At 44.0% G+C, this 143,681-nt stretch overlaps 5 protein-coding genes and 1 long non-coding RNA gene across 9 annotated transcripts; 1 reads left to right on the forward strand and 5 right to left on the reverse strand.

The window, feature by feature from the left end:
* Positions 1-2,238: 2,238 nt before the first annotated feature.
* CDK7 (cyclin dependent kinase 7) lies at positions 2,239-24,120 on the reverse strand. Its single transcript, XM_006263708.4, has 12 exons — positions 23,986-24,120; positions 23,816-23,875; positions 23,158-23,191; positions 20,964-21,031; positions 20,558-20,626; positions 19,607-19,717; positions 18,480-18,598; positions 15,545-15,644; positions 10,974-11,060; positions 8,157-8,306; positions 6,429-6,576; positions 2,239-2,492 (listed from the first exon to the last, which is right to left on the reverse strand). The coding sequence occupies exons 1-12, from the start codon at positions 24,043-24,045 to the stop codon at positions 2,467-2,469; spliced, it is 1,032 nt and encodes a 343-aa protein (XP_006263770.1). The 5' UTR covers positions 24,046-24,120; the 3' UTR covers positions 2,239-2,466.
* Positions 24,121-26,142: 2,022 nt separating this feature from the next.
* On the reverse strand, positions 26,143-37,307 carry MRPS36 (mitochondrial ribosomal protein S36). 2 transcript variants are annotated; one of them, XM_014594864.3, is made up of 4 exons: positions 37,113-37,307; positions 35,430-35,493; positions 30,288-30,502; positions 26,143-26,293 (listed from the first exon to the last, which is right to left on the reverse strand). In XM_014594864.3, the coding sequence occupies exons 1-4, from the start codon at positions 37,149-37,151 to the stop codon at positions 26,276-26,278; spliced, it is 336 nt and encodes a 111-aa protein (XP_014450350.2). In that variant the 5' UTR covers positions 37,152-37,307; the 3' UTR covers positions 26,143-26,275. The 2 variants fall into 2 exon arrangements, with proteins under 2 accessions (XP_014450350.2, XP_014450363.2); XM_014594877.3 differs by having other exon boundaries at positions 30,288-30,490; positions 37,113-37,300.
* Positions 37,308-39,504: 2,197 nt separating this feature from the next.
* Positions 39,505-53,920, reverse strand: CENPH (centromere protein H). The gene is made up of 9 exons (XM_014594885.3): positions 53,707-53,920; positions 52,792-52,847; positions 51,865-51,913; positions 47,955-48,029; positions 47,463-47,519; positions 46,756-46,819; positions 42,883-42,934; positions 41,233-41,396; positions 39,505-40,998 (listed from the first exon to the last, which is right to left on the reverse strand). Exons 1-9 carry the CDS (start codon positions 53,817-53,819, stop codon positions 40,906-40,908), a joined length of 723 nt encoding a protein of 240 aa, XP_014450371.2. The 5' UTR covers positions 53,820-53,920; the 3' UTR covers positions 39,505-40,905.
* A 4,690-nt stretch (positions 53,921-58,610) lies between these two features.
* Positions 58,611-64,783, reverse strand: CCNB1 (cyclin B1). 3 transcript variants are annotated; one of them, XM_019482017.2, is made up of 9 exons: positions 64,675-64,783; positions 64,404-64,580; positions 64,138-64,248; positions 62,446-62,619; positions 60,900-61,058; positions 60,188-60,424; positions 59,622-59,762; positions 59,183-59,305; positions 58,611-58,827 (listed from the first exon to the last, which is right to left on the reverse strand). In XM_019482017.2, the coding sequence occupies exons 1-9, from the start codon at positions 64,693-64,695 to the stop codon at positions 58,720-58,722; spliced, it is 1,251 nt and encodes a 416-aa protein (XP_019337562.1). In that variant the 5' UTR covers positions 64,696-64,783; the 3' UTR covers positions 58,611-58,719. The 3 variants fall into 3 exon arrangements, with proteins under 3 accessions (XP_019337562.1, XP_014449913.1, XP_019337555.1); XM_014594427.3 differs by having other exon boundaries at positions 59,183-59,293; positions 64,114-64,248; XM_019482010.2 differs by having other exon boundaries at positions 64,114-64,248.
* Positions 64,784-72,834: 8,051 nt separating this feature from the next.
* Positions 72,835-108,348, reverse strand: SLC30A5 (solute carrier family 30 member 5). The gene is made up of 16 exons (XM_014594901.3): positions 108,136-108,348; positions 107,828-107,950; positions 106,282-106,348; positions 104,365-104,450; positions 102,991-103,078; positions 100,020-100,107; positions 98,191-98,267; positions 96,220-96,390; positions 94,521-94,809; positions 92,053-92,261; positions 86,610-86,767; positions 83,073-83,202; positions 80,124-80,352; positions 78,163-78,389; positions 77,420-77,548; positions 72,835-76,077 (listed from the first exon to the last, which is right to left on the reverse strand). The coding sequence occupies exons 1-16, from the start codon at positions 108,207-108,209 to the stop codon at positions 75,907-75,909; spliced, it is 2,316 nt and encodes a 771-aa protein (XP_014450387.2). The 5' UTR covers positions 108,210-108,348; the 3' UTR covers positions 72,835-75,906.
* Positions 108,349-108,447: 99 nt separating this feature from the next.
* On the forward strand, positions 108,448-113,524 carry LOC109281845 (uncharacterized). Its single transcript, XR_002088632.2, has 3 exons — positions 108,448-110,083; positions 110,503-110,643; positions 110,834-113,524. It is a non-coding gene; the product is annotated as an uncharacterized LOC109281845 (long non-coding RNA).
* Positions 113,525-143,681: the final 30,157 nt, after the last annotated feature.

Consider the following 143,681-nt stretch of genomic DNA (forward strand, 5'->3'; position numbering starts at 1 on the left):
AGCTTACTTATGCTGGAGCATTCAGATATTTATCCAGCCAAATACTTATAAGCCCTTACCCCTCTGAAAAGCAGCAATTCTAAGTTAGGTGTTCCTGCCAGCCACTCCAACACCCCACAAAGTCTAATCTACAGCTGGTCCCACCCTCTCTTTCTGACCACTTAAGATCTGCCTTCAGTAAAGGCTTTTCTACCTTTTTCTTCTTTAAAGTGGAGAGAAAAAGTGAGTTATAAAATCTTACAATGTAGAGGCTACACAATAATACTAGCTGTAGTATTAGCCAAGATAAATCCTAGGCTTCCTTCTATGGTTTGCCTCCATGTAAGCAACACTAGAATTAGTTAACAACTTAACTTAGTGGAGACATACACAAAAGAGATGGTAAGTGATAGGAACCCTATTCTTCTGATCCACAGAACTGGGGAACTCTTCCCATGGCAGAACCAAAATCAGGCTCATCCATCTCATGGCCAATAGAACAAGTAATGGAGGAAAGATTCCTGCTCAAAACGTGTATACTACTGAGCCCAGCTGCCATCAAAATGGGATAGAAGATTCCTTCCAGTGTGCTTATTCCAGGAATTCTACTCTTTGGCTTATGTGGGCCCAAGATCCCTTGCAGTAGGTCAGTTGCTCCTTTGGCCTGACCTTCCTTAGAATGAAGGTAGCTGTACTGCCCTAAGAGACCTGGGGAATACAATCCTTTTATAGGACAATGCTACAACTACATACACCCTGACCCTTCAAATTCACTGGTGTCCAAGTGGAGCTATATAGTAATTTTGTGTAGCCAAATGCATTTTGTAAATCTCAATTTATAGAGCTTCCTATTATTCTCTCTCTCCCCTCCAAGAATAAGAGCTTCAAGAACAGTTACCTGTTCCACCACAGAAGTTTCTCTCTTGGGAAACTGACTTCCTGGCAATGATACTATGCAGTAATATCATGCAGTTAGTAGCATGGCTTTTCCTCCCAGGCTCCCTTCAGGATGCAGAGCAAAAAAATCACTCTAGAAATCAAATTTGCACAATACTAAACACAGAGTGCTTCTCAAACAATATTTACTACACCCAACTAGATATTATCTTCAGTTTGCAGACGAACACTCAATTCTAGGAGCTGAATGTTTCAATTTGGAAATGGAATATAGAGGTCCTTATGTCCAGCAGGGAGACAATGACCCAAAGGAACTTAAATCCAGAAAATCCAGAAGTGCAATTCAATTTGTACAACTAAACCTCCCTTATACAGCCTGAGCTCAGATGAATGAACTGCAATGTGGTGCATGTCCCTTTGTTCAATCAAAATATTAACCCTGTAATAATTTAGCTGTTGATAACGTATGATTTGAAGTTCAGAATTTAGGCTAAAAGCAGTTCATCTGAATAGCTTCCCAATCTCCACCTAATCTTATTAAATATGAATTGTTGTCTACACAAAATCCATTCGGTCTGAGGCAGAAGGCAAGACAGAGTAGCACTTGTGGCTTAGGAAATCCAAGTCTGATTTTGAATTACTGGTAGTCAGTACACAGCAACGTGAGCAATAAAAAAAATGACACTTTTTTAGAGGGATTTGGGTCAACTAAATACTGTACCCAATTACATTACCAGTTTCTTTATTCTAGTTAAAAGTATGTGTCACATGAAGCACCATATAGCAGGACGGAATATTACTCCCTATCACACATTCCTTTAGTCCTTTTTGTAATTCCAAAGATCTCTAAAGTAAGACTGCCTTGTTTCATCACCTAATGGTTTTGCTCTAAATATTTGATGCCTTCTTTCAGACAGGTTTAATCCTTTGGGAGGGGAAATCAGAATAGATTGTTTCAAACTCCAGCAATGTTCCACACTATTCACAATTTAACTTGGACATGACTTGAAGATGTTCCAAGTATACATCGGCTGACTGAGCACTAACAAATGAAAGTGCACGTATCTTGGCATATTTAACTGGAACAAAATGAGTGAATGTATTTTGGCTCTCCCTTATGGCCATAGTTTTTCCAGTGTCTGTACTATGTACTGGCAGACATTCATCTCTATACTTATTTCCCAGGTGAGGCATGTGTGCACTTACCATTTTTCCTTTGGAATAAAACATTTGCATTTCAGTCAGCAGACCTTTAGTGCTAAATTTTAGTCTTCACATCTATAGCCACAAAGATTTCCCAAAGTTACCACTTAACACTGGGCAAAGTAATTATATAGCAATTCAACAGAGGGAATCATGCTCTTTTTGTTAAAAATAAAAGACACTTTTTATTCAAAAAGGTCTAGACTTAATAAAACATCACACTTTTAACACTGACATATTAAGTATTGTATTTTACACATATAAATATATTACAAATTCATTTTTCAACAAAAAACGTCCATTATCCTCACAGCATTTTCCCACTGTTTTGGTCTCAGGCTATTTCACCGTCAGTTTTCAGCATCATTCAATCACCATCCATGGCAATCAAAAAATCAACTTTTTTGGTAATCCTGAAAAGTGTAAATTAATTATAATTTATATTGATACATGAAACTAAAAGGGCTCCAATCCTCCACTCAAGGAGTCATACAGTCCTAAGTATTACAAGTCTGTCCATTCTTGGACCTGGCTCATGCAACTGCTGGCTACAACAGTACATAAAGAACAGTCACCTACCAACTCTTCCCATATGCTCAATTGAAACATGCAATATAAAAAACAAAGTTTCTGTTAATTTCTTTGGACTCCTAAACAAATGTTCATATCATAGAGCCTTACATGAGAGAATATTCCTTTTATACCACACATTTCTCCTACTATTTGACACACAAAGCTACAGGTTTAAAGTACAGCTGAATCTAGAAAGATGGGCAGGCTTCTGTATAACTAGAAAGTTCCCCAGATGGAGAGGGTAGCTGCTTTTATTTCACTCCTACAACTCCTTAAGGTCCAACTATATGACAAGTGTGACCTGCTAAAACATGGCCATTTTCTGAGGCAATCATTATAAGCATAATGGACAGGATTCAGTTACTCTGGCCATGTCCTGTAAATGAACACAGGCTGTTTTTAAAACATGGTTTACTCCTTTCAACCCTATGAATTTCTCCATGGAGATAGACGTATGACATGAACTAGAAGGCTGTATATACATTTCCCCCTATCTTTGCAATGAAAAAGTTGTAGTCTATTTATCTGCAATATAAAAATTTATTTTTTGTTAAAAACTTATGCTGTCTGTTTTGCCAGCTCAGGGCTCCATTTGGAATGTAAGCTGCAGATGTGTGTACTAGGAGAGGGAGGGAGGCTCTTGATTAAATGGTTTCTGCCAGCAGAGAAGACAGACACTGACAGTATCCTAACACCAGTGATGCCACACAAGTGACTGATCAAGAATAAGCATTAGCAAAATCAGTCAAAGAAATGGCATATGGTTAACCCTTCTTGTAGAGATCACCTGCACAGAGAGGTAACCTTTGGAAAAGTCCATTACTAGGTAACATTGGTTCTTCAAAAGCACTGCCCCTGTCTATCTAAAATTTGTGTGATGCAACCCCTGGAGCTACTGAACTTTATTAACTCCTGGTAAGTAGTGCCAACTGGGGTTGCACAAGCACTTCTCTGTCCACAGCATTAAGTTTACGTTCTTGTATAGCCCTGAAGCCTTAACCACTACAATCTCTTCTGCTAAGTTTCAGGCTCATGAAAATAGAGGTGTTCAGAGAAGTAGTGTGATGCAGGAGGAGCACAGCCCAAAGAACTTCAATTACTGTAGAAAACATTTGTCATCTTTGAAAGGGCTTTTGCGTTTTCCCACATGACAATTCAGGAAGCATTTCAAGACTTGACAAAGGTGAACTCAGGACCTACTTAAGCAAGAATTGGAGAACTGCACTCCCAAAACAGCGAGATCCAGTTAATTTGAAAGGGTAGTGGGGAAGAGGAGTGACTTTCAGGTGCCAGCTCTGCAGATTTTTACAACAGCAGTAACACTGCAGGATGCGATACTTACTTCTGTCAGCTTAGACAAGGCATAGCAGAATTTAAAACAGGCAATCCAATACACCAGGAGGAGAGGCATTCCAAGAAAGTGACATTCCCTTTTACATTGATCCCCAAAGACCTCAAGTCTTCCCGATTTTCTAAATGTCTTAGTCCTAGCCAAAGAAACTCAATCTCTCTTGGCATGTAGTATTCTAGTTAAATTTCTCATGGGGAAGATGGAGGCTTTGAGAAAACCAATGAACTGAAACGTCAATCAGTTTAGATGAACTCAGATGCCATTTCTGATATACAGTTTAGCTACACAAAGGAAAAACTTGGGAGTCTTTGGGTTTGATAATTGACAAAACTGGAAGGCATCTTAGGTGAACACCCTTTGAATGGTCTTTCTTCTGCATTTGTGGATAGTTGGAGTAAGCCCTATGGCACTGTCACCTTCCTATATTGGAGATGGTGCCAAAAAGACATGTTTGCATCAGTCTTTTTTTTTCAGGACCATCTTCCACGGGAATGTCTGCATTGGTTTATTCCAACAGAACAACTTTCTTTGCTATTAAAAAAAACAACAACTTTGGTATAGGTGCCAATAGCTGCCTGGGTGGTGTCAGCTCTTTGGAAGCTGGGAAAACTCTTACTGCCAGTGAAAAAGTAACATGCTGGCAGGTTTCAAAGCCTGCCTCAGCACTGAAAATTGTAGTGTCAGGAGGCTTGCTTTTCAGAGCAGCTAGATTAATCAGAGGGCATAAGTGTAGTACCTAGCACACAGACTAGGATTTCCTTGATTTATCTGTTTATGAAGCTAATCCATTCAGCCCCTTATATCAGATTAGCCATCTGACTTTATAATCTAGGTGCCTAGCTTTTACTGCCCCTTCTGTAAGGGGCAGTTAAGCCTATGCTGTGGTGGTGCAGTATTGAAGTGTGAAGGGCCAATGGGCAGGGCAACAAACCCAAAGAATGGGCTTCCCTCATGTAGGGCCAAGAACAGGGATGTGCTTACATTTACCTTAATGCAGAGCTTTAGAAGCCTGACTAAATAAAGGCTTTGAACATTATAAGCCTGTTCCAAACAGGCACCCACTAAAACCTTAAAAATGTGGATAAGCCCTGTCCCTCTAAAAGCATTTTGGACACAGGGGCAAGATTCAGCAAGACTATGCTTGACCCAGAAAAGGAAGGAAATAATGTGGATGAGCCCATCATCTCTGCTTTAAACATTCAGGTACCATAAAGCTGCACTCATACAGCTCTATAGTCACTGGTGTCCAGAGGGTTCAGGAAGTACAGGAGCAATGAGAAGACATTTCATGAAGAGGGAAAAAAACCCTATAATGTAGAGGCCAAAGAACCACCTAAGAGAAAGCTGAGGAAAGTAACTCCTCTAAAAGAAAAATCAAAGGTGTGTAGATCAGCATTCTAGTGCCTCACAGAATCCTAAAACTGACTTCACTTGCCACTTCAAGTATAAGTCTCATTAATTAACAGCATTTGTATAGAAAGGGGAATGCTCAATTAAAACTCAAAACCCCTAGAGCCAGGTATTTGTTTCATAACAGCAATAGTGGCAAGCCTTTATTTTCCTCCAAGGTCTACTCATCTCATTCCCTTCTTAAGGCATGTTCAAAAGACAGTCACAGCAAAGTTCGTAATGCCCAATAACTACCTAATACCTATTGTATAGCTATGCCTAATGGTAAATCAATTCTAGGATGGAATGCATTAAGTATTATAGTATAGATTTAGATACTGATAAAATCAGTGCGAGGAGTCTGGGAACCTGTAAAACAAGATTGTCCTTTTAACGAATCACCTCTTGTAAAGAGCAATACTACAAACAAATCATCAACGGGTTTCAGCTGGTGCTACGGGCTCAGAGATTTGACCAACTGGGACAGTAATATTTTGGAGATGGATGCCTGTCAGGAAGCCTCAGGTAGGACACTCAAAAGGACTTTGACTCCCCTGAAGGCAGGTGGGCAGGTGAGGGAGAAGAGGGAACAGGCACTTTGTGGAGCATCCTGGGGTTGGGGGGTGACAGTTAAGATGGGGCTCCCTGTAAGGAGGAGTGGACTGGAAGTCCCTGGTGGGGAGAGCTAGCTGTGACTGAGGGGAGGCTGACCCTGAGGGATTTACACAAAAACATGAGGTGGTAGTCACTTTTTCTTTCCATGTAATAAATCCTCCCCCCACCATTATTTGACTGAAGGGCCTGTGATAAATTGTGACTTCTGGGGAAATTACTAACATGAGCATACTCAATTGGTGGAGTGAGGCATCAATAAATTTACACAACACAGGGTGCGTCTCTGGTAGCACCTGACACCCCAGGGTTTTGTCACAATGCCTATACACAAATCTGATTTCTTCAAAATACCACTAGAATAATAGTCAGCTTGCATCTTTGGTTTAGAAAACTGAAACTGTGATATTTAAGGAAGTATTACCTTGATCTATTCCATCTGTTCGCTTCCTTTTTAAATTTACAAGTGGATTCTGTTGCTCCTTTAAGGCTTCTGCAGGACAGTTAGGTCTTGGCAACTGACTTCCTGGAGTTGGTCCTGGTCGGTTACTAAAATACTTCTGTTTCAATGCCTAATAGGTCATCATACAATATAGATGGGGAGATAATTAGTGCATATAGAAATAATCTGAAGCTACAGATTTTCCTTTTTGTCCCAAACCATTTTTCATTGTGCTTTCACATTTTTTAAAGTACCGTTATACGCAAGAGTGGCTTGAGAATTCAAGATTGAATTCTCTGCAACTTCCATCAGTTTACAAACCAAAGAGATAATTATGTGCCAATATCGGTATTAATGATGCCTGAAGTCTTCAACAAAAATCCAGCTCCCTTGTAATAGATGCTGTACACAGTAAAAGATCCCAGTTTTTAATAGACAAGATGGATAAGAGGCAGAAGGAAAAGCTAGGGAATGGAGGGGTCAAGTGATCTGTCCAAGATCACACTTGAAATCTTTGGATTAACAAAATTAGGTTCTGTTCTACTTTTCGCTTCCACTAGGAAATAAAGCTATACTGTATTAGCTATTCAGCAACAACTGCCAATTCATGTGCATGTGGCCAGCAGCCTGCAGTGCAAGGTAGTTTATCCTACCCCACTTCATCATCTTGCACGTACTGAAGGGTAAGAGCACACATACATGCTTTTCTTTGATAATTGCCTACTGCTGCAAGTTCACATACTAGCTTGCCTCATAGGAACTTGCTTGAATGACCATAGCCGGGGAAAAGCTTGTTAGAGAGTAAATAGAAGACCTGTGCACGTACACACACAGTCAGTTTTACTCCCTGTTTTAAAAGCAGATTAGAGCTCAATAGGTTCCATAAACTTTAGTGAAGGAAAAACAAAAAAGAACTTGAGCTGCCAGAAAAATCACTGCTTTTGCTTACACCAATTACAATATTCAGAGTCTGCTATAAATCAAGTCACATTTGGAAGAGGCCAGTCATGTTTGAAGTGCAGGTTCTTTCTACTTGAAAATGTGTTGTGAATTTAATTATTCTCTTTCTACTGAACAATGCTAAAAAAATAAGGAGTTTAGCAAAAAAGCTATTTCCGCCTGAACTAGACTAGACACCAAATGCATAATAAAACTAAGTAGCTTGGAGTGTATATCAAGAAATGTATATTAACAAATGGTTACCAAGAAGCAGGTAATGCTATCAAAACTGTTTTTATCAGTTTAGCTAAGGATTCCAGAGCAAAACCCCCCAAAAGGATCAAAAGTTTCAGTAAAAACTAGCAAATAAACATTAATGTGATTTTAAAAATCAAAAACCTCTTTAGTAAAATAAGAAATGGAAAGTCCTGCATTGAGACACGAAACGTTCGAAGTTTACTAGGTAACTGGATGTGAAGGAAGAATGCGCTGAAAGTCTCACAATTTAAAAAACCATATGCCTTTCTTCCCATATCTCTAATCCAGATTGGTGAAGAAAATTTTCAAAATTCAAACCTTGTACTGCTATTTGTGCCTTTGAAAGTTTCTTCTGCAGTATTTGAAAATGTAGTTCTTACAGAATAGTGGAAATAGCAGCTGGTGCTTGCATGTACCTCAAACTCAGATTATCACTCAACATATACAAAACATTTAAATGATGTTAACAGTAACTATAGGTCTTATAATATACAAAAAAGCTAGTTTAAATACCTGAGTAGCTGTGACCCTAATACAAGGATTAAATGTGAATAAACCTTGTAGAAGATCTAGCAAGTCATCACCAGCTGCACTGAAGATATGCTGAAGCGGTGTTCCAGGGAAACTCTTAAATGTTACATAATCTGGAAGGCTTGTCATACCCTAAAAAAACAAAAACAAACTGATTTTCAGTCGAGGGCTTGGGCCCCCTATTGAAGAGACTCTCAGAGTAGACACAACCAACAAAAAAGACATCTTAAAAAGCATAGTGTTAGTTTGAAATCTGTCTGTGTAATAACTACTGAAATGAGTGCCAAGAACTAATTTGTTTTACAGTTATCTATTCCTTTGCTAAAGGATTTCTCCTCCTATTGCTCAATTAAAGAAACAAAGCAGGGGAAACTAAATGATTATAGACAGGAAAGCAGTGATGCTAATCAGCAAGGCAGTGGCACTATAGTACAGTGACATTAACCATCAATGACGCAAGTGTGAAGCCCTACCAGTTTAAGTCACTCTACTTCAGGTATACAGATCCCAGGAGTAACCAGATACAAACAAACAGTACAGCAGTGCAAAGTGGTTCATCTGCAAGGTGCCACTCAGCTCTACTTTTTGTCTGATTGCAGACCAACACAGCTAGCCATCCCCTGTACACAGGTGTAGGGGTGACATGTCTGTAGCTTTTATTGTTTACCTCAAGGGACAGCCATTTGCTCCATGCAAATAGGTTATGAGAGTACTCCATGCCACCTAGTGGCAAGGTGCCATTGTAGCTATTACTTTCCTGTTGCCAGTAGGCACTGTAACAGCACCTTTTCTAAAGGATGTAAATTAGACAGCATCTTCCTGTTGGCACTGGATTTATAACCCAGATACCTTGTTCTGGGTGGACCTAAACCTCAGACTGATCATGACCTTTCCATGTGATAATAGGTGAGTTTTACTGATACACAGTGATGACAGATCAGAATAATGCAAACAATTCTATGTCTACCAGTCCTAGAGCTGCAGAGTCAAGGTACATCTGGCCAGTATGTGAGCTTCACACTGAGGTTTTCTCTTGAATGTCAGATGTCAGCAGCCTAGAGGCTGGAGGCCAAGACACCACCACCTCCCAGTGGGGTGGATGAGATGGGCAAGTAGTATGCCCTCTGTCTATGGTGCCTTGGGTTCCCCTCTCAGGGACCCTGTTGCTCTGAAATACCTTATTTTGTATTCTTTTCCCCTCCTGATGACTCTTAATCTGTGGCCATCATTGACTGTCTTTCTGTGGTCGTCATACTGTCCATGTTCTGTCCTATCAATATATTCCTTCATTTCACAAGCCATCACATACACACATCCTAATTTGGGCTTTCCCCAGTGTCTTCCGAATTTGACCTGTTCCAAAGGCTCTCAGTTGGGCACTGTGACCTGGTGCCACCTTATCTCATGTTATGGAACAGTGTGGTACATCTCTACAATTTCCCAGCCTGTGCATCTATTCCCATCTGCCTTGAAGGCTGTGAAACTGTACAACAACCAGGCTTTTAGAAATCACTTAACTCTTGCTGCTACACTAAACCATTATTCTAATGCATATCTACTTTACCTATATGCCAATTCCCAAAAGCAAGCCTCTAAATACCATTTTCTAGCCATCACTTCCAGAGGACTGGGGTACTGGGTTGCCACCCACAGAGGGGCTAGGGTGCAAGCAGCGGCCCATAATAGTAAAAGACTGCCAACTGCAGGGTAGATTACAATGGGCCATAACCTACTTGATAACCACTAATCTGTCTATATATTACACTCCATTTTGAATGATCTTGCTCTTCCACTTACCTGGTGGTTCTTTCTATTGCATACCTCTCTTCTGTTAGCTCACTGATGAGGTCTCTTGCATCATATTTTTATTTACATACAGGGTTTTGCACCCAGGCTTTTGTTCTACCTGCTATACAGCCTGGGTTGCATCTGCTTTTTTTCCCCCCCTCAGAGACCTGAGGATGGATATTTGTACTTAAAAACTTGGCTAAGTCTATCCCAATTCTGCAGATGGTTCAGTAAAAGATATCACCAGCCTCCTCCTGTATCCATGCTCCCCTACTTCCACTGTCAAGCCCTTCTGCAAGGAGGCAAGCAGTGTAATAAATTAGCTTTTTTTTAAATGGGATGCTGTTCGATTCACAAATATTATGGAGATGTACCCCAAGTCTAATGAAGGGTACCTTGATTTGAAAGAGGTTGAGAACCACTGGTCTACAGGAACAAATTTTAGAAGATTTACAAATCTGTACATTCATCTTAATACATTACTTCTGTAGTGACTAGACACCTTAGAAACCAGAGTTCTTCCTCAACCAGGCTCTAATTTTTCACTATGCACCAAGAACACAAGATTACTATAAGAATTTTCAGACATTTCCTGTTGAACCATGGTGAAAGGGGATCGGAGCGTAAAACTATTCTGATTTTGAATGCATTTGTAACTGCCTAAACATTTTTTTAGTTATAGCACAGAAGTTGACCAAGCATCTAAAAAACCCCACTAAATTGTTGTTACTTCATGTTAGCACATAGCTATCTCCGCACGATGAAAGCATTATCACTGAAGAGGTTTTACTCGTGTTTCACTCTTACCTGCTACCGTTTTAGCATCTGGTAACATCAGATTCATAAAGCGCACACACTTTGGAAACCCCTCTCTCTTTTGAACTTTGGTTTCTAAATTCAACCAATGTTGGGATTTTTTGGAAACAGTTCCAAATATCCTGACATCTTTAAATTTAGTCCCAATAGGTACTGATGTATCAAACCATGTTGAATGTTAAGTGAGGGACATACAGGCCACTGCTCTTCTGATGGAGTGCCCAATGTTTCAAATATTCTCGTCAGCTGATCAAGATCAGAGTCTCCTGGCAAAAATGGGACCTATAATGAAAACAAAATGCAAAACATAACAGCAGTTCAAATCCAAAGATTTAATGAGCTTTTGAACTTAGGAACTGACTCCAATTTTCTCTTTAGAAAAGTACTGCTTTGGGATATTACACTTTAGATACCAATTGCTCAGGAGATGTGCACTAGTAGAATGCTTGGGGCTTCTCAGTAATGTCAAAATAGACTGTGAAGGCACTCTGATTCAGAGCAAGACAACATTAACCTTAGAACTAGGGTTTTCATTATGAAGCCAAGTAATCACGGCTCACATTCTGGCTTCCATTCTGTTTCTTGTAAATGAAACAGAATGGAAGAAGTGTACCTTTATGCTAAGGATCTTGTATACCTTGCTTAGGAGGGTCAAGTGTTGTAGCCGTGATGTTCCAGGAAATGTAATAAGTGAGGCCTGACAAAGGGCAAATTGTGTCCAAAAGCCTGTCTACTATTTTCCCCAACTACAGTTGGCCCAATACAAGATATCATCAAAAAACCGTGCTTCCCACTTAGTAATTGAAGTCTGAGGAATTTTTAAAATGGGCAGCCCTTTTGGGATGTACTACTTTCTGTGGGGGTGGTGCTTTAAGAGGGCCAGATGAGCAGTGTGAAGTCCACCTAATGAAGGTAAAGAGCATCTCTACTCATAGCCTTGCTGACCAAGGGAGGAAGACCTAGGTTAAATGGAGGATAAAGACAAATGCCTGCAAATTAGTTAAAAGCAAGATGACCTAGGTGAAGAATTAAGTAGTCACAGGCAGAAATTTAAGAAATGTTAACAAGAGAAAACAGAAATCAAGCTAGTCACCTAAGAAACCAAGTAGTGTATGGAATATGTCTAAAGAACTAGAGTACATACACTAAATTATGATCTAATTGGGATAAGACTTGATTCATGTGACTCAAATATTGACATGGAAAGGAACGAGCTTGTTCAAAGAGGATAGGTAGGGAGAAAGATAGCATCATTGCCTTATGTATTAAGATAACTTGTTCTTGGGTTCAAAGCAAACATAATTAGACCTTGTAAAAGTCTCTCTGTTCAGGTAAAAAGTGAAAAAGGGCAGGGGGGAGGGAAGCAAGGTGTCATGGTGAACATCATCTGCTTTAGACCACCAAACCAGGAAGAGGTGAATAGTCTTTTTAAAGCAGCTAACCAAAGTATCCAAATCACAAGATCTAGTGCTTTAACTTGATATTTTCTGGGAGGGTACAACACTGTACTAAGTTCTTAGATTGTGCCAAAAACTCCCCCAGACAGATGGTGGAGAAACCAGCTAAGGGAAGCTCTTCTTGATCTATTTCAGATAGGGAAGAATTGATTGAAAATTTTCCAAAAATAAAATAAAAATACAAATAAAAAGAGGGGAGGTAACTTAGCTGAAACTGACCATGAAATGAACTCAGGAACCTAAGGAAAGGGAGAGAGAAAAACAAAAGAACAGAAAACACCTTGGACTTCAGAAAAGCAGACAAAGAAAAAAAAAAAATGAAAAAAAGGAACCACTCCTCTCCAACAGGGACAGTCCTGACTTGAGCAGGAGGTTGGGCTAAGTAACCTCTTGACCCAACTCTCCAGCCCTATTTTCCACAATTCCAACTCTCAAAATTAATGGAGAGAGGGGAAAACTGGTATCAGAAGTCAGCTATATTTTGAATTCAGTACTTAAATACATTGCAATTAATTTTTTTGGATGATATTGTTTCCACTTCAGAAAAAGGGGCATACTGCATCATTGGTGTAGAAAATGCCTATCCAGCATCTTGCAGGGGTTTAGGTTGTAGCCGTGTTGGTCTGAGGATATAGGCAGACAAGGTTCCTTGGGTGAATTTGATATCTTTCATTAGCTGTACTTACGATACATCGATGACATCTTCATCATTTGGAGTGAGAACTGGGAATCTCTAATTGAGTTCCACCAGAAATTCAACAGTCACCATCCCTCCATCCGACTTTCTTTAGAATACTCCAGCACCAACATCCCCTTTTTAGATACAATGTTCAGTATCCAGAAGGGTAAAATACAGACCATAGTATACAAGAAACCCACAGACCAACACACATCTGCACAGAACCAGCAATCACCCGAAACACACCCAAAAAGCTGTGATATACAGCCAAGCCCTCAGATACCACCGCATCTGTACTGAAGAGAACACCCGGGATCGCCACCTCACCAATCTTAAAAAGGCTTTCACCCAGCAAGGACACTCCTCCAGAGAGGTAGATCGCACGTTTGAAAGAGCCACCTGGATACCACGTGAAGAACTGCTGCAGTATAGAAGAAAAACACCCAATTGCACACCACTGGTTATGACCTATCACCCATCCCTTGAACCTGTAGGGAAAATCCTCAAAAAATTGCAACCCATATTAGAAAAAGACCCTATTCTTAAAAAAATCTTCCCAGAGCCACCCATCCTAGCCTTCAGACAAGCACCGAACCTTGCCAACCTCATCACCAGAAGCAAACTTCCTCAACCCCAGAACACACCAAAAGGATCCAGACAGTGCCAGGACAAGAAATGCAAAACCTGCCCCCACATCTCCACCACCTCCACTATTACTACACCCCACAACAGAGCCATCAGCATCCCAGGATCTTACAGCTGCACCTCCAGGAATGTAGTATACCTCATCCAATGCACCAAATGCCCTGATGGAAGATATGTAAGAGAGACCAGACAACAACTGCGCACCAGAATGAACGCACACCGGAAATCCATCAAAGACAGAAACACCCAATTACCGGTGGGGGCACGTTTCTCACAGGAGGGCCACTCTCTCTCCAATCTCTCAGTCCTGATCCTCAAGGGAAACTTACACAACACATCCCAGAGACGAGCCTATGAGCTCCATTTCATCAACCTGCTGGATACTAGAGATCAGGGACTAAACATAGACATTGGATTTTTGATACATAACAATCTGCCTGGCAACTGACTCCCCTCCCCAGCCCAGCCCAGCCCCTGGCTTGTTTACTTTTCATTCCATCCAGGAAGAGCACGCAGCAACTGCTGCAGCTTCCTTAGCCTGACGAAGGGTTTTTGAACCCGAAAGCTTGCTTAATAACTATTCTCCAACCATTTGGGTTGGTCTAATAAAAGATATCAAATTCACCCAAGGAACCTTGTCTGCCTATATCCAGCATCTTGAGGTCTAACCATGTTAGAAATGAAAGAAGAAATATTTGCTTTATTTGCCATTTCCCTTTGAGGGCAGGAGTGGAAAGGACTAACTGTGTTAATACTGCTTCTAGTCCTTCAGATTTAAGTTGTGGATTGACTAGCAGAGGGTAGGGGAGGGGAGTCAGTTCAGAACAAATATCACCAACAGTTAGTGTCATGAAAGCCATCACAAATTCATCCATAAAACTTGTAAAGCTTCCATAAAAGTGAAAGATAGCATATAACTGATTAAATAGAATGACAAAAATAATTTTGGATAAAAAAACTGAGCAATAGAACACAGGAGCAATAAGTGCTCTGTAGTACGTAATCCCGTGTTATACAAATGCAACAGGATTGGATGATTTGGGACTCCCTCAGTTGAAAATTCTACCCCTTCCCTTCATATCACTTTCCTGATGCTTATCCCATTTCAAGAGAGTTTGGCTTTTTGCACAGAAATCGAGAATTGTATTCCTCTATACCTTTCTTCCAAAGAACAGCATTTTAAAGAAGCCCACTTAGCTGAGTCAGTGTCTAGCAGACAGGAGCAATGTGACCCACCAAAGGGCCATACACTGCATTTGAGAACAGGCACAATGGAAGTTGGGTAAGTGTTAACATTAAACCTTATTCTACAGCAAATGGAAAAGTTAGTATTTTAGTCTAAAATTCCTAGACATTATTTTCTAGTGGAAAGGGAACTGTGTAATAATTTTGTGGCTGGTTCCCACTGCAGCTAAAATTGAACATTTTACCAGTGCCAATCAGCTGATGGGCATTCTCAGTCTTGGGAGCATGCTGGAGCCTTGTATGGCTCCAGTAATCTCCTGTGGATAGGAGCTGCTGGTCAGCTGATAGGTGCTCCCAGCTGCAGGCTCCAGTGCATTCCTGCAGCTGGAAGACCCCATCAGCGGACTGGTGCTCCAAACATGGGAAAATAAGGCAGCCAGCTTACTACTCACCAGTGCAGGGAGAGCCCAAGATCATGATCCCAGGCTCTCCCAATACCAGCAATAGAGCACAATTGGGGTCTGATCCCCAATTTCACCTCCTGCCATGCACATGTGGCATGGCAGGAGACATGATCATTGGGATTGCAGATCAGAACCCATTGTGCCTTTGACTGACCACCTGGTCAGCGACCTAAATGACCTCCTGAGGTCTCTCCATCTCTACTTGCTAGTACTCTATCATGGGTTATAAGTGTCAGCGTTTAAAATTCAAAACAGGATGAAAGTAAATATAAACTATGCATGAAATCTGCAGTGTAGTAGAGACTCATATGCAAAATGTTTGTCTTCAGGGCTTACCCTTAGGAGCAATTCTGCCAAAATACAGCCAACAGCCCACATATCAACACCTACGCCATACATTCGAGCACCAAACAGCAGCTCCGGTGCTCGATACCATCTGAAAAGCATATCAGAAAGCTGTTAAGATAATTCATTTATTTGCACTGCAGTTATATACAACACTTTAAACTAGCAGGAGTGTTACAAAATTTTAAAAAAAGTTATTGCTTCCTCCCTTGGGCATTTATCCATTTAATGCCTGCAAAAAGAAAACTCTTTTTGTTTTTTAAGACTGCTGAACATCCTATACAATATTCCCCTACTTCAAAAAGGCATCTAACTCTGAATGAATCTTCAGTTTTAATCTGCACTTAGGCAAGCAACTTTACTGTAAATCCGAAGAGGCAAAAAATGTAACTATCAAAATAAAACACTTATTAACCAAAACTCAAGAAACACAACTCAGTCCATCATCCAGAAGCCTAAATGTGACAATGAAAGATCAAAAGTGCTGAACTGAGATTATTCTTGTGTAGAACAAATCCTAGCAGCAATGACTGATGCCAAGCAACAGGTATCACTCCCTAAAACCAGTTTACCTTGTACACAAAAATATGACATCTTAATAAAATTCCACTTGGAGTGATGAATGCCCTTGAGAACACTAATTTCTTTTCTTCCATTATGCAAAAGACGTGCGTTGTAAACCTCAGCTTGTTTCATCTGTTAGCCAACAACATTTTTAACAAGTCCCAGCTATTCATATTACAATCATAGAAAGAATCATAGAAAATTAGGGTTGGAAGGGATCTCAGGAGGTCATCTAGTCCAACCCCCTGCTCAAAGCAGGACCAGCCTCAACTAGATCATCCCAGCCAACGCTTTGTCTAGCCAGGTTTTGAAAACCCCTAAGGATGGAGCTTCCACCACCTTTCTGGATAACCTGTTCTAGTATTTTACTACCCTCCTAGTGAGAAAATTCTTCCTAATATCCAACTTAAATTTCCCTTGCTGAAACTTGAGACCGTTGCTCCTTGTTCTGTCATCTGCCACCACTGAGAATAGTCTAGCTCCATCCTCTTTTGAACCCCAATTCAGGTACTTGAAGACTGCTATGAAGGCTCTTCTCCTCTAGACTAAATAAGCCCAGTTCCCACAGTCTTTCCTCAGAAGTCACGTCCCCAAGCCCCCTCACTATTTTTGTCGCCCTCTGCTGGACTCTCTCCAATTTGTCCACATCCTTTTTGTAGCAGGGGGAAATAATCTTCTGGTACAAAAATAGATTGCTCAAGCTCAATTTCTACTTTGAGAAACATGTGACACTTAAATTAAAGTTACCAAACCTAAATGTTAATCAAGACTTTTAAGATTAAAAATGCTAGTCATGGCAAATAATGCCTGTAATATACATGATCTGAGCCAAAAGGCTGAGAAGCCTGTAATAACACCATGCTGTTTTAGAAATTAAGGGTTTTGCATACTGCAAGATGAGACTTACTAAGCATGTGTACATAATATCTGTATATCAGACACATGGAAGATATTGAATTTTAACTGTTTTTTAAAATGAAGTCTTCCTAATTTTAGGAGGAGGAAAACCTGAGACCCTGTGCTCCTGCCTTTGGTTCCAGGTAATTTGCATTATCAGAGCCCAGAGATACCTCACCACAAACTCCTGTCCAGAAGAGCATTCCATCCTTTTACTCTTCTATGAAATATGAAACCTCATAACTAGGGCTGTGCGAATATTCGGGTGCTGATTTGATTCAGAGGAGATTTGGCCCAATTCAGCAGCTGAATCTCCGAATTGAATCAGGAGACCAATAAAAAAAAGTCCGAATCAATTTGGAAAAGATTCGGAGAACTTCAGAGATTCGGACAGTCCCTGCTTGCCACCGCAGGGAGCTGGACCCAGACTCCACATCAGTAAGTAGGGAGTGGAAGGGAGGCAGAGGGGCTGGAGGAGGGGATCATGGGGGGACCCCTGCCAGGCCCCATCCCCTGCCTGCTCCCCTAGCCCCCCTAAGTACCCCCCAACCCCTGTCCACTCTCCCAGCCCCATCAATGGCTGCCCTACTTGGCCCAAGCTCCCAGTTCTTTAAAAAAAAGCCCCACATGCACAAGCCGCTGCAGTGGCCATTGGGACAGAGCCCCCCATGCAGCATGGGGCAGCAGGGATTGCCCCCCCCCCCAAACCTGGCAACAGCAGGTGAGTGTGGGGCTTTAAAAAAAGAGCCAGGAGGCTGGGAATGGGGCCTGTGCAATTCGGAAGCAGCTATATCTCCAAATCAGATTCGGCTGAATCCATTCAGGACAGTGATTCAAATCACCAAATCAAATCACTGTCCCATGAATCGGCCAAATCCAAAACGAATACTAGCCGCTTCGCACAGGCCTAATCATAACCAGAAGGAAATATGACTGCATCCTGTTGCCACAAAACAACTTTGAGGTACACAGACTATTCCAACCTTTCTCTGAGCCTAACCTGCATAAAATGAACTGTTCCAAACAGGAGATTACACCACACCTTCAACTCGCCTATGACATAAGAACTTTCATTTCTACCTAGAAGACCTTTTACAATCTTTCCTCCTATGCCTGAAGAAGGGAGTGTGCGCCTGAGAGTTTGCAAGTAAAGATTTTTTTTGCAAAAATCTAGTTGGTCTAATAAAAGATATCATCACCTCTACTACAAGTTCCGATTACATAACTCCTTGCATTTTAAGAGACAGAAATACATCTATAAAATATTCTGGAAAAAAATGTATTCTAGGCAACTTTCTGAAAAGGAATAAAAACAAACACAAAAAAAAACCTTACAGATCACTGAGGCCCAGCTTTAACAGCAATTATTACCACATGTATATAAAGTTAGCATCCAACTTTTGCGCACAGCTGATTTTGTAACATGTTTCAAAGAACTAAGCAGGCAGAAAGCTTTATTTTTTACCTTGTTACTACCTGATGTGTGTAGACTCTGTTGGGGCTTCCAAAAGATTTTGCCAAGCCAAAATCAGCCAGCTTGAGAACCCCATTTTCATCTAGTAACAAGTTGTTTGGTTTGAGATCCTATCGAGAAAGAAAAGACACTTAATCCTCCAACTTTATCAATGAAAACATGACAAATGAGCTCCTATGGCACTTATTCTAGCATAAGTATTTCCACCCTTCTTAGAAAGCCCACATGGAAATAACGTTACACCACACATCTGGAGGATGCCTACAGATAAAGTTTTGCTATGTGAGCCGTGATGTTCCAAAAACTTTTTTTGTTTGGTTAAAAAGCTCACTTGAGGGTGACCACATCTTTGCTGCCATGGTGCTGCACTGACATCCTGCACCGTAGCACATTAGTTACATAAAAATTGGTATTTAATACACCGATTAGGAAGCGATGCACTCTTTAGGATTTTTATATAAAATAAGTGAACATTTAAGGACATTAGCCCCACCATCCAGGAAACTAGCTCCATTCATTAGGCTATTTCATTACAATAAATTGATATTTTTAAGTTCAGAACAGTCAAAATAAAGTTATGGTCAACATATTTAAAGAAATATTACAAGGGTCACCAACATACAGTTTAGGAATCACCAAGCTATCCATTTCATCCAGGTCATGAAGCAGTGGCAATTGGTAAGGGAAGTGCCGATGGCAGGCAGGTCACAAATGCAGCAGTAGCCATTTTTTTTGGGGGGGGGGGGGGGGGGCGCAAGGGAATGGGGTGAAGTAGCAATCTATCACAAAACTGTCTCTAACCCCAGCTGCAATAAATTGCCCGGCTGTTTCTAAAAGTTTGCTGGCCCTTGAGCTATTTCATAATTCTAATGTATATCATAATAATGTACTTTAGAAATGGAAGTTTCCCCATAAGTAAATTTAACATCCTCTGTCCTACCTGTACAGTGATTTATTAGCATAGAGTTGTTGACATTTCTCCATACAAGCAACTACTAAAGGTTTTTATACAACACGTGGGTTTCGGATACAATGAAGTTTTGGACCTCATAAAGAGCAAAATCTTAGTATTTTCTAACAGGGCATAGTTTCTTTCAGATACTTCAGAGTATACTTACCCTGTGTAGAATCCAGTGTTGATGCAAGTATTCTAAGCCCTGAAGTGTCATCAGCATGTATGCTTTGATGTGAGATGGAGTCAGCACAATACTAGTATCCTTAATTATAACCTGTGAAATATGTTAGATTGTTACTAAAAGTTTCCTATGCAACACTACCTTATTATAGTTTTCTCAGATCAAAAGTAAATTTTGTACTTAAAGTGCTGAATGTTACATAATTAGAGACCTACCTAAATCATGGTGGAAGTTAAAGGTGCCGCTGTGCAGTAAATCTCGCTTTTTATTTTGTCCCCCCTCCCCAACAAGTGGCTGAGAAGCAAAAACCACAACATTAATTGTTTCTCAGCCACTTGGTGGGGGTGGCTGGATCTGGAACCAACTTCCAAGCGAAGTGGTGCTGGCTCCTACCCTGCGGGTCTTTAAGAGGAGGTTAGACGAACACCTCGCTGGGGATGTTTGACCCTAGTACTTTTTCCTGCCATGGCAGGGGGTCGGACTTGATGATCTGCTCAGGTTCCTTCTGACCCTACCAACTATGAAACCGCGTGCAAATACACTATGAAACAGATATTCAAGGTATAATTTATGTCAGATAAGGCAATTTGTATAAAACTCATCCACTGTAGCGTTAATATAACCTGCCTTGATAAAAAAAAAATTCAGGTTGAATTTAAGACAACCCTAGACACCAATATGATCCTTAATATTTCATATTATTGTGTGTTGGTCTGATAGTTCAGTACTGAATAAGTGTAAAACCCTGAAGAATTTGAAAGGAATCAGAACTTGTGGTAGAGGTGATTAGTTGCTTTAATAAAAGGTATCACCTCTACCATGAGTTCTGATTCCTTTTGCCTCTAGACCAATATGGCTGCAACCTGGATACTTAAATAATTTTAAAACATCTGATGTATTGAGTCAAAAATACAGCAGCTAAAGCAACCTTACCTCTAAATCTGTTTCCATGAAATCAAACACCAAACTAATATTGGATTTGTGTCCAAATGCATCAAGAAGCTGGAAAACAACATACACCACCAATAAACACTTGAGTACTTTTAATCTCTGTTTTAATTTTGTACTATTTCATCGCTGTGGGGATTTCCAGGTTGGGGTAGCAAGCTAAACATACTGGGAAGTAAACATGCTCTGGCAGTTTCAGCACAGTATAAGAAATCGGGTGTTAGCTTAGCTCCGCAACAAAGTTGCTAGGCAACCTGTAGAATAGCAAATATTAAAACGTTAAGAAGCCCCTCTGTGATCCCAGCAGTAATTCTTACTAGCAAACTACACCTAAAGGATTCAGAGACTATTATAGGACCAGTTCCATAACCAGTATTTATTTCATACTTACACCAATAATATTTGGATGGCTTAACTCCTGTAACAGTTTTATTTCCCTGAGGGCTGTTCTGTTGATTCCTATATTGAAAGAAAGGACAAAGATGGGAGCAAGTCAAACTTGAATTCAACTTCCAGTTAGGAATCTCTAATTCTGGTTGTTCAATATGCCAACAAATGCTTAAGATTAATTCCCCATTCCTCAAATTACCTGATAAAGCAAGAAAACAGATTCAGTTTACAAAATGGTAGTTCAGCATATCACTTCAATTCAAATTGGTTGTTGTGACAGATGTGCACTTAACAGCTAATTCTGTACAACTACAATTCGGTTCTGTTCCTGCAGGACTATTGTCTCCAGTAAAGCCAATATGAGCCAGGTGACCTATTTACAGGGACATTCATTCAGTAGAAACTGACCAGGCCAGTGCTCTGCATGGGCTCATTCAGGATGGCAGACACAAGGGATTCATATTCAAATTCAATGGGAAGGAATACATTAGCAATCATGGGAAGGATCAAGTCTCCTCACAGGAAATGCAGTCCTGGTTCAGGCCACTTCTGCATCATGGACCTCTCCAGGTGAGATGTGTGCCTCCAGAACACGTTTGGCCCTTATTCTGTTCCATCAGAGGCATGAGTACCAATACTGGTCTCAGATCTCACTACTGAATTCTTGAGAGATGTCTGGCATTCTCTCTCATCAGTCTTGGAGCTATGTTCAAGCTTGACTTCACATCCTGTTTATAAGTAGACATATGAGCTGGCTTTACTGGCTGAGATCAATGGCAGTCAGCATAGAAACCAAATGCTGGATCTGCCAGCATGAAGTCTGTGTTGGGAATAACAGAGATTTCATTGCTAGTGGGGTAACTGGTGTCAACATTGGTGGCTGTGATAAAACCTTGAAGGAGTACTACAAAACACTGCTTTATCTGGCCTCGCTGTATCCAATACTATTACTGAGTCTGAAGTGACCCATATAGACTGCTGAAGAAGATCACACTTAAGCTGAGTATTCCTGGGCTTCCAGATCCTTTCAGAGAACAGACAGCAGTTACCCAGAATGCAATCCATACATAGACACAAGAGACACCAGATTAGTCCATCCTTGAAAGCAATCAGCCTGGGGAAGGGCAGGCTGGGTTTACATTTCCCTCTGAATGTGCGGCGGTTGGCACAAAGTACCTTGGTCTGCTGTAAAAGGGGTATTGCAGGATAGTGCTCAGCATCCCCTTAAGAAACATCCTTCAAAGAAATCTTACCTTTCCAATTTCATTCAAGTCCATTCATGGGCTCTGAAGACATGTTGGATACCTACTGAATTCTACCTCGTGTTCAAGACAGCAAAAGGAAGCTAAAAAAAGACTGCCTCTGCCTCACCCTTTTAGATCCTTATGTCGGAAGATGAGAAATGCAAAATGTACATTTAACCTGGTTGGACATTGCTATTCCAAAGAATTAGAAGTTGTGTGCATCTGATATGCACACATACAGAGGAATCCAAATTGGCATGTACTCACAGCAACCTAATTCTACAGTTATATTCTTTTTACTGACTACTCTTGAAATTCATGAATGACACTACATTTGGGGTCATTGGTAGTGTTTAGTAGAAAGGGAGAAAATTTAAAAGGACTCCAAGTTGTTTTAGAGATTTAAAATGTCATTAACACCAATAGTATCATTTCAAAACATTTGACAGAATTAAGGGCAAAAAACTAGGATCATCATCTTGGGACAACACAAGACACTAAACTGTGCTGTAAATTAGTTTTGTTACTTCCAATTAACACTATACACCAAAACTGAAAGAAATTCAATACATTTTTCACAATTTACTTTATGCTAGTGCTGTTTTCATATTGGGTACAAAAACAAGGAAAAAGATGCATCAATCAGACCTTCGTTTCATGCCCATCATAACAATATCTGGACACTTCAGAGTATGTACGCGAAGATTTCAGCGTTTCTTCTCCCACTGCTTCCATAGGAAACATGCACGTTTTGGTGGCGATTTTATTGTAGGACCCCTCAGTCAATGAGGTGAGATTAAATTTGACAATAAAGCTGTTAACAACAACTTTTCCATTTTAAGATCTGTGAAGTTAACCCATTGCTCCGTGGCAACAAGCGTTTTTCATAGTCTTCAATGCAAAGAAAAAAAAGGGCAAGCGATGCTGTAGGACCATACTTGAAGTACTTACCATCTTTAGCTTCTGATCTATGTCCAAGCTTAATCTAAAGAGAGATAGTAAATGCTGTGTTATCTACAAGAAGAACCACACACCTCAACTGTTTGTCTGAGCAAAGATGTTTCTCAAGGAAAAAGTGAGTTTCAGTGCTGTAAAAACCTCAACCGGTAATGTTTTTACAACCGCATGTGCAGCTTTTGGTATGTCTGGAAGCAACAGACATTGCACAGAAACAAAACTGATGATTATATTATTCTTTGCAACCAGGTTTATGCTCCCCCATGTGACCCACACGCTGTTGCACCTGCAACAAACACAGTTCCCCCGTGCCCGATTAAGTACCAGGCCCATCACAAGGGCTGCACCCTGAGCTGCAAGTCACCCCAGACCGACACAATCCCCTCAGCTGACTGGAAAGACCCGCGGCAGCATGTTGCTGTCCTGGGACAGTGGCCCCACGAGCCCCGCCGACTTCTGACGGATCCTACAGGGCAAGCAGGCGGCTCCCCCGTGGAGCCTGCTGCAGCCTGCCCCAGCTCCAGCCCCGAGGGGACACGCGGCGCAGGCCGCGGCCGGGCTGGGAGGGGCCCGGGAAGCAGCTGCACCGCGCTGCGGGCTACAGCCCCGCGGCCAGCCCGGGAGGGGGACGGCAGGGTACAACAGGACCCACCTTCTTGATGGCCACGATCCGGCCGCTGCTCTTGTCCCGCGCCTTGTACACGGTAGCGAACTAGGGCAGAAACACACAGCACGGTCGGTCACTCGGATCCCGCGGGGACAGACGACCGCCCCCGCCCCCACCCCCGGCCCGGCCCGGCCCGGCCCGGCCCACGTGCCCACCTGCCCCTCCCCGAGAAAGTCGAGTTTCTCATAGCGCTTGGCGCGCGCCCGCGCATCCATCGCCTCGGAGCGGGGCCGCGCGCGGAGGGGGATTTAAACCGTCGCAGCCGGCGCGGCGCGTCACTTCCGCTCGCAAACGGAAGTCCCACCCCCCTCCGAGGCGGCGACGGAAGTAGCGTGGCCCCTGGCCTTCCAGCAGGTTGCCTTTAGCAACCGTTGCTAGGCTGCCCCTGGCGCGAGGGAGGCCTAGCCGTGCCCGCGAAGGGACCTCGGAAGATCCTGGAGCCCAGCCCCCTGGTCTGGGCAGGAACGGAGCTGAGATCAAAGCACCCAGCAAGGTGCCTGTCCAGTCTCCCCTTGAAGACTTCCAGGGCTGGGGCCGGGACTGCACCCCCCCAGGCCCCCCGGATGTCTGCGCCAAGTTCGGGTCGCCCTTGCGGTGAAGAAGTTCCTCTGCTCACTCTTCAGGGTGCTCCGACCCCTGCTCTGAATCGGCCAAAGAAAGAGAAGCCCCTGAGCAGAGCCCACACTTGGGAATGGAGCTGCTTCCTCAGGTGGCCTTGAGCAAATCACTCCACCACCGTCTCTCAATTTCCTCTCTTATGCACTGGGATTATGTGTCCTGTGGCAGGGCACCCAATTCACCAGCGTGTTTAAAAATTGTTGAGACACTGCAGGAAATGCTCCTCGAGAAAGGTAAAGATTTACTAAAGCTGCATTGAAGGCCAGGCTGGAAATAATGCCAATCAAGTAATGTGCTGCAGGATAATGTTGAAGTTATTCTCCTCATCAGTCTGAGAAAATAGGGATTTATGAAAAATACAGTTTCCCGTAACACTGGGTCTTCAAGCAACCTATGAGGTTGAAGGGGGCAGTATTGTTTTAAGTATTAAGGCTGACTCACTTGCAAAAATGTGTACTTCCAAAGAGGATCCCAATCCCTACACATGGAAATAGATGGCAGTAAGACATATTTTTAAAATGCACTGCTTTGTCTGCCATCTATATTCAAGGACTCAGTGTTCATTGTTTTTAACGTGGATCAGTCTGACAAAGCAGCGGGTGCTGTGTCAGATAATCTAGAACTAACAGGACTGGACCTATTGACTATCCCCCAATGCAATCTTCAGAGCACAGACGGGAAGGTGCATGTGGGGGTGGAACTTCTGATTGCCACACAGTTTTAGCAGCCTCGGAAGAAGAAACTGAACCTAGTTTTTAGTTGGGTTAACGTTGTTAAGTGAGACCTGCTTTCTGAACAAGCAAATATCAGTGTGGAAGAGGTGCCATCTCCTGTTCCTACCCTAGTTATTTTAAATTGGCCAGAGAGGCCTTAACAGCTATAGCAGTCATTATTATTTAATCTCCCTTTTAACTAGGTAATGGTAAGCTTATTGAGCAAACAAGGAGAAAACCAGACCACTTGTCATCTTCAGTGGATTTGTCAAATATATTTTGACAACTCTTATAGCTGTCGGGCAGCGACTGCTGTTGTTCCCCTCCATCACCGTGGTAAGTTAGGTTTGTGTGACAAGATTGTGTAGTTTTAGTACTAAGTTAGACAAGGATTTGTATAGGACGTTTGGATGCAGGCAGGGGGGTGGACCAGAGGTCTCTTCCTGCCCTACTTTTCTATGGTTCTTCTTGAAACCAACACCATTAGCATCATGATGTCCTTGACCTCTACATTTTAGGGAAGTAAGAATCCAGTCTCAACGATAATTTTCTCCAAAAAGAATGGGCAGAAAAAGTTTAGAATTGGTTCTAAACATCATTAATTAACAAATGTTACTCCAACAATAAGCTGACAATCTCCTAATTCTGTTTCCACCTCATGGAGCAGCTACCAAAACAGCTGAGCGCAAGACTGAAAGCTCATTTTCCATTGCCATTACTCAGAAGTAAGAACATTAAGATTTGAACATTATTCATAGAAAATGCAGCCCTGCTCAATTTCCTTAGCAGGAAAAATTCTGAAGCTGGATTGCTGTCCGTGGAACAGCTACTAAAAAAAAAGCAACTATTGCTGAGCAGAAAAGTAGAATGGCTCATCAGAAAAAGTGCATTGGAATTGTGTAGGTATATAAAGTGTAGTCACACAGTCTTTAACACAAACTGGCCCAAACACAAATTAGCAGATAGAGTCTGAAGCATCAATCTTGTCACCCTTCATAAGGGGTCTTTATTAAAGCTATTAACATATAACTGTTTATAACAAATTGCAGAAGGAAAAGCCTTTACTGTGAATATAATTCATTCTTCAATGGAGGTGAAGAGACATCGTCTATGCTTACTCTGGACCTCCACGCTGTAAAAGAAAAAGTGGACAATTACAAACTTTATAGTAAAGGAAAGAAGCAGACACATACACAGCTGAGTTGTATTACTGGGTGGGGAGATATTTTCTTTAATTCAGACTTATTATAGAAGAAATAAAAGGTAAGATCATAGCTAAAGACAGAAAATGTCTACATCTTGACTTTTATAAAAGCTATAGTTTTCATATTAAAAGGTTTCTCCATAATTTGATGAAGAGCAAAAATGAATCCACTGTAGTACTATCCTGGTGAATAAGAATTTGAAAAAAGACAGTTATTTTACTTGTCCAAATTCAGAAGTATAAAATAGTAAAGTCAAACTATTTAATACTCTGTTCTACTGATGTTGGCTCTATTACAACTTACTATGTCTCCCTGTTAGAAATTTAAGTAGAGACATATCAGGAAGCCTCCTACTTAAAATTAGTTCCATCACTCTTAGCTCTATGTAAGAAATGTAATAACTTCTTCATTGGTATTTTTACTTTGCAAATGCCTGTCTTAACAAGCCTAAAGAAATGCAATTCTTTTATGGTGCAGACTGCAGTAAGAACTGAAACATTTTTAATGCCTTTAAAAGGTCCAGCTATACAAATGCACATGCCTTCTTCAATATTCCAAATGTGACTATGAATTGGGTACTATTTTGAAGCACTTCACTGCTGTTTAGGAAATGTGACAGGGGACCTCTGGGTCCTCCAGCATCTCTCAGCGCTCCATTTTTTGCCTCCATGCACAAACATAAAGGAGTGGGAGGAAGAGCAGGTAACTACAGCTATGTAGATCATAGCCCTCACCCCTACTGCCACCACTGGAGCCACACTTGGAAGCAGGCAAGATCTCACATTCCCTTGGCCGCTGTTGCCTCCTCTCTCCCAGTACTGGGAGCGGCAGTACCCAGTGTTCGGGTTCAGTGTGCTTGAGGTGTTCCTGGAGCCCCATCTACTCCCAGCACTGAAACCATAAAACTGCCAGTGTCCACTCCTGTGACTTTTGCATAGCAACCAAGCTGGCCAGGAGGTTGCTACCTGGTTAAAACTGAGCAAGCAACTACAAATTTTATCTGTGCATAAACACTGACAGTATAGGGAGGATGTGCAGAAATAGTGTGATAAGAAAGGTAAGTATGGATGTGTTTAAGCACATAAAGGTTTAGGAACATATCCAATAGTGAGACATAGGTTATATAGTCTGTAAATAGCTAATAGCAGTGCTAATAGCAGAAGTTGAAATAATAAATATGTAAGTAACATAAGATATAAAGAAAAATTGGGAACGAAAGGTCTTTGGATTACTGGACTACACCCTTAAACATCTCATTGAGACCCTGGACTGTCTGAGCAACAGGATAGGAAGCAAGACTTGCCTGCATGGTAACTAGTACATGTCTTAATATTAAAGTGTGTGCTAGCTCCTGAATAAACTTATGTTATTGGAGTGGAAATACTTGTGTAAAGCATTCTATACACAAAACAAGGGTTCTCTGATCCAAGATTTTGGGGTAACAACACTCTAGACACTCCCACACTTACTGGAGCCAGATTGGGGGGAGGGTCTGGCATCCCAGTTCTGACAGGCAAGGGGTACTCAGAGAGAACAGCCTCCCTGATCAGAGCAGTAATTTGGAAGTGCTCTGACTGGGGAGTCCTACAGAGATCACATGCAGTGTCCAGGATACTTTTTGAAACGTTTTGAAGTCTGTAACACTTGGAAACCTTTCAATTGTTACTTCTGTCTCCCTCTAGCTTTTAGTATTTTTGTTGTCTGGTAAGCTTCTGATCTGTGAATCTGGTAACACTGCTCAAAACTAAACAAAACAGCATGTACATTGGTAGTTCCTAGCCAAGTTATTTTCTGCCTCAAAATGACATAGGAATAACTTGGTTTCATGAACTAAGGTAGTCTGGGACGTCGTGACTTGGCAAGTCATAATCTCTTTGTGTCCATGTACACTGAGCTACCAGTTAAAATGACTTTACTTACCCAAGCTGTGTGTTACGAGCAGGGATCCGGGTTTTCCATTTTCCACAGGAAGATAGAGAAAACCACGGATTCCCTGTTATTATTGGAGAAAATGTGGATTTCTCTTTTTAGCAGAGAAATCTGCGAATTCTCCGCTTTTGCAAAGAGCTCTTGCAGGCTGGCACAGCTCCAGCCTGCAGAAGCCAATTGCAAAAAGGGCAGGAAGCCCCTAGCCCTGGCAGCAAGAGACAGGGGTGGGGCGGGGGCTTGGGCTTGCACACGCTGCTGCCGCTTACCTGGAGGCCCATTATGGCAGTGATGGCCACTGCCTCCAAAACCTCCTGCTGCCACTGTGGAGCTCTGCCCGGAGCCATGCGGATGGCCGCTGGGCAGCAGTGTGGTGGTGGCTGGATGGCAAGCAGCCATCCCCACCACCACCCTGCGCCGCTGCCTCTGGCCGCATAGCTCCAAGCATGGCTCTGCAGCAGCAGCGGGAGGTTTTGTAGACAGCAGCAGTCACCGCTGGCACAGGCAGCCCCACAGGCAAGCGACAGCAGCCGCCCGTGCCAGCAGTGACTGCCTCTGCCTCCAAAACCTCTGGCTGTCGCCGTGGAGCCGTGCTTGGAGCTGTGCGGCCGGAGGCTGCGGCGTGGTGGTGGGGACGGCTGTGTGCTGCCTGGCCACCACCACACTGCTGCTGCTGCTGGGTGGTCGGCTGCACAGCTCTGGGCAGAGCTCCACGGCAGCAGCGGGAGGTTTTGGGGGCAGCGGCCGTTACCACCATAATAGACCTCCAGGTAAGTGGCAGTGCCACATGCAAGCCCAAGCCCGTGTCCCCAGCCTTCTCCGTGGCTGCAGCGTCAGCCATGGAGCTGTACTCCAGCCTCATGCCAGCCTCCATCTTCCCCCTCCCCTGGGCAGCCAGCCAGGGGCATGTGTGCAGCCTGCACATGGCAAGCACCACCAGACTGCGCCCCGCATCACTTGCCTGCAAAGCCCCCCCACAGAGGGGCACCCCTGCCCTCACCCCCTGGCCCTGCTCCCAGCTGTGATGTGCTGCCTGGGACCGGCAGCACCCCCCACTCCCTCAGCCCCCAAGCCATCTTCCCCAGCCCTGCCTCAAAGCCCCCAAGCTCCATTTACCTGTAGGATCTAGGGATGAAGAGCATGGCTCTGTGGTGGCAGTGCTTGCTCGTAAAGCACCCCCCACCCCTCCGATGCAGATGCCACCGCAGAGCCGTGCAGCTGGTTGCAGGGCATGCCACTGAATGCAAGCCGCCTCCCCGTTTCACCCCCCCCGGACAGGTGGCACATATGTGGCCTGCACACGGTGGTTGCCACTGCACTGCTGCTGCCGGCCCTGTGCCACATGCCCACAAAGCCATTTAGGTGGCCATGGGATGGTAGCACAGGGTGCAGTGGCAGAGTTGCGGTGGCAGCCTTCATGTGCAAACCTCCTGTCAGGCCAGCTGGCACATGTGTCGCCCAGAGTGGCACCCCTGTCCTCACCCCCCAGCCCTGCACCTGGGAGTGGGCACAAGGGCACACTCCCCCCCTTCTTGATCTACTCCCCCAGCACCCTCCCTTTCCCCCGCCCTGACTGCACACACACTTACCTGCTGGGGTGGGTGTCAGCGTCTGTGTCTGCATGTCTGGGGAACTGGTGCGAGGGGCATCAGGAAGGCTGTTGAGGCCGGGGGGGGGGGGGGGGGGGGGGGGGGGGGGGGGGAGCGTGGGGCACCAGCAGCGCTGGGAAGGGCTGTAGGAAGCCTTTAATTTTTATCATGGATTTTGGGTTTTTAACCAGAGAATTTGCAGTTTTTAATCAGAGAAAACCAGGATCCCTGGTTATGAGGACCCTAGAGCTTGCATCTATTGCATGCTGAACTTGCAAAGCTAACTGAAAAATTAACAAAAGTGAAAAAGCAAAGGAATTCATCATGTTATTCTCAAATCATGGCTACCCATCATCTTGAAAAATATTGCACAAACCAAATAAATAATAACAAATATCAAACTTACTTGGATGAATTCCATCTCTTCATCTGACATTGTTTTCCTCCTGTACTTCTGAGGTAATGTTCTTACTAATTCTGAAGTGTCTGGCATGCCTTGTACTCTACTAATAGGTGAAATATTTTCAAGAACTGGTTGTTTGCTTCCTACAGACAGCGGTACTGCTGAACCATGGAGTGGTGGCACTCTTGCTTGTAGAGATTCCTGTACTGAAATAAAGACTTTAAAACTGTTTATATACATAGAAAAAGTGGACACCTTAAATAGACCTAAGTATATAATTATTTAACATTGCAGCCAGTAAAAGCGTTTATTGGTTATGTCAGTTTAGCTCTGATCTTCACTATAAAGATACTTACCCAAATTGAGATTTTTTTTTTGGCACAGTGACGTATTTTTAATGGGAAGGATTAATACAGCAATGAGAACATCAAAGCAACTAAAAGAAAGCACAATTTAAATGGTGTTGCAACAGAAGCTAGGCTAACACAGTTTCACTGGGTTGCAGTGCTTTTACATCAAGAGCATTTAGCAACTCCAATATAATGATTCCACACATGTGACCATTTTTGCATGCAAGTATCAATGACTCCCTGAGGTAATTTACAATCTATGTTAGAGGAAATAGGACTGGGTGAAGAAAGGGATAAGGAGCTTGTAGAAGGATATGCTGTGAAATATCATAAGATACAACTAATAGTTATCCATTTTCTAATATTTGGGTCTTTAATTAATTTCTCACACAGTTTGTAGCTAATATAGAGAGTGAAGGCCACAGTGACGAGGAGCTCAGCAACTTAATGCTGACTAAAGTAAATGAGCTCTGAGGGACAGAAATCTTTGAACTGTAGAAGATAAGAAAAGTGTTCCAGAGACAGAAGACAGATGGAAGGGGTGTGGAATAATTGTAGGAGGGGACAGAAGCAGCTTCAAGGCTAGATCGTAGAATCATGGGGCTGAAAGGGACCTCAAGAGCTACCTGGTTCAACTTCCTGTATGAATGCATGATGTACTATTTTTTTTTTTTTAACTATCCTTGTCCAATGCTTATTCCAGTCTTCTCTTGGAAAACCTACAATAAAAGGAGATGCTACAACTTCCCTGGGCAACCTATTCCATTGACTTACTATTCCAACAGCAAGGGAGTTTTTCCTGATGTCTAAACTAAACCTGTTTTGCTGCATTTTAAAACCCTTGCGCCACATTATGTTATCTGCAGCAAGGGAAAGCAGTTGTTCTCCTACTTCTTAATTATTTGGCATCCTTTTTTAACATAAAGAAGCCAAAACTGCACACAATACTCTAGTTGAGGCTTAACTAATGCCCAAAGCAGTACTATCACTTTCTCTGCCTTGCACCTAATACTTGGGTCAATACAAATCAAAATTACTTTTTGTGAGTTTTCTTGCTGTGTCATAATGCCAAGTTTTACTGAGTCTGTTATTCACCAGAACTCACAGGTATTTCTCAGGAAAGCTACTACCCAGCTGGTTATCTCCCATTCTGTATTTGTGCATTTGGTTATTCTTCCCTAGGTAAATAACCTTGCATTTGTCTGCATTGAACTTCATTCCGTTGCACCTATCCAGGCTCTCCAATCACTCAAGATCCTTTTGAAATCTACTCCTATCTTTCACTGTGTTTGTAGTCCTTCCCAGTTACAACATCTACAAACTTGATCAACTTTCTATTCTGGCCTCCATATCATTAAAAATATACACATGTAAATTGCACTAGACCCAGGACTGACCCTTGTGGAAACCTACCTGACACATCCTACAATTCCTAATGAATAAGCAGGACTTGTTTCATGAATGACAACAGTAGGAGACTAAATGTCAAAAGAACTATGAAGCAATAAGTGTGGAAGATTTTCAATGTGATGCAAATCATCACTGGAAGGCAATGGTTTGGTGGTTATACAGTTAAAACAGCAAGTGAGGAATAATTCTAGTGGCAATTTGTTTGTTTATAACATATCTAATCCTCTGGATAAACTGTTAATTGACCAAACAGAATGAAATGCCCAAGAGACAAAGACACTGCAACAGCCCAGCTGAGAAATGATCAGCAATCAAAGCATTAATATCAAGGATAGGAAAACTGTCTGAAATAATTACAGAATAATCAGCAAAAAGATTTAGCAACCTGAGTAAGTCAAAGCATACAACACTGATGTCGCCCACCCAAGGCAGTTACATGGAGCTGAAATAAGGAGGGAGTCAAACAACTGAAGGGGTGAGACTGCAGCCTGAGAGTGAAATCATGACTGAAGGGGCCTGTACATTAGCTGTCAGTGGAGAAACTGTACCAGAATGAGTGACAGACTAACTTATAAGAAGCAGACAGAGGAAGCTGTTGTTTAGCAGTCTTCTGAAAAGTCAGGGTTTAAACATCAAATTGGTGCAACGTATTACTGAGCAGAGAAGCATTTGTGCTTTTCTTTTAGAACTGAAGGTCTTATACATTTCAGATTTAGGAAACTTGTCCATACTTTTTTTTTTTCCCAATTCAGCAGCACCCACACTGAGAACCACTAAAGCAGGCAGGAACACCTGCTCTTGCTGCACACTTCTCTAGTCCAGTGCTGCCCCCTGGCACGCACACATACTGGAAACAGAGGTATGCAGGACAGTTACACCTACCCTACATACCTCTATTTCCAGGCAATGTCATGGAGTGTTAGACAAGGTAGGGCTGTGACAGAACCAGCGGTTCCCACCTGCTTTATCAGGCAGGAACAATCTCTCATGCTACAGTCCCTCCCAATCTAGCTGCACTCAAGGCTTTCAGGTCAGTTCCATCTGGCTGCTGTCATACCAGCACCACACCACAGCACACCTTGGGGTCTCCTGGCACTCCAGTTAAGAACCACTGTCTGCAGGTTTCAAATTACACATTGACTTGGGGGGAGGGGCTGCAAAAAAAATTAAAGCAGTTCATTGGAAGGAACAATTTGATTGGAACACTGCCCCCTCACCTTATGATTTTCAAATCTTACAGGGGGGGGCTCTTGTCTCCAAGCTCCCCCATAATTCATACCCTTACTGTCTGAGAGAAAAACTCAACTCATCTTTTGGGTTCTCCTATGGTAGCTGCTCCTTGGTTTTAAAGATGAAGTAATGATTTCTTAATTTAGGGTTTGCTGATCTGCATAAGGTGATGTTTTATAAAATGGTCTTTACCATCTGAAGAGCAGGAATCTGTTAGAACCAGCAGCCTCTATCTCCTGCAGCAGAAACTAACCAACTAAGACCAAACTTCAATTATAGCCCACATAATACACCCTCCCTCTGACCAGCCCAACTACAATTCTCTCTTTTCTTTCAAATGCATGAGAAGACAGTGAAGTTTTGCAGTATGCTGTGGAAATCAGTAACTTGAGACCACTTTGGACCAGTGGGTGAAAGTGAATTCCAAAGTGAAGGGCCTTAAAGGAAATGCCCTGCCAACTACCCCCTTTCTTTTAAGCTGACGGGATCCAGTGCTGCTGCTAGCCTCAACACAGTCATATGACAAAGGAGAAAAACAGTTTCTTAAGCAGAGAAGTTCCAAGGTATAAGGGATGGGTTTTTGTCTGTAAACTTCCTTTGGAAGCTATCATTTAGCAGATGACAGAAAACACGGTGCACTAAAGCTATGATCTTTATCAGCGATTTGGACGATGGGGTGAAAAGCAACCTCTTCAAATTCGCTGAAGATACCAAAATCTGGGGTGAGGTGGGCACGCTAGTAGGGAGGGAAAGACTGCAGAAAGACCTGGATAGGTTGCAAGGGTGGGCTGACAAAAACAGGATGCGTTTCAATACGGACAAGTGCAGGGTGCTGCACTTGGGCAGTAGTAACCGGCAACACACTTATAAGATGGGAAACTCCCTTCTTGAGAGCACGGAGGCAGAAAGGGATCTTGGAGTCATCGCTGACTCCAAGGTGAACATGGGCCGACAATTCGAGGTCACGGTCAGCAGGGCTAACCGGACCCTATCGTGCATCCACAGGTGCATCTCGAGTAGGGCCAAGGAGGTGATCCTCCCCCTCTACGCGACACTGGTCAGGCCACAGCTGGAGTACTGTGTCCAGTTCTGGGCACCCCACTTCAACAGCGATGTGGACAACATTGAGAGGGTCCAGAGGAGGGCCACCCGCATGATCTGGGGACAGCAGGGCAGACCCTACAATGAGAGGCTACGGGACCTGAACCTGTTCAGCCTTCACAAGAGAAGGCTGAGGGGGGACCTTGTGACTGTCTATAAACTCACTAGGGGGGACCAGAAGGGTTTGGGGGAGACCTTGTTTCCCCCAGTGCCCCCTGGGATAACAAGAAATAACGGCCACAAGTTGTTGGAGAGTAGGTTCAGATTTGACATCTGTAGGAACTACTTCACAGTTAGGGCGGCTAGGATCTGGAACCAACTTCCAAGGGAGGCAGTGCTGGCTCCTACCCTGGGGGTCTTTAAGAAGTGGCTCGATGCCTATCTGGCTGGGGTCACTTGAGCCCAGTTTCCCTCCTGTCCAGGCAGGGGGTCGGACTTGAAGATCTACAAGGTCCCTTCCAACCCTACTTCTATGATTCTATGATCTGGTGAAAAATAGGTTACTATAGTCTGTATCAGGGGTCAGCAACCAAATCCATTATGCCCCCAGCTGCAAAACCTAGTCGATCCCTGGTCTACATCTTTTCAGGATGAATAGACTGAAAATGGACAGAGCAGAGTGCAGTAACCTGCTTCAGGTGACAAAGGAAAAGATCAAGGTGAAAAGTTTATACTTACAATCAAAAGAAAGTTGCAACTTGTGTATGATGTGGCAACAAGAGATCAATTAAAGCTTCTTTTAAATTAGTACTAGTGTTTATGCAAGTGGACCTCATGATACAAAAATGGAAGAGGAGGATAAAGATAAAAATCCTCATGACTCTGCCTGGATCATGGACAGAATACGCTAACCTTAGTTTTATGAATAATATCTGGTCAGTTTTCTTAAGAGTAAAATATTAGAATGTCAAGCAACTACAAGAATCAATGCTCAGAAATAACTGAACTACATTATTATTATTAGCTAAATAAAGGGAAAGTGTCACTGTCTTTATGTAAACATTAAAGCACGGATATAAGTATTACAATTTGCATTTACAAATGCGAGACTTACTTTTAAGTTTGGGGGTACTTTGTCTGTCTGGAAATTTAATTAAAGGTGTATGTGGCTTTACCACCTAGAACAAAACACAGAAGTAGCAGATAGCAGGGAAATGAACATAAATCCAAATAAATACATTATACATGCACAAGATTTTCACCCCAAGGCACAAACAATTATTGCTGCAGTTGCCTGGTATACTTTCACTGGCAAAATTAGCTATTTCTTCTTTTAAATAAGTTGTTTATTTTTTTCTCCAAACTTCTACTTCTAGACTCCAAAGCTGAGGTAACCACTTTACCAGTTCTCAAAAATCAATCACTGCTTCAATCAATGCTGCCACCCCCACCCCCCATCAAATTTCCAAGCACCGCAGGCCAGATGACACTGTTCTGCACGCAGGGAACCAGGGCTGGGGCAGGGCTCCAACAGGTGTGGAGAAGTGGTTGGGGCACAGACAGAAGCCACAGAAGTGGGCCCAATCTGGCTTAGGGCCAGGGCCAAGCCTGTGATATGGCACATAAGACCAGGGCCTGCTCCATCTCCTGCCAGACTGGGCCTGTGAAACTATCCCGCACCACTCAGCTGGCCTGCAGGGCCTTTCATTGTGCACCACTAGCCTAAGCTATGGAGGATTTGTCTGGCAAACAGAAAATTGAGAGCAAGTTTGATGTGTTATTCTGAAGGCAGGGTACAGATCCACCTCTACAGACTAACTAAATGCAACTGCCACCCCTAGGTTGCCAGAGGCTAAGCAGAGAAGGATGCTTTCTACTTCAAGCCCAGGAAAACCAGACCCAGAGAGCTGGGTTGAACTACAGTCCCAGACAGCTTTGAGGGCTAGCAGGAGGGGAACAGGAGAAAGAGAAGCTGTAAGGCAAGAGCCATTTTGCCTGGAGCCACCGGGAAGGAGCAGAGGAGAGACCTTGCTCCCGGATATTGTCCAGGAACCATTGAAAGAGGTGCTGGGAGATGGTGGAGGAGCCTAGTCCAAGTGCAGCTGGGGGAGGATCGACCTTCCCGCTGACAGAATCTGAGCGCTGCCGCAGAGCCAGCCGGGGCCAGTCCCTTGAACGGCATCAGCAAGGCTGTGGGGCAGCAAGCATCTGTGTGCCACACGGGACAGCTGGGGCTGGGCACAGGGCCAAGCGTCTCACCCTGAGGGGTCCTTGCCAGACTGCCGGAGTTGCCCTTTTAAACTGGACTCCTGCAAAGGGTCGTTTGGGAAGGTAGTTTCCTGGATGCCACAGGGCATAAAGAAATCAAACTCCTGTGCACCCTCCTGTTAGGCAGAGACGTCCTGGGGAAAGGGAGCCCCCACAGCCCGGCGAGGGCCGCACTTGGGGCCCAGACCGCTCGCTTTCCCCAGCCCAACTTGGCCTCAGTAGACGCTGCCAAGGCGGCGCAAGAACCGCCCGAGACGCTGCTCCGGTCCGCGCCCGGCGGCCGCCTAACCCCAAGGACTGAGCGGCCGTCCCGCCCGGCCGGCGGAGCCGAGGCCCGTCAGAGACGCGCGCGCGGCCCCCGCCTGCACTCGGAGCCGGGCGGGAGGTCCGGGCGGCGCCGCTGCGCCTCACCTGCCGCAAGGCTCGGCCCTCGGTCACGGTCACGGTCACGGTCGCCCCGGCCCGCCAGAAGCGCTGCTGGGCCAAGGGCGCTCCCCCCGCCCCTGTGCGTCCCGTCCCGTCCCGCTACCTGGACGACCCGGCTAGCGGCCGCCATCTTGCTGCCCATAGTGACCCCCACGCCGCGACCTCCGCGGGCCCGCTAGCAGCCCTGAGGCGGGGTGGGGCTACAGTCGGCTCCGCCCCCCGAAGGGCGGGGCCAGGCCATTAAGCCCAGGGGCCTGGCTGCGCTTGGGGAGTGTCGGGCGACTGGGCGGCACCAGAGCTGAGGCCGCCCCTAAAGGCGTGGGGCCGAGCCATGACGCAGCAGGGTGTGGCCTGCGAGGGAAGAAGGGTGGGGCTACAGGCTGAGCGCTCCCCAAAGGGGCGGGGCTAGAGCCGGAACGTGGGGGCGGACTTGGGAAAGGAGACTTAAAGCCACACTGCAAAATTCTATGCGCAACGTCCAGGGTATCCTTAGCTGCGAACTGCTTAGCTCGTCGTGGCACTGTGAAGCGCATCTTCGGCCTTACCTACAAGGAAACCCGTAGAAGAACAGGATCTGCGACGCCATCACGTACACCAAGCACACTGAGTGCAAGGCCATGATCACTGCGACACAGTCTATGTGCCAAAGCGCCAGGCCCATGCCTTGTAGTTTTGGTGGCTGAACTCTCAGTATCAAAACTTTCTCACACTGGCAGAGAGTGGCTGCTGAAAGGGAGCAAAGTGGGTATGACCAGAGTTTTCCCCCTGTTCTTCTCTCACTTGCAGCCTCCAGGATTTAAGGGCTAGGAAGTTCTGATTCAGAGGCTATATCCCTGAATCCCATGCCCAATAACTATTAATGCACCTTTCCTCCAGGAATTTGTCCAATCCCTTTTTAAATCAACATCTGGAGGCAATGAGTACCATACTTTAATAACATGCTGTGTGAAAAAGCTTCCTTGTTAGTTTTAAACTTAGAACCTACTAATTTAATGACCCCAGTTCCTGTATTGTGAGAAAGTAAATAAATCTGTATTTACTTTCTCTTTGGTATTTAGTATTTTGTAAATCCTTACTGCGTACCCCTAAGCATCTCTTTGCTGAACCAAGTAGGCCTAGCCTCTTTAGCTTCTCCTATGGAGGCCCCTCCACACCACTAATCATCTTTGTTGTCCTTTTCTGTACCTTCTTTAGTTCTATATCCTTTTTTGAAGTGTAGGGACCAGAACTGGGCACTGTATTCAAAGTATGGACACACCTCAGATTTATAAGAGAGCAAAATGGTAGTTTCTGTTTTCTTTTGTTTACAAAAGCATAAGAAAAGTAGCGGGTTATTTATTGGAGAAGTTAGTACACCAAGTGCTAAGCCCTTTTTATCCAAAAGCAGACTGGGTAAAGATGCAAGTGTTCGTAATGACCAAAATACTTTAAGACAGATGACACATTTGCTTCAGTGCTTCAGGGGGGAAATATACAAACAAGCACTGGGGTGCTGTACACAGAAACACTAAAAAAAAATCATAAGATAATTTCTCTATTCTAGGACAAGACTCTCCTCCTCCCCTCTGCTTTAACATGGGGGGGGGGGAGGGGAAGCCACTCATCTTAGAATCAAGTAGTAGGGGGGGCAGGGGAGCAGGTGCTGTGGCTCTGGCTTCAGCCCATACCTGGGGTCAGGGCCATAACAGCTGCTTACCTCCCCCCAACCTCTGCATCCCATCTCTTCCCCCAGACCCTTACACTTGTGCCATCCCAACAGACTCCGTCCACACTGCAGCCTGGGGCACAACCCCAGCTGGCTCCCTCACAGCAGTGCAGGGCCCACACAATTGCTACAGGGGCTGATCTGGGGCTATGCTCCATGCCCCCACTAGACCAAGGACACAGTCTGCCAGGGTGGAGTAAGGGGAAGGGGTGGGGGTAGGGATCAGAGACCATGGGGAGGGGCAGGAAGGGGAGCGGAGCAGGAAGTGAGGCCACAGGCTGTGGGGCAGGGGAGAAGGGGGAGGCATGAGCAGGGGGGCAAGCTGCTTGAACTCCCCAAACCATCTGCCCTCCCCAAAACCTACCCCCACCCCACAGAAACAGCTGGGGGGAAGGGATGACCCTTCAGTAATTAGATTCTATACATGGAAAATTATAACATTTATAAAGTTTCCATGTATAGAATCTAATTATTGCAGGGATTGTTGTAAATTCCGGGATGTCTTAGATTTGAGTAAATACAGTATATAGAAAATCAGTAACTGAAATCTGCAAAACTTATAAAATGACAGAATGAAGACAGGTAATATAACTCATTACAAGGTTCTTACTAGTAGAAAGATTTAGAACAAATAGTACACTGCATTTTTGTATTTTACTGTGATTCGACAAAAAGTCACTCAGAATCACATTTCCGTTTTAAAAGCAAAAATTTGCCCTCCCCACTAAAACAACTATGCCTCCAAATCTGTTATTATATTTAGTTAAACATATTACCCTTATCCAAAATGTTATTTACTAGATTATTTTTATTCAAGCATAGGATGAAGTACAAGTATAAAGACGTCCACATTGTGTAGGCAATTAAAACACTGAAAAAGTGTATAGCTAATTTAGATCCAGATTTGATAATACAATGGTGTCATAAGCTCTGGCCCATGGGGGCTCCTGGAAAGGCCAAGAATTCCAGCTGCAAGCCCCGTCCCTGAATTCTGATGTATAGAACTCTATTAGGGATGCATCTCAGCATCACAGGGGCAGTTGATGGTTGCATTAACCCCCTGGCTCCCTGACACTGCTCAACCCACCACTACTCAAGGTTGGTTTGGATTCAGCCCACAAAGCCCCCTGCAGTCCAGATCCAGCCCAAGGGACCAAGGGAGTCTGACATCCCCATTACAGAAGTTTCACTTAATTTTCTATACTACCTGCTTTTTCTTCAAGGTTGGCTATATTTTGGCAAAGAGAATGTTAACAGGTTGATCATCATTTAGAAGATAAAAATGAGTACGACTTTTAAAATGAGTTTAAAATATAGGTAGGATTTTTGGCAAAAACCAAAAAAAACAGGACTACATTGTAATCAGTCATGGCCTATGAAAAACACTGGCCACATAAAAGCTTTCTAGAGTTAGTATTTTACAGATCAACAGATTTGGGAGGTCCTCTAAGAAATGCCTGCATCAGAGTAGTGGAAGCAAGATGCTGCTTTACCACCCTCAGCACAACAGCTAGATTACTTTCCATCCTGGAGCAAAGGGGTAACAGAGGGAATTGCAAGTTTCCTTCCTGATATCTCTTATGGTCAAAAAGCTATGAACAGCACTTTACTCAGGTCAAACTAATGTAATAGTTTAGTCCAGATGTCAGCATCCCCTAAGCCCAGTGGTGCCTAACCTTTTTCCCAGGCAGGCTGGATGGGCTGCATTTGGCCTGCTGGCTGGAAGTTAAGTACTCCTGCTCTAGCCCATGGGTGAATCCAGCCCATGAGGAGCTCTGACCCAGCCCAGGGCAGCATGCTGCTGTTCTCTATAGCACCTCTCTACAACCCTTCTTGCTGTTCTCTCATGTCTGTGCTTACCTGGCTCCACTGCAATGAAGGTATCTGAAGCTAGGGTAAGTGCAGGCAGCTTGACCTAAGAGGGGTTGGGGAGAGGGATGGGAATATTTGCAGCCACAGTAGGCTGAGGGGATCAAATGTTTGCCACCCTTGGTTAGTCCATTAAGCAATTTTGTTCTATACCAAGGATTTAACCTCTGCTTTGACGAGCTGCATAATAATGCCCAGATCATTAGGCTGGAGAAGCAACACTTAGATTGTATTTCCAGTATTTCTATTAGTTCATTTGGCTTCTACTCAATTGTTTATTATATAGAAGCTAAACATTTCTGAAAGTTTATTGTTTAAAATTTCAGATAAGAGCCACATTTTTCTCAAGTTGTAGAACAATTGCCTTTAAAGCTGGATCTTCTGCCCAGTTGACTCTGCTTCCAATGATGATACTCTGCAATAAGACATAATTAGTTAGTTTTCTGATTGAATTTAGTTTAAAAAGGTATCTAGAATATTAAAATGCTAGTTTAGTTCTAACTTATTAAGAGGACGCCAAGTTGCTAAGGTTTTTGTTTGTTTGTTTTGGTTAACTTTAGAGTATTTAAAATGGTCTAGCTGACAAAGAATACCAAATCTTAATAGCTCAAACTACAGAAATTTATGTTGTTTCAAAGTTATGGGTTACCTGAAATATATTTTGAATTAATGTAGTCATTTCTGTTTCTTTTTGCAAGTTTCTGCGTATCCTCTTTAGCATTTCTCCCACTTCAATACTTTCTAGTTCCTCTTTTTGTTTTTTCTTCATGGTGTGAATCTGTAATAGTTTTTTTTCTCCAGCTTGTTTTAGTGCTATTTGATTCAGAGGGTGAAAAAAAACAAAACAAACCCCAAACTTAAATGACACACATTACTCAATATTCTTTCACTATTTTATGAAAGAGTCAAGGATTATTTTGTGATATCAAGAAATGGCACTTGATGCTGGAAAACAGCTCTCCCAATTCTACAGTTAGTCCAATAAAAAGACAGTACTAGAAAAAAGAAAATCCTTGTGTCATACATTTCAACCCTACTTTCTGAATAAATTAGTTTTGATTTGTTTGAAGAAATCCTGAGAGCACTTGGTTTTCACCTACACACATGCATACACTTTTACTGAGAATGAAATTAATTGCCCATTGAGAATACGGGCAAAACAAATAAATGCCAGCTTGATATATAGACTTTTGCACAATCTCAGCAAATCTACTTATAATGTAATCAAGACTGGACTGGTGGGACTGGGTAGGGGGCAGCCCCTGGGGTCTGGGACACAGCCAATCTTAATGGTCCCATGGATAGACAGGATTGGCCTGGGGGCAGCATGCTGGGCGTCCTGACAGCAGTGAACCATCAGAGAGCCAGCCACTCTCCCTCCCTTCCTCTTGGAGCAGGAAGGTAGAGCAGGGGACTGTGGGATACTGTAGATAGCTGGCCAAGAATTAAAATTGTCATGGAACTGCAAAGGAGGGATGACAGTTTTGTAGTGCATCTGCCATTTTTATCCTACAACACACTGCTTTAATATCTTGCCAGTCATAGCATGCTGCAGGAAACTCATATATAGACCACAACAAAAGTAACTTTACATATGCTAAAATAGAAGAAAAGGCATATAAACAATAGCAAGGAGACAGCATGCCAGATGTTGACTCTAGATGGGCTGTGAGGAAACCCACAAAGAACAAACAGATTATGTAGAAGGTGTTGCATACTGGAAATAAAAGATGAAAAACGTGTGGACATTTCCCTCTAGATCTGATATAATAAGAAATTTTGGGGGATAAAACAGGATAAGAGGAATAGGATTTTTTGCTATCTGAGCTTATCTGCTGGAGACAGCCAGCATGGGACAGCTAAATTCATCCTCACTAACCCAGCTCTAAGTATTCTGATCAAATGCATGCAACTGTAATTATTGTGGGGGTGTGGTCATTAAAAATTATTGTAACACTATATGATATATAGTTAGTACTTTGTTATACTATTTTAGAGCATTCCTTTAAACTAACTAACTTCTTTGCAAATGCCTAACAGTTTTTGGATTTAATTAAAAAAAAAAAACAAACAACAAAAATTACCAACAAGGTCAAATTTCAACAGTTATCTTACTTCATGCAGGCACTCAGCATAACAGCTCACTTTTACAGTGTATTACTCTGCTTTTAGACCTTTAACAAATAGATCCAGAGCTTGATAGTTGTGCAAGGCTTTGAAGTAGTAAATTCTGGGTAGGCCCTTTAAAACTCAAAACTGTATACCTGGAAGATAATGAATAGCAGATACACACACTTACAGAGTCGTTTCCTTTTAATATCATTCAGCTTTTCTTCCATTTCACGTGCTTGCTATGTGAAAGAAAAGTATTTTATAATGTTAACATTGACAATCATATGAGGTTCAGAGCACTGACAGATACTAATCCAATACACAAAATTAATTAAAAAAAAACATGAAGAAGGCAGGGTAGGGTGGCATCTCAGACGACCTTGTTCATAGAAGCACAAGCTTTCATAGGCTACAGCCTGCTCTCTCAGATGCTGTGCCTTCTGCCTGACCTCAGACTTAGCATGGCTAACTACTTCTTAAAACTTAGAATTAATATTAGAAAAAGAGATCTTTCCATCTACTCCATTTTACCTATGTACCTATTACATTTTTTACTACTGTTAAAGCCAAGACAGACCATAGTTTGTATGAGTTGCAAGTGTAGCACATCACTTGTAGTCTTGTTATTGCTGTTATTAGTTATATCTGTACAGCTGATTTGAGGGCCATCAAACTGTTTAGCTGTAACCAAGGGTATAACATGATTTACAGAAGCTTCTTTATGGCAATTATATGGAAACTATTCTAAAAAGTCAATTGGGTTTTTAAATTCTTCACAAGTTTCTACTGCATCATCTCTTAATTTTGAAGTCTAACTATACAAGAAAAAAAAAGCCAGTAAAGCACATATTAGATTATGTGAAGACTGGCTGATAGATTTTGGAATGTAATTACTGACAATTCTCCCTTGAGTGGTTTTCTAGTGAAACTGCAAGATTCTTGGCCCAATGCCAGTCAATATTTTACTACCTGAAAGAAAATAAGATCATTTCTAATGCAATTTGCAAGTGATAGATTACTCTGTATAATTCATGTGTCCTTTTTATTGTTTAGTACTCCACCAATCTGGCTCATTTTGGTATTTGGGAGCAGTCAAATATGTATCTGAACATAGCAAAAATTAAAAGTTACATATTTAGGAACAAAAACATTAGTATTTTTAACAGAACAAGGGACTTCATCCAGGAAAAGTTGAGCAGCAACTGGTTCACAATATTTATTCTTGCACAGAGAAAAGCTCTCTCTCATCTATTAGATAACATTATTCTAACGTCCTCTGGCTAAAATGGAGCTAAACAATTTCAAACTAAATTAGTTTCTTCTTTTTCTTTAACTAGAAAAGATAATTAGCCATTAACACATCTTACAAGAAGATGTGATGAGGAGTCTAACATTTGAAGTCTTAAAATTACAACCAAATGCCTTAACAGAAGAATAGGCTTTATTTCAGCCACAAATTACTGAGATTGATGCAGAATGTACTAGGTAAGATTTTATGGTGTCTGTTATGTAGTTTAGACTAGATGGATTGTAGGGTTCTGGGGTGTGAGGCAACAAAGTGGTAGTGGGTAGGGATGGGAGGGAATATGGAAAAAGATTTATTTTTTTCTTTTGAAGAGGTAGTGAAGGTAGTTTGGAGAAGAGGTGTCTGTAGGGGGAAAGGAGGGGGGATGGGAGGGAGAACGGGACATGACCACATTTTCCTGAAAAATCGAAGGCAGCAGTAGGCGAGGTGCGTTTCCTCTATAATTCTGGTGAGTGAGGAGAAAGTCTTAGTATACCATCTTATTTTAATATTTTATTCTGTTTTTATAAGTTAATTTATTTTTTACTGTATGCTGCACTGAGCCTTTTTTGGGAAGGGCAGCATAAATCTAATAAATAAAACAAAACAAAATTAAAAAAAAAATAAAACTATGGCTTTATAGCATTTTTCAAGTGAGAGGAAGAAAAGGGAGAGCAAAGGAAATTGATTGTAATTTTATACAGACTATACCAGTCCTTAAAAAACAAGGCTTTTCTCCATGAATCTGTCCAATCCCATTTTGAACTGAGTTAAAACTATGAGCCTCCACAACACCCAGCCATGAGTTCCACAAGTTAATTATACACTGCATAAAAGAACTCCCTTTTTTAGTTTTAGATCTGCTACCTAACAATTTCATTTAGGGGTGCATTGATAAAGATTTTTTGGGTCAACACGATGGCTGATTACTGACCAGACATATTGGCCGACACCAATCCGATTGCTGATATGCAGCCCAGCAGCTTAGAGACCAGCATCTGGCTGATAGGTCTGTTGGAGGAAAGGAGGGGGGTGGAGATTGAGGCTCCCACAGTGAGGGAGGGAGTGGGGCTGGGGCGCAGAATGGAGCTCCCACCCCTGCGCGTACCCTGGAGGAGTGTGGCTGGGGCAGAGGCAGGAGCTGCACAGCTGGGGCAGGGTGCAGGACAGTGTCAGCGGCTTGCCTGGATGGTGTGGGTGGCAGCATGGCTTCCGCCGCTGTCCGGAACATGCCCCCCAGATCTGCACACTTGGGGCTGGAGGCTGCACCTGAAGGCTTCTTGGCAGCCGAGCTCAGGTTGGGTGGGGCAGGGTGGGTGGTGGTGGTGCTGGAAGGGAGGACTAGAGCCACCCCAAAATTCACCAACACCCCCCCCCCCCCCAAACGTGTCACCACCCGCCCTTCCTGAGTGCAGCTGCCGGAAACAGCCCGCTGCAGCCTCCAGCCCCAAGCACACAGTGGCAGTCTGCCCTTGCCCCACACACAGATTGGAGGGTGAGGCACATGCCCCCCATGCCTGCCCCAGGGTTCACACAGTGGCGGAAGCCACACTGCCCACACCCTCTCTGGATAAACCACCGACTTGGTCTCGCAACCTACCCTGCCCTAGCTGTGCAGTGCCTGTCCCACTCCCTCACCACGGGGCCTCAATCTGCCCCTCCCCTTCCCTCCCCTATGCCCCTTCTGCCACAGACTGACCAGCCTGATGCTGCTCTCCAAGATGCCAGGCTGCACTACTGGCCATGTACATGCTGTGGCTGCGCACTTGTAGCCAATAATGTTGCTGATAAATGTTGCATGCATCAGACAATAAAAGCCTATTGCCAACAATGTCAATTTTTCTTACATCGGTCCATATCGTATTGGCACTGATACATTGGTGCACCTCTAATTTCATTTTATGTTCCCTATTTCTGATATTATGGGAGAAGATAAATAATAAATCCCTATTTACTTTCCTGACATCATTTATTAGCCTAGCCTATTTAGTCTCTCCTCGCATAGCCTTCATTTCCCTGATCATCCTTGGTGCCCTTTTGTATATTTTTCCTGGTTCTTCTACATCTTCTTTAAGGTGAAGGGACCATAACTCAAATCAATATGCGGCATGTCCAGAAAGAATAGCCACCCCAGGGCAATAATACCCACACACAAACATACAACAGTTATCTCCATTATAGCAGCTTTGATCTCAAACTGAAGGTCTGAGCAGGTCTCAGCTGTCTCAAGTGATCAGGGTTTTCTTCCCTAGAAGAATCAGAGGGTGCACCTACACATTCATTAAATGTGCCATAATTATGATGCATTAAGTTTAATACCTGTAATAACAGGTAGTAACTTAATGTCCCATAATTGGTGCTATTGAGCATTAGCGCAAATGAACACTGTGCGATGCTTAATGCGCACTGGACTAACCTACTGCACATTAGCACGATTTTTGCCAGCCACACTAGTGTGCAGTAGAATTAGTCCTATGGGCATTAAATATCTCATGTAGACAAGCCCATATTGTCTTTTATAACCATGTTCAAAAAAAATATTATCATTTTCGCAACCCATTGGAAATCTTAACATTATTTAAATAATTATCCAAGAGGCAAGCACTTCTTAGTCTGATATCTTTTATTAGAACAACTATATAGTTGGAATAAAGTTAGATAAGCTTTCAAATGCAAGACATTCTTTCTTGCATCTCACATAATTTCTGGACCATCATGGCTACAACACCACTCTTAATACTACTTTAAAAAATTAGTAACACCAAAAATACTTGCCTTTTGAGATTCAATTGCTGCAGTACTAAGCATTAGTATGCGTTTTATCGTCTCCAAGATTAACCTAACGAGGGAATAAACAAATTAATTCCCAGGTCTTCAATGATTTACTTTCAAATCAACATAGTATTTATTTTAACATAATGATTTGGATTCTGCAAAGACCATTCAACTTAAAAAAACAAAAACAACAACAACAACAACAACAACAACAACAACAAAACACACCATGCTTTACCTTAACATTTGGAAAACTAAACAGTTATTCCCAAGGTTTATTATGCTGAATAAAAGTTTTAGAAGTCAATATTCTCTTTGTGCCTCACTTCAGATCATTAACTTATGTTCAATAGTGCATTACTGAGCAAAGAATGTGCAGAACTTGGCAGGCCATGCATGAATTTGCAATGCTATGGAAAAAGAAGTCTAGGTTAAGAAGTTACCTAGGATTCTTGCCCTTTGGCTAGTGATGATAGCATTGTGGTGTGCTTTTATTTCCAAAGTAGGAAGAATGGAAGCCCACACCTACCATTCACTGTGCCCTTACTCTTTTCTAGCTGGAAATCGTGCAATAATACAGCTATAACAGGATAGCAGAGTTTAATTAAATAAAGTGACCATGTTAGGCTTTTTGTAATCCTCTATTCTGGATCTGTGCGTCTTACCCCTCTCCCTTACCACGCACTCCCAATTTAAAGAAGTCTTACTTCGAGTCATCATCATTTTTTCTCAGTTTGGTTCGGAGGGCATTCATAAGCTGGACCCTATATCAGGTAAGGAGAAAAGAAAAAAAAAGAACCCACCTCATTAGTGAGAAAACTAACACAAAACAATGCCACCCCCAAACCTTGAATACAATCTAAAAAAAACACCAAAAAATAAGTTCTGGTCACCTCTTTCTCCTGCTACTTGGTACAAAAGTAGGATATTAGAGACCTAGAACATATTACGAGTTTAATGATAAACAGCGTGTTTCTCTGAAAGTATCAGGGTAAACACCGGCCCCAACAGCCCCAAGCTCTTTCAACTACTGAATCCTTACTCCAAAGCTTGAAGGTGGGTTATCCGAATAGCCAGTCAAACAATGCAGAAGAACTACAAGCTTGGAACAGCCAGTCATTAAACTAGGTGGTTCACCTTTTATGTAGGTTTGTTCTTATTTAAACAGAATTTCAAAATATAATTTAAAAATGTTTTACCTATGCAATGCCAATGTCTTGTTTTGGAAAGAAATCTTTGCTTGTTCCATTTCTCTTTCCAGTTCTTCCACAGTACTAAAACAAAAGCAGCAGCATGATAAATAAGAGTTTCATAATCCAACAAAAACTCCACTATAACCCTCTCTCCCTGCTCCCCCAGAAAACTATGTTGTTACAATTACCTGCCAGCCAAGCTCAGGTTGGGTGGGGCAGGGTGGGTGGTGCAACAACAGTCACAGTCCTCTTAAGCTGCTTCAAGGAGCTTAGCAAGAACAGGGAAGATTCAAAATGCTCAACCATCCTCCCCCCTACAACTGTTCTGGCCTGCTGTGGGTATACCATGCCAGAAAGAACCAACGCTCAACCTCTAGGGTTATGAAAAATGCAAGCCAGGTCACTTCCTTCAGCCACCCTCTGAATATATAACATGGTGCAAACAGCCCATGACCCCACTCTTCTTATATAAGAACTTTCTCCTGCTGTCAGTTTTCTTAGCCCTCTAGTTCAAAAGGTGCCCTGTAGTGCTGAAGGCAAGGCTGAAACCTTCCAATGTTGATGAATGGGTCTGGTACAGATATATATAATGTTTTTAAATAGCAAAGGTTAAAACTAGGACATAGGAAGTTGTATATTAAAACTATTAAAACAATGTAGCAGCGCTTGACTATTTGTATTTATTAGCTTGCATGAAAAAAAAACCAACACTCAGTTAGAAAGGGGTATATTTACTGTTGCCAATGCTTTGCTTGAAACAGAATCTGTATTTGAATTTCTGTTCCTGATATTTATTGATCTGAATTTGTAACAAGAAATGTGATATTAAAAGAAGTTCTGATCATTGCATCAAATTGCAAGATTCATAGATTCACAGATGTTAGGGTCGGAAGGGACCTCAATAGATCATCGAGTCCGACCCCCTGCATAGGCAGGAAAGAGTGCTGGGTCTAGATGACCCCAGCTAGATGCTTATCTAACCTCCTCTTGAAGACCCCCAGGGTAGGAGAGAGCACCACCTCTCTTGGGAGCCCGTTCCAGACCTTGGCCACTCGAACTGTGAAGAAGTTCTTCCTAATGTCTAGTCTAAATCTGCTCTCTGCTAGCTTATGGCCATTATTTCTTGTAACCCCCAGGGGCGCCTTGGTGAGTAAAACCTCACCAATTCCCTTCTGTGCCTCCATGATTAACTTACAGGCAGCCACAAGGTCGCCTCTCAACTTTCTCTTGCGGAGGCTGAAGAGGTCCAGGTGCCCTAGTCTCTCCTCATAGGGCTTGGCCTGCAAGCCCTTAACCATACGAGTGGCCCTTCTCTGGACCCTCTCCAGGTTATCCACATCCCTCTTGAAGTGTAGCGCCCAAAACTGGATGCAGTATTCCAACTGAGGTCTGACCAGCACCCGATAGAGGGGAAGTATCACCTCCTTGGTTCTGTTCGTCATGCATCTGCTGATGCACGATAAAGTGCCATTCGCTTTTCTGATGGCTTCGTCACACTGCTGACTCATGTTCATCTTGGAGTCCACTAGGACTCCAAGATCCCTTTCCGCTTCTGTGCCACCAAGCAGGTCATTCCCTAGGCAGTAGGTATGCCGGACATTTTTCCTCCCTAGGTGCAGCACTTTGCATTTCTCCTTGTTGAACTGCATTCTGTTTTCTGCCCATATGTCCAACCTGTCCAGGTCTGCCTGTAGCTGTTCCCTGCCCTCCGGCGTGTCCACTTCTCCCCACAGTTTTGTGTCATCCGCAAACTTGGACAGAGTACACTTCACTCCCTCGTCCAAGTCGCTGATGAAGACACTGAAGAGTATTGGTCCAAGGACTGAGCCCTGCGGGACCCCACTGCCCACACCCTTCCAGGTCAATACCAACCCATCCACTACGACTCTCTGGGTACGACCCTCTAGCCAATTCGTCACCCACCGGACTGTGTAGTCATCCAAGTCACAGCCTCTTAACTTGTTCACCAGTATGGTGTGGGATACCGTATCGAAGGCCTTCCTGAAGTCTAAGTATACGACATCAATCCCTACTCTTGCGTCCAGGTGTTTTGTAACCTGGTCATAAAAAGAGACTAGATTAGTCAGGCATGATCTACCTGCTATGAACCCATGCTGGTTTCCCCTCAGCATAATTTTTCCTGCCGGGCTCTCACAAATGTGAGCCTTGATAATTTTTTCAAAGACTTTGCCTAGGATGGAGGTGAGACTGACTGGCCTATAGCTGCCTGGGTCCTCCTTCCTCCCCTTCTTGAAAATGGGGACCACATTGGCCCTTTTCCAGTCCTCCGGGACCTGGCCCATGCGCCACGAGCGTTCAAATATTCCCGCCAGTGGCTGTGCAGTGATGTCGGCCAGTGCCTTCAGTACCCTCGGATGGAGCTCATCTGGGCCTGCCGACTTAAACGCATCCAGTTCCTCCAAGTGCCTCTGCACCATCTCAGGGTCTACGCTTGGTAGTCTGGTGCCCTGCTGCTGCCTCTCTACAATCCCAGTGAGATACTGGTCTTGCCCCTCGCTTAGGAACACTGAGGCAAAGAACTCATTGAGGAGTTCAGCCTTGTCCCCCCTGTCCGTCACCAATTGCTTATGCCCATTTAGTAGAGGTCCTATTCCTCCCTGGGCCTTCCTTTTACTCCCTATATATCTAAAAAACAATTTTTTGTTATCCTTAACTTGGGATGCTATCCTCAGCTCCATGGTAGCTTTGGCCTGTCTAACTGCCTCCCTACAAGCGCAAGCAGAGGAGGTATACTCCTCTTTAGTAATCTATGTGCATAGATAGTAATGCACATAAATTACTCTTTAGTAATCAAGAGTGCATTCCTTTTTAAAAACATTAATAAAAAAGGGATGAGCAACCTGAAATTCCAATGCGCATTTGGGCTGCATCCAGATGAGCGTGTCCATGTGGTATGGCGCTGCAGACTCATCTACAGTGCCACACAGGCATTTCCTGCACTACCACCTTGCAGCATGGGAATTTTTGACTTCTAGAGAACCAGGTTTTTTTTGACCTCTAGAGATCAAAAAAAACCTGCACAGAAAAAATACAGGGTAGCGCACGTGCGGACAGCACACACTGCCCCAAACTGGAATGTGGCCAGCTGGAGCCACCCTCCAGCTGCCAGCCAGGATCTGAGCTGCTGGTGTGATGCAGCTGCAGCTTCCCCAGCTCCCCAGGTCAGGCTGCTGGAGCCAGCAACTGTGCTGGCCCCAGCCTCCTCTACCCAACCTGAGGTAACCTGCTGTGCTCTAGAGGGGGTGTGGCATGGGCGTTTCCCAGGGACAGCTAGAAGTAGCACAATGTATTCCATTGATAGTTGTCCCGGGGGAACCAAACATTCGTGCTTGGCTGGATACGGCCTTGGAAACCAAATGCAGTTTTATGTTTGGATCGAGTTACCTATCAAATGACAAAACAAAGTCATAGTTTGCAAATAAGTTTAGTACTTTAAGTTACATGGCTAAATTCCAAGACACAGTCTAAAGGTTTAAGGAATAGAAGCAACATTGGATAAAACTATTTGTGGCATGGAATAAAGTTTCTACTTTTCATCCCATCCAGGAAGAGCACACACCAACTGCTGAAACTTCCTTAGCCTGACAAAGGGTTTTTGAACCCGAAAACTTGCTTAAAAACTTTTCTCCAACTATTTGGGTTGGTCTAATAAAAGATATCAAATTCACCCACGGAATCTTGTCTGCCTATGTCCTTAGACCAACACAGCTACAACCTAAACCCCTACCTTTCCTCAATGCTCTCTCCATGAGAGTCCAGTGAAATTAAAGCTCTAACATCAGTCTACAGTTTGCATTAAAGAGCACAGGAAGAGGAACAGAACCCATGAGTTTTCACCTCTTTCCTCACTCTATTTGACAAGTTTTAGAAACTTAAAAGTTATCAGAAGACATACGCCTCAATTAATCCTTCTTCCATGACTTGATCAGGAGTGCTTTCCTCACCTGCAAAGGAAGAATTCAGTGTTAAAGTGGCAGATCAAACAAACAAATAATCTCCACCAACCTATTTATATTAGAACAAATGAAATTTACTTAATTTCTATGCTACCTTCCCTCAAAAGTGACTTACAATAAAAAGCAAGCCAAAGCAACAGATAAAATAAATAATTAAACTAATTCTCCAGACAATGCCCCAAAACTTAACTCTGCTTACTAAAAGCCTCCCCAAATAAGGTCTTACACTGCTTCTGAAAGATGTCCAGCCTCAGGCTCTGGTGGGCCATAAGGGAAAGAGTTCCAAAGTGGAGAAGCAACTACCAAGAATGACTTCCAATGTGCTTTTGCCATGCTAACTTGGCACACATTTGGTATTTGTAGGAGCTCGCTCTCACCTGATTTTAGCAATTGAGGCAATGTAAAGGGGGCTGCGGTCTTTTTTTTGTAGAACTTACACTGTTCAGGGTTTCAAAGTCAAAAACAGCACTTTAATTGCTTCCAGTAGCTTTTTGAGAAGACAATATAGAGGCTCTGGAGCACTGGGATGACAGGCTCCTGGTGACCCATCACTGTAAGAAGGGCTGGTGTGTTCTTCACCAGCTGCAGCTTCCAGCTTTCAAGGGCAGCCAAATATGGACCACATTGCAGTAATTTAGCATCAAAAATCACAAAAGCATGAAGGAATATGGTGGCCAGATATAAATCAGGAACAAAGGGCTGCAAGTTTCCCCCCCAGATGAGGCTGGTGAAACCCACTCCTAGCCACAGCTGTAACCTGAAAATCCAAGTGCAGTATGGGATCCAGAAGCACCCTAAGGCTTCAAGCTGGGGTGACAAGGGGAGGCTGAGCCCAATGCAACACCCCCCCCACAACACATGCTCACCTGCGCTAACAACTGTGCTGCACTCCATGAACTGCTGCTTTATCTGCTCCCTCAGCCTGCAAGGAGAGACAGGAACAACATGAGCCCTTCTGAGCTCCTACACATCGCAGCAGCATCCCCCCACAGGTGCCAAGGCTGCAGCCAGCACAGCTATTGGGCTGATGAGCTCACTGCAGTGTTGCCAGGTGTATGATTATTGTATTTGTGCAATAATTTCAACCCTTGTACAACATACAATCAGTAAAAGTGTTCAAAATGTACAATAATTTTTGAGGCAGCTGATTGATGCACCATATGTGAAGCCCAAGTCATTTTCAGGTAGTCTTGACTTTTGGGTTTGCTTCAGCACTTTGTGCATTTATACATATACTTTTTTGTCCTGCAACACGGAAGAGATCCGCCGCTTCAAAGCAGACTATTGAGTCTGCTGCACACGCGAGCTGATGAGAACTGTGCTGCGCCAGGTGCACGCAGTTGTAAAAGTGGTGAAATGCGCGTCAGTGCGCAGAAAGTGGTGGCGGCATCGCACCTTTGAACTAAAGCACCTCCGCCACTGCTATTTCCTCAGCACTGATGCCACTTCTACAACCGCAAGTGTTGCACCACTGGACACTTGTATGTGTAAAAATGTCCACTCTTATAACTCAAAGAAACGTTCCAACTTGTCTGAGCCACTGTCACTTGCTCGCTGGCGACTACAGTGAGCAATGCAAAGTAAAAAAGACCCATTTGCATATATTTTCAGCGTACGATTGTTTTTCAACAAATACAATATTTTTTTGAGCTTCCAATACCATAATTGCATACTTCAGACCTGACAGCGCTGGCTCACGGGCTTCATCAGCACCCGGGAGCGAGAAGCCCGCGCAAGGCTGGGTCGAGCTCGTCCGGGGCCCCCGCGCCGCGGACACTCACCGGAGCAGCGTCACCACTTCCAGCTTCTCCTCCACCCCGGTCGTGGAGGCCTTCGCCGCCCTCGGGCCAGCAGCGGCGGGCGCGGTGCTAGGGCCCGCCCGCTGGGCCGCCATCCTGGCGCCTTCAAACCGCCCGCGACGAGCGACGAGCGACGAACGCCGCCCGCGACTGCTTCTGCCCGGGCGGCTCCAATCCGCAGCTCGGCGCTCAGCCCCACTGCAGGAGAGGAGGGGGAGGGGGAGGGGGAGTGTCAATCTGCCTGGCCAATCGGAGCCGACCCCTGCACTGGCCAGGATTCTGCGCGCGGAGACATCACGAGCCCCGCCTCGCCCCTGGTCACTGCCGCAGTGACGCCAGGGGGGCGGGGCTGCTCGTGGACTCGCTGCGGCGGTCACGTGCCGGTCGCCCAGCGGATGTGCCCGGGGGGAGGCAGCCCGCACCCACCCTGGCACCGCACCGCGCGGCACGGCACGGCACGGCACGGCACGGCCCAACCCTCAGCTGCCGGCGGGATTCATCAGCTGAAATCCTGCCTTCGTCCTGGGCGTCTCAACCCATGCTCTGCACCTGTGGCTAAGGGGTGTGCCAGAGCGCAGGTTGTTCGTGCCAGGCTGCTAACTGGCAGCCCTCCATGCCCACTGTACTAAGTATAATGGTTTGAATAAGGAACTAGCTTTTGGGCTGAGATTATGATTGGAAATCCTTTTTGGGCCACCCCACACCATGTCTCTGTGGCACCAGGGGACACTGGCCAGGGACTTGCCCAGCCCAAAGTGCAGTTTAGCTGTGCCAAGGTACCAAATGACAGCACCCCAGCCACTGTATTAAGTATAATGGCTCAAATAAGGAACTGATTTTGGACTGGGATTATGGCTGGAAATCCTTTTTGGGCCACCACACGGCCTACCTCCGTGGCAGTGGGGGACTCTCCTGGACACCTCTGAGCAGAGTCTTGCCTGGTCCAAAGCACAGTTTGTGCATGCCAGGTTGCCAGCTAACAACTCCCACTGTACTGAGTATACCAGCTTGAATACAGGCAGTCCTCAAACTTACAACGTTTTGAGTTACAACTTTTCACACTTGCAACGTTTATAAATTGACACCCTATTTCAACTTTATGACGTCAGTTTCGACTTTACAACGCTTGATCCAACGTGATGCCATGCCAGCGAACAAGTTTGCTGCGTCGCTCATCTCCAAACTTCCTTGGACACTTTCTTTAGGAAAGTGGACAAGACTCCAGAAAAACCTGCGGCCAAGACTCCCGAGAAGACTCCAGCCAAGAGCCCTTCAAAAAGTCCAGCAAAGTCACCTCAAAGAAGTGCTTCCAAATCAATATGATTGCTCTTTACAATATAAATACATTAGTGTAGCTATATTATTCATCTATAATTGATTAAGTACAACATTCTGCGTTTTTTTTGGTGAAAATAAGGTATTGGGATTTGGTTCAGGAACCAATCCCCCATTTATAACATTGTCTCCTATGAGAAAATTGGTTCCCAGTTACAACGTTTCAGCTTAAACAAGGTTTTCAGGAACCAATTGTGTGGTGAATCTGAGAACTGCCTGTAATTTCTTTTGGACTGACATTATGGATGGGAATCCTTTCTCTGTCTCCTGACACCATGCCTCTGTAGCACCGGGGGACTCTGCCAGACTCCTGTGACCAGAAGCTTGTCTGGCCCAGAGCAGCTTCTTCGTGCCAGGCTGTTAACTGGCAGCCCCCCATGCCCACTATACTAAGTAAACAGGCTTGAATTTCTTTTGGGCTATTACAGATGGAAATCCTTTCTGGGCCACCCCACACAGTGTCTCTGTGGCACTGGAGGACTCTCCTAGACTCCCGTAACCAAAGTCTTGCCCAGTCCAAAGTGTGGTTTCTTTGTGCCAGGCTGCTAACAGGTAGACCCCCATGCCTGCTGCACTAAGTATATGGGCTCAAACAAGGAATTTCTTTTGGGCTGGGATTAGAGATGGAAATCCTTCTTGTACCACCCCATGCTATGCCTCTGTGCCACTGGGGAAACACATCTGGACACCCCTGACCAGGGTCTTGCCTGGTCCAAAGCACCGAAGTTTTGTTAAAGCACCCCTGCCACCATTTTTGAAGCGTGGGATGCTGAATACATGTGACACTGCAGGCACTTTAATTAGAGTGGCTCTCAGAGCTGTTCTAATTAAAGCACCTACCTCCCTCCATCCTGGAGCATGTGTATAGGGATTTTTCAACAGTTTTTCACATTTACATCCAGCCACCACCCAGAAACTTGGTAAAGTAATTTAAAATTGGGTCACTCACTAGCAAATGTTTACTTAAAGCAAGTGTATTACAAGGGAAAAAGGTAACAGTGATACTCCCTAGGCAAAACAGTAACTATTAACCTTTAACTGTAGCTCAGAATGGATCACAATCACAGTCAGTTGCAAACCAACCTGGGAAGCTCCCCTCCTAGCCCGGTCACTGGGGAAGGAAGTCTCACCCAGGGCTGCCATCCAAGGATTCTACTACTAAACTGGTGCAGGTGGTACATTCTGGGTAGGGAGGACCACCCCAGAGGCTCTGTTTCTCCCCAGTGCCAGGGGCTCATAGATTTATTAAATCATAGAAAAGTGGGGCTGGAAGGGACCCCCAGAGGTCACCTAGTCCAACCCCCTGCCTGAGGCAGGATCACCCCTATCCAAGCCTTGTCATCTAACTATACATCCAAACCTGCCACAAGTAAAGCAGGGGAACTTTAGCAGCCACTGTCCTGTTTTTATGAAATGTTATTAATACGTGCTCCAGAGATTCCAGGGTAGAGGTCATGTCCCTGGAATCTCTGGAGGAAGGCAAACCCCCCCAGTTCATATGCCAACTGACCATGGGGTAAAAGTCCTTCCTGACCCCCAAATATGCCAATCAGTCTGACCCCAAGTGAAAGGCAAGACCCTCCAGTCAGGACTTTCTAGCTTTGCTCCTAGCAGGAGAATCAGCACACCCCAGTTCAAGTCCGCAGCCTTAGTTGTAGCAGCACTCAAGTGCCTCTGAAGAAGGCTTAAAAACACCCTAAACACATGTAGGCACAGCTATGCCTAAATCATTGTCCATCTTATTTGCACCCATGTACTTAGTACAGTGGACATGGGTGGGGGAAGTGTCATTTGGCAGCCTAGCACACACAAATCATGCTTCAGGCTGAGTAAGACTGCTCAGGTGTCCAGGAGAGTCCTTTAGTGCCACAGATGTATGCCATGGGGTAGCCCCAAAAGGATTTCCAGACATACTCCCAGCCATTATACTTAGCACAGTGGCTGGGGTGCTGTCAATTGGCAACCTGGCACAGCCAAACTACACTTTGGGCCAGGCAAGACCCTGGCTAGAAGTGTCCAGGAGAGTCCCCTGGTGGTACAGAGACATGGTCTGGGGAGGCCCAAAAAAGATTTCCAATCATAGTCTCAGGCCAAAAGCCAGTTCCTTATTCAAAGCATTATACTTAATACAATAGGCAAGGGCCGGGGGGAGGGGGGCTGCTAGTTAGCAGCCTAGCACAAAAACTGCACTCTGGACAGGGCAAGACTCTGGTCTGATGCATCTGGGAGAGTCCCCTGGCACCATGGAGGGATACTGTAGGGTTGCCCAAACAGGACTTCTAGCCCTAACCCCAGCCCAAAAGCCAGTTCCTTATTTGAGCCATTATACTTAGTACAGTGGGCATGGGAGCAATCAGGTGGCAGCCTAGCACAGCCAGACCGTGCTTTGGGCTGGGCAGGACGATGGTCAGGGTGCTTTAGGGCAGGCCCCTAACGGTAGCTCAAGCAATATTTTGCTCCATAATCCTATCCTAATCTGACCTTCATTTAGGGCTCTGCACCCAATGCCAGATATTATTTTACATATTAGTAGATACGCATAGCTATTTGGTGCCTGAGAGGAGTCATTTTTCCTCTGGCCATGTTGTTGAAGCATAAGCCTGACAGCATTCAGAAAGATGCATACAAGTAATGCAAACATATGCTGTTAGAGATAACAGGCCTCTTGGCCTGCTATTTTGTACCACATAAACCAGCAGGATCCTGTTCCATGATCAGGTTGTCAGGGACTAAACCAGTACTCCCACCTCAGTGAGGAGGTCACTGCCTGAAGACTTGCCAGTGATGCAAAGCAATTTAACTAAACCCCATAAGCATGGAGGATGGCTGTTACAGGATGCAAGGTTCACTAGTCATGGCAGCCTTGTTACTATTTCAGAGCAACATGGTTGCCAGATCTATTCCTGAAACATGGAAGGTGCTGAATTCTAGCCACTTAAGGAGCTATGGGTTGGGCTGCCAGACAAGCAAGCAGCTTCTGCTGCTATGCCCCCCTTCCCCCATGAAGGAGAGCTGTTCCAAGCCAGCTAGGCAACACCTACCTTCCCCCCACCCCCAGAACAGACTGACCAGCTGCATGCAGCTCTCCATGCTACCAGGCTGTGCTGTAACTGCACACATGCAGACCAATTTCCAATATAAAACAATTTTCCTTATACTGGTGCCAAACAGATATTGGACTGATACATCTGTGCACTTTTAGAATTTTGTTCAGGTACAGCATAATTAGACTGGGTAGTGTAATTTTGACTTCACTGTCCCCATAGCAACAGTCATACAGAATTTATACTTTGTACCCAAGACATTATCCAGCTTATGATAGTCAAGAAAGAGCAGCATTGCTATTGTAATAGCTTTGTGTTTGTTTTGGCAGCACAGAAAAGCAACTCTGATGTTTGAGTTTAGTTGTTGCGTTTCCCCTTATGCAGGGGTACAGTTAAACTAGACCCACCAAGAGATAGACAAGAAACAAAAAAACCCCAGAGTACAAATAAATAAGCGCACACAAGAGCTAGTAGCTACAGGACATATGACTAAAATTAAAAAAAAAAAAGGAGGTAAGAAGATGCTTTAATTTTAAAAGTTTGAATTCAAAATTAAGTTAAAAAAAAAGTTATATACATAGTGGCACATTGTGTCAACATTTTCATTCTTCTGGAGTTACACTTTTAACAGAGGCTTAGCCAAATCCTGTATGACTATAGAGTTTAGCTGTGAAAGAGTACTGATCTTTACATTCTTACTGCTGGCGTATTTGTTCTTGATGGTCTGGAGAGAAACCAAAAATCAGGTTAGAGTCTTGTAGAGCTGAAATAGTAGAGTCCTAATTCTAGTAATTCAAATCATTAGACTAGTAATACAAGCTAACCAGGGCTTTCCGTGTTATGATCCAATAGCCATAGCATGTTTAAGACTTAGGGCCTGAAAGTTTAGCCTATGCCAACTTGGTCAGTCCTCCCTAACCTCCATCAGGAAGAAGTGGTTTTATGTATATTGTCATTTACTGCAAAGTTATTGACCTTAAAGAAATAAAGTCAGTTATTGCATTAGACTTCACATATCCTGTTAAATTTTGCTCCCCCCCCCTGCCACATCCTTCCTGTGGAGAACTAATGCTACTTACCATGCGCTTTGTAAGGCCCTGGTTCACTTGAATTACATTCTTTGCCATGTGCTGCATGACAGGAAGGAGGTCACTCTCAGCATAGGCCATGTAGTGTTGTAAAGTTGGTGTCTGGAAAGAGAGCTAGGAGAATTACATCCCATCTGCAGCATCCCACCCCAGTAGTACCCAAAAGTAAAAGTGAAGAAAAACAAAGGAGAACATGAGGTGGGTCAGCATGCAGAAAACAAAGACCACTTATGGGGGGGGGGGGGGGGGGGGGGTGGAAAGGAAGGAGACAGGGAACAAAAAAAAAAAAAAAAAAAAAAAAAAAAAAAAAAAAAAAAAAAACCAAAAAAAAAAACCACCAACCAACCAAAACAACAACCACCACCACCACCAAAACAACCACCACCACCAAAACAACCACCACCACCAAAACCCCACACCATATACTTACCCACTCTCCACCATCAAGAATTTTTAAAGCAAGACAGAAGGCAGCAGCTGCAATCTGGGATGGAGGGTAGTGTACCATTTCATAATCCACTATGCACAGTTCCATCAGATATTTGGCTAGGGTATGCTGTTCTAGATCCACCTGCAATTCATCAGCATCTGGTGTTAGCCATTTCCAGTTTGACAGAACCAAGAGCCAACCCCTGTTCTGCTTCTATGCATTTCATGCCAGATGAGAACAGGAGGGAAGTGTAGGGGAGTCACATTCCCTCATGTGGGTCTTATCAAACCCTTCTTATACTGCAATCTTGTCTGTTTTCAGACATGTGTTTTTGCATATTTAAGCATTTCCCTTAGCCTCTATTAGAATTTCAGTGACATCTGCAAAATGACTCTAGCACCTCCCACCCCCCCAGGATGTGAGAATGTTAGCCACAGCTCAGAACCCTAGCCAGCTGCCCGTTTTGAGAAGCTGAGTGATGTTTTCTCCATGTTTATGGAGTTACTGCTATGCCCTACTTCCCCAAGAAGCCCCACAATTACTTCATGAGATACCAAAAGCATTACCTCACCAATCTTGGATGCCCTCCTTAGAAAGTGCAGTGGCAGAGGGCGACCCAGGCTGAAGTCTAGAGCTTTCAGAATCTTCATTTCCATTTGCCTGATCTGCAGCTTGGTATAAGCATTGTCTGTTACAAAGGCAAAATCCCCAATTTCAGGGGGATACATTTCTTCATATTTGCTGGCAACAAACATGGCTGTGACCCCAACCAGCTGCAGAGTCTTCTTGGATACGATGTTGTTCTGTCACAAGAGAATCCATTGCGTGTGTTTGAGGTTAGCAATGACCGTGACAAAAAACAAAACACAACCCCCCCCCCCCACACACACGTTTGCCATGGTAGTCAACTGTGTCCTGACAAACTTGCCTGCCACAGTCATTGACAGGAGCCCAACTTTTACGTTCAATTCACTTTTAAGTGAACCATGCTAGGAATTCTACAAGAACTTGGTATGGAAGTATTATCAAAAACATTGGATTTTCACATAATACCTGGCCCTGTTGCTACACAAGGACAGTTCACTAGGCTTCCCTCCCTCCAAGTGAAAGCTGGAAATGTAATGCTTAAAATTTGTTTACAACAGCAAATCAGTGAAGACCATCTTTTGAGACCAGCTTTCCCCACAGCATTGTTGATCAATTAGCAGTCAGGTTCTTAATGACAAGTGGCTGACAGACCAGCAGTTCTTTGCCATAGTTCCAAGACACCCCTCATACCTGCAAAAAACGGTCTATGATAGCAACTGTCAAGTACATGGTCTCTTGCAGCAGTCTGAATTTCATTTGCACCTGCACAAGCCAGTCAATGAGTATAGCACGCATATTTCCAGTGACTTCCTTGCCCAACAGGAATTTTGGTCTGATAGCTTGTTGTTCCTGCATAGGAAAGAGTTATAATTAATATTACTACAAAATAGAACTTTTGGTTAGAGGGAGGCAATGGTATCTGAGTCTTGAAGCCTGCATACTGCAATTGTTATGCACAATTATTTCAAGTTGTCCAGTACTTAATTTTAGTTACTGAATACTAGTGCTTGCATCTTATTAGGTTGAAAACCCTAGTTCTAGACTAGAGGCAGGCAGTTATTTTGGCTGGAGGGCCACTTAAGAAGTTTTGGATAATTGAGGGCTGCAAGGGTAGCCCCACCCCCTGGTTGCCATCTTGGGATGCAAAGCCTTGCCCCTAACATTGCCACTAGAAATCCCTCCCCTTGCCCCAGAAGTACACCTGGGGGGGGGGGGGGCAGGCAGGATCTATTAAAAAACAAACAAAACAACCTCTTGTTTTGTGTTTGCATAGTATTGGGGGGGGGGGGGGGGGGCGGCACGTGCACCAGCAGCAGTTCTGGCTGGCTCTGTACTTCTACATGCTGCTAGGAGTGCCAGGAACACCATGTGGAGGTATAGAGCTGGCCCAGCCCAATAGCACAGGGCTTGCCACAGCTTCTGGCACCATATACATGCTGTCCCACCCCCAATACATGTTGGGAAGGGCAGGAGGAAGCCAACCCTACCCATCCCATCTGCAGCTCTTAACTGCAGGGCGAGGACCCATATGACACAGCATGGAGCCAGCCCAGCCTGGTGGCACACTGGAGTCCCAGAAACTGTGTGAAGTCTGGTGCTATCAGGCTGGGCCAGCTCTGTGCCTCTACGTGGTGATCCTGGCACTCCAGCTGGGAGCAGCATGTGGAAGCACAGAGCCATCCAAAGTCCCATGAGCCCCATGTAGTGAGGCCATCACCATCAGTCCACCTCCCTTCCTATTCTCACCTGAATTTCCACCTAATCAGATGGAGGGCACACTGGGGAATAGCCACAGGGTCATCAGGGCAGAAGCCTCTGCTAGGCAGGAGCATGGCATAGAAGAGTGGGGCAAGTCAGGTTGGGGCTGGTCACAACACGACCAGAGTCTGAGCTGCTTGGTGCTGCACCCAGTGCCTCCTGCCACTAGCATCTTGTCAGGTAGTAACTGTTTAAGTTTCAAGAAGCCCTGTGGGCCAGAAGTGTCCCAGCAGGCTGGATCTAGCTTGTGGGCCATGTTTTGTCCACCCCCGTTCTAGTGAATGCATGCACTTGTCATTTAAAGGTTTGGCATATGTTCTGGTCCTGTTAGCAAGCTTGTAGGAACATCTATGACTAGACTCCTCTGTCAGCTAGTCCTTGTAGTTCTTTACAAGGGATCAGGGTAGAAGCAGAGTGCTGGGAGATGTGCTAGAAAAAACAAAACCAACCAAACCAACTAGTCAGCAGCCATACCAACCTCAAGAACTCTCAGGTATTTGTAGATATCCTTCACATATTCACTGCAGAGATTTGGGTCAGAACCATCATCTGCATCTACATCAAGCAACACATCAGAAAAGGCTTGACACAGTATTTCCTCCACTGGCATGCATCCAGATGTTTCCATTGGGGTTGGGGATAGAGGCTCCAACTACAGAGAAAGGAGTTAAATATATTTAATTAAGGCCATGTTTTTCAGCCATTTGGTGATCAGGCCTTTAAAAATAGAGTTTGACAGATAGTGTACAAACAGATGGAGTTAAGGGGACACCAATATTCAGAGCAGACCAGTTACTAGATATCCCAGTATTTTGCGATATGTAGAACAGCTGTTTGGTCCTTACTAACAGTGACAAGCTACTATTTCCAGAACAGCTGTAGACACAAGATGGTCATCAGTATTTCCTGCCACCTGGCCCTTTATTTTTCCTTGGGAGAAATATTTCTACACTGATTTAGGAGTTAGTTACACAGAACTAGGGCAGCATATCATTGTGCATCTGGGATCTTACAATAGGGCAAACAAGCAGCAATTAAACTAGAGTAAAACAAGCAGGCTATTCCCAAGCTAGTAGTACTAGCTCAGTGAAGCACTCTCTGGCAGAGTCCCCACCTCCCCCCCATAGTTTCCCTGGTAGGAGGTACATGACAGAAGCCAGGATCTGTGCTCCAAGTTTATGGGCAACTTTTAGTTAGTCACCGAACTGACAGCAGCATTTGGTGTATGCATTCCTACACTGAAACAGTTGCTGAAGGAAGAGGAGATCTACATTACAACACTTTCAACTCAGTAAAGCCTCAATTATCTGAGGTCAGACATTTCATCTGGGCTCCCCTATGGACTAGGGTCATGAAATGAGAGAGTGCTTGTTTGCAGTAGCTTAGGGCTTCAGCTTGCCCAATACTTTGGGAGGGGAACATTAATAGTTGTTTAGGTGGCCTGGCCCTAGGACAGCGATTCTCAATTAGGGTGCTACAGCACCCTGGGAACCTTGAGATCCTTTCTGGGGTACCATGCAAAGTCAGTACTATTAGGTGTACTGTGTGAATCCTCATTGCAAACGCCAGGACTTCAAATAGGAATCCATCATGAAACAAAAAACTTTGGATTTTAGGGGAAGGGGGGGTTCCAAGTTCTCTGCAACACAAGTATTGCTGTATTAGTTTTTCTATTTTCACTTTGTTTTTAACTTGGACTCTAGGCACCCCATGGAAGTGTCAGCTCTGAAAAGGTTGGACCCAATGGGGGGGGGGGGGGGGGAGGAAGAAGAGAGGGGCCTACAGAGGAAGAAGCAAGACAGAAAAAAAAGCCTTAGACTCAGCTCCTTGCCCTGGGAAAAAAAGCTCCCCCCCAATTTCCTTCTTTAAGGAAAGGAGACCTTAGCCTGCCCATGCCCTATTTCACCTGCAGGCAGGGTGCTACATTACTTCAGAACACAAGAGGAAAGACTAGAGACGGAGGTGCTCAGGTCCCACGCTAATGGCCACGAGTACTACTTTGGAAGAGGCCACCATTACACTGGCATTATGTGCCACTGAATTCACTTTGCTCCTTCCCTAGGGGAAGGGGAACAGAGGTGGAAGGTGGTGGGAGATGCAGACCGAGCAGGTCACAGCAGCCCCCCTTGTTTCCTTGATACCATACCTGCCCTGGTGCACAGACAGGTACCTTGGCAGGCTCTTGGGCCTGCTCCTCTTCCTTCAGAGGCTCAGCAGTGCCCTCCACAGCTTTTGCAGGTTTCCTGGCAGCAGGCTTGTCCTCAGCCGTGGGCTTAGCTTCCTACCCAGCAGGAGAGGGAAGTAGTTAGCCGAGGAGCCCCCTACACAGCCTGAAGCAAACCTGGCACCCCACCCCCATCTGCAGAGCAGACCCCCCCCACAAGGCTGGCTGGGCCAGGGATGCACGAGGTCCAGCATTCCCCCCTCCAAAATTACCTTCTTGAGGGCAGCTTTAGGCTGCGGCTCCTCGCACACGCGGTTGCCGATGTCCCCCAAGGCCCTGCGGGGCCGCAGGCCGGGCTTGGCCGCGGCGCCCCCCAGCTTGGCGCCAGCCACTGTAGTCGCCGCCCCACTGGCCTTGGGCTTGTTCTCGGCGCTGACTCTCATGTTGTTCTGCGGAGAGACGAGGCGCCCTGAGCAGCCGCAAGCCACGCGGGACGCCCCCGGGGAAGGGACCCCGACCCCAGCCCGCCGCCCCGCTACCGACCCTAGTGACCCGCAGCGCCATGTCCCCGCACGCCGCCGCCGCCAACACCAGCCCCTGCTGCGGCCGCAGGTTTAAAACTCGCACTGGGCTCCGCTCATTGGTTGCTCCCCTCCCTCCTCATTGGCAGCTCGACGTTCCACCCCCAATGCGTTGCCGCAGAAACCGAGCGCTGATTCTTCCAGAAGTTCGAAAATGGGGCGGGGCAAGGGAGTGGGGCGGGCTGTTGGTACCACGGGACGCGGGGGCGGGGAGGGAGGGGTGGCCTGGGCCTGGTGCTTGGCGGGGTGTGGCTGACTGTGCCCAGCAGGGCCGTGTTCCTGTAGTCTGGTGCGTCCCGTGGCCGTCTGAGCCGGTGTCCGCTCGTCTGCTTGGGCCTGATGGCCCTATAAAGCTGCCAGTGTTTGCTCCTGCCAGGGGTTGCATAGCTACCGAGATGGCTAGCAGGTCACCTGCTAGGTCGAGCTGAGCAAGACGATTTTGTCAAAACATCTGGATGATTGTGGGGGGAGGATGTGCAGAAAGACAGGATGCTAAGTAAGGCATGTAGGTACAGGTGTGTTTATGCAGATCAGGTTTTAGGGAAATATCAGTTTCTCACTATTGGATGACATAGTCTGTAAACAGCCAGTAGCAATAGTACAAATACTGAATAAGAAAGAGACAAAAGGTACAAAGAACAAAGGGTTCTTTGGGAGCAAAGGGTTGGATTGCTAGGCCTGAGCTTTTCAACTGGTGTGCCACATGAATTTGGGAATAATGAGAAGAAAATTCTGTAGCCTCCTAGTGCTAACGAACCAGCTGCATCAACAAGCCAGATCAACCAACTATTCACAGAAGACTGGTGCATGTGTTGACTGGGGGGGCGGGGAGGAGAGAGAACCGGCCAAGCAGAAGGAAATTCATCTGCACGTGTTGGCTGTAGGGGATGCGCAGTTCGAGAGCCTCTGAACAGCTGTGCCACGGAGTTTTGCCGTGGCAACGAGCTCATGAGTATGGGGACAGAATGCCTTAACAGGTGTGCCACAGAAAAAAAATGTTAATGTGTGTCTTGGGCTGGAAAAGGTTGGGAAACGCTATGGTAGCCAGTGCCTCTGAATAGTCCAACAAGACTCTGGACTATCTGAACATCATAGGAGTAGGATAACTAGTACATTTCATAGTATAAAATTGTGTGTTATCTGTTAAACCTACATTAAATGGAGTGGAAACTCCCATCTCTCGAGCATTCTTTCTCTCAACAACCCACTGGTTCCCTGATCCAAGGTTTTGGGGTAACACAGGTTGACTATTAGAAAATTACACTGCAGCTCAGTCTGTACTTCCCAAGAGAGCATGAAATACCAAAGTGGGAGCATGTAGTAGGTGGTTTTTAAAAGCATTGCTTCCACATTAACTGCTGCCTGGATCTTTTAGTTGATTAGCAGCTTCCACAGGCTCCAGTTCTTTCATAATATCACACAGATGATGATTGGTGAGAACATTTTGGTAACTCACCCTTCTAAGCTCTGACCAAGCTTGGAAATTGGCAGGCTCTAGCTTGTACAAGAGGAATGATGTGGGAAATCAGTTGTATTTTGTTTTTATTTCCAGCTGCATCCATGGGATATCAAACCATGTTGGGACCCAAGGACATTCATAAACATTTGTTTTTAATTTGTTAGGAACTTCTGAGCCAGTTTCAGTCTCTGTGAGTGAAGGGAGGACACCAAGATGACTGCTGTCTGAAAGCCAAAGTCTGTGACTTATTTGTGGAGATGCATAGGATAATTCCAGGTGGTCAGAGCAACAGCAAGAGCTCAGATACTGGTGGGAGGATCCAGGGATGGCTGAAAAATGAAGAAGGAGGGATCTGGGTTACATGGAAAGTGAACATGGGAGGAAAAGAGGTGAGAGCAGAATTTCATAGATTTCATAGACATTCGGGCTGGGAAGGACCCTGGAGGATCACTGAGTCCAGCCCCCTGTCCCAGGGGCAGGTAGTCAGTAGGGATCATAGGATCCCAGCAAGATAAGCATCCAAATGTGTCTTGAAGGCATTCAAAGTAGGTGCTTGAACCGCCTCTGGCAGTAGAGAAGTAAAGAAGTTCTTCCTTATGTCCAGCCTGCATTGGTCACAGCGAGTTTGTGACCATTCGATCTTGTCATCCCTTGGGGCACTCTGGCAAACAGACTTTCCCCCAGATCCTGATGAGCACCCCTGATAGATTTATAGGCGGCCACAGATCACCCCTGAACCTGCGCTTTTCCAGGCTGAAGAGCCCCATGGCTCAGCCTCTCATCATAAGGTCTGTTTTCGTGACCTCTGATCATGTGCATGGCTCTCCTCTGCACTCCCTCAAGCTTCTCCACATCCTTTTTAAGTTGTGAAGCCCAAAACTGGATGGAGTATTCCAGCTGTGGCCTTACCAAGGCCGAGTACAATGGGAGAATGATGTCCCGGGGTTTGCTTAAGAAACATCTATGGATGCAAGCCAGTGTTTTGCTTGCTTTACTAGCCGCAGCATCACATTGAAGGCTCATGTTTATCTTGTGGTCAATGATGACCCCCAAGTCCCTTTCATCTGTAGTGCTAACCAGCGTAGCACTGCTGAGCCTATAAGCATGCTGCAGGTTTTTCCTCCTAAGGTGGAGAACCTTGCATTTTTCAGTATTAAACACCATCAGGTTCTCATCTGTCCATTTCATGAGCCTGTCAAGATCTGCCTGGATCACCCTCCTGTCCTCAGGTGTGGATGCTTTATCCCAGTTTCTTTGCCATGGTCATAGCTGAGGGGTCAAGACATGGCTTTTGAGAGAAGCAGGATCATGAGCCACCTGGTGAGCCCAAACCACTTATCCACCCATGCCTATCTTGCACACAAGCCCCAGTTCAGTGTGCAAGAAAGGGGACAGATTCCATGCTGATGTGCAGTTCCATAACACGTGCCACTGCATCAGTGTCTTGCACTCTGCAGTGTTTGGTGTTGTTAAATGTTTGTGCCCCTATGCTTTTCATTGCACATCTTTTGACTGTGGAAGTTGATTGCAGCTGGATTGCCCAGATGTTTTGCCTTTGTTTGATCACAGATGGGGGTCTGGAGTGACAGTGCTATGCCAACCCTGAACTGTTTATCAGTACACCTGTAACAACCTGGGGGAGTACCAACTTTTACAGGGTGATAGCAGTACACTTTGGGCCTGTTGTTGCCCCTTTGGATGTTTTAGTACTCAAAGATGGAGCAAAGCTTACGCAGGTGTTGTTGTTCTCCTTTTATAAATGTTCTGAGTCTGCAGCTTTGTTTTATCATACTGTATCCCCATCATTCAGTGATCATAGTCTTGGTCTGAATTTTTTGCAGGGTAGGAGGATCAGCCATAAAAGATGGCTTTAGCTAAGTTCATGCAGTGCTGACTGTTTTTTTTCCTGTTCCTGGCCAGAAAAAGCCAGCTCCTAAATACTCACATCTGTACTATTGCTGTCTCTTGGTCACTGCTGCCACATATAAAGTATCTGTCAATTGCAGTTGCAGATTACCACGCTTCAGAGCACAAGGAGGCACCAGGGAAAAGAAGTTGGTCCTAGATCATTTCTGTTCACCATTCTCAGAGAAGAGACAAATTGTTTCACAATGCCCCATGGAAGTGAGTAGAGGGTGATGCAATGAGCTGTGGTGCTACAAACCATAGGTTATATCCCTGCAAAGCTTTGCATCTTTTTTGATTTTGTACAGTGCCATTGTGTGTGTAGGCTGTTACTGCATCTGTATGGGAATTGACTGCCGTTTCTAAGTGCAAGGTCATGCTGTTAAGTTAGGCTAATGTGATATATTAAATAAGGCGTTAACAGAAGACTTCTTATCAATCAGTTTTCAATGGAAAAATGGCTTTCAAGACAGTGAACCTTTTCACTAATGTCTGCTTTACATAGGAGAGTTCAACTTTCCATTAAAAATAACTTCATCCAAGGACAGTAAAGTTTTGATTTGGATCCACTGCTGCACTAGCTTATGGGAGTTTGTATTTCTTCTGTTGATTTGTGTTCACGTTCTCCATAGGTGGAGGGAGAAAATAATTTGTGAGGGAGGCTGATCGTGTATGTGTTGCCCCCTCCCTGGTGGGAAAGTCTGCAGAGGAAGGGGCCAGGGGGAGGGAGCGGAGCCCAGGATCGGGGCTGGGGCCCACTGCACCCCTTTGGCCACCCCTTCCCCTGTGCCTGGGGTTGTTGCCCAGTGCTGGCACTCCCCCGCACTAACCAATCTGCCACCTCCCCAGTCCCGCACTGCCTGGGGGGGCCAGAGCAGGGCCAGCCTTGGCTGACCCACTAGGCTGGAGGTGACGGAGCCCCCGGGACCCCTGTGCCCACTCCAAGTCATTGTTCTGCTGCTGCTGGGGCAGGTCCTGCACAGCCGCGACGGGGCACGGGGCACAGGACGTGGGATGAAGCCGTGACATCCTGGGGCACGGGAAGGAGGCAGCTTCCACCACTGCGTGCACCCAGGAGGCATGGGGGCCGTGTGTGGCCCTGGATCAGCATGGGGCAGGGCAGGCTGCCACTCTGGGCTGGGGCTGTATTGGGCTGTTCTGGGTGGGGGTGGGGAGGGGAGGGCTGGGCTGCGCTAAGGCCGGGCCAGGTTGTGGGGCAATTGGAGCCTAGCAGTTCATCCAGGGGCATGGGCAGGCAGCTCCTGCCACCGCGCACACCGCAGGGAAGCCCTGGGCGGGCATGTTCCCCTCCCTTGGCCCTCCCATGCCGCTGGGCTCTGATTGCCCCATGACCTGGCCCAGCTGGGGCCCCATCATGGTGAATGCAGCCCTGGCTAGGCCGGGTCATGGGACAATCAGAGCTTAGCAGCTCCTCCAGAGGTGCACTGCCGGGGAGCCAAGGTGGGGGCACATGGCCCCCTGATCTTTGGATGGGGCAAGGGTGGGCTGTAGCTGTAAGCTGGGCTCTGCTCCCTGCCTCTGCTCCTCACTGCAGCTGCTTTGAAAGCAGCACGGCATGGCGCCATGTGCCTTGCTGCCCAGCCCACACAGCACTGGGATGCACATGGCATTGCACTGCTTTCAAAGCAGCTGCAGCGAGCACAGAGGCAGGGAGCAGAGCCCAGCTTGCAGCTGCAGCCTGCCCTTGCCCTGTGCAAAGATCAGGGGGCCATGTAGCCCCTGCCTTGGCTTCCCAGTGCTGCCCCTCTGGAGGAGCTGCCAGGCTCTGATTGTCTCACAACCCAGCCTGGCCGGGACACCATTCACTGTGAATGGGGCCCAGCCGGGCTGGGTTGTGGGACAATCCCCGCAGTGCAGCAGGGACCGAGGCAGGGGCAGAGGTGAATGATTTGTCCCTGCCCCTACCTCACTCTCTCCTGCACTATGGGGTTCTCAATCTGCCCCAAGTCCAGGCAGTCATAAAAAAATCAGATTGAAAGAAACTTACCTGCCTGCTGAGCCAGCTGCGAGCCTGGCTGTGCAGGGTATCTGAGCGTGCACACCACTCCCTCCCTGCAGCAGCAGCCTGCAGTTGGGCTCCTGTCCAGCCATACCTGCTGCCCTGCGTTTGAGGGGCTGAGCTCTGTTAGCCCCCACTCTTCTGCTGCTTATGACATTTTCCTACTTGGTCAGATTGCATCTCTCCTGATGCACCACAGTCTGGGATTCCTATGATGCACTGCCTTTTCTCTCTAAAAGGGAATTTGGTGCTTATAGGACATGAGTAGGACTATGAGGCACCAGAAGAACAGATTATTTGAGACACTACAGCAGCATTTGCAGAAGATTGCATTGAAATTCTCAAATGAAAATGCATCATTATGAACTTTTTGGAAAAGCAGATCACATCTTCTGACCAGCTGAAATGTTAACCTGCTATAATCCAACTCAATGTTCACCTGCTGCTATTTCAAAGACTTCAAAAGGCAAAAACTAGGATTATTTACTCTGGAGAAGAAAAGATTGAGGGTTGTTTGTTAATAGCCTTCAAATACCTGAAGGGCGAGTAGGAGGACGGAGATGGGCTTTTCTCTGTAGGGAACAGGATGAGGAACAATGGCCTCAAGATGCAGTAGAGGAAATTTAAGTTGGATATTAGAAAGAACTTTCTGACTCTGAGGCTGGTCAATCATTGGAATAGGCTACCTAGAAATGTTGTAGAACATCCATATGAGGAAATTTTCTAGAGCAGGTTAGACAGACACTTAGCTGAGATGGTTTATTCAGGGATGATTCTGCCTCGAGCAAGCAGCTGGAATAGATGACCTCATGACATCTCTTTCAGCCCTACTTTCCTTATGCTCCTATAAAAAGAAAGCCTCCAGACAAGAGTACTAAGAAAGAAACAAGGATCCTAACTTTCACACACTATCCAAAAAGAGGATCAGGCATTATGAGGAAGGATTGCAGTTAAAACCATCTTCATGTTTAACAATGGAGCAGTTACTCAAAAGCAGGAAGATCCTAGAGGGTAATTTGATTATGCCTGATAGAGCTGCTGAGGTGGCACAGTGACTAATTGCATAGACCATCACAAAATATGTTTGTTTATTGTAAAGGCAGAACTTAAGCCTACACAAAAAGAGGGGTATAAGGGGTATGATTTTTTTCTGTATATGGACAAAGACAAGAAGAAATAACCAGTGAGATGCTTTACTGTGGAGCTAATTAGCTCTGCACTGAAGCATCACTGTCTACATGGGCAGTGCTATTAGGCCAGTTAACTAATTAACTCCGCTGTAGGACAGTACTGCCCAACATAAGTACTACCCTACAGCAGCATAGTTACAGTCAGTGAAATGTACATGTAGACAAGTGATGGGGCTAGCTGGGGCACAAGGGTGCTTCAGTGCCTGCTGGCTAGTCCCACACTGCAGCACCCTTGTGCCCCAGCCTGCCCCTGCACAGCACATTGAGCTGGGCTGGAGTAGACCCAGGCTGGCAGGCTGACTCCCAGTACCCCCTGCTGCTCCATCCTGGCTCAATGTTCTGCAGTCCTGAATGCAAGTGCAAATGCTGTGCCTTGGAACAATAAACAGTGTGAACTGTGCAAGTTTATTACATTGCATTAATTGCACATGTAGACGTGCTCAGGTTGTCTTACTTTGTGCCAAGATCAGTTTTAAATTGAAAAATATGTATAAGTTATGACTGATTCCCACTAGAACTCTGTAAAGAAAGGCTCTACATGGAGATCTGTAGCTGGTTGTCACAGCTCTGAAGCTAGTAGGATTTTAATGTGCAATAAAAGCAATTATCACCAATGGCATTCTAGGCATAATACTCAAGCTTAAGGAGGGGAAAAGGACTGGAGAGACTCACTGCTTGGCAGTACATGTCAGCTGATGTGCTGCATGTACCTGCTTCATGCATCTGTTGCTATGCCAGTACAGTGGTGTAGTAGGCAAACTGAGTTGTGCTAAGGCTCTTAGCCATAGTCCAGGCCTTCCCAGAATGAAGCAGTAAAATTGAACAGAGTCCTTTCTGTGGCATTAGATGCAAGTGCTGTGATTGGTGCACTAGGCAAGCAAGACACAAGTTTCCTTATAAGGCATATACGTGGCACAGTCCCAGGGGATTGGAAAATTTGGGATTAGAAAATTAGAAAAATAATAAACAAAGGAAAGGTGTGTTAGCATGCAGTGATTCTGGGAGGGCAGATACAGCTGCTTCATCCCTGCAATGGGGAAGCCATAAACAAACATCACACACACCCAGAGGAGGACCCAAGGCCTGGGATCCTCCAAAGGTCACTGCTGAAACATCTAAGAAGCTACTTGCCAGGTTGTATTATGGGGAAGAAACCTGTAATACTGTATGGGAGTTATTATTAAAATTCACTTGATACCACATTGCACGAGTTGCCGTGTCAATCCTTTAGGGCTCTGGTGAAAAGAATCCTATTGGTAACAGTGGAAGTAAACGAAGGTTTAATGTAGCTTCCATTTAGAGCAGATGGACGAAACACTTGTAGTAGGTCAGCTGTGAAATGCTATAATTTTAAATAAAGCATTTTAATATGTTAGGGTACAGACAGGCAAACAGTTAGATGTGTGTACTACTAACAAATGTAAAACCTCATATAACATTTAAAAAACAATCTACTTATATACACACATACATCCCAAATAGGGGACCAGAATATATATATATTTTTTTAAATTCAGAAGTCAAGATGCACTACATGAGATTAAAACATTCATGAAAAATAAATTTATTTTTTTGCTGCATGGTATATACATATTACTTTCTGCTAAATGTACAAATTAAACCAGTTTCATCCTTGAAACTGCACCTAAAAACAGTGTTTCATTGCATCTACCTGCATAGAAATCAGATTACTAGAACAAGAACACCAAAATACTTATAAAATATAATTCAGTGGACTTAATTTTTCAAGCTACAAATAATTGCCTTTTATGTAATTCTTGATCTCACAGTGAAATATGCATTCTTTGTTAAAATATATGAATTGTGAATTTGACAATATGGGTTCTGCTTAATGCATCTCTGACTTGATGCTATGGGCTAGCATAATTAAAACACACTTAGCTGAGAAACTCAATGCTTGTTAAGACTCAGGCTAACAAACAAGTTAGCAGGCCCTGTTGTAGGTGACAAGTCTGTGCTACTTGATTAACATGCCTTCTGATATCCTAGTATGTTTTAGGGTTTGTCCTGATTATGGCTTAAGGCATGAAACATACATCCAGAACACCTTAATAAACTTTGAGTGATTTTTCAGTTGTGTTGGATTTAGTTGAATTTACTTGACTGAAAAAATGCACTATTGGGTAACTGTTTCCTGTTCATGTTTGGTCCCCTTAGTTTCCAGTGCTACAATCTTCAAGGTAATCATGCTGTGTAAAAGGGGCTTGATATATGTGGTTTGAAATAAAACTTGAATAGTCTGAAAACACAATAATCCCCCTAAAGTTAGGTTTATACAAAAGTCATGATCACAATGCTATAGCTCCTTCAATTAGACCCTTCCAAAAACTGAACAAGGCATACATTTCTAATGGAAAAAAAGCAAGCAGGAAGGTCCCATCCCTTTTGCAGATTGGATGTTTTCTCGCTCCTATACTATTGATACCATGTAAAACTGAAACAGAGTCATTTTGTTACTATACAGCCAGGAAATAAAAAAAATAAAAATAAATCCAGAATATATCCAGAACTGTATTAGGTCCCCAGTACTATCAGGATCAAGATCTTATGTATATTCAGTCATGTCAAATTTATCTCTTGGAGTCAGGTGGCATAATTTTAAAGCTTTTTCTGACCTCAAGCACACCGTGTAAAAGCAGTTTCAAGCCTGCAAAACTTAATCTACTTCAGTGCTATTGAGACAAAAAGAAATGGCATGGAACTCTTTTTTTTAAATACACAAAATGGAAATTAATATGGAAGGTATAGTAAGCTGATTGCACAATATGTCATTTACCAAATGAGATTTTAAATGCTCTTTCCTCAATCTGAAGTTGCTGCAGTGTCATTGTGTGCTAAATTCTTCCAATACTAATTAATGTCTGTTAAACTCCAGATAGCTTCTCTAAACACAGAGAAAAAGTAACAGGCCAAAGTAAAGATACTGAAAATAATGCAGAAGGAACAACTCAGTTATATTAACTACTAAGCAATTACCAAATCTGAAGGGTGAATGTCAAGTGTTTTTACAGAAGAAAATGAAAAGCATAAGTATGGGATTGCAAAATTAACAGTTTGAAGGATGCTTGTTTCAACTACGCAGGACCCAATACAATAGCTTTGTCTTCTGTACCATGCATATGCACTTAAATGTCATTCTTCCCTTGACAGCCCATTTTTATGGGTCTTTTTAAATTAGTAAATCTCAAAGCACTTCAGTTTGCACAGTATCTTAGGAATCTGCAAAGTCCTATAATGATTGTATGGGCCAGAGCCCTATCTTTACTCACCTAAGAAAATGTGGGGTGACAGGGATATATAGTCTCAAACTGGATTAACATATCACTATGATACACTTTTTTTTTTTTAAACTAGATGACAGCTGTAGGATAGCACCACCCATAATGGCAAGCCTTTTTTTGGCTTGAAAAAGTGACTTTTTACATTAATATAAAAAGAGTTCAAGTTGAACTAGTACTGCTGATCCTGAATCATGAATTTCTTTATTCTCTGCATTTAGACAGCGTCTAAGAGAAGCAAGCAGTTTACAGACAGTGAACACTTTACTGACAGCTTATTCTGCTGCTTCTCCCATGCACTTTTCTTACACATTGATTTCAATTATGTAATGTACCTTGGCACAATACCTAGATACTCTATATCTTTCTATTTAATGTTATAAAAACACATACAAAACATATGTACGAATTACAGGCTTTTCCCCTCAATAGGATGACTAATAGATCAAGTGAAATATTCTGCTTTTTGGAGAAAAACATCACTGGGGGAAGAAGTGCTTAGGATGTTTTTCAATGATGAAATACTTTACACTTTGAACAAGATTTCCACTTGCAATTGTTCATAAACAAGTATAAAATATTTATTTTACACAGTGGTTCAATTTGACTTTTCAGTCTCCCCAATAAGCAAGAACACAAAGTAGTGCGGGAGTACGGGGCTTATTCCTTATAAAAATCAGTTACTTTGATATAAATTTAAAATGGTAGCATTTACTTGCTTTGATGTAGTAAAATTATGTTTAGAAATTAGTTTTATATACAGAGACTGAATAAATATAAAATTATATATTTCTATCTGTACCTAACAAACCCTGGAAAAAGTGAGACTCCATATTCAGTTTAATTTGTATTTTTCATAATAATGTATACACTGTCACATACAAGGAGAGTCTTCAAAGATGTTTTAGGGGAAAAAGTGCAGTTTGGAGCTGATCTGGCTTCTACTGCAACCTACATGATTCTCATCTCCTGTGGATTTTGACCTGGAAAAAAAATGTTCGTGCTCCACTTTAAGAAGAATGTATATAAAATATAGCTGTGCTCATCCACACACGGAGTAAGATTTCTGTTTAATAAACACCACAAAGTATTTCAGATTTCCATTATTTCCACATATACAGGAAGTGTTCTAGTCCATCTTATTTCCTTTAAAAAGAGCATCTTGATCCAATTTTAAAGATACTAAAACTTTAAAAAAATCATATATATATAGTACATTTGTTTCTGTACATGTATGTGCAAATTGCCCTGACAAAATAATACAAATATTGAACCCTACAGTTTAAATTCTTTACATCCCATTAGTGAACATGATGCCATATCACATGATATAAGTGCCATCTTTGTAGTATTTCATGGATTCCATTTGTTGTGTCATTGCAAGAACATCATGAAACCCTGTACTGAGGCCAGACATGTGTTGAAAATAAGCTTCCTTCTCCACCTGCACAGTTAGATTGTTCACTCCAGCATCTTTCAGAATTGCTGTTACCTGAGTATTAAAAAAATTATCAGTATTAAATCTCTTGTCATTGCAATTCATTATTTTACTCTGGTACTAGACAATGGTTACCAATAGGACAAAAGATCGCATCAATTTCTATACAAGCTTTTAATGTTCATATGATCACAGACATTTTCCAGCTAGACAGTCAGGAATATGTTCAAAGTGAACACTTTTTTGCTTTCAAATAAAACCCACTGGGGGCATCTACACGCGAGTTAATTCAATGCAACAAACTCTCGCACATATTGCACTAGAGTTTGTTGTTCCCGGGTGTGCTGTTTGAATATGCACCTGGGGCTGCAGCATGCTGACCTGGGGGTGGTCAGCCTGCCAGACTGGGGCTGCTCTGACCTGGCTCAGTGTGTTGCAGAGTGGGTGGCTGGGGCATGAGGGTGCTTCAGTGTGGGGCTACCTGGCAGGCAGCTCCTGCAATGAGGCACCCTCATGTCCCATCCAGCCTCGTCAGTGTTGATAACGTGTGCTGCTGCACAGGAAATAACTGCAGTTGGATAGTACTTGTATTTAAGTACTATCCTACAGTGGAGTTTATTAGTTTACTGCAGCCTAATAGGGCCACGTGTGTAGGTGCAGAGGACTTCACTGCAGAGCTAATTAGGCAGCACCACAGTAAGCGTCTTGTGTAGACACACACACACTAAGAACTACTAATGGTGTGTTTAAAAGGTGCTGTTTTTTAGTTTTGTTTTGTTTTTAACCACAGAGAAGTGAATATTATCTCCATTTTATGGATGGGCAAACCTTGATAGACGCACCAAATGATTCCTCTAGGATAGAGACACAAGGTACTGGCAAAACCAGGACTAGAAGTGGATCTCCTGATTTCTAAGCTAGTCTTACTTGCAGTTCTATACTTATTTACTGCCCTATTCTCTTCTCAGAGCAAGACATTTACTACAACCTTTAGCAGAGCCAGTGATCAAGGATTTTCTCACTAGAATTTCTGCAGGTTTCAGCCAGCTCCCTAGGTAAATAACTTCCAGAATAAGAGTAATTGCACATTCAGAAGTCACTGGGTTTAATAAAGTAATAGTATGGGAGTACCATGACCAAACAGGCCACCTATAAAGCAAGATAAAAGAACTAGCTGATCTATATTCAACGTTAAAAACCTACCGAAATACCGAATTATAGGATAAACAGCAGAAAGAGGCGGGACAGAGTCATATTGACAAAGACTGTCCTGAGATATCAGTTAGTAACTGTAAATCCACCTGCAAAATAGCCTCAAACTTATGTTTATGATGAAATAGGGTTACCCAGTAAGGGGTGAAACAGAAACAGATGACAACTGATGTTGTGTGGTTACCTGCTGTATAATCCTCTGTTCCATCACATCTGACATCACCTGTACATGTATAGTACCTGCCACAACGCTAGCAGAGTGACACCAAAAATGAGGATCTCTGTAAGATATGACACCATCTATTTTCTGGATCTGTGAAAAAAAGATTAGCAGTGAGAATTTCTTCCCTCAGCCCTATATACTTTATGACTTCCTGCCAATTCAAAGAGCTGCTGGTAGCAATTATTTCATGCAGTAGACAAAATTATTATACAGCAAAATAAATTTAGTCATTTAAACCTTTTTAGAGATTTGGAAATTTGACCCATAACTGGAAAAAGTTTGAGGACCAGTGTACTAGGGTTAAAATATTGCTGGTCCAGCTTTTACAAGAACAGTTATGTCTAATAATTAATTGTGTTCAGTATTATTTAGCTCCCCTTCATTATGTTGGACAGGTCCAGAGTTACCAGAAGTATTCTAGGATCGAGATATGTGCAAAAGCAAAAGGCACCACTTGGCTGTTGCTGCAATTCAAACAGTTTTCACAAAATTAAATTACTCCAAACCTCCATGCATCTAAGTCAGTTGAATCTAGACAAGCAATGTAGGATACTCAAGTGTGCAAGGAGATGTTTATCATAGTGATGGAGAAGGATTACTTGAACACAATTACTAAATAAGATTTTCAAAAATTCATACACCTAGGATGTTGATGTCCATGTATAAGCACACGCCAATGTATAAGAAAAAGTTCCAGTTCTGACCTTTTCTAAAGCAATATGCAGATCCTTCTCATGTTCTGGAGGTAGCCTCAACAATAGTACTTGACAGGCATCTTTTAACAGTGGGATAACACTGAGAAAAATTAACGTAGCAATAAAAAGGGAGCAGAGTGGATCGGCAATCAGCCATCCAAACTGCTGAATAAATATTGTGGATACAATCACGCCAACACTACCAAGGGTGTCTGCCAACACATGTAGAAACACACCTGAAATCAAAGCAATATGTTAAGTGACATACATCCAGTTACTTATCAGCAACACTTGGATTGCACAGAATTTGTATCCAAGATTTCCCCTGGATTTATGATAGGAAGTCAAAGTGGTCATAGTGCTGGTAGATACTGATATATCAGACTTATTTTTCTGTATTTGTGATGTGATTTTACAAGCAGATCCCAAACTAAAGCTACTGTCATTAATATTTTGTTTCCTTTTAACTCAAACTGAGATAAATATCTATACCAGGGCAAAGTCCAGGCCACAGGCTGAAATCGGGCCTGTGCTGCACTCCATTTTCCAGAAGCCCCTGCCCATGTCCCTGTGGCTGGTTTCCATGGAGACCCCAGCAGCAGTGGAGCCCCGATGGCAGGGGGCCAGGGTTTGCATGGAGACTGGCCCCAGCAGCACTGGCAGAGCACGTGGCTGAGCAGGGAGCTGCTCCAGGGCCAGGATTTTGCAGTGGTGATAGCATGATCTGGAGCTGGGACAGAACTGTGATCCAGTGCCTGCACGCCAGGTAGGGGCATGCAGGCAGTGGATTGTGGCTCTGTCCCAGCTCTGGACCATGCTGTCACTGCTGAAGATCTCAGCTCTGGCCTTGCAGCAGCTCCCTGCCAAGCCAGCACTGCTGGGGCTGGTCTCCATGGAAAGCCTGGCCCGTGCTGTCATGGCTCTGCCACTGCTGGGGTGTTCATGGAAACCAGTTGCAGTGATGTGGGCAAAAGCTGCTGGGAAATGAACTGGCCAGATCCACCATTTTGCTGATCCATAGTCTAACCCTTTGACCTGTAGTATTCTCATATAGTTGTGATATTAATGGCAACGGAGAAATCAGGATTACCAGTTGTGGAAGTAGTGATAGGGTGAGCAAGTGTTACAGAAAATTCAAAATTTATAAATAAAATTTGAATGCTGTCAAATAAAGCAACTGCCTGTATTTAAACTTGCCATTGATTAAAATAACTAACTAAAAAGAATAAAAGTATTCTGATGCTTACTCTTGGGCCAGGAAAAACATTTTACATGTTAAAAAAAATTCCCGCAAGACTTTTAAATGCCAAACATTTATAAAATACATTTTATATTGGATCACTTTCCTCAATTAAGTGGAAGCTTTTGGTTATAGTGAGAGGTGATGATACATTCATATAATGTTCTTATTTTGAGTTAGTTTGTTCTTTAGCAGAACTGAAAAAGAAAACACTACTACTCAGATTTTTTACAGGCTATAATTTTGAATCATAATGAACTAGGGGCATATCCGAATAAAAGTTTACAATCAAGACAGTTAAAACACTGTTCTTCTACTCTCCATCCCTTTCCCATTGTACTTATGCTGTTATATGCCAAATGAAAGTTGACAACAAGCTCTTTGCAGTAAGAAGCTTGGATTTTATTTCTTCTACAGAATACCTGGAAGAGTTGTGGACACTATAAACAAAATTATAGATCAAATAATTTAAACAAGGAAGTGCCTCCAATATAGATACTATTATCAGCCTGGGAATTTTAAGTGCAAGAGTTGTGAGACTAGTGTCCCAACATATGGTTTATTTTAACATTATTTTTGGCTTGAAGAAACTGTTAAAAAGCTACCTTTATACTGCATAAATACATGCCTAGAGAGAGATGTTTGGGGAGAAAGCAAAAACTGTGCACAGAAAATAATTTGACATAAATTGAGCAAGTCAAGTAGATAATTTGACTTAAATTGTACTTACCTCTCATATTCGCATTCATGCCTCCTCCATGGGTATGTCCATGACTGTGATTGTGCCCATGGTCGTTATGGGAATGACCATGTCCATGACTGTGACCATGTCCATGGCCATGGTGTGAATGGCTGTGATCATGTGACTGACAGCCTCCTCGAGAAGCCCCATGGCTGTGGGCGTGGCTAAAGGCACAGATACCAACAAGGTTTACAATCAGCCCTCCAACTGAGACTGGCTAGGAGAGGGAGGAAGGAAAATAACTTTAACTTTACTATTTCTTCTGAAGCTAAACTGGCTTGTTAGGAAACAGAAATAGTTAAACAGAAAAAAAAGCCATAATGCTTTTGTGGTATTTCTACTGCAGTTAACACAAACAAAAGGACTTCCATACTGCCGACTGCTCAGAAGTGAAATTTCTAAGGTTTTTTAAAATGACTTTTCCTCTCAAAAATCTAGTACCAGCAAATCAGGAAATAGCAGCCCCTTTGCTTTCAGCAAAGTGGAACCAAATTTCTCCTTTAGAAAAAATGCTCTGGGAATAAAAGTGCAAGTTTTTCCTCAACACTTCAGAGTGATTTTACCAAAAAGTATGCAGCAGGAATGCTTAGGACCAGCACACATCTTAATACTTTGAGGTAGGGTCTTTTTTCTCCAATTAGGTGTAAGAGGTGCTTAGCAGACTGGAATACAGATCTCTCTCTGCTATTGAATGAAGAGACTGGGAAACCAAGGAGAGAAAAAAATAACTAGGAAGCAGACAGCAGAACTGTACCCATCCACTTCCTAGCAGAGGTAAGAGCATTAGAAAGGTCTCTTTTGGAGCTCACAAACACAAGAGCTGATCTTGTGAAGAAAGCAGTAAGACGCAACAATGTTTTTAAGATAAACCTTAATCCAGCAGTGTTTGTCTTTTATACTGCTTACATTCCACTAGCTAGAAGCTGTGTCCACATTGTAGCCAGGGACTTGGGGAGGGAAGTGCTGCCAGTGATGCAGGCCCAGCTTCCAAATGTCCAGCCCTAGCACAGATGTGGGCAGAGGCAAAGCCTGCCAGCTCCACAGGCCAGGTCAGGAGCTCTGCAGGCTTTATGTTGCTGACCCTCAGTCTATGAAGTGCTTTTCTACCCAGACTTCTACCTGATCTCTTGAAACACCTCGTGTTATAGTGGACTAGGGAGAAAGAGACTAGAACCTAAAATTGCAAATCAACACAATGGCAATGACATGCATACATACAGTTGCCAAAATCATTCTAAAATGTACGTTAAATTAAAAACAAGTTGTATTCACAATTGCATGACATTTTTCAACTGAATATTAAAGATACCACTGAACGTTTCTCTATTCAAAACATTTATGGTAAAAGGCAGGGTAGAGGTGCACCATACATCTTTAAATTTATTAATCATGTGTTTAATTGTTATATGCAATTTGATAATTAGCTTAAAAAATAGCAGCCCAGCCTGAAAGATGCTATTTGTAAAATGCAGAATCTTTGCAGCTCATTTGTATCTTGCTTTAAATTTGAATATGTGGCATATTACATAAGGTGATAGTGCTTGGGCAGGTCCTCCAGCATCCTAGGATGCTGGACTGCTCTTTTCCCTCCCCCACTTCCTGCAAGAGAACTCTGTGACCCATGCTTGACTCTGCTGCCTAAGGGCACAGCAGCAGATGTCATAACTCACCAACCCTCCTCCCTTTCTCCAACCAGTCTTTAAGGTGCTTCTTTAAGAAGCTATTTAGCACCTCTCTGTGATAGCCAGAGAATAAAGGAACACTCAAGCGACCTAATGCTGGAAAGAGATGGGGGAAAGCATTAATTCCGAAACCCACAGGCAGGACATGTACATACATAAATGTATTTCATAAGGACCCTGGACAGTTCAAGCCCCCTCCCCTTCCAACAAGTTCTAACTGGTCTCAGGGATGTGCACAGGTGTGGGGGGAACAACTCCTTCACCCAAGGTGAACCCAGCTGATTTCTCATTCCCAGCACAGCTGAAAGCATGCATTATGGTTCCTGCCAACAGCTCTTCAGCTCCCCGTGCTGGTGAGCACTGGTGGAGCAAGTTCTCAAGGTGCTTCTCACCCCCCCACCCCCACCCAGTAACTTGCCCTGTGAATGTGTGTATATGACCTGTTGCTTGATGGAAAAAACATCTGTTAGGGGCCTCAAAGGTGCACCTGTACCCCATCTCATTTCATATTAACACTACATCTCAAAACATTTAAGACCTGACGTAAGACCAGGTAAACCATCCACTTCTTATCAGCTATATTTATGCCCTACTCCTCCACCCCTCATCCTTTGACTACAGCTACATTAATTCCCCTTCCCCCCACCATCCACCTGTCTCACCTATTGACCAACCCAGTTTACATTTTAACTGACTGGCTGAGTTGGTCTAATAAAAGTTATCGGATTTACCTAAAGAACCTTGTCTTCCTATGTCCTTAGACCAACACAGCTACAACCTACACCCTTTAAGACCCAATTTACATTTTGGCAGTCAGCAGTTAGTAACTGTCTACCTGCCTGCTCCTACTCTGAAGCATGTGAAGTGAAGTTGCCAAGTTTTGCTTTGCTTATTGTAGGCTTAGAGGTGGAAAACTGACAGTTACTACAGATCAGCTGCTCTGTGACAAGTCCTTTTAAAACTCACCAAAGTTTACTCATGCATTCAGACCGTGCCCAAAGTAATTTACTAAAAACAGAATTTAAGATGTAAAATGCACAGAAGGCAAAATTACATTTTTATCTTTAGACTAGATAGGACTTGACCTTTTAATTCTGTTGTATCCCAGAAAGCAAAGAAACATGTCAATAAAAACAAAACCTTGATGTTACGTAACTCTAGTTTCTATTATTTACTTCAATTAATCTTCATTTTAGTTGAAATAATATTTAACAGTAGTATTTTTTTTAGAAAAAGAATGAAATGCAAGACTTACAGTTAACATGTTTGTATCTATGTCTGGAGGATCTAACAGTCTGGTCACTGACTCCATGAACACAAAGAAAGCTATTACCATTAGAAAAAGGCCATTAATAAATCCAGAGAGAATTTCTACCCGGCCATACCTGAAAGTGAACAAGTGTACATTTTAAACTGAACAACTAATTTTAAAAGAGATCTGAAAGTGTTTTAATCTATTTAGTCCTTCACGCATGAAATATTTTAAGAACAGTTTGATTGTGCACAGCGTCATACAGTTATTTCCTCACCTGTCTTGTAATTAGTTTCTGGTAGCAGTTGCGTTAGGCACTTTCCTATTGTAGCAGGTTGCTCATTAGTAGTTTACAGTGGGCATGTGTCTGCATGTGAAATTAATTCAACTGAATAAACTCTGGTGCAATTTGCACTGGAGTTTACTGCTCCTGGGTGCTACGTTTACATGTGCACCTGGGACTGCAGAATGTTGAGCTAGGTCAGAGCAGCCCCGGCTGGCAGGGGGCCCAGGAGGTAGGCCTGCCAGCCTGGGGCTGCTCCGACCCAGTTCACCATGCTGTAGAGGAGCTGGCCAGGGCACAAGGGAGCTTCAGTGCATGGTGAGCCAGCAGGCAGCCCCCACACTGAAGCACCCTCATGCTCCAGCCAACCCCAGTGTCTATATGTGCATTGCGGTAGAGCAAATAACACCACCACAGGGTTATACTCCTGCTGACAAGTACTATCCTACAGTGGCATTTATTAGTTTATTGCAACCTAATAGGGCCACATATGTAGATGCTGAGACTTTACCGCAGAGCTAATTAGGCAACTCTGCAATAAACGTCTCATATAGATGCGCCCAAAGTCAAAATAAAGAGATGGTAGGTAGATAAGAAAGGACAAAAGGTGACCAAGGGTTGACTATTTTCAGGATGAGATTAACATTTAGTGATAATGTATACTTTAAAAAGTAATTGTATGCACTATAATTCATATTCTCTAAACCAGCCCATTGCAACCTTTTCAGGCTGCAGACTGGAATGACCCAACTTAGGTGGGAGGCAGGCAGGTGCTAGGACCCACCCACTACTACTACTTCCCACCCACTATAGCACAGGAGAAGCTCCTGCTGCCTAAGTTCCACATCTGCAGGCTGGATGCCATGGCTCTGTGGGCCAGATCCAGCCCAGAAGCTACAGGGTGCCAACCCCTGATCTAAACTGCCTGGGCTAGGGGTGTCAATCATAACAGCCAGTGGGCTGACTGGCCTGTGGGGCTTCTCACCACAGGGAGGTGCAAGACAGACAGTTCTGTCCTGGGACCTCTGTGTGACCAGAATCAGAATCTAGGCGTGGAGTTCTTAGGAACTCAAATCAGTTGGCAGGCCATATTCCCTGTAAGCACCCGGGAAGGGTTATTACCACTGCTGCACATATATCCCCAAATGTGTTGTTTTTGACCGCTGCCGAAAACTGACAGCAGCTGGCAATGGGGGTAAAAGGTTAACAGTGACAGCTCTAACTTTCTGGCTGTTGGCAAGTTATGTGGCCAACCAATTCATCTGACACCCAGATATAGGCAATTTAGCCACAAACTTCCATTGACTTCAGAGGGAGCTAAAATTTGCTTGTCAGTGGGAGCATCTACAAGATGCTTAACTGTGCCATAAGCGCATGTCTACAAGCATTCGCAGGTAGCAAATTTAATCATGATTAGTTACCGCAGAGTAATGGAAGTGGAAATGCCAAACAGGAGCAGAATGTTTTGCAGCATACAGGCTGCAATGATGATCAGGGGATGTTGCCCTTGGCAAAATTGAGGCAGGCAGTGAGGGTGTGCATCCCTTGAGATGACCCCTTGAGCATCCCTTGAGATGACCAACAGCACACTCCACCAGGGTGCGGGTCTAGCCCAGGCACTGATTAAAGTGGGCCTGGTAGGGGTCCAGCTGGCAGATATAGGGCCACATGAGCCAGGACAGGAGTGGGTAGGCAAGGTCCCTGAAGAGGAGGGGCGGGACTACCATGGCACCCATCTGCAGCTCCGGCACCCCTCAGTGCAAATCGCCCACTCTCCACCAGGCCTGGCAGGGCAGAGTTCTGAAACACACGGGCATCATGGGCACTGCCTGCCCTGTTGGCACTCACATGTGCAAAGGCACAGCAGTGGTCCACAATGGCCTGCAGCACTGGAGTGAAAGCCTGGCTGGCTATAGTAAGGCTGGTTGCCATGGGGAGAGCAGGTGATGGGGATGTGGGTCTCATCCAGGGCCCTGATGCACTGGGGGAAACAGGGCACAGAACACCACTACTGCCAAGGGGTCATGCACATGGAGCACCATGTGCCCCAGCATGTCCTGGAGGCCATCCTGGCAGTGACCCTGCATACCCCAAAGAGATGGCCCATATAGTGGAGGCGGGTTGGCATGGTCAGCTTGAGCAGGGTGAGGGCCAGCTGGCTGTCCACCGAGAGGGGCAGCTGCATGGTAGTATCCTGCCTCTTCAGATGTGGCAAGAACTGTTCCAGGAGGTCCTGGAAGGTTGCCCAGATCATCTGGAATTTCTCCAGCCACTGTTCAACATTCCAGGTCTGCTGGTTGATGTGCAGCCACCAGTCCTTGCTGCCCCAGCAGGCCCAGAGGCAGCAGGGCTGGCCCTGGCGGCAGCATCCTCCAGCCGGTCATTGGCATCCCTGCCTGGGTCCAGGTGGCAGCTGCGCGGCGGTGGCAGCCCTGGGATGGTGTGCTGTGGCTGGGCATGTGGTCACCGTGTGTTGGGGAGCCAGACAGGCCTAGAAGGCCATGGGCCAGCTGGCAGTCAGCACAGCGGGCCAGCAAGGCCAACATGGTGGCCAGCAGGAGTCTGGGGCGCTGGCCATTCTTGCCAAGGGCAGGGGCTGGAGCAGCCATAGCATGGGGAGGCAGAGACAGTGAGGAGAGAGCTGCCGCATGCTGCTCCTGCGCTTTGCATATTGCTGCTGGCCAGGGAAGTGGCTGGCCAAGGAACAGAGAGCAGGGCTGCCTTTTCAAGAGCCTGCAGCCAGATCCTTGGGCTCCCTCTGGTGGCATCAGGGGCTAATTGTAGGTCTCCAAGAAGTAGCACCAGTTTGGTGCTAAGAGCAGCAAATCTGCTGCCATGTATGTCCCTGCATGTGTAGACACCTGCCAGGGAGTGTTTACTCGCAAGTAGTTTACTTGCAAGTAAACTGATCAGATCAAATGCATGTGTAGACGGCGCCCAGTGTTGATGATTTTAATGTACATTATACACAAACATGAAAAATTCCCAGTCTCCCCCATGACAGTCATGTTGACATAATTGCGTTTTTCACATTTATCTTGTATCTGTCATTTTTATGGATAAATCTGACTGATCAGTATTAGCACAACGGGCTCATTTTTGGGAGGGGGAAAAGAAGAAGAAATAACAGAACGTTGAAATAAGTGCCAGGAAAACATTCTGGATTAGAAACATACCCCAAGATTTTGCCTTAAACCTGAGGACCTACAATCAGTATCTAGCATCCCTTCAAAATAATCTATAAAGACTGTACATACCCATAAGAAAATATACGGGTTGCTTTCCATCTACTCATCAGAGCCGCAAAAAGCCCCATCACTAAAGCAGAACAATCAAAAAGCATATGAAAGCCATCTGAGATCAGTCCAAGGCTATTGGTCCACACTCCATAGAATAGCTCCACAAAAGTAAAAGCCTAAAATTAAAAGAAAAAAAATAATTCTTGGAATGTGCACTTAAATGAAACCGTGACTATTTTGTGTATGCATTTGGCACTAGAGTGCTACCAATTCTTTTAGAAGGTTTCAGGTATCTCTACGCTTTTAACTCTATCCCCCGCAAAACAAAATAGTACATCATCCACACTAAGTTTTGAAAGGTCAATTTAAATATAATAGTAGCTTAAACCCTCCTAAGCATACTTCATGCATATGAAAGTAAGAGTCAAGAAAAAAGTTCTTGTACAAAGTAATCAATATCAACAGAATAGAGAAAGGAAAGCTTCAGGCATACTGCTATGCCACTAACTCAACGCTGATCTAATCTCTTGGTTTCTAATCAATGCAGCCTGCAAGTCCATTTAGTTCATACAGGGTGCACCTACATGAGTGTTTTTACTGGGGAGTTGACCGGTTAGCTCCACAGTAAAGTGTCACAGTCTACATGTGTGCTGGTATTACGGCACAGCATGCCAACTCTGCTGTAAGACAGTACTGTTGGGGACAGTACTACGGGGACAGTACTACCTGATAGTGGAGTAATTAAGTGCAATGAAAAGCACATATAGACAGTGACAGGCTGGCTGGGGCTGTCAGCAGCAGTGATCCCTCATGGTTGAAGATGATCATTCCCACGGGTGAAGTAAAGGGTTGTAAATGAGTTTGCTGATGGCTAAGGCAGCCAATCCTAGAGCTGCAGATTCTCTGGCAAATGCTACAGGTGTTGGTTAAAGGGAGAGTCAGATCACAGATTTCTTGGTCTTGTTTGCTTTCCTTCCGTTTCTGTAATTTTTCTGCCACCAGGATGAGATCTTTTCCTCAAAGAAGAAGAGCCTTCTTTCACAAAGTTTCATCATGTAGCCCTGCCTAGGGCCATGTTTTTCCCAATTTGTGGTGTCAATGCCACAACAGTTATTAATGTTTGCCTTGAGGCTGTCCTTGAAGCTTTTCCTCTGGCCTACGTATATCCTTTGTCCTTGGCCGTGTTGGGAGTATAGCAGTTGTTTTGGTAAACGTACATCAGGCATGAGCACACAGTGCCCCATCTATCACAGTTGATGCTGAAAAAAAAAAAAAAATAAAAAAAATCAAAGCTTCCATACTGGTGCTGTTAGCATTGGTGAGGACAACTGGCATGGGTGATGATCCTCCTACTTTATGCCAAGGATCTTTCAGAGGTAGTGCTGGTGATGACATTCCAGGTGGTCCCTGTAGGTCACCCAAGTTTCACAGCTATAGAGAAGAGTTGGGATTACCACATCCTTATATAATAGGAGCTTTGTTCAAGTACTGATGTTATGATCGTTGAACACACAATGATACAGTCTTCCAAAAGCTATACTGGATTTCCTTGATGCTGGCTCTCTTTGGAAGATGGATGCTCAGGTATACAAAATGTTCAACATTTTCCATCTCTTGTCCATCCACAAGGAACTTTGCTGGGGGAGTTGATTGCCCCGGAGTGGACTGGTGAAGCATCTTTGTTTTTCTGATGTTAAGGGTCAGTCCCAGGCACTGGTATGCTTGAGAGAAACATTGTTAAAGGCCATTTTGTAGGTCCTCCTCTGCATGTGCAATGACAGCACAATCATCTGTAATTGAGGTTGAAGTAACTTTGGTTTTGGCATGGAAGCGGAAGAGATTGAAAAAAGGTTCCTGTCCATTCTGTACCTGATGCTGATGCCATGTGACAGACAGTCATGGATAAGCACCTTGATGACCACAAGAAAGACAGAAAACAGACTTGTTGCTATCACGCAGCTCTGCTTGACGTCAGTTTGAATGGCAAAGGGCTCCGTAGTGGAGCCACTACATCGAATGACTGCTTCCATCCTGTCATGAAGGAGTCTCAGGATGGTGGTAAATTTCCTTGGTAACCAAATTTGATACGAATCATGTGTTATGGGAGGAGCTGATGACTGCTGGAGCGATCATCACTAAGTGAAATCAATCATGTCCATTAGGGTTGCACTGAAATATTGAAAGCAACATAAATCAGTCTGAAGGTAGTATATCATCAAATGTCTTTAAGACCCCTTGACACTGCAAAGCCCTCCAAACATATCTCAGCAAGAAACTCACCAATCTTAGGACTGAAAATGAAAACACTTGTGTTGAGGAAGATTGGCAAGCTTTAAAGGAGACCATTCATGAAGCACGCATGAAATCAATCGGCTTTATCACACATCAGGACAAATTTGACAAAAACAATGGTGAGATCAAAGCCTTTCTTGATCGGAAGAGAAAAGCCTTCTGTGATGGGCAAAACCAACCTACATCCAGTCAGAAGCAGGGAACTTTTCCACAGCTTAAAGCTGAAGCCCAGAGGAAGATTCAAGAAATCAAAAACGAATGGTGGGAAGAGAAGGCGAAAGAAATCCAACAGCTTGTTTACAATGACGTGGAACTTCTTCAGTGCAATCACGGCTGTTTATGGACCAAGCTCTTGCGGATTCACCCGTTAGATCTGAAGACGGCAGTACACTCCTCAAAGAAAATAAGTGCATCAAAAACTGCTGGAAGGAGCACTACCAAAAGCTCTTGAACTGAGAATCGACAGTCACTGAAGAAACCATCAAATCCATCCTACAGCATCCAGTAAGGGAAGCACGTCTCAGTCTACCAATCTCTGAAGAAGCTGGGGAAACTATGACCAAACAAGCTCCACACACTGTTTCTCAAAATTTGGAACACTGAGGAAGTTCCCACTGATGTAAGGAATGCCAATACTATTATCATTTGAAAAAAAGGAGATAAATCTGACTGTGGAAACTATCAAGGTATTGCCCTCCTTTCTATTGCTGGGAAGATCCTTGCTTGAATTGTGCTGGCTGGGGCACAAGGGGGCTAAAGGGTGGGGGATGCCTGTTGCCTAGCCATATAGCTCTGCAGGTTCTGCATCCTTATGTCACAGCCAGCCACTCTGCTTCCTGACACCACCTGGAGCCTGGGTTTGACCCCCCCAAGCCTGCTCTGTACTGGTTTAAACTGCTGCTGTCCCAGGTGCACGTGTAGATGCTGCGCCCAGGACCAGTTGACTCTGACTCAAACAGCTCCAGAGTTTATTGTATCACATTAATTGAATGTGTAGATGCACCCACAGTGTCTATCAAAGAGACCAACATAGGAGAAAAATTAGTGCTAATTACGGTTACAGTGGTAGTTTTATGGGGCATCTATATATGAGCGTGGAGGCTGCTCCGACACGCTGGAATTCTGAGCCACTCCAATTAAAGCGCCACCCTTCCCCAACCCCCAGAGCATGTGGTAAAAGTGCCCTTGGACACCTGGAAACCAGAGTTCTCCTACGCACTCTGCAAAGGCCAGTTTACAAAGATGAACAGTTACTAGAGGGGGTGGGGAAGGTTTGGTTTCACTGAACTAGACTGACATTTTTTCTTCTCCATGGGCATCTACACATTCATTAATGCACTTTTGCTACTGTACATTAAATTTTGTGCCTCTAACGTGAGGTACTAAATAAATGCCCTAATGCACAGTAGCAAAAGTGAACCCTTTATTTTAGTGATGCTAATTTTAGTGTAGCCTAATTTTACTGCTCATTAGCATAGTTTTTGATGTGACGTTCTAATGTGCGGTAAAATACGCTACTGCACATTAAAGCGCACATGTAGCTGCGCCTCATGACTCTAAAATAGTATAAGATCCTATATCTCACCTTTTCTGGTTTTGTTTGATTTTTTTAAATCAGTTTTTATTTACCTTGCCAAGTTATAAATGCATTAAAAATGAGAAGCTGCTCTTTCTAACTTAAAGTGGTATGAATTCATAGCCCCTTCCTAGAGTGACAACTACAGATTGAGATGGCTTGTATTACTAGACATTTACAAATGCCAATCACAAATTTCAGCACAAAATGACTCCCGAAGAATTCTTTACACAGATAGCCCTTAGTAATAAATACTCCAGCATTTCTCAGTCAAGCAATACTTCATGTAAAAAAAATAAAATAAAAAAACTATGATCAACTCTACTATGGATTATCATATACAGAGCAGGCTTCAAAGAACCACAGTATTAAGGTGCAAGTGGTTTATGGAAACTGCACACATGCTTGCTTTTATCTTCTAACTGAAAGCCATCCTGTGGCAGCTCAGTCCTGAGGGTTATTTTTCATTTACTTCAAGATAACTGCTTATGTACATACTCTTACCAGAGTCACTGATGTGCAGTAAATCCCTATTTCCCCATTAGTTTGCTGCAATTTGTCCATATAATCATGACCTCAGATCCAAATCTTTGAAGTTATATTCAACACTTCATTTATTCTCCCGAGCTACTCAAGCTCTCTCCTGAAACGTTAGTAAGATTTGCTAAGATCTTCATTCAGTCATTAACTGTTTCTCACTCAGTTACCAGAAACCTTCTTTTGCCTGCAGCCTCATTTCTTACCCATTCCTCCTGCTTATTCCAAAACAACATCGCTAAATTAATTCACTCTCCACAGTGTCATTCATTTTAATAGCACCCAAATTTTACCTGCAGTCATTCAAAGTTATGGTTTTATGGTTCTAGAACCTAGAAACCTCCAGTTTTCATTGGGGGCATCTACATGTGCACTTCGCTGTGGAGTTGACTAATTAGCTCCACTGTAAAGCATCACCATCAACATGTGCAGGGCTATTAGGCTGGAATAAACCAATTAACTCTGCTGTAGGATAGTACTACCTGAAACAAGTACTATCCTACAGCGGAGTTATTTGCTTGGCTGCAACACACATGTAGATGGTAACCAGGACTGGCTGAGGCACAATGATGCTAGTACAGGGGCTGCCTGCTGGCTAACCCCACACTGTAGCACCCTCATGCCCCAGCCAACCCCTCTTCAGCATGTTTAGCTGGGGTTGAGCAGTTCTGGGCTGGCAGGCAGACTCCCCAGGCCCTCTGCCACCTGGGGTCCTGCACAACATGCTAGTCCCAGGCGCACATGTAAATGCTGAGCCCAGAGGCAATAAACTCTGGTGCTAACTACACTGGAGTTTATTGAGTTGCATTAATAACACATACAGAGGCCCCACTGTGCTAGCTGCCATATAAAATATATATAAAAATATACCCCAATGTTAGCTAGTATTAGCTCAATAGTGCAGCAGACCTAAGAACATTTAAATCAAAGGAATTAAGTTAATGGAATCCATGCCAAAAATAAATTAAATCTCATTTTCAGACTTAGTTTAAGTACAGAAAACTGACATTTTTTCTACTGCGGCATGACATCTGGGTTAGGAGGGAATGCACTTACCAGATTTAGGCACAAGAAATAGAAGATCTGTCTAGAATCAGACTCCTCCAGGATTTGTTTTAGTGATTCTTTAATAAAGCGTGGTAGAGACTGAGAGCTATGTTGTAACGCATCACCCATAAAATTGTACAGAGGAGTGCCTTCCGGAGAATAGCCAATAAGAGTGCCTTTCTGCCCTTTCCTGGAGGGGGAGGACAGGATATTGGCAGCTGCAAAGAAAGATATTCAGGTTTTGTAGTGGTTTCCAAGCTGGTTTACAGCTGTTTTGGAATGCAAGCATCTTATAAGTAATTGACGTTTCCATAACTGTAGGAATTAGGAAGGCTAAAGCTGTAGGGTATGGGATGTTTTATCATAGAACAAGTGTAATTCCAGGAATCTATACTCTCTCGCCTGTTTTCAGTATGTGCATGCAAGAGCAAGTACACAAGCACCAAACTTAACAGGCAGTTGCAATGACAATGCTATTTATGGATGTACTAATCTACGAGTCAGAGTAACTCTTGAAGCTGTGATCATCCAGAAATTATGCAAGAGGCAAGGATTTCTTAGGGTGATCCTCTTTTATTGGACCAACTGCATAGTTGGGATATAGAGTCAGACAAACTTTCAAATGCAAGGCATTCTTCTTCAGGTCTTAAGAGAAAAAAGCAAGCACAGCGATAATAAAAAGACAGTTGGTACAGCTATGAAATGCAAGGGGAAGAGAAATTCCTACTGGTAGCAGAAGAATAGTTAGCAGAAGAAAAATAAGCTGATTACTGGGAGATCAAGGATTATCAAATAGTAGGAGGATCATTACCACCTTTCCTGTGTGGGAAGAATTCAGAAATCAGGTAGGTTGTGTGCCATAGAACCAATATCAGTGTTAAGTTCTTGGTTCCTAGTGTCTAGCCAGCTTAAGAAATTTTCCCCCAAAGTTTGCCCTTTAAAGGTGCTGCATAGAGTCTCCTTGAGGTTAGTAAGGTCAGAGAGGGAGTGTGGTTGTTTCGTGAGAAATGTGCTCCTAATGTGTGTGTCTTTGTCCTTTACATTTTTCTGTGAGAGTATATGTTGGTGTTTAGTTTCACCCATGTAGTTGCCCTGAGGGCACCTGGTTCATTGGAGCAGATATATTACATTTTGGGAATACCTGTGAGGAAAGATGGGTAAAATGGTATCAGACTGACATACCAAACATCATCCTAGGGAGGTTTAGAGCAAATCTAATCAAGAAAAGGTAAAGGAAGTTCCATTGTTTTGAGGGAAAGGCAAGATAAACATCTATAAAGTTTCCAGCTAGGTCTAATCTCAGAAGAATATGATGCAGTGAGGACTCTAGGGGCATAAAACAGAGCAAGAAAGAGTTTTCTTTGCTAATGCCAAATGAAGCTGGGTTGGAGCCAGTTAGCATAAGCCTTCACTGATCCCTGGGTTTAACTTTATTGTAAGTACCTGATCAATGTTTAAGATAATCTTAGTGTGTGTCGGTTCAGGTCTTTACTAATTACTGTAACACTGCTATCTAATATCGAGTTAGCATTTTAGAGCATTCATCTAAGAGAATTATACACCTGCTATCAGCCTTTGGATTTAATAAGGGCATTTTAGCTAAATTGCTGGCATGTTCAATCGAATTTCAACAATAACACACCAAGGTAGTAAAGCAGCTATGAACTTTGCCTTCAATATTACTATTACACTAGCAAATCACCCGTCTAGAAAGGGGGGGGGGGAACGGACACGACAACAAACCCCCATGCCTGCCCCACATCCACACCTGCTCCCCACCCCGCATCGGGCCCAAAGCCCCCCAACCGGGCCCAGACCTGCTCCTCCCTGCCCCCCTTGTGACGGGCCCAGGCCCGCTTCTCTCCTCCCCTCCCCTCCCCTCCGTGTCAGGCCTGGGGCCACTCCTCCCTTCCCCCCTCCCCTGCTGCACTGGGTCCAGGGCTGCTCCCCCCTACCCATCCCCACCGCTTGGGGTCTGGGCCCACTGCACCCACTGCTGTCTCCAAGGAGCAGGGTGGGTGCGAGGTCTGCGGTGCTGGCCTTGCCTCCCTGCTCCATTGCTGCTTTCTCTAGAGAGCAGGGCTGGGGAGGCAAGGGTGGGGGAGTGCAAGGCCCGCCCCCCCGCTTTGTCCCTGCAGACATGGGGGTGCTCTGGCTGCCGCCTCCTGTCCCGAATACTCTTGGAGCAGTCTGATTGGTTGTTTCAGAGTGTGAATAACGCATTACAGACAGACAGACAAAGGCATATAAGTTATATTTTTGCAGGGGGACACAACTGCTGTTTTTTGTTTTTAAACAGGCAGTATGTGATGAGTGTAGCTGTGGGCCCAATCCATCCCTCCACCCCTAACCTACTTGTAATCCACAAAAGATAGTCAAGTGAAATTTTGCAAGAAACTCTTTGGTCACCTTCCAGTGATATAGAACAACAACAACAACAACGGTTCATCATTTAAAAGGTAATAAGGACTACGTACATAAAATGAAGAAAACAGCACTCACTACCACTCCTCCAGAGAGAACATGCTCTGTGCTTTCTCGGTGAGCCGGTCTGTTCATAGCTCGAAGCTGATCTGTTATTGGGTGTGTCCAGAAGTTGCCAAACAGTAGAGCGCTAATCAAAATGAGAAAGGATCCATAACGGGCACACTTGGAAGCTTCCATCTTGACAGAACAGATGGACTCCACATAAAAGTCCAAGATCACAACAAAAAAGATAACCGTTATGAAAGGCATGATGAGAGAGGACCAGGATTCTACTTTGCTCTGTAAGAAGAAAAACAACATTATTATAACTAAGAAAAATTAATAACATTGGTCACAGTCTAACAGACAAGTAACCTATATGCAACGTAAGTTTGCATATGCAGTATTAAATCCTGTACACTTTTGCTAAGTGATACAATTAAATGTACTAGTAAAATAGTATTTCACAATATTTGTTTTTTCTTACAACACACCAGATATTTTAATATTATTACCATATTTACTTGCATACTACACATACCTTTCCCTAAAAATTAGCCTTCTAAGTAGTGTGTCTTGAGTACGGAAGCTGATTCCCCCCCCCTCCCCCCCCAAGAACAGCAGCAGAGGCATTTCGATCAGGGCAGCTCTGAGGGAATCAATCGTTATAATCCACTTGATTCCTGCAAATTGCTCTTCCCTCAAACACATGTTTAACGACCCACTCTTTTTTTTTTTTTTCCAGTGGTCCTGATGTTCCACTAATTAATTTACTTTCTTTTGGCAATTTTGTTGATGAATTTGCAATTTAGTCATTTCTGCCTGGTTTATCTCCTCCTATTTCACAGCCCTACAAACCGTTTTTAACTTTTTTCAAAATCATAGATCTGCCCATGGAGTCCAGTCTTCAGCTGCAGTTTTTCAGTTTTTGGCTGTGCAAACAAGAACTACTGACAATTCAGCTGTGAAAACTTTACCTTTTGTCTAAGGATGAAACAAGCTGAAGATTAGGCTCTGTTCCTGCCAAATGCTGCTGTAACTCTAGAAAAATCTTTTATTCATTCTCCTTCCCCAAGACAAGGTATGTCTTATGTGGGGGCTTGTGGTATGTGAGAAAATACAATATTTAATGCCTTAAATTTACAGCATAAATACTTGTGTGGTATAAAATATCTCATATTTGAGTATTTATACTTTACAAGTTATGAAAAAACAATATTGGTTTTCTTTTCTCAATAGAAAGATCATGGTATAAACAGCTGAAAATCGGAGCATAAGTTATTTAAGAAAAACTACAGCTACCTTAAACAATAATCGTTTTAGTGAAAAAGAAATCACATCACCTGCAATCCAAAATTCTGAGTTGTCAAAGAACAAGCACAAAAACCCCACAGAAACACACAGAATTCTACTTTGAAAAATACAATTCTGATCAGAAATGCATAGAATTCTATTTTTCAAAACTGAATTTACTAAAAGAAATGTTTTTAGAGGAGATGCTTAAGTTACAGACTGCAGATTCCTTGGGCAGATGACGACCTGCAAATTTCAGGGACTGGACCTGAAGGTCCAGGAAGCCCTTTCCAGTCCTATGTTCCTAGAATGATTGGTAGGGGGTCGGACTTGATGATCTGCTCAGGTCCGTTCCAACCCTACCAACTATGAAACTATGAAAAGCAGTCACTCGTGCATTTGAATACTTGGTGTTACCTCAGTTGTCAGAGATAGGACGATGACCCATGGACACAAAAGAATGACAGAAACAAGATGTGACAAAGCTTGAAGACGCTTGGCTCCTCCTACATCTACAGACAGCTTTCGGGAAGCCATGTGAAAGCCAACCTTACAGCACAATGCCAATACCAAAAGCAGCACTCCTCCCTGAAATCAGAGATAGATGTTAGCAGCAGAACTTGCAAGTCAAATTCTTCTCTCTGTTAGCAATATTTGCATTAACATTATATATTCTTTTTCCTGTTCCCCCCCCCCTTACATATTAATAGGAAACTATGACAGAATATTTGCCAGAAGATTCATCTGGTTAAAACATTATTACCAGGAAACTGGGTTTTCTGTTTGCTGCGTGCACACAAAAAAACAACCACCCAAAACCACAGATTCTTCCCTTTAAAGGAGATAAATGCAGAAAACCGTGGGTTTCCCCTTGCAAGCTGGCAGGTTCCAGCCTGCAAGGGGCTGCAGGGAGTAGGAGGAAGCCAATCAGACGCACATGGCCAGCAATACAGCTGCCAGGCAGCATGGTGGAGAGCAGCTCCCCCAACTGCCTGCTAGTAAGTCAGGGGACAGACATGGGAGGGGAGGGACGATGACGGGATACGGATGGACGACGATGACGGACAGACACACACAGATTGAGGTGGTGGTGGCAGCTTGTACCCAGCCCCACAGAGGGAGGGAGTGGGTCAGGGTTCGCAAGGGGCTGGGGCACTGCCCAGCTGGAAAAGTGTGTGAGGCCCAGGGCTGTGGCAGGAATACGTAGCCACAGGGCCTGTCCCTCATCTGGTGGGGGGAGAGAGAAGAGGGAAGCTGGCAGGGGTGCCAGCTTCTTCATTGCTTCACACACCCCTGGGGAGGAGTTGGGAGCCAGAGATGATGCACTGGGGGGGGGATGGGGGGCACATGCCTCCCCCCCACCCCAATTTGTGTGCTCACACTGGGGCATGGGGACGCAGCCCGGCTGGACAAGCACTGGGCCACCTCTGGAGCCCAACAGGTGGAACCCAGGGCAGAGCAGGGCAATGAGACTCATTGCTGCTGCCAACACTGCTGCAACTGTGTAGCTGTGCTGCCATGGAGTAATGTTGCATGAGATTTTTTAGCAGAGTGAGAAATAACAGACTGGGGAAGGGGACCATGCTGCTCTGGTCTCCCACCACCAGCCGCTGGGCCTCAGTTCTACCCTGCCGCTGCTCCCCTCAGGCCACTTTTTTAGACTCAAGGCATCTCCCCATACATTTTCAGAATTTAGTGGCACCATAAATATAGTACATGAAGTGTGATGAGCCATAGACATTAAAACTAGAAGATACAGTTGGTGGACAATAAGGAGACTGATAGGCAAAGGAGGTGTCACGGAGATTTGGTGTCTCTCTAGACCTCCTGAGGCCAAAGTAAACAACACAAGAAAAATGTTTTTTGCACCTGAAATAATTAGATAGGTGTGGAAGTTTCAAGTTAGGTCTGATTTATTTCTAGAACTCAGAACAAGGTAATGAAAAATCTAGGGATAAAGTGGATCAAAAAAGAGGGATTTCTTTGCTAGTATGAGCTAACCTGCTGGAGCCAGTCAGCATAAGACAGCTAGACTCTTCCTTGATAGTCTAGTTGCAAGCATTCTGATTAAATGCTTGTAACTGTAATTACTGTGCAAGTATAGTCATTAATAAGCTTCTAATTTATTATCTAAATGAATAAGTGTATAACACTATGTAATGTATAGCTAGTATATAGTTATATTTTAGAGCATTAATTGAAAGTAACCATTACTGGCCTCTGGATTTAATAAAGCCATTTTAGCTGAATTACTGATGTGGTCAATTGAATTCCAACAAAAGCCAAATATTTGCAGGATATTCTAAATTCATAAATAATTTTTCACACACTTTCATGCACACATTTTTCAGTCATTTAGAAAGTAGATTACTTGAAGAAAAAGTTTACCTTGTGATCTGCAACTCCTAAGAAAGCAATGATTGTATAAAGAACATGGGTAAGAACGCTGTCATGATGTCCTTCAGCTGAATAAGATGAGTTAAGGAAAATTGCATAAATAGGAAGTTCTACCTTCCAATTATAATTTGGTAAGAACGAATGGCATCTCAGAACCATAATGATCAATAACAATTTATCTATTTTTAAAATATAAATAATGCAAACAGTTACAGAGGACTAGAAACTGAAATTTGACAGGAAATAAGGAGAAGGGTCAATTTGATGACAGTAATACACATAATCAAATCAAACTTTAAAATTGGTAGAAATTTTTCAGTGCTAAATATGAAATGCTGGAAGTCTATCACTTTCCTAGAACAGAAAAGAGTTACAGAACTAAAGCAACAACAATTAAAGAAACTTTAAATAGCTGCCCAAACTAGTCATACTGTGTGCACTAATTCTGACAATTGGACTTACAAGGATAAAACAAATAGTAAAAGTTCATTTAATTGAAACCATTCTAAAAGTTATTTTTTGTCCAGCACCTAAAACATTTTTATTAACTGCTCTTGAATTCCCAAATACCTGAAACAGAGAAGATTAATATAACTTCCTTTCCTTTTTCATTTCCTTGTGATAAAGTATCTAGCAGAGTTTGCAGATTTGTTGGAATCTGATAAGCCATGCCATGAGTGCTTCTGCTATGGCCTCAAGCTTGTGATCTCTGGGCTGTCAACTGTGCACCTTAGCATCCGCGCCAACCCAGCCCTGTAAAACTGACTTAAATGAGAAAACAACTAAAATGAAAGCAAACTGTTTATAACTCCAAAAACATTTTTTTTAAATCTGCTGTTTAAAATGGATCAATTTCACTTCTTTGTAACAGAAAATGAAGGACAGATTAAAATTGGATGCAGACAAGAGAACTAAACAGATGAAGTACAGTCCAGAAGAGATTAAAGTGAGATGAGGAAAAACAATGCTGGCAAGGATATTTACCTAAAATTATTTTAGCTAAATCTGCAAGAATCTTAAGGGATCCTAAGCAGTTTCTAAATGTCCCAGTTATACCAATAACCATTACTCTTTTCACCTTCGCTTATGTTGCCACAACTTGCTTTCAGATTTAAAACTTTGCTACCATAACTGATCCTTGTTTTTCACTTTTATCACAAGACTCAATTATAGTCTGTTCCAAATGGAATTTTATCTGAAAGCCTCTTGGAAACATTACTTTATTGCACACTTTATGCTTATGCAGTGGCTTTTCATAAAGGAAGTATTATATCAATTTCCATCTCTAGTTGAAAAACAAATATTCATTTTAACCTATACACATCTATATAATTTTTTCTCTTTATTCATTTATCTATATCATGGTTTCCCGAGTATTTTTGAGGCTACGGTGCCTAAACAGCCTGATTTTGTGAAATGCTAAGCATCCACAATTCTTGTGATTTCTTCTTTGGGTGGGATGCGAACAGTGAGGTTTCTAATGAGCTGAAGTTGTCTGGTAACTCAGTTGTTTCTTTTCTGTCAGTTCAATTTAATTTGTAATTCTATACAGTATATGTATAACTGAGATAATTAAAGTAACTAATGAATTATTTTGAGTGTGAAGTAGCTGGTGAAAATAACATCTATAGAGATATAAAATATTACTGAACACAATCCTAAATAAGACAGCACAGAGTAAAAAAAAGTTACACTTAATTCAGTAAATAGAATATTAAATTGTATTTTCCCCTTTTCTTTATAGTTGTGAGCATAGTAGGTAGAAACAGACAGTTTAAAACAAATATTTTTTTTTTCACATATATAGTATGAAAGGATACGATGTTCTGCAATTTTAGCCATGAGATCGTCATTATCAAAAAGCAATAAGCAGACTACAGCAATGATGAAAAATACAGCACCTCTTGTCTAGAAAGCAAACACAAGGGCATCGATAAAAATGACATAACTGTCTTAATTTGATAAACATTAACTGTTGCAGACAAATGTGTGAAGTGCTTTTCTTCCCAGACGCATTTATTCCAATATGGATTCTGTTGTAACCCATATTTCTTTTAATGCCAAAATGACACCAGGGGAGGTGGGAGGGAACTGATTTTGGGTCCTCCATGTGTCATACAAAGATCCTACCACTGAACCACAACAGTAGGTTCTGCCAGAACGTATATGGAAGTCAAAACAAAGCTGTTGAAGATGAGATAATGACACAGGGAACAGCATCAGGTATCCAGCTTCAAAGCAGTTAAAATAACAACAGCTGGGCCATCAATTGGGAACAGAATTTATCTAGGGGTGTGGACAGATGTAACACTTAGAAAATTCTAAATACACTTTAAAACCTGAGGCTGCCTATACATGTACTCAAGGGTGGGAGGGGGTTATTAATTAGAGTGGCTCCCAGAGAGCTGCTCTAATTCAAATGCCTCACTGTCATGTCTATTAAGCCCCTGTGCATTTAAAAATGGCTGCAAGACCACTTTTGCAAAGCCTCATTTGACAAGGTTTAGCCAAAGCTTTCCCACGACTATTTTAAAAAGCACAGAGGCTTAGTAGAAGTGACAATGAGACGACACTAAAGCATTTCAATTAGTAAGTAGAGCAGACTTGATTAACTGAGTCTACTCCAACACGTTCTAAGTAAAACGTGAATGAGCATATCTATAGGCAGCCTGAGATCTAGATGGCAGCAATGCAATCCCTAAAAGGTCAGTGTTTCACTCAGAACCCTTAGTGGTGTATGTGTGGACACTTCTGCACCGGGACAATTGTGAAACAGTTCCCAACCAGCTACACTCTTGGAATGGTTCAAGTGTTATGTCTGTCTACACCTTGGCTGACTTAATTCCAAGCTAGGGTACTTCTCCTAAAGCTAAGCTGGAGATCTGAGGAGACATCAGAGCCTAGAAACCTTAGAAAACAGTCGGGTGAAACGCACAGAATATACTACAAGCAACAAAGACTACTGCCGTAATTCAGAGATGGTGAATGAACGAGGTGCTCCTGAACTAGACATTAAGCTTAACTTTAGATAAGGGAATATAAAGATAGGTCTCGTGCTTTTTAAAAAAATCACTTCTCTAACTGCAGCATATATTTTGACAAAATAAGGCATGTTTGGTTTTGAAGAAGCTATTCCTGCATTACTGCAAGTGTACATGCTTGATTCCAGGAGAAAGTCATTGTAGTCCAACCCTACTTGGCAATACCTACGGAGGCTGTAACCAAGGTTCTAGTTTAACTGTGGAACTCCAGCTCTGAAGATACCTTTGTAACTGCGGCCAGCAAGACTTCAGGAAATGACAAAGACGCAGTCAGTCCAGAATTTTTCCCCATTTGGGAAATGACAATGACATTTAAAAAGGGCAAGGAGGATTGGATCTACTGCATATTCCAATAAGAGCTATCATAAAGAACCCCTGCCTCTTCCATTTCCTGGACCATCACAGCTGAACCACAACAGCTGCAACAACTTTAACCCCACTAATGATATTTATCTCGTTTGTAAGCCCACATCTATTAAAAAGATTTTTATAGTAATCATAATAATACATAGTAAGCTTTGCTATATAGTAAGTTTTTCTATAACAGCCTATGGAATACTCACCCAGGAACTGTACTGCACCCAATGACTGTTTAATACAAAGTGTATAAAAAGTCATGGGCTGGTCAACATTGCTCTCTCTCTGGCACCGTGGCTCTGGAATTCTTTCTGAACAGTGGAGGAGTGAAGTGTCCTTGCCTAGCTCATAGCCTACTGGTAAGAGTTAGACTTGAACCCCTCAAGCTGAGGAGGGCACTGAACCTACATTTCCTTTTTCCTGGGCAGGTGTTCAATCCTCTATACCAGAGCTGTCAACACACAGGCCAGATCCAGCCCACAGAGCTGCATTATGTGGGCCTTGTAGTAGGACTGAGAATTTGGGGGATGGGCAAGCATGGATGGGGCCTGCCACCAAAATCTGGGGCAGAGTGCCACTTGGGATGTGTGCGGGAGGTAGAGGGGAGACTAACACCCGTGTGAACCCCCTCAGACACCATCATGTCCCAATATGCCCCACAAGGAACCCCATGGCTCAGATCCAGACCATATAGCAGAGTGAGTTTGACACCACTGCACACCCCTTATAGATGGGCTCCTCTTCCACCTGTTTTGACTTAAAGATGCCGCTACTTCCATTTTTCTTTTTGGCTGAACTCGTTCTTGTTCAGACATGTTAGGCATAGTAAAAGCAGGCCCACCAAATTAGACTTGTTACAGAACTTTTACCTCAGGGACACCTTATTTGTGGGTCTCATCAAGGGATGTGATGAGATGCCCAGGATGGTGGCAGTTCTGATCAAGTACAGAAACAGAACACTAGTTACACTAAAAACCTGAATGGCAAAAACTCAGGTGGCCTCCCACAAGCCTAAAAAGTTGGGCCAAGGTTGTAGTGAATGGACCACTGACCACTGTTATGTTTAACTGGATTTGACCCTATGATGCCCGAATGAAAACTGCTTCTAAAGTGCAAACTACTATAGCAGTTTTTCCTATAGGCTTGGAGTTAATCTTGTGTATATCTCAGACAGCTCACATCGTTTCTTCTTCTTTATCTGAATCAACTGCATATTTCTTTAAAAAGCACAAATTTTAATTTCACCTATATTGCAAGCAATCATGCAGCTTGCCTAAGGCCCCTATCAATCTGAGTTTGAAATGCCCTTTACTTCTACTGTACTGGGGAATATCTGTTACTTTAAGAACATGCTGCAATATTATTTAACTCTTCTACAAAAATATCTGAATACCTTTGTTGGTCCTCCTCCTGAATTTGTGAACAGTACACTAAGCAGTGAGAGCACAATGATGTCACTATGTTCAAACAGTAACAATGTCCTGCAGAACAAGAGAGAGTCATTTTTATCCTGTCCATTTACAAAGAATTTGCATGCCAGTGCAACATAAAATCAAATGAAATTGTGTCCAGAATTTATCTTACAGCTTCAAGAGCAATATCATGCAATTCAAAGAATACTTAGGAGCCTGAAGTCTAATCCAGCTAAAAAATTATCATGACAAAAAAAAAACAAACCAATTGCTTGAGCAATAAAAGAAATATGTACAGTAGTTCAGTAATGGCAGTTAGGCAAGTACTTGAAACTGCAGTGCACTTTTATTAGAGTATCAAGAAGTGAAACTGTTCACGGCAGTTAATATTCTTATTGCAGTAACATCCAAAATTCCCCACCTCCGTTTGCTAGAATGGACATGGGCCTGTTTCTTCTCAGTAAGCTAAAAGCAGATGTCGAGTTTATCCCAGATCTGATCATCCTAGGAGTTGGATCCAACAAAACAGGCCAATCATTTACACACACAATTTGAATGGCAATTATCTTGAACTAACTCTGACAACCCTAAGTTGTCACTCTTACCCGACCTGCTCAGATTCAGTCTGCATTGGTCCTTAACTGACTAAGGGGGTTACCACCATGTGATGCAAGGGCTGTGCCTACTGCCTAGTGCACTAAGACCTCCATAGCATTCCCAGCTCTTCCCCAAACAAGTTAGACTGCAGGGTAAATCAGAATGTCCAGCAACAAATCAGCATTGAATTCTCACTGTTTGCAGGCTGCTACCATTATCTATCTGATGATTTAAAGATGAACACAAACGCATGTTTCTCTTCTGTGCTTTACTTAAAAGAAACTAAATTTACAACAGTGTCATTTCATATAGCTGGATATGGAGATTAAACTGTCATAATTTTTAAAGTACTGGGGCAGCTACAAGCCTCAGCCATTGACCAGGACTGCATTGTGCCAGGTGCTGCTCAAGCAGAACTAAGAGACAGTCTCTGCCCCCAAAGAAGCTGTAAGGTCAGAGACAGCAGATGAACAGTTAGTGAAACATAACAAAATGAAAGAGAATATTAGTCACCACATCAAGTTTTCTGTAGGAATCGTGACAAGTAAGGAGCTTGAAGGACAAAGAAGAAGCTTTGCAGATTTATGGATAATTCCAACTAAGTATGAGGGAGAAAGTCCAATAACAGATTTAAAAAAATTAGCGAGTAATATTTGACATACGGATTTCTTTTGAATGAGACAGAAAAGCTGAAGCAGGAATAGGTCATGAAGATTAATTTAGTCAGATAAAACACTCTTTTAAACATGTGCATTTACCTTAGTGGTCCACAGAGAGTGAGGCCAAAAAACCATAAGAGTGAAATGATACAGCCAGCAACCGCATGTTTAACAATTCTGATCCACTATAAAAGAAAAAGATTTTATTAATACAGAAATCAGCACAATTCTTTTTAAGCATACCCTATTCTGCTTAGGTTTGGGGAAAAAATGATACTGGTCCGTTCTTATTATTTTCTGTTACAGAAGTAGGCTGTCTGGTTGCAGTCTGAATACCTTAAAAATATCTGAGATACAGTTTTTGGGCTATTAAAATTAGACTGAATGAGCTCAAATCTACTTGGTGGTTCAAAAATGCTATTTTAAAATGTACTGCAAAATAAAATGCCTCTTGGAAGCACATATAGTGCTAGATAAAACCAATCAAAATTAGGAGCCCAAACTCCACATGTTTATGCATTTGCTTAATTTCATCCCAGTGGTTAATCTTACTGAAACCAACTTGGACTCAGATGGCAATCTGAGTCCTACTTGGACTGAAGCATATAGTCAAGTTCTAGGAGGACTGAAGCCTCAATCCCGCAGTAGAAGCAGGTAATTTTTATTAAAGAAAAATATTTAGATTGAAAAAAAATGTAAATATTAAAACAAGCTAAATTATTTGATAAGATTTGTTTTTCTAAACAAATCATTTCAGTTATTCTATAACAAAAATAATCTTAAAAATCTAAAATGTAAGCACTAAAAGTTTTAACTAAAACCCTCAGATTCTCTGAGAATGATAAAAAGGACCAAAAACCCTCCAAATACAAAGTCTGTTCCTCCTCCTACCTTCTTTGACATATTGCCATGGGCTTTCAGACTAGAACAAATTAACATTTTAAACACTTATGAAAAAATCATTCAGATTCTCACCATTGAGCACATTCATAGTTACTAACAGGAACTGACTATACCATTAAGAATCACTTTATACATAATATAAGGCAGGTGTAGGTGTAGTGTAGTGATGAAAACCTCTCTCAGAGGCCTCATGTGCACTGTGGGTATGCCTACAAGAAGGCAGCAGTGGGTCCTGGCCAGACTGGCCTCTAGCAAGCCCTGCCCATCCACTCCTGTGGACGTGCTCCAAACACCTTTCTGGGTCATCTCCAACAGCTGCTCTTGGGAACACCAGACAGAGGTCTTAAGACATCCAGGGGCATCCCTCTCTGGCTGTTCTCAACTGAGTATGGGACAGGCATGTGTTGGGGGTGTGTGGGTGGGGCATGGTTGAGACCTTCCTGGTCAGGTCATGTTGCCACTGTAATGTGGATGTGCCCTGGGAAAAAAATAGAGCACAGGGCTAAAAAGATGACTGACTGTACCATTCCCATCGTGTTGTGGCTAACATAAGGTTGACTTAGCCTCAAACACTGCTCACTGCCACAGGAAATGTTGTATTCCACTGACACTACTTTAGAATGACAGGGAAAATAAAGTATAGCGTAGTATGCAGCAAGGGTGTCAAAAGATATAGCCCATGAGCTAGAATCAGCACACAGGGCCCTATAGCTCGGCCCCCAGAGATGCCCAAGTGCCTTGGAGTTGACCCATGTGCCATATGCGGTGTATGCTGGTTTGGCCCTACAGACAGCATCCACTTTGGCTAGTCCCAGCCATATGCCATTCACTCCAGCCAGCCTGGAACACATGCTGCATGAAGCACCTACTTCGGCATGTGCGCTGCATGTGATAAACGTGTGGGGCCAGTCTGGGATGCACACCACAAGTGGCATCCACTCCAGCCAGTCTGGGATGGACAATGTATTCAGCATGTGGGGCTGGTCTGTGGCCCTGATCCAGACCGCGTGACCAACTCCACACTACTCATTTGGCCCAGAGCCCAGGGGAGCCCAATGAGTTTGACAAATCTAATCTACCAAAAATGAGTGCACCAGCATTATGTAAACTCACCTGGTGCTTGGTTACAGTTTTTCCTGTAGAAAATGGCTTTTGAAACAAAACCATAAAAAATGCAGACCTATTAAAAGGGGGGAAATTTCTCCATTAGAGTATTAGCTAAAATGCTATTATAGCCACAAAGTTTAAACATAGCAATTTTAATTTTATATCTGTTTTAAACAATCACATCCCTCCCTCCCCATACAATACTCATCTTAAACAATAATTATAGTTGTGTTTTAAAATGGAATTCTACTCCCCTTTCTCCAAAAGTAAAAAGTACTGTAAGCTACGCAATTTGCTTCTGTCCCCTGTACCTTACTCCAAAAATTAAGAGAGTCAAAGGGTTTAGGCCAGAGATGAAATTCAGTTGCCTCAAATGCTTGCTTTGCCATTAACCCCCTCCCAAAGCTGTCACGGGATACTCAACAGGTTACTCTGAATACACAAACAAGTACAAAACTTTAGAGCTGCAGAGAAATTTAATAGGTAGCAGCGAGATGACAATTTTTTTGCTCATTTGTAAAAGCGTTCATTGCTGAAAGGCTGCTGATAAGCCTGGATGCCCCTCTGCCTGTGCCAGGGGCTGACTGGGAACTGAAACTCCCCAGCACCACCTTCCCCAGCTATCAAATGAAAGCTAGCAGGGCTGTTCCCAAATGCCATAACTAGGGGTCTACTTAAAAGACAGTTTTGCAGATTTTGTGGAAACCATGAAATCCAGGATTGTCCATGAAATTGAGAACAAAAAACCCCCCAACTTAATAAAAGAACCTGCTGGCTCCTCAATGGGAGTCAAGAGTCCCTGCTGCCACTGCAGACCAGTTTTGCAGCCTGCCTGGGAGGGGAAGCACTGGTATGGCAGGTCAAAGAGCAGCAACAAAGATGGGCACTGCCTCTTTGTCCCTCCTTCCCTCCCTCTGGGCCTCTCTGCCAGTCTGCACAGTGCCACAGAAGCACATCCACAAAATGTCTGCAGAATTTGCTCTTTATGCCATGACCAACCTGCAAAAATTGGCTATTTAGGTAGACCCCCCAGCCATATCCATTCCTGAGCGATGCCTCTGGAAATGTAAATACAAGGGCGCTGGTAGGCTAGATCTGCTGCAAGCAATGTCGCTCAGCTGGCTGACGCACTGCCCTCCTGCCAAGTGGCCAACCAAGCTGTTCAGCTGACAGCAGGCGGGTGAAGGGAGGGTCTCGAGCAGAACGCACCAGGCATGGCCCACCTGCCTCTCAGACAGGAAGGCGGCGCTGCGGGCTTCTGGGCACTGCCACGAGAAAGGGCCCACACCCACCACTCTTGGGACAGTCCTGATGGCAGCGCCATGCTCCAGCTGCCAGTGAGCGCAACTCTGGTCACTGTATCGCTGCACTGGAAGCAGCACCTGCCAGACTCAAGTGAAGTGATCGCAGAGCTCGTTGCAGCCTCGTGTTTCCCAACGTTGCTGCCGCCGCCCTGTGCACCTGCCCCTCCCCGCGATTCTTCTAAGGCAACAAATGGCCTGTGCCAACCAGGGCTGGGCCTGCCGCCACCCCGCGCCTCGCCCATGCTCACCCGAGCTGGACGATGAAGAGGAAGGGCCCGAGGTGCACCGCCTGCAGTAGGTCGTACGACTCAAACAGCCCCAGCGCCTTCAGGAACTTGGCGGCACAGAGCAGCACCATGTAGCGCGGCAGCCTGCGGGCGGAGGGGGCGCGTGAGCGAGCCCAGGCACTGCCAGGCCGAGCCCTTGCCCCGGCCTCTCCCATCGTCCCCCCGCGGTCAGCGGTTTCGTCCAATGTCCTGGGCCTGCCCCTTTCCACCCCCCGCCGCCCAGTGGGTCCGTCCAGCCCCGGGTCCCCGATGACCAGTGCTCCCATTACCGGGCGCTGGGCACGTCCACGGGCCCCAGGAGGCCGCCGCCCGCCAGCGCCTGCCCGCTGTACTTCTCCTCCATGGCGCCGGGTCAGGAGCCGCGGGGCCCACCTCGCCCGCCGCGGCGCCGCCTCATCCTCCACCACCGCAGGGCAGGCGCAGCGGCAGTGCGCGCGGAGCCGAGCCGGCCACGTCCGCAGCCACCGGAACCCCCGCGGCAGCGCGGCCGGAACACCTGCTTCGCGTCACAGCCCCGCCCTAGCGTGGCGCGGCCCGGCCCGGCTCGCCGCAGCGCCCCCTGGCGGCCGGCGGAACCCGCGGCCGGCCCGTGCTGAGAACAGGATGCGGGGCCGGAGGCCGGGGGGTCGCAGATTCGCCTCTCTTCCACCCCCGCCCCCGCCCCCGCGTGCTGGGAACCGCCCTCTTGCCCATTCCCTGCGCTTGAGCCTTTGTGCTGCCTTTGGCAGCTGCTCCTAGCGGCGAAGTTTCTGCCTCGCCACTCGGCAGAGTGTTTTGAACTCACAGAGGTAGAAATGAGGGCTGGGAGGGACCTCAGGGGGTCACATCTAGTCCAACCCCTGCTCACCGCAGGGCCAGCCCCAGCTAGACCATCCCAGCCAAGGCGTTGTCTGGCCGGGTTTTGAAACCCCCCAAGGGTGGAGGCAGTCCAACAAAGTTCCGTTTGTTTCTGCTTCAACCGAGTAGACGGGCCCGTGGCCACTAGCGTAGTAGTAAGGCTTCGACTTTATCTCTAATTGGAGAAAGATATGTGTTATTTTAGATTTGCTGATGCACCACACCATTTGCATGCCCCTTTTCCAAATTCTGGATCTGCCCATGCCTGCGTGTACTCGTTTCAGGTGGTTTTCACAGTGTTTGAGACTCTTGAGGGCAAGGGAGGGGCGCGGGTATGATTTACCAACCTATAGAGTAGTGCTCCAAAGAGCAATTTGGTCATTTTGCAAAATTCACTTTCACACAGAGCAGATGGCCTGCCACGCTGGTCTGTGTCCTGTATCTCGGGCTGGAGCGAGCGCTGGGCCTGCACTGACTAGTTCCTCACTCTGTCCTGACATGCCCTCTGCTCCCTGTGTGCTTGGTCACTAGTGTAACTAAACAGATTTTCTGCTCTTTGTGGAGTTAGTTATGTCAGTAACTCTGCCCACTGCAGCTTACGCTCATGTGGCAGGACTGAAATCTGTCAGTGTAAGTGTAACCAAAGCAACGCTTCTACTGCAGTTTTGTATTGCAGAAATTTTATCCTGCTCTTTTTTGGGGGGGAGGAGGAAAGCTTTTCTTTTCTCATTGAAAGGAGTGACCCAGTCCTGTGTTTGTCCCTGTTGTCTTGTCTTCTTTCTGCTCAGTTTTCTACAGTAACTTGCAATGAATAGGAATTGACAAAAGTCACATAATAAGGGCTCTAGGTCAGGGGTATCAAAGGTATGGCCTGTGGGCGAGATCCAGCACACACAGCCCTGTTTTCTAGCCTGCAGTGCTTGCCCTGGGTCCAGAGTTGACACATGCTCTGCACACAGCACATGCCAGACCAGCCCCCTGCACAGGGCTCTGAACATGTACCGCAAGTGATGCCTGCTTCAGCTGGCCTAGGACCCGTGCTGCATGCTGCATCTGCTCAGCTAGTCCAGGACATGTGCCGCACATGGAGGCGGGTTCAGGATATGTGCTGCATGCAGTGCCTCCTCTGACAGGCCTCAGGTATTACATGCAGTGTGAGTCCCAGAGCAAGCACCATATGCTGCGTGTATCTTAGACCAGCCCCACACAGGTGCCATGTGCAGCACAGTTCTGGACTGGCCAAAGCAGGTGCCATGTGTGCTGGATTTGGCATGTGTGGGGAGAGAGTCTGTGTGTTTGGCCTGGCCCAGGGGACAGCCCTGCACCATTCATCTGGCCCACGGACCAGCCTGATACAACTCATCCAGTCCACATGGCCAGGTGAGTTCAACACCCCTGCTCTGGGAAATGATACTTTGGAGAATTTTTTTTTAGATATTTTCTGTTGTTGGGCTACTTCATCATGCTTAGTACTGCTCCATGACAATCAACCTGTATGAGAAACCATCTGGGAGAAAGATCATTTGAGGTGTCAGGGTAGTGTGTCTCCACTTCTTTAGAAACAGGAACAGCTCTTGGGAGAGAAGAAAAGCTGCCAAAAATCTTCTGAGGAACTATGCATATTTCATCAGATAGCTTAATATAAAGTTGGCCTGATAAAAGTAAATGTATATGTATATGTAAAACTAATGATATGTGAAACTAGATATGTAGAACATTAGATCATGAATTCTCCTTCGTCTCTAAGATTATCTGGTTTATTTTCTTTATCTCTTTTCTTTAATTGTTTTGCTCACCAGGATAGCATTATCACATACCATCTAATTTTCATGAGGAGCTTAATGAGGAGGAAGAAATACAGTCTGTTGTTACATCTCCAAGGATATCAAGCGGGAAGCCCAGTCAGAAGTGGCAGCAAATACTGAAGTGTTACTTCTGTAGTAAGTATGAATTATACTTATGTAAGCCTGAGATCAGTTTAAGGATTGAACAGTAAATTCTTCGGGAGCAGGGACTGTCTCTTCATAAGGTCTGTATGCTTAGCTGCCAGTTGTCTTGCAGCAAAAAATATGTTACCTTCTTTGATACTTGACAGATTATATCACAGTCACAGCTCTGGGTCATTTACAGGAGAGATGTCAAACAGCCTCTGGAGCTGCTCTACATGGCACACTGGACTACCTGCAGGACACTGAAAGTTGGAGGCATGTGGCAGCAGCAGAGCATATGGTGGTGGCCTTGCGACATATTTCCCTTCCTCCCTGTGCTGGAACTGGAGCGGCAAGGAACACATAGTGGCAGCAACTCCAGCTCTAACCCAGGGCACATGCCAGGGGCTGGAGCTGGCCCTGTGTGCTCTGTCACTACCTGCTCCACTGCATTCTTGAACTATGGGCTGGATCCAGCTCACAATGAGGTCTGCAATCCAGATCCAGCCCAGAACACAAGATGAGTTTGACACCCTTGACTCCCAAGAATTGCAGCTTGTAAATCAAAAACATGAGTCCTACTAAGATGTTTCAACCTTTAGGAAATTTACCATGTCTTTTAATTATAACATTTTTTTTTTAGAAGAATCATCAAAATTTCCTTTTGCATTGTTTTCTGTATAAGTCCATGTTGTATTCAGTGAATTGCAATTTAAAAACTTATACTGTTCCTGACACGTTGTACATAGTAACATGCAACCAAGGATTTAAATTACAAACTGTTTATGTAGTGTAATTGAATAAGAGTGGCACTGCATGATTTACTTTAAAAATAGCAACAACGTCAAAAAAAGGCAGCGCCTCTGATGCAAAGTTTGTTACAGATTTTTGTGATTCTGTCTACTTGCTTTCACTTCTCCTTAATTAGATTTCCTGTTTTTGCAAAGAGAAGGGTGACTTGGTCAAGCAGTAGGCTGGGAACATGATCTTTGCCACAGAGCTCTGGATAGAAACAAGGAGAGCAAGATTGCATTTACCAAGGCCATAGAAAAGCAGGTTTTAATCATAATGTGAGATTGTTACAGATGGACAGGAATCGCTGGATCTGTGAGGTATCATGCAGAGAGTGTCCACAGTATTTAGCCTGGATGGAAGGTCTAGACCAGTGGTTCTTAATGTTTCTACATTTGAGGCATCCCTTGTTTGACTTGAGGCACCCTTCTGTGAACTGAGCAGTACCCATTTAAAAAAAGTATTTATTACAGTGCTTACCTCCTTGCAGAGCGGCTGGGTAGTGAAGGCAGGGCAGTTGCCAGGCATGGACTCTCCTGAGCCTGCACTTATCTCTTCACACCTGCTTATTTCTTCACACTTTGCAACACACTTCCAAAGATCTTGTGACACCCTGACTGAGAATCACTAGTCTAGACAGAAGTCAGAGTCAAAATTGGCACCTGAGTAAGTGATATCCATGTGATGAAGTCAAAGATACAGGTCAGGAGTACAGAGGCAGAGCTGTGCATTAGCAGCATGGAGGTGGCAGCTGAATTTGTGTTTGCAGATGACTGGAAAGAATGCAGAGAGAAAAGGAGGGGACCGAGGCCCAAGCACTGTGAAGCCTACATGGAAAGTTGCAATGGAGGTTGAGGAGGGTCCTCTGTAGGTTCCATGCTGCAGGCGGGATTAGTGATGTAAGAGGAGAACAGAGAGAGGGTAGAGTCACAGAGACAAGGGCACTACCAAAATCTGTAGAAGATGAGCCTAGTCTGTCATGTCACAGGGGGCTGAGATGTCAAGGTGGATAGAGAAGGAGAACTGGTTTGAGCTTTGTTTAGGAAGAGATTAGATTTTAGTGAGAGCAGTTTCTATGCAGTACAAGGGATAGAAACCAGACTGGAGATGGCCTAGGATAAAAAGGTGAGCTTTAGATCAATTGCCCCTGCCACCATTTTTAAGTGTAGGGATCCTGATACATGAAACGCTCTGGGCACTTTAATTAGAGTCACTCTAATTAAAGCTCCCCCCCACTCCCGGAGCACATGTATAAATGCCCCAGAGGTATCTAGACCTCATGCGTAAATTCTATAGTTCCAATTTTCAAACCAAATTTTCATTTTTTGCAGTATAATTTGTTTTCCAGTTTGGTTTTGGATTCTATATTCACTAATCCTTCTGTCATCTTTGGGCTTGTAACTTGTCCTGTTTGAGCCAGGCTAGTCCCATGTTTTTCATAGATACTGTTTTATACTTTCATTATTGCTTCTTAACTATCCAAGTCTAAATAACACTGTGGAATTTATCCTTGTAGTTGCAATCTTTGCCCCCTTCATTTTGTTGTCCTCTTATTTACTGAATTGGTGAGGGGTGAGGGGCTTTCACTAGATGGTGGGATTAGAACATTTGAACATAAAAACTGCTACACTGGGTCAGACCAAAGGTCCATCTGCTGATATCCTGTCTCCTAAAATGCCAAATAGCCAGTTTGAAGACACCCAGCCTTTTCATTCTCTCCTCATATGGAAGCCATTCCATTCTCTTTGTTGCCCTTTTCTTTAGTACCTTCTTTAGTTCCACTGGCTGCATCCACATGAACAGGGGTGTGTGGTTGCAGCTGCACAAATAGTAGCAGCACAAATTTGTGCTGCTACTTTGTGCTGGAGTGTATGCCTCTGCTTGTGCAGTTTTCATTGGGACACATTATCCTGCTGCTCTGCAGGGAGGGCTGGCTGGGGCACAGGGTGCTTCAGTGAGGGGCTAGCCAGCAGGCAGCCCCCACTTTGAGGCGTCCTGTGCCTTAGCCAGCTGAGGAGTGGCATGTGGAGATGACGAAGCAGGCAGCCCTGGGCCCAGGGGCTGCCTACTCCCTCCATCTCTGTGCACTGCAGAGCCCCCCATCTCAAGGGACCTTGCGCCCCAGCCAGCCACTCCCCAGCTGGCTGGGGTGCAATGTGCCTCAAGACAAGGGAGCAGGCAGCTCCCTGGGCTGTGTGCTTTCTCATCTTGAAGCACGCTGGGTCCCAGGCAGTGGCTTCACAGTGTGCCTCAAGATGGGGGCTTCATGTGCTTCAGCACGGGGGCTCTGCAGCGGAGTCTCCGCATTGAGGCATGTGGAGATGGGAGCAGCCAGGCCAGGGAGCTGCTTGCTGCTCCATCTTGAGGCACCCTGCCCCACAGCCAGCTGCTTTGGGCTGGCTGGGGTGCAGGGTGCCTTGAGATGGGGGCTTCATGTGCCTTAGCATGGGGGATCTGCAGTGGAACTGCTTCCTCTTCCGCTGCACTACTTAGAAGTGTAATTCAAGTTCCTCGGCAGATCCCACAATTTTCAGGGGGTGTGTCTACACGAGCTGCTTTACTCAAGATTAGAGCAAATTGGCAGCAGCAGCAGGGGTGTGGTGGTGGCGAGTGGGGAGCTCCCACAGGTGGCCACAGAGGTGTCAGTGGTGGGGGGGGAGCACCAACCAGTGGTAGGTGACCACCCGTAGACACCGCTGGCAGCTTTGGCAGTGGCCAGTGGTGATCGAGGACCACCCATAGATGTTGCCAGCAGCAATGGCAGCGCTTTTTGGAGGAGGTGCACTGCCAAGCTCAGGGGGTGCATGTGCACCTGTGTGCACCCCCTACGCATCGCCAATCCCATCTACATGTGTAGACGCCTACTGGGTGCATCTACACAAGATGCTAACTGCACAGTAGTCTAATAACACTGTGCAGTAGCGTGTTGGGCAAAACTCATGGTAATATGCTACTGCGCAGTAGTATTAGGTTACTGTACAGTTAACGTCTGTAAAAACTTGTGCACCAGTGCTACTGCACAGTAGCACCAGTTACTGCACATTGATTTTGTACTTGGTTATGCCAATACTAAACTTAATGCACAGTAACTATGGTGCATTAATGAATTCATAGGCGCACCCACTGTGCAGTAATTTGCTCTAATCGTGAGTAAATTTGCTACCTATAAATACAGGTAGCAAATTTACTCAGGAGTAATTACTGCACAGTACAGCATGTGTAGATGGCCAACTGGGAGCAACTGTGCTCCTGATCAGCCAGCAGGGGGCAGGAGATTGCTTCTTGCCCCTGGGAGCTACCAGGGGGCAAGGTGGGCTCCACCACTGGAGATTTCATAGACATTAGGCTAGAATGGACCTCGCAAGATCATCAGGTCCAGCCCCCTGCTCAAAGGGTAGGCAGTCAGCGAGGGTCAAATGATCCCAGCAAGATAGGCCTCCAAGTGTTTCTTAAAGGAATCCAGAGTAGGTGCCTGTACCACCTCTGGGGGGAGTCTATCCCAGGCCCTGAGGATTTGGACAAGTTTTTCCTTATGTCCAGCCTAAAATGGTCTTCCAAGAGTTTGTGACCATTGGCCTTAGTTGTAAGAGATTCTTATCTCTCAGCTCTGTGATCACAGAGTAGTGGCTGGGACCTCCCTTTTGCTGGGATAGAGGGACATTGTCCCTGCACAGGCTCCAGTAGTGGAGCCCACGCCGGCAGCAGGCAGCTCCCGGGGGCCAGGGAGCAGTCTCCTAGCCCCTGACAAAAGACAGCTGTCTCCTGGCCCCATGCTCCCTGCCAGCCCGTGGGCTGGCACCAGGGGGAGCCTAGAGCTCCCTCTGGCTGCTTCAGGGGGCCAGTACAGGGCCAGTGGGGGCAGAAGCAGATTGGTGCCATGAGCAGCAAATCTGTTCCCACTTCCCTGCACATGTAGACAGCTGCCTGGAGTGGGTTTATTCTACAGTAAATTAGAATAAACCCACCCCAGAGCATTTGCACATGTAGATGTGCCCAGAGTGTCTTCAGCCTCATTTAACTGATTTTGATCTAATAATCAAAGTCCAATCTATAAATCAGTCCATTGACCATTTATACTGAAAGTCCTCACTAGTTCCTGGATAAACCAGGTACCCAAATCTCAGGAGAGGAGATACCTATGATAGTGGATCAGCAAAAAACGGAACTGGAAATTATCCTTCAAATTCAGTTTGTGCCAAATTCCCTTTTAAGGAAGGTCTGACAAAAGTGATTTGTCAGCAAGTTGTCTCCAGGGGCAAAAACAGTACTAGCAACTACTGTGTTAGTTTTCCAGCAAAGATGAGGAGTTGTTGAAACCTGTTTTAAGACCCTAGGTCTTGGTGTGGTATTTCCAGTTCAGGTAGACTCTCTTCTTTCCCTCTCTTTCTAGATTTCAGTTGTTCCCCGGCCAGCTTAGATTGGTAGTTGGCACCAAACCACATATCATGGGCTTATAGCTGAAGAGTTGAATAACTCAGTCTCTTCTGTTGGAGGAAGCTGGGCCACTCAGAAAAGGTATCTCCCATCTGCTTTGTCTATCTGCTTCAGCAGAGCTTAACCCCCCTCCTCTCCCCCAAGCATAACACTACAATATATGCACAGGGATGACTTCATTCACTAACAAAATATGACAATAGTGTGGATAAAGAACAAAACACATAAGAGCAAGACTACAGGAATATGTGGGACAATGGTTATCCAACTGAGACTTCAGGGGGAATTCAGGCTGTAGAATGTTACTACCCAGACCAGAAGCCAGCATACTGTGACTAATCACTTTATCTCTTGCATAGTGATATGATATTTTTTAGAACTCAGTGGTGGTCAGGATCTTGGTTCTACCTCCTCCATATGGCACCTGCTGGAGCATGGGATTTTCTCACACCAGTTGGGGTATTGGTTTAATACTGACCAGGAAGAGTGCTCATATACAAGTTTAAGATCAGTTGGGAGACATTGATTAAATCATTCTCAGGAGTCATCAGCAGATGAGGAGCCTGGAAAGGTTAGATAACCAAAGACTGCTTTTCATGACCTGGTTCTTGCTTAAACCATTTCTTATGAGTGCCATCTACTGAATCATTCTCATCAGTACCCAGCCATTTCTTTCCAAGGAGCACCCAACACAGCAGTGCTTAACTTATTAGTAATGAAGGGATCTGAGCACATAGCACTACAGCTGCTGGAAAATGAAAGCTGGAGGGTTTGAGAGCTCCACAGAAATAATAGCCTTAAAACTTGATCTTGTTGCATTCATAAACAGTGACACTATTAAAATATTTATTAACAAGGTTCAATTCATATGTCATGTGTCCTATGCCCAGAAGGGGGAGATGTTGCCAAACAGCACAAAGCTGGGAATAGAGAACTCTGAACTGGACAGTTGGAAGATAGTAACTGGGAAGTTGACAAAAGTTGGTGACTGACTAGAGAGTTGAAGAGAGAGAAAGTGCTAAGGGAAGGTAATAGAAGGGGGAACAAGCAGGCTGTTTCAAAACAGTGAGTAAAGGGGAAAAGAAATTGCCTGGAAGTAGGCAGGTACAGGGTGTATTTTACCAAAAATTGGGAAAAAAAATCTACACAAATAATAAAAACAGAAATACAGAAAACGAAAGAGTGAAATACAAAAAAAAGATACTGGAATATATTATAAAGGGAATGAATACAAGTTTCCATAAAGATTTCAGTACATGGTATATTAATTTGGGGATCAATCCATGTACAGCCTGGGCAGTGTCAGACTGCAAACTCAATTTTGAATATGGGGCTCAATTACCTTCACTGTTGCTTTTACCTCTGCTTTCTGGTAAAACCCACAGGATGTTGATCAGGAGAGGTCCCAGATGATTGGAAAAGGGCAAACATAGTGTCCATATTTAAGAAAGGGAAAAAGGAGGACCCAGAGAACTACAGACCAGTCAGCCTCACCTCAGTTCCTGGAAAAATCACGGAGCAGATCCTCAAGGAGTCCATTTCTAAGCACTTGGAGGAGAAAAAGGTTATTAGGAACAGTCAGCATGGATTCACCAAGGGAAAATCATGCTTGCCCAACCTGATTGCCTTCTGTGCTGAGGTGACTTGCTTTGTGGATGTGGGGAAACTGGTGGATGTGGTGTACTTTGATTTTAGCAAAGCTTTTGATAAGGTCTCCCACAACATTCTCACGGGCAAGCTAAGAAAGTGTGGGCTGGATGAATGGACTGTAAGGTGGATAGAAAACTGGCTGGAGTATCAATGTCAATGTCTTCATCAATGACCTGGAAGATGGCACAGAGTGCACCCTCAGCAAGTTTGCAGATGATACTAAGCTGGGTTGAGTAGTAGATATGCTGGAGGGTAGGGTTAGGATTCAGAATGACCTAGACAAATTGGAGGATTGGGTCAAAAGGAATCTCATGAGGTTCAACAAGGACAAGTGCAAAGTCCTGCACTTAGGATGGAACAATCTCATGTACCAGTACAGGTTGGGGGCTGACTGGCTGGGCAGCAGCTCTGCAGAAAAGGACCTGGGGGTTACAGTGGACATGAAGTTGAATATGTGTGTGCCCTTGTTGCCAAGAAAGCTAATGGCATATTGGGCTGCACTGTTAGGTTTGTTGCCAAGGGAAGTGATTATTCCCCTCTGTTTAGCATGTGAGGCCACATCTGGAGTACTGTGTCCAGTTTTGGGTGCCCCACTACAGAAAGGATGTGGACAAATTGGAGAGAGCTTAGCGGACAGCAACAAAAATCGTGATGGGCTGGGGAACATGACTTATGAGGACAGGCTGAAGGAAATGGCTTATTTAGTCTAGAGAAGAGACGATTGTGAGGGGATTTAATAGCAGCCTTCAACTACCTGAAGTGGGGTGCAAAAGAGGATGGAGCTAGACTGTTCTCAGTGGTAGCAGATGACAGAACAAGGAACAACAGTCTTAAGTTGCAGCAAGGGATACTACATTTAACTGAAAATGATTTTTTCCCTGGTTTTTGTTTTGGCCAAAACTTTTCCCTTCTTCTTGGGCCAAAACAGTTTTTTTTAAATTATTATTATTATTATTATTATTATTACTTTGTGCTTATTGAGTAGTGCTACTATACACATTCATCCCAGACAAAGCTTGCTGGGATTAAGCAAATAAGCAGTGTGGCAGACTCTGTCTCTGTTTCTCTTCCCTCTGATTCAGCATTAGAGGACAACTTCTTTTCTAAATCTTCATTTCTTATTTGTTTTTCTTATTTTAATGCAACCATTGCACTTGTCTGAAAGTAGTACTGAGTAGAATAAACCATTTCTGGAAAGCACACAGACAGGTGCAGTCCATGGACTTTGGTTCAGTTCCTAATGCCTGTCTTCAGGAATGAGATCCATAGCAAGCAGCAGAGACTTTTAGAGGATTATAATGTATTTTGGGGGGTTTGATGCTTCTGATGTATGCTTGTATAAATCAGGAGAAACTCTCTTGACATCCATGGAGCTATTCTGATAAAAGAAAAAGTAAAATCAAGCTTCATCTGCTGAAATGATTTAGATATAAGAAAATGTTTAGTAGAAATCTCGACCATTACTTTTCAGTCTTTGATTTTTCCATATTGTAAAGTATTGATTACAAGACAGTTTCATACTGTGAAGGCAAAAGTTTCAATGGAAAATCAGGAAAGGTCCTGAAAATCAGGGTCACTTGAGAGGCTTTTGTGATTTCCTGTAATGTGACATAACAAATCTATTGTGGTTTTACCGGGAAATTGCCAGTCGAGGTCAACGTAGCAGAAAATAAGAGTAGAAAAAACATGCATAAGCTTGCTGAGCCAGTGTCTGAGCCCTGCTCCTTATTGAATCAGCAGTAGAGGATTGTGCCAGATCAAATTTACATAAAACAAATCCTGCAGTGTGTATCATTTTAACATGTGTGTTATTTTTTGTCAGTTTAATTTCATATGATCAGAACTTTTGTTTAATGATAAACAGCTCTTGTTACTTGGTCACTTAAACACAGGCATGTAGCACCCATTTCCCTTCTCTATGTTGCCAGCTTGTATAGGGCCTAATGCTAAAAGGTTCTAGGCAAGAAAGACACTTTTTGGCCCAAATCATGTCTCCTTTGCCTAGGAAAGCTCTGACATTGAATAGGCCTGGTAGAGAAGAACCTCAGCTGCTCTGCAGTTTGGACTTGTTGCAGCTCAGAAGGGGGACACATTTCCTTCCTGCCCTCTCCAGCTGCCCAGTGGAGATCCTACCCTTCTCTCCTTGTAGTGCTTCTGCCTAGGAATACAAGGTATGGGGATAGGCTCAGACACAGTTTTTGCAAACACTGGATCTGCAGGAGGGCATTTGGTGGTTCCCAGAAACTCTGCTGGGCACCCATCTAGCTGCAGTGTCCTGTGGAGGTGGGGGTCCCTTAGCCACAGTGTGCCCTTGTTCCTGGCTGTTTTGGAAATGTTGGATAGCTTCCCTGAGCTCTGTAGATATTTTCTAGAGTCACAGTCCTCTTGTACCCTTACCCCATACAGAGACACTGGACACTGCCTTCCCATTAATTTGCTCCTTACTAACCTCCATGGCCATATAACAACAAAGGTAGAGTTGTAAACCCTAGGAGGAAGACAAGGGAATTGGGCTTCTATAAGTCAGCTTTGCTGTCCAGGGAACCTGTCACCTCAGGGTGAAATCTTGCTAATACGTGCAGCTCTGTCAAGTTTTTGCATTAGCTTAGAAACTGGTGCAGGTTCTAGCCGCATCAGGCAGACATACATGAGCTTGTGCTACTAAGACATGGGGTTACTAAGTGACTTGCTAAAGGTTACAAAGGGAACCTACTGAGCTGGCAATAGAATTTGGATCTCCAGGGCTTTGGTCTGGTGCTTTGCCATAAGACCAGCCTTACACTGGGTCTGATCTTTTGTATTTGATATATAAAACTAAATTTTACATCCCTTAGAAAAATGGTAACTTTGCAACATAGGCTAACAGAACACCAGACCACCTGAAATGAATCACTAGTTTCTGCCCTTAAAAGTTCAAACATACACAAGTTCTATATCACTCTTTTTGCTGACAGAGCAGAGTTTTGCTCTGGGGAACCTGTGAAACAAGATGATGGTGAGTAGAGACAAGTGAATTATGTTAACTTTCCATATTAAGGGCGCAGCTTTGATTTGGTCATATCTTACATCATCTCCCCGCTGTGAGATTTATCATTCCCCATAACAAGGAGCATATGCTGCTTAGAAAATGAGCTACCTTGGCCCCTGTACACTGGCATTTTACTCCAAATTTCCCACATTTCTATTATTACTGGTATCAATGGCAAGCACAGACATGTCAGCCTGTATACCACCTTCCCCAGACTTGCTCCACATAGGGGTAGAAGACATGGTTAAAAGACTGGTGGTCAGCCTATAACAGGGGAGCTCAACCTCTGGCCGCAGAGATATGGCATCCAGCTTGAAGGGCGTTTTAAAGGTCTGAATATTTGGCAGCAGGAAAGCAGTGGCAGTGTTAATTGCTACTCCCCTGCTGCCAGATTTTGGGACCCACAGTGTGGCCCTGTGTGCAGGGCAGGATGAAGCAGGATTAGGGTGCTCAGGGCCCAATCTGGGTGGTGTAATGTGGGGTCCTGGTGTGCAGTGCTTGATCTGGACAGTGCAGACCCCGATCCAGGAGCTGACCTTGTGTATCTGACCTGTGGATGAGCCCCATGCCACTCATCTTGTCCATGGAGCCCACAAGTTGAGCACCTGGTCTACAGTATTGCTCCCACAGTCACTGATGCGAGTAAAGGTGAGGAGAAGCTAAAAGAAGAAAAAATATAGAGGTATTCAGAACAAGTGAACATTATTTCACAGAAATAAATATCTCCAGAGTAACTTTCCAGTCTTTGGTTGATTGATTAGTTCTTACTACGTGACTGTGAGAAAGGTAAGGGTATATATAAGAAATCTAAGGCAGACCCTTCTATGGTAAACTGTGGCAGGTATTTAACAGTAAACAGAGTCACTTTCTACATGGGAAGAAGTGAAGTACTAAAGATATAATGCAGGTTCTATTGGGAAGAGCTGGATCTCAGTAAGGCCATCCCAACTCTTCTGAAAAGTGCCAGGGAAGACAAGCTGTCTTAATTCCAGCTAACAGCTCATTTAAGTAATGGCACCTCCAGCAGCAATGTACCCCCTAAAGTCAATATGTTTTGGTTTGGTTTTGACTCAGAGGAAAGGTTGACTCACATGAACTCACCAGCACTACTTTCTCCAGCAGGTAGGTGTTCCATAGAGGTCTGTTATTTAGTTGGTGAGGACAAACTTCCTTAACTTATAAGATTTAAGGGGATCAAAGCAAGATGGGTTAGGCATGATTGGCTTGTTTAAGAAAAGAGATTTGCTGATGGACAGCTTATTGTAGAAAGAAATATGGGAAACAGGCCATTGCTGAAGAATTAATGGAAATAGAATCTGAAGGAAGAGATGCTGAAGGAGGAAAGGAAGAGAAGGGAAGGAACTGTTTAGTTGGACATGGATGTACAATGCTGTAACTCCTCACCTCTACCATTCCTCTTGAAAGCTCCGCATATTCAAGTCCTGCTTACATATCTGATCTTACATCTCTGATCTCATTTTCTTTGCCCACTAACTTGTTCCATATGTTCTCCCTTTCTCAATGTCACTACATTTGACACTTAAGGTTACACTTGGCCTTGCAGAGTATCAGGACCTATGGCTCGGCAAGCTACAAATCCTATTCTCATTTGCCACCCAGGTTTGCTCCTTCCTGACAGAGCACAGTCTCCCTGAAATGCTGCAGCATTATCTTCCCACCACCGACAAAAAACAGATCTTGTATAACGCACTGCTTCTCTCTCAAATTTGTTAATAGGAGCTGTGTGGTAATGGCCAGAAACAGCCCTTTTTTATATGATAAAAAAAAAAATCTCTCCCAAGATAGCTTCCTTGTATTTCTGTTGTTAAAGTCTGATTGCTCTTTTGCACAACAATCTAAGGTTTCTATTTGCTGTGTGTAAAAAAAAAGACATAACATGATTACTAAGACAATTTCCCAGATAACTGCAGAAAAGTGTTTAATCTTAGGTTGCTGTGAAGCACTTGTGTGTTTCTTTATGCTGGTAGTCAGGACATTTATCATTACTACTCTGAATTATCTCAACATGCCATGATGTCAGCTATCTCACTTTGAAGTGGCCTTTCTTACAGTGGGTGGGTTTTTAAAAAATACGATTTAGTCAAAGTCAGTGGAATAGCCCAAGATCGCTGAGTTCAGATTCACTGGATATATGACTATGTGAATGGTTACTTTTTTATAGAACGTGTGTGCAATGAGACAATTACAATAACCCAGGAATTTCTTTAATGGTTCAAATGGTGAAAGGCAAAATTTGCCACTGGCATAAGCATTTTCAGCTTCATGGAAGTGAACAGTTATGGCATACCTGAATCTGTGTCAAAATGTGAAGAAAGGTGGGATAGGAGAGAAAATGGCTTGATAGAATTTAGAAAACACTGTATGAGCAAAGCCAGGCATTCTGAACTTCAGATAGGCTGCCCCCTTTCTTCCAATCCAGTTATAAACAATTACTGTGCAATAAGATGGTAACGAATAGAGGGTGCATCTACGTGAAGCATTTACTGTGCAGTAGATTAATTAGCTGCACAGTAAACAGTGCACATCTACACATTGTACATCCTATTAGGCTGGAGTAAAATTAACTCTGCAGCAGGATAGTACTTGCAAATACATGTATTATTTTGTTGCAGAGTTCTTTACTCCACAGCAGCACACATGTAGACACTGCCCTAGCTGGCTGGGGCAAGAGTGTACTTCAGTGCAGGGGCTGCCTGAAGGCTCACCCCATGCTGAAGCACCCTTATGCCCTAGCCAGCCCCTCTGCAGCATTTTGAGACAGGGGAAGCAGCCCTGGGTTGGCAGGCCGAGCCTTCCAGGCTCCCTGCCAGCCAGGGCTGCTGCAACCCGGTTCAATGTACTATAGTCCTGGGTGCACATTCAAACAGCACACCCAGGAGCAATACACTCTAGAGCAATAGGCTCCAGAGTTTATTCAGGTGCATTAATTGCATGTGTAGATGTACCCAGAGAGATGTATTGTATATTAAAGATTTGTGTTGAACCTACTCTGTTTGTTCTGTCATAATTGTAACTTTTGGATACCAACTCCAAAGCACTTAAAATGTGCAACACTGCACTTTAACATGACAGAAATAGCTTGAATCTCAGGTCTAACAAACCTGTTTTGTGCAAAGCAGACTTCACCTAGCAGGTCCAGTCTCTGGATTTCCTTGATTTGTGTAAGGTTTTTAGGCAGTGAGGTCTTACATTGCTTGCAGATACGGGCCTTGCCAAGGCACCCCTGTGCTCTGCTGATTCCTAAATGATGGAAAAACCCATTGGAGCTATAGTTGCCAAGCACAAAATAGAGCTGTAGAGGAGATAGAGGGATAAGGTGGACTACATAAACCATAAAACATTCAAGGGCACCGTTATCAGCTGTACTTTGAGGTTGGAGTACTCATTTCAGCTGTGAAAGAAACCTCCTTCCTATGCCTTAGTGAGCCTCTGTGATGGTGGGTGGGCCTGTGTGATCAGTCACAATGGAGGTAAAGACTTTGGGCATAGTGATGCCATTCTCCCTGACACTGAGTAATATCTTCTCAGGTAAAGAGTCCCCTGACACTTGACAGATTTGATAGCATCTAGTCACCCCTCTGTATCATGCTCCAGTACTTGCTGTGACATTGAACACTCTCAGGTAAACACGTTAGCTGGATTTAGCTGTTACAAGGAACAAGAGAGTTAACAATGTTGATAGTTAAATTGCTCTAATTCAACTTCAGAGATAAATTCCCATATGTTTATGGAGCTGGTCATACCTTTCCTTCAGCTGTTATATTAGAGTATTTGCAGGATCAGGAAGGGAACATGATAGTTTGTACCAGAGTCCCTTGGGAAGATTAACAATTGCTAGAAACCATGTTCGTAATGAAAGGGCTGATTTTGGAGGGTAATGCTATGGTGGGAGGTAGAGTCTGGAGCCAGCCTCACCCATGGAGTCATGGAATGCACATGGTCCTGGATATTTGTGTTTGGCAATAGTTATTATTATTCTCTTTGCTGAAGCCCTGCAAAGGGGGCTGGATTCTGACTATAAATGGCTAGTGGAAAATACCCATGACAAGAGGAAATCACTGTTGGCACAATACCAGCAGAGCCATGTTGCATATATGCCATTTTCCTTCCACCTAGAAGGGGTCATATATCACAGGAAATGTTAGGGGTGGTTTTGGGAAGAGCTACTTCTTTGGGAGGAGCTTATTCCCCTCTGGTGTAAATTGGAGCAGTACATAATTGCTCTATAGCACTCTGGAATCAGGTCGGTGCCAAATCAGGGAACTGTAACCTGAGGGTCATCCCACCCCCACACCAACTAATGGCGAAGACTGAGCTTTTAGGGCTTTAGAGGTGAAGTTACTTTTTTGATGCCTAAAAAATAAGAATCACAACAGGTTTAGTATCATCTGTTTGACATGGTTATCCCTTCAGGGACACCCCTATAAAACAAGCTTGCTGAAGGGCATTGTCCTGTTTGCCTAAATGTTTTGACATTGTTATTTATTATCATTTTTTATTTATACTAATCAGTTTCATTGTTTTACAGGTCATAGCTCAGGGCTCATGACAAGGGGGATGAGCTACAAAAACATGTCCCACACTGCAAGTCCCATTTCTTTACTGTAAACATGTGAAATTCTTTGCTAACAACATAATATGGGAAAAGGGAACGCTGATAAAACCAGGATGTGTGGGGACAGCTGATCCACTGCAATTAAAATAAAAGCCAACAAGATACTCAAACTGGAAAAAACCCAGAGCTTTCTTGGCTGTTTTGCAGGGGATTGAGTACATTTCAACTATTATAGCTCCCTAATTTATTGAGGTTTGAAAAAAAGTTTGGGTTAGCATTTTGTCTCTTGGTTCTCATTTCTTTATCCCTCTGCACTTCCCAGGTTTGGATGTTAAAGTAGAGCAGAGTTTTCTGAGAGAGACTGGTGTTTTTAGCTTCTCTGAATCAAATATGTTTTGGAAATCTGAGAAAATGTGATAATAGGAGATTCTCAGTCTCTTTCCTAGGCCAGCTAGATTTGGATAGTGCTTTAAATTGTGTCCTATGGCTGCTCTTTGAATCAAGCACTGTAGCTTCCATAGGGTAATAGTGAGCTAACAGTTTTATTGAAGACATCTGCACTATGTGGCTATCTACTTAGCAGTGAATTGCTAGTAATTCCTATGGCCAAATTTTCATTTACACTGGGGCCCCTTTATACCATTCTGGCAGTCTACGGGAAGTTTAACAGTGGGAATAAATTGCATTTATATACATGCTTCATATATTACATGTGGGTTGGTGTGGTAAGTGCATCCAGTATTTCTGTCTTACACATGAGGATCATGATTTTCTATTGATATCTGAAAGTTTTGTGCATGCAAGTAAGGCAGGATCTGGTACTGAACATCTTTTTTGTGATAACTATATTATTAACCCAGGTGTAGGTCCAAATTCTGAATACATGGGAACAAGTGGTAGCTTTGTCACTGTCTCAGTGCAACAGTGATTCAGCCCCAACTCTCACTTTACACTGTCTCTTTAATAGTTCTGTTTCCATATACATTTAAATTACCAGGGACCATAAGATATGCATTGGAGGTAAAAAAAAAGCATAATGGGGCTGGTTTAATTTATCTCCAGGCCTATCAAACATTTGTGCTGATAGTATTTTTATGTTCTTAGTTTTCATTTTAAAATAAACAATAACACTGTGATGGGAGATCTCCTAATTTCCTGTTAATAGAGTTTAGATTGAAATGCATTTTTCAATGGGAATGATGCCCATTTAAATTATAGATGGCATTTTTTCCATTTTTAAGCTCTTCAGTTCTGGCTGGAGATCCTTGAGTCATAATGAGTTTATTGCTCCTTTAACAATATATAACAGCCAGTTTTGTATCATATCAAATATATATATAACAGCATTAAAGTACATTGTGGATGTCTTTTCTGTCTTTTCGAAGATAGAAAAACTGAGGAGTTATGAATCATGGTTTACTTAATTCTCCCCTCCTGCTCGCTAAAATAAAAAGCTTAATTACTTACTTTCTTGTACCTGATCTTATTGTGTGTTTATATCCACTTTGCAGGTGTGTGTTTGACTGCACCAGGTGCAAAGCAACGTAGAAACTTGCCTAAAGTGTTTCAGAGAGCAATGAAAAATGGAAGATCTTACTTTGCATGTGCATTACCCACAACACGAGCTCATGTGGAGATGAAACCCTGAAACAACATTGCCATGGAAAACATTAAAAATGTTTTATTTACATGTATATATTTTCATCTCTCCCACATATGGGATGACAGAATTATACGTCCAGCAATCACTGACGTGTAGGAGCTGCTCCCTCATCATTCAACCTGGGTGACATCTGCACCCAAAGGAGTGGAAGGATCAGATTAGGCAGCGGGGCAGTTCAGTGTAGGCATTGCAACATCCTGATGGAGGGCTGTGCCTACCTCCAAGGCTCAATAAACTCTGAGTGTGAAATCCTGACCACCTTGAAACCAATGGGAAAATTTCCATTGACTTCAACAGAAACCAGATCTCACACAGTATGAACAAGGCATGAAGAAGGAACTGATTAGAAAGAAAAAACCCTAGTAACCAGTGACCATGGAAAAGAAAACAGGAAAAGTATGTGACAGCTTAATGAGGCTTTAGCTTAATAACACATTTTTTTCTTTAGGGACTGCTATAGTGTAGCAGTGATTCTCCAGCTCCAGATTTATTTATTTGTTTATCATTTTTCTACCAGTACCATAATTTCACTGATTTTTTTTAACAGTAGTTCTGTAAAACATGACAAATATAGCATCTATACAGTCAAGAACTCTGTGACTGGGGTACCCGTGCTTCAAGGTATGCTATGAGATTTGCAGCAAATAAGTGCTCAGCTGATTATTTCTGCTTTCAGTTTATTTGTGGCATAAAGGACCTCTCAGATTTTGAGAGTATTGACATAATGTGTTGTAATCACTCATCCAGAAGTGTGTATGCAGTAAATGACCTGCTTTTTAGGAAGTCATTAATCAGCAGATCATTGACAAGGTAGATCCTAATGTCTTTTCTTGTGTCTTTGGACATGAAGGGCAGGGGCTGGTTGTTACAGAGCTGTTATAATGAGAATAAACTAGTATCACTGACTTCCTGAGGAGTTCTTGTACTCTTGCTATGATAGTGCCACATTTTCAGTGGTAAATTAGGCTGTGAAGTTTAATGGGTACATAGAAGACAATGCTTTGCTGGCTGCAGGCGAGCTGTCAAAGAAATTCACAGGATGCAAATTCTAGATTCTGCTGAAGGAAGGAAAAGAGTTTGAGGTAGCCTGAATGGAGCCTTGGACTGGAGTCTGAATGGAATATCGACCTTGCTTAAAGGCTTAGTGATATTTACCAGGACCTGAGTGACAGATACACTGATTTTGTCTTCAAAATCAGACATATTAACCCTTAATCACCTCCACCATCCAATGTACAGTGTAAGACAAATCTCTTTCATCAATTTAGGGCCAGTTCCAGATTAGTAAATGAGGCACTTAAATGGGACTTAAATTGCCTAGGTCAGGGGAATGCTGGAATGGAGATGCCACCACCAACAACCAGGTTAACCTTCCCCTGGTTCTTTAGCCACCACCAAATTATGGGCTTTGTACTACTGCTTGGCATATAAAGCTGCAGTGCCTAGGGGACCAAAGGAGGGTTATCCTGGCTCTTGGTGGCCACACCTAACCTTGCAGTAGCAGCACCTCTGATGCCGGGAGGGAGAGGCTGACAAGGGGATTCCTGTCCGCACCCCATACAAGTGGAGCCACAACCACGCCCTGCCTCCATTCATTCTGGCACTCCAGGGCATACATTCCACAACATATATCTCTGTTTTCAAGGGCACAAAGTCTACCAGTTATGCTTCTTGCCTGCTCTGCTTCTGGCTCCATGAATCTTAAACTCTTGGATGCTCCATGCTCAGCTTCAATAGACAGGATGAAGGGTGCCCCTTCAGTGACTGCTCCTGGTGATTAGGTCACTGTTTTGGGAGAAGTGGGTTGGGGAGGGCCCTAGAATCCCAGTCTCCCACTTCCTGGGTGACACTAGTCACTAGGCTACTAGGTACATGATGGCCATTGCCACCACCAAGCTCTGCTCAGTGAGGCAGCTACACTCAGCTGAGGACTTGGAATTCTGGATCCCAAGCAGTGGTGTAGCAACCGGGGGTGGGGGGCGGGAGGGGCCATGGCCCCCAGGTGCCAGCCTGGGAAGAGGGGTGGGCTGGGTGGGCCGGGCTGAGAGGCTGCGGTGCCCCCCAAGTTTGGTGTGTGGCCCAACCTCCCACTGGGTGGGTTGCCCATTTCTTTACCTGTTACGGCCAGAAATTCTGGCTGCCACCCCTCCTTTGGCATGCCACAATGTCAGTTTCCCCACAAAAGTGCTATGGGGCGGGGGAGGGGGCTCTGCACCCAGGTCGGCTCATCCCCAGTGGGGGGGGGCGCAAATGCAGGCATTGGCCCCTGGGCGCCAGAGACCTATGGTACGCCACTGATCCCAAGTGGAGCCCTGAGTTGGGAGCCTAAGTTGTAGAGAGGGACAGAAGTTCAGACACACTTCTGTTCTTAGCATTTCTTATTGACTTGTTCTAGGTGGCTCCTTACTCAGCATCTGGGCTGTCTAAATTGCTCTTTCAAGATGCCTAGCTTTCCCCAACGACTGTGTGGGGAGCCTACGTGCCTAAACTTGTTTCTCGGGATCACTTTTCTGGGCCCAGGTATTTAATGTTTAGGTATTATGAACTGGATGTGCCTAAGGAATCAATCAAATTTTTATTCATAGCTATCATTTATAATCCAATATAGTTTTGCCACTACTGTCCAGGATGCCCTGCAGTGCTAGTTGTTTTTGCAGTTGCAAGTATTTCAATTAGTGCAACTAATGTTCTGGGTCCTTTCACTTGTACCTGTATGTAATTCTGTGCTTCCCTGAATAACCAGCTTAATCTTTCCTATTAATGGAACTTGCACATAACATTTCCAAAAGGATCACAGAACACAAGGTATTTATTTTCAAAGTCTATATTGTAAATGGATTTTAAGTGCTGCACACAGAAGCAAATCGCAAGCTGAATACAATACTAAGAATGTGCACATCAAAACATAAGGAAGATTATTTTTCACAGCAGGGTTTTTTTCATTGTTGTATATCTGTACAGTGCTCTGTGGAGTGGGGCTGTGAACTCTGCATGCTACCACAATATTGTTATGTCTCTTGGTCTCTACATACACCAAAGCAAAGCTGGATCCAAAACAACCATATTTACTAAATGTATACATGCAGCTAGGCCTCTCTGAGCACATCTACATGTGATACTACATTGCCATAGCAACATGCTATGGAGATGTAACATCTGTGGGCAAAAATTATAACACTGCCACTACTTCACTGTAGCAACATGCTCCCTTGTTATAGCGTATTGCTATCACGACGTAGCAGCTAAAAACAACCATGTGCCGCCAGCGCATATGGGATGTTACTGCACCATCATTTAGTACTTCCTTTTGGTAGTACTAAATGACAGTGCAGTAACAATGGTACCATAGGGGTATGTGTAGACATGCCCTCTGTGTATATACTGCTGCTCTGGAACATATAAAACAGAACACAGTGAGCATCACTAGAGGGTTCAGAGACTTTTAGAGAAATACTTCACTATTATATTTGAAAATCAGTAGGTAAATAAGACAGTTGTTTTCAAACTTTGTAAAGTCACAGAATCTTTTCATATTGCTCCTTCTGCTGCAAAACCCTTATTCTAAAGAATGACAGAGCCAGTCAACCTGGCCTAGCAATGGTGGCACACTGCCTCCCAGCCTGCTCAGTCATTACCCTAATCTCTTTGCTGAACCCCAGGGTTCTGTGGAGCACAGTTGGAAAACCACTACTCTGAGACAACAAAAACTTGACTGAGTGTTGCTGGGGTGTTCATTAAGGTGCTGAGTACCACTAATGTTCTGTTTTTAACAGGAAATGGGGGGGGGGGGTCATTATCTCATCAATGGCAATAAGATCTTGATCCTGAAAACATTTATGCATGCCCTTATTTTCTAGAATGTGAGTAGCTGTATTGATATGAAAGAGCTTAAGGTTAAATGAATACTTACGGTCTTTCAGGTTGAAGTCTAAGAACTTTGTAGTATGGGACTTTAAAAGAAGGAAGAAAATGTGCTTCATTTATCTGACAAATGTATTTTAGCTTTAATTATTTATAACATTTCAGAATATGTTAGCAAATGTTCTGTAATCTCTTTGATAAAAGTAATGAAGTCTGAGCAATCTGAGACCAAATTACATCATTCTGCTATTAAATCTTGCTAAGAATCTGAGCAAGAAAGCACAGTTGTTGTGTGTGCACATAACAAAATATGACTTAGCAAAGCTATGCTGGATGACCAAGATTTTCCACATTAGGTACTAAAAGTTAGTCTTCTCAGTCTGCATTTAGGTACTGAAATATGGCCTGATTTTCTGTGTTGAGTGTTGAGTTTTAAGCATATCCCTTTGAATTAAATTGTAATAGCACCTACAGTCCTCCACCAAAATCAGAGCCCTGTCTGATTATAGATTGTATAAACAGATAGTAAAATATCGCATTCTCAAAGGCTTCACTGGACAAGTTGCAGAAAAAAAAGTTTGATTATCACCATATTACAAATGGGAAAGCAAAGCATAGAGATATGATATAACAAGACTGCTGCCAAACAGAAGACTAAATAGCCCACAGGAAGGCACATCCCGTGTTCTAACAGCACACAGGAAGTCTTCATTATAACTACAAACTGAACCTAGTTCTTCTGAGACTCTGACCAATGTTTTAGTGACATGACCTTTTGTCCTTTTGACTTCAGATAACTTCTACAGAATTCAAATAAATTGAGTTACACCATTGTAAATGACAGCAGAATCAGGCTATTTTGCTGCTGTTTCTAATTTGGGTTTGAACTCTTGCAACACTTAGGGATCCAGAACAGGACATGGACTTTGGCACATAGCCTCACCTTTATATGCACCAAGAGAAACATGGTAGATAAGCCCTTTGGGGGTATGCTGTATCTACAATGACTAGGTACAGATTCCTTCTTTCTTTCCCACAGGATATATGGAAGCATGTGGTTCTACATGGACACTGAAGTGGAAACGGGGTGGCGGTCCTAAGTTTATGTATCACTTGTTCCTGTTCTAAGTACTTTTGAAACCTAATCCTTATCCACAAGTTGTGCCATTGGCTTGACTCCAGTGGATTCACATAAAGGCTGCAGGAGTGAAACATTTTGTGACCTACTGATGTTATATGAATATCAGAAGAAAACTAATTTAATCACTTAAAGTTCTTTATTGTGCACAGTATCAATGAACATAACAAATTTACTGAACAGCAGCCTGGTATGCCAGAGATTAAGTATGAGATTTTCTAAATCCATGTAGATCAGCAGTGGCAGCAAAGCAAAGAAGCGGAGGAAGGTAATCAGGAGCTGTTTGTACAAAGCAACCACAAGTGTTTTTCATGTTGCTGGTCACATAGGTTAGTTACAAATGGGTGCCTGTATGCATGCGGGACATCTGCTCTGATGCATTCTAATTAGAATGCACCAGAGCAGAGTCTGCCGGAGTGTTCTAATTAGAACGCTCCACCAGCCGTGCCAGCATTGAACGAGCTTTAGTTAAAGTTCCCTTGCTGCCATTTTGAAGCATGGGAGGCTGAATACGTGAGATGCTGTGGTATTCTAATTAAAATGCCCCCTCCCCCTGACACCCTGGAGCACATGTGTAGACCCCCAGAATCAAAATGCAAAAATTATCTGGAAAATACAGTTTACAAGAGTTTCAAGAACTAAAGAGTTTGACCGAGTCAGCCTGAGAAGAAAAAAAAGGCAACATCATGGTATAGAATTGTTTCTTTGATCTTGTCAAAAGATAAATTAGGCATAGGGGGAACTTTTTTCTTTTCCCAGCTCAGAGCTCTCCAATGTGAGTTTATAAACCCTGGTATGTGGCAGAGTGGGGTGCAGGGAGTCGAGTAATTTATAATTTTATATTATTTAATTTGATCATTTACATGACTAATACTTTTTGAACTGTCATCATAGCTACATATAACTGAAGAAGGATTTTTCATTATTTGACTTTTGGGTACATGTCAGCTGATGTCTCAGTTTATTATTTTGTGCCTTTCTAACACCTTTCACATAGGAATCAAGAAACCCATTGGAAACACAAATTAAGTACTGCTGCTCAGAAATGTTCTGATGGAATGTATTTCCCCTGGATAATGTTAATTCTCTGCAAGTGACATGTTTCATAGAAACATATTGCCTTTGAAGAAAATTCATGTCAAAAGGAAGATTGAAAAAAAAACTTGGAACAGAACATTTTGCCTTTCTATTTTAAAATGACTGCTCATTTGATTTTTTAAAAATATATACTATAAAATATAAAACAAAAACTTAAAACTGGAATTAAAAAAGTTAAACTTTGTCAAAAGGGTAAGTTTTTGGTTGACCTGCTCAGCCTTGAATTTCAGTTTTCATGAAATTTCACATTTTTCTTCAGTTTCATCCAAGAATGGAAGAAATTAGAAATGATAGAACTCTGACTATACCAGGGGTCTAAAATTAAGTCTCCTATCAACTCTCTTAGGAAGTATGATTATCTCCATTTTACAGATGGAGAAACTGCAGCATAGAGAAATAAAAGCCTAAGTTTTAGGTGTTCAATTATGAGACACTTTGGATCTGATTTTCAGAAGGGCTGAACACTCATACCTCCCAGAGAAGTCAGGAACAACTGTATGTTCTCAAAAGAACTGAAGAGAACAACCGGGATTGCCACCTCACCAATCTTAAAAAGGCTTTCACCCAACAAGGACACTCCTCCAGAGAGATGGATCGCACGTTTGAAAGAGCCACCTGGATACCATGTGAAGAACTGATGCAGTACAGAACCCCCCCCCCCTCCCCCCAAATCGCACACCGCTGGTTATGACATATCACCCCTCCCTTGAACCTGTATGAAAAATCCTCAAGCAACTGCAACCCATACTAGAACGAGACCCTATTCTTAAAAAGATCTTCCGAGAGCCACCCATCCTAGCCTTCAAACAAGCACCCAACCTCGCCAACCTCATCACCAGAAGCAAACTTCCTCAACCCCAGAACACACCAAAAGGATCCAGACTGTGCCATGACAAGAAATGCAAAACCTGCCAACACATCTCCACTACCCCCACTATTACTACACCCCACAACAGAGCCATCAGCATCCCAGGATCTTACAGCTGCACCTCCAGAAATGTAATATACCTCATCCAATGCACCAAATGCCCTGATGGAAAATATGTAGGAGAGACCAAACAACAACTGCGCACCAGAATGAACGCACACCAGAAATCTATCAAAGACAGAAATACCCAGTTACCAGTGGGGGCACATTTCTCACAGGAGGGCCACTCTCTCTCCAATCTCTCAGTCCTGATCCTCAAGGGAAACTTACAAATCACTTCCCAGAGACGAGCCTATGAGCTCCATTTCATCAACCTGCTGGATACTAGAGTTCATGGACTAAATATAGACATTGGATTTTTGACACATTATAATCTGCCTGGCAACTGACTCCCCAGCCCAGCCCCTGGCTTGTTTACTTTTCATTCCATCCAGGAAGAGCACACACCAACTGCTGCAGCTTCCTTAGCCTGACGAAGGGTTTTTGAACCCGAAAGCTTGCTTAATAACTATTCTCCAACTATTTGGGTTGGTCTAATAAAAGACATCAAATTCACCCAAGAAACCTTGTCTGCCTCCTGTATGTTCTCAACACATTGGAATCCAGGCACAAAGTATGTAAGACTGGACACCCAAAAATGAAGACACCCCAAATTAAGGGGTGCGTATTGAAAATCTAGACCTAAATTACTTGCTCATATCACCCAGGGAATGTACAGAACAGTTACAAGTAGAACACAGGCCTCCTCATGTCTATTGCTTGGACTGGAAACACAAGCCTGCACATTCCTTGATCCCCATTGACAGTCTAGCTGTGCTGAGCAAGCTCATTTTTATAGAACAAGAGTGGCAGATAAGAAACTTCAGCTTCCCTCCATAGAGTTTGTATGGAAAACTGGTAGGAATCCATGAGTTAGGAGTAGGACTGGAAGGGACATCCTTGGTTATGGAATCCAGTGCCCTGCTCTTGCATGCAGCTGTCATAGGAATTAATACAGCTCCATCTTAAAAATAAATGAACTTTCCTTCCCACAGCTCCTATTGCTCTGAACTTTAGTATTACTTCTTTCTTCTGGCTGATATCAATAATAGTGCTTTCTTTACAGCCCTTATTACTGAACAAGGTCTCACAGGGTGCCTATATACATGCTCCAATGCATTCTGATTAGACTATGCCAGAGCAGATTTGATTAATCGAGTCTGCTGGAGCATTCTAATTAGAACGCTGCAGTATCTTGTGTATTCCCACATCTTGCATATTCCCATGCTGCGATGTCCCACATTTCAAAATGATGGTGGGGGCACTTTAACTAAAGCTTGTTGAATGCTCCTGTGGCTTCACTTCCCAGATCTTTGGGTTTTATGTAACTCCTAAACTATATCCAATAGATAAGAATGTAACAGAAGTCATTTTACAAGGGGCAATTTAAAGTTGTAAGGAGCAACTTTATTTCTACCCTTTTCTAACTTTGTAGTTCTTGACTTTGTAGTAGTAAGAGTTAATTTCCTTCCTGAGGGTTGACATGATGACATTAACAGGAAGTTGTCAGCTATTTTTGTGTGTGTGTTAGCAGTTGCAATAAAGTCCTTTTGAGAGCAAGAAGTTGCCTGCCTCTTCCTAAGCTATGAGATAGCACATGGTGTCAGGGGTGGCTGAATCCTGCTATCAACAGGAACACAAACATCAGCCAGCAATTGGGTGATTCCCACATGACAGACCAAACTCCAGAAGCAGTTGAGTCCAGCTCAGGGCAGAAGCTGGCTACAGAGACAATACAGGCAGTTAGAGTTTCACCACCAGAACAATTTGATTTCCAATCCCCTGGAATGTGGCCTTAGATGGATTAGATGTTTTAACTTTCAGGGAAGTGTCAGGTTTGGACAAAAAGTCTGAACCTTACCAAGTAAGTACTCTCATTCACTCAGTGGGAGACCAGGCTGATGAAATTCTGATGTCACTGCCTCTTCCAAAAGCAGAGAAAAAACAGTATGCTGATATAGTAGAGGCACTAACTGAACATTTTTTGGGCAAAAGAAATATGATTTATGAATGAGCTAGATTCAGTTTCCGGAAACAGGAGCCTTCAGAACCTGTGGACAGCTTTATTACATCTTTGCATACATTGGCTGACTCTTGCCAATGGGGAGATCAAGGAAGAATTAATTGGGACCGCTTAGTCATGGGTCTTCATGGTGTTGAGCACTCACAAAGATTACTGTTGGACCCTGATTTAACACTCCAGAAGGCTGTCATACAAGTCTGCCAATCAGAGATAGTTAAGCAGAAAAAAAGGGAAATCAGAAGTGAGTCCAAGCCCTATCAGGCATCAGCTAATATTGATGCAATGCACATTATCAAGAAACTACAACCAAAAAGATATAGAATTGACATACTCAATGAGTGGTCCCACTAGCACCCAAACAAAGAACCAAGTGGGAAAAAGGGCCAATGCCACAGGTATGGTAAAATCCCTGGTTATGCTAAATGTCCTGCTAAGGAAGAGATAGGTTGTTGATGTAAAAAGAAAAGTCACTATGCTTTAGTTTGTCACTCAACCACAGGAGTACATGAAGTCACAGAATGGGACTCAGAGGATTGCACTGGGTTATTACAATAACTTAAAGAGTCTTCATCAGACCCAGGAGTCTGGATGACAGAAACAAACCTCAGTGGACAGTCAATTCCATTTAAAACTGGAACTTACTACAGTTAGCATAGGGATAGGATTCTCTTTCCTAAAAGGTTACAGGGACCAGGTGAAACTACCTTCAAAGTACTGGGATACTTCAATACAAAAATGACACCAAAGCAGAAAACTATAGACCAGAGAGTCTTTATATTCTTTAATTTTGCTGTCTCTTTACTTGGCTTACTGGCCATACTCTATACAGCTGCAAGTGAAAGGACTCAGAGCATGAAATCCCGGGTTGTCCAAACACAAATGCAGTTGCATGGGCGTAAATGGGAAATTTTGTTTTGTCTACACACGGCCACATGCACTACACCTTGTCTGTTGACTGGATGAAATAGCAGACCAGAAACCCCTGGAGCAGTACAACAGAACCAAATACCATTCATCTTTTCAGGTCTTGGAAAAATGTCAAATGAATATAAGGTACACCTAAAAGCTGATGCAATTTCATATGCATTAACTACACCAAGACAAGTACCTTGCTGCTGGTGGACAAAGTAAAAGAAGAACTAGCACAAATGGAAGAAATGGGAGTAATCACAAAGATAGAAAGAACCTACTTCTTGGTGTTCTGGGATGGTGGTTATGCTAAACTCCATGGTAAGTTTAGGATATGTGTTGACCTCACACAGTTGACCAAATGTGTGCTGAGAGACACACGTTCTTCCTTCGGTGGAACACACTTTGGCTCAACTTGCAGGAGCCAAGGTCTTTACAAAATTGGATGCTTGGGCATGATTCTGACAGATTCCTCTAGCTGCTGAATCATCCAGGCTAACAGCTTCTATTATTCCATTTGGATGATACTGGTTTAAATGATTACCTTTTGGGATCTCATCAATTCCTGAATTCTTTCAGCTTCAGATGTCACAGATATTGGTTGGCCTAGAAGGTGTTCTTTGTCATACTGTGACATTTTGGCTTTTGGGACCATCAAGGCACACCATGATACAAGAGCGGATGCAACACTCAGAAAACTCCAAGAAGCCAGAGTTACACTTAATAAAAAGTGCACTTTTGCTACCTCTCAGCTCATGTTTATGGAACATTCAGCGCAAGGAATCGAATCAGATCCAATAAAAGCTGCAGCTATTAAGGGATTACCATAACCCAAGGATGTCCCAGAATTATGCAGACTTTTAAGAATGGCCACATATTTGGGCCATTTTGTACCAAACCTGGAAACAGTAACAACCCTTTGAGAGACCTTTTAAGTAAACAAGCTCTGTGGTCTGCTACAACAATCAGCCTTTAATGAGATCAAATCAATACTCAGCTCATCCCTGATATTAGCCCAATATGATTTGGCATGAGAAACATGTATTGCAGAAGATGCTTCATCCTATGGACTTGGAGGCGTGTTACAACAACATCAAGAAGCTGGTCATTGGGCCTCTATTGCCTTTATGTCAAGAGCACTTGGCTGGGGCCAGTGGCAGCACTGATCTTCCTGGCACGGGCTGTGCCCAGCCCAGTCTCAGCCGGCAGCACCAGCCTTCTGTCATCTGGCAGGCAGATTGGGGGCTCATCCACACCCCTGGGAGGGCTGTGGGCCTTGCTGGACTGCTCCCGGGGGTGCAGGCCCCTGATCTGCCTCCTGGATCACAGGAGGCTGGTGCTGCCACCTAGGGCCATCATTAGGTGGGCCCGGGGCAAATGAACTCGTGTGGGGACTGGCCCCCACCCAGGGGTTGGGGTGGGGGTGGGTCCCTGCACAAGCTGATTTGCGCTGAGCCCTGCACCCTCCTTGGGCTGGCTCCACTATGGGGCCTGGGGCATATCAGCTCATGCGGGGACACGTTGCCGATCGGAGGAGGGTGCAGGGACTTGGGAAAATCAGCTTGTGTGGGGACCTGCTGCTGCCTCGGGATTGGGGTGCTGGCAGGTCCACACAGGAGCTGATTTGCCCTGGGCCCTGCACCCTCCTCCCATTGGCTCCAGTGTGGGGCCCGGGGAAAATCAGCTTGTGCAGGGACCCGCTGCCACCCTGATCCCGGGGTGGTGGCGGGTCCGCGCATGAGCTGATTTGCCCTGGGCCATGCACCAGAGCTGATCCGAGGAGGCGGGAAAAGCCAAGGCTGGATTCCCCACGGAGCTGAGCCACATAGGGCTGTGGAGCCACTTGGAGTGCAGCTCTGGTTCTCCCCTGCCTCCTACCACAGGTCTGCTTCAAAATTCAAAACGTTTTATTGTCCTGTTTAAGTCTCATTCACCTGAGTGCAGGTATGCCTGCTTTGCTGGCAGGAAGTAGGAAGGACCAAGAGCTTTTCTGGCTTTTCCTTCCCCCTCTGCTTTGTGAGGATTAGGGGAGAATAGCATTCCCCAGCTAGAAATGGACTTGAAAATCTCTGAGGGGGTCAACTTACCCGGCGCACTCTGTGCTGGGGAAAATATTTATATCTTGAGTCCTGTGGTTGAGAACCTTGCTTTCGGCCAAATGGCAGTTCACAAGACCCTTTTGGGATCAGCATGAAGGCAGGTTCCAGAAATGGACTGGAAGCAGGTTGAAAAGAGAAGATTTACAGCAGTCATTCCAAAGAGGTGAGAACAATCAAGAAATGAGTGATAGCTTGCCCTGTACAATTTATGTTCCCAGATATGTCAACAATATTATGAGCTAGTCAAACTAGACCTACACCCCTTGTGTTCTTTCTGTGCTTGTCTTTCATTCCTCATGGCTTGGACAATGAACTTGTGCTAATACAACTAAAAATGCTAGTCTAGACATTGCTTAAAAGTTAAAAAACAAAAACTTTTGTTGTTTAACCTGGCTAGTTAGCTGGCTGTCAGAGTCTATGGAGTTCTACTTGGTGTGCAGAAAGCAGGGATAGAAAGACTTTACTGCTATCAAACAAACTAAAGTTTCTTAAGATGGTTACAACTCATTTCAATTTTTTCTACCGTGGTATAGGTTTACCAACATAATGGAAGCTGATAAGGTAGGAAGGTTCTCTGAACCCTAAAGACTGTCCTACATTTACATGCAATATCTGGAGCTGCAGTTTCAGATACATCACTCCTAATCTTCCAGTCTTGCTCATTTTATGAATCTTTTTTTTTTACCTCCTATTTAATATTCGGATAGAGGAATCATCAACATGTACAAATTATAAACAGATCAATATACCATAAAAAAATGATCATTAGGAAGATAAGACCACCCTAGCTTGTTGGCAATTATTTTATGATATTTCTGATTAATGATTTCATTTTAGCCATTTCAGTATTCAGCAGTCTTCATTTGTTAGTGTTAATTATGGGACTCCATGCCTTGCTTGAATCTGAGTAATTTTGACCAACACATGTGAATTAAAATCAATAGAAATGTCATTAGCATCCCAGTGCCATGAAAGATAAAACAACCATTTCTCATGCATTCAGTTTATTAAAATTTGCTAAAGTGTGAAATATGTACGACAAGTAATGATGTTTTAATCTTTCACCAAGGTAACAATTGAAAGCTGATTGATTCCATTCAGTAATTATAAAATCAAAATGATGGAAGATTGTAATCAAGAAGGATTCTGTCTCATACTTTGTCACGCCTTCATGCAAGATAAAATTCTCATTTGCATCATCTCTTTTATCTGAAAAGAAATCAAACTCCTATTTGCTTTAGTTTAAATCTCTTGGATAGTGAGATAATAGCCTGTTTTGACTCTGAGGAGAAAGGAAAAGCAACCTATGCCCACTGGCTGAAAGGATGTATCCCCCTGTGTGTTGTAGTCTCTGAAGAACAGCACATCTCTTTTTTTTCACTAACTACAGGGTTTTAAATAACCCCCTACCAGAAACAGGTTGGCAGGGCCACCACTTTATTTTCCTTCTTAAGTGCTGTAGCATATCTAGCCCTAATGTATCCTGCTGTTGGAGCAGGGGGAATGGAACCTCCCTGCTCTGTGTGGCTGGGTTAGAGTGCAGCTCTCGGTGCAGAGATGGGAACCTGATTTGTACTGCACCTGCAGTACTTCCCTCCCTTCTTATGCACCAATGGTGAGAAGTGGGTGGAGCCATAATGCATTCCCTGCCTGTGTGGAGCCAGTCAGAAAAAGGCAAAGGAGCAAGTTGCACCTTTATAAGTGCTGAAGTAACTTATTCCCCCTACCAAAGGAAGGGAGGAGCAAGGAGGAACTATAGCTCTTTGTGGGGCTCCACCTTGGCCAGCAGAGGGGGATCCAATCCCAGATGCAAAGGCGATGGCTTTTTCACATGGAAATCATTCACAATTACACAGAGACCATGTTTGTGGGCCCTGATGCACCTGGTGTGTTCTTCGTTTATACTTAGGTGTAGGGTCAGGTCAGATCAGGTCAGGATTGAAATCTACTACCTGCTACCACTATGGCCATAAGTGGTACAACCTGTACTGGTCAACATTGAGTGCTGGGTGGCAGTTAATTAACCTGGCAACCTCAGGAACGGCCAACAGCTGCAGGCAGATGAGTGCCTGAGGAGGGTAGTGGAACCCTTGATGGAGGAAATGCCATCAAAAAGCAGTTGAACATAATCACTCAGTGATTTTGCCAGTGGTATCCACATAGGGCAGATTGGGTGCTTCAGCTATGGCTGGCAACGAATCTAGGAGTAGAGCCCAGAAAGGCAGGCAGATGGAAGACCTTCTCTGCACTGGCAACTCCTGCAGCATAGCTGGTTCCAAATGTATTGACTTCTGCCCTTCCTTTGGACCAAACCAGTGAGGTCAAGTGGGGGACACTGATACAGGGGCAAAGCAGTCTCCATATCAACTGCCCAGGCTATTGCAGTCACACTACATGGAGAGGATACTCCATCTTTGCTGGCAGCATGGACACAACATGGAAGGTGGCAGTTACCGGTTATAAGCTCTCACTTGATTGGCGTAGAGGAGGGTGCCATGGGTAGCCTTCAATGGTTGGAGGAATCATCATGTTCCACTGGTCAGCTACCATCCACCATAATGCTGGGTAGACCCTGGAAAGTTAGATGCTGACCCGCCAGAGTCTGTCTGCCTCATTGGGTGCATGGGACTAGGCCAAAAGCTAGCAGATGGAAACCTCTTAGCTGGCAAAAATAAGAAACCAAGAACTATCTTGCTTGGAACCTGGAATGTCAGGACTATGTGTCTTGGTTTGGCAGATGATGATGACCTACGGTACATGAGCAGCATATGGAAGTCAGTCTTGATTGACTGTGATCTGTACAAACTCAGTGTTGACATTGCAGTGCTCCAGGAAACAAGACTTGCAGATGCTGGTTTTATCCAAGAGGCCAATTATACCTTCTTCTGGCAAGGTAAAAGCACTGAAGAAAATTGTCTGCACAGTGTTGGTTTCACTGAATAACAAGTTGGTAAATCTTATACAAACACTGTTATGGGGTGGGGTCCCTAGAGACGGCCATGATGCCCCTAGGGCCCTGTGACTGTGCCAGCTTCACCCTGTGGGTGCCTTCTAGTATCTTCTGCCACGTCTTGATGGTTAAGATAATAGATAGTAGATAGGGAGGATGCCCTCAAGTTGCTACGCAGTCATGGTCCTGGTGGACCCCACTAAACCGTGTGGGTTCTTAGACCCCTTGCTGGGTCTTGCTCTGAGTAAGTGCCTCACAGGACACCCCAAGCCTTATAGGCTAGATGTGTGGTTCCAACACCACCCTTTTACCATGCCCCATGCCTCGCAGATAGTATTCAAATATTGTCCCCCTGAGGCCTTAGTCCAGTTTGGCTTCCTGTCATCACTGGGCCCCTGGCCCCTATCCGTACACCATCACTGGTGCTGGGCTCTCTGCAGCCTTGTCTGCATGCCATCATTGGGTCTGGGCTCTCTGCAACCTTGTCTGAGAGCTCTCACTGGCACTGGGGCTCCAAATAGTAGTGTGCCCCAATGAGGCCTCCTCTCCAGTAGCCTCAGCCAAGTCCACCAGATTAAATAACAACATAAATATGAGCCCCTGGGCTACAACCTAACAATAACAATAACAATGACACTGGAGGCCACACTCTGCACCTTTAAGACGGTCAGTTTCTCCCTCAGTAAAGTGCCTCCTGACCCCAGGTACTTTAGGAGCTCCTAGAACCCTTCGCTCTTACCAGCAGCAGAATGGCAAACAAGCATCTCTGAGTAGAGCTCCTGCAAGAGCTCCTTCCCTCTGGTTGCTGCCAGAGCACTAACTCCCTCCAGTCTCAGCCCTGGGGCTTATATGTGCCCAGGGCCCTGCCTTTTTCCGGTCAGCTAACTGGGTGCAGGTGCTAGCTAATTCCCTCATTAGCCTGCTGCCACAGCAGCCTGCACCTGTGGGGGTCCTGCCTGGCTCCTAGGGCCCTCTCTATAGTCAGTTTCTGCCCTTAAGGGAGCAGGCACACAGTGCCCTGTGACAAATAACCATTGGGAACTCAGAGTGTATCATCTCACTTAGACTTTAGATGACCATTGGTTCTGTGAACATCATCAGCGCTTATATACCACCACTCAACTCCAGTTCTGAAGAGAAGGATACATTTTACAACACTCTGCACCAAGTTGTCAAAGGAATACTATCAACCAAGTAACAATTCCTCCTTGGAGACTTCAGTGCAAGAGTCAATGCAGACAACTACTCATGATCAGATTGCATAGGGTATTTTGGCATCGGCAAGATAAATGAAAACGGCTAATGACTTCTCGAATTCTGCACCCAAAACCAACTATGCATTACCAATTCATATTTTTCTGGAAGAGATGGCCACAAAGTGTCATGGCAACATCCATGATCAGGCCACTGGCACCAAATAGACCTTGTTATTATTAGGACAAAAGAGCTACCTTCAGTGCAGAAGACTTGTATGTTCCACAGTGCCGACTGTGACACCAATCCCTCTTTGATCATTAGCAAAGTGAAGACTATAGCCAAGAAGCTACATAGAACAAAACCTAAGAGCAAGCCCAAAATCAGTACCATGAACACCAAGAACCAGAGAAAGTACCACAAATTTGTGAAGGCTTTTGAACTCAGCATGTTTGGGAAGTCACTACCAGAGAAGGCAGATGAAATTTGGGAAGGTTTAAGAACTGCAGTCTATGAAACAGCTAAAGCTACATTTAGGGAAAAGAGACTGTCCAATGGTTCAAAGAAAATGCAGAAGAACTATTATCTCTAATTAACATCAAGAACACAGCCTATCTAGAACACAACAAGAAGCCAACAGTGAGCACCAAAGCAAGACTTTCACATGC

The sequence above is a fragment of the Alligator mississippiensis genome, chromosome 3, assembly GCF_030867095.1.
Source record: "Alligator mississippiensis isolate rAllMis1 chromosome 3, rAllMis1, whole genome shotgun sequence".
NCBI lineage: Eukaryota > Metazoa > Chordata > Crocodylia > Alligatoridae > Alligator > Alligator mississippiensis.

Excerpts from the sequence above, each read along its gene's own strand:
- SLC30A5 (XM_014594901.3), bottom strand. The coding sequence starts at position 108,209 with ATGGAGGAGAAGTACAGCGGGCAGGCGCTGGCGGGCGGCGGCCTCCTG. Across the intron at positions 106,349-107,827 it reads CTCTTCATCGTCCAGCTCGG|GTCTGCATTTTTTATGGTTT; the intron begins GTGAGCATGGGC and ends CCCTTTTAATAG. Across the intron at positions 92,262-94,520 it reads TGCTGTTTTCTTCATTTTAT|CTGCCAATATCCTGTCCTCC; the intron begins GTACGTAGTCCT and ends CTTTCTTTGCAG.
- CENPH (XM_014594885.3), bottom strand. The coding sequence starts at position 53,819 with ATGGCGGCCCAGCGGGCGGGCCCTAGCACCGCGCCCGCCGCTGCTGGC. Across the intron at positions 51,914-52,791 it reads CAGCACAGTTGTTAGCGCAG|GTGAGGAAAGCACTCCTGAT; the intron begins GTGAGCATGTGT and ends CTTCCTTTGCAG. Across the intron at positions 40,999-41,232 it reads TAATTCAAAATATATTTCAG|AGTATCATCATTGGAAGCAG; the intron begins GTAACCCATAAC and ends GTCTTATTGCAG.
- CDK7 (XM_006263708.4), bottom strand. The coding sequence starts at position 24,045 with ATGGATGCGCGGGCGCGCGCCAAGCGCTATGAGAAACTCGACTTTCTC. Across the intron at positions 6,577-8,156 it reads TTAGGGTCACAGCTACTCAG|GCATTGAAACAGAAGTATTT; the intron begins GTATTTAAACTA and ends ATGACCTATTAG. Across the intron at positions 2,493-6,428 it reads AACAGATGGAATAGATCAAG|GATTACCAAAAAAGTTGATT; the intron begins GTAATACTTCCT and ends TACACTTTTCAG.
- MRPS36 (XM_014594864.3), bottom strand. The coding sequence starts at position 37,151 with ATGGGCAGCAAGATGGCGGCCGCTAGCCGGGTCGTCCAG. Across the intron at positions 35,494-37,112 it reads CCGCTAGCCGGGTCGTCCAG|GTGGTAAAGCCACATACACC; the intron begins GTAGCGGGACGG and ends GTTTTGTTCTAG. Across the intron at positions 30,503-35,429 it reads AAGTACCCCCAAACTTAAAA|TCTTTATTTCAGTACAGGAA; the intron begins GTAAGTCTCGCA and ends ACAGTTTTAAAG.
- CCNB1 (XM_019482010.2), bottom strand. The coding sequence starts at position 64,695 with ATGGCGCTGCGGGTCACTAGG. Across the intron at positions 64,581-64,674 it reads TGGCGCTGCGGGTCACTAGG|AACAACATGAGAGTCAGCGC; the intron begins GTCGGTAGCGGG and ends GTCTCTCCGCAG. Across the intron at positions 62,620-64,113 it reads CTGTCTGTGCACCAGGGCAG|TTGGAGCCTCTATCCCCAAC; the intron begins GTATGGTATCAA and ends CTTTCTCTGTAG.